Genomic DNA, 144,179 nt, shown 5'->3' with positions numbered 1-144,179 from the left:
TGGGGGAGCTATCTAATGGCTGGAATGAGGATCAGCTTTGTGAGGATAAAAACAAAACAAAACACCTTGATGAGAGAAACGTGGCTTAAAAAAAGTTTTTTTTTCCCTAGGCACTAGTTATTAAAGGTGAACTAAAGATCAGAAAAGAATCAGAAGATTGAGATATTTTGTTTTCCCGAGTGGTTATGCCAACAGTAAAGATTAAAATTTAGGGGAGACTGAGGCAGGTAGAAATTAGTTTCTCTCTGTAAGGAATATTATATTTTTTAGAGTTTTATTAAAAGTTAAGGATTACAGAAAATACAGGATAAGGAAAACTTGCCTAGGCCAGAGAGGCCTAGACAAAATAATCTCACATCATGGAAGAGCTGCGTCTGCCTCAAAACAGAAGTCCAAATGAGAGAGCCAAAAGCCTTTGCAATCAGCTTAAATCCCTTCTCAATCTGGGCCCATGTGAGATTTCAAAGGATTCTGTGGAAGTGGAGCAAGGGCTTTTGGGGATTGTAGTCCAGAGTTCGAGTATATTTTTACAGTGAGCTTGAGATTTTTAAGGGATCTCTCTGTCCATCCAGTGGGCTCCAGTGTGGGGTGAGTCAGGGTATTGATAGAAGAAGTTGCCTGGCAGGTTATCTTCTTCTTTTTCTTTTTCTTCAAAGGGGAGCCATTGCCTGTGCTGATATTTCCAGTAGTATTTTTCAACAGGTCCCACTTCGACAAAGATATGGTAAAGGGCACTGGGTTCTATACCCTGGATTTTGTAAGCCAAGCAGAGGAACATGGCTCAGCCTTGCTTGGTGAGGATCATTTCATTCAGTTGCCTGGAAAACTGGAGCCACAAGGTGTGGTTGTAGAGGAACACTTTCAGTTTTCCAGAGCTTGAGGTGCCCTGTAAGTGTATTTGGTCACCTCAAGGTCCCAAGAAGCAATTGGCTTTGGAGCCATGCAGGACCTGACAGCTGCCAGGTTCAACCCCCTCTAAGGCCCTGTTGTTCTGGGTAGGCTGCAAGCTTATGGGGCAGGCAGGTTGGCTAAAGCTGACTAAGCTACCTATCTATGTATCTATGACCCTCAGTAGTTGGTTAAATTTAGTCCAAAAGCTGTCTCCAAAACCCATTATGATTGCTCTTAAATGGCTAAGTCCACCCCAAGGGGTCTGACCCCTTAGATAAATCCTCAAAGCCATTCTGACAGTATTTTTAGATAAAAACCTTCTGGAAAGCATAGTCAGATCCTTTTCTAGATATTCCCCAGCCAAACAGAGAACCTCCAAAGATGATTTAGGGGTTTTATTTCTCCACAGTCAGGTTGACATAGCTAAGCTCTGACATGCTGCCTTTCCTCTACCCTTCTGGAAAGGAAGAGCCAAGCTTCCTACAGGAAGTCACTACTCTAGAAGTTGTCACTTCCAAACTGTTCCTCCTCTGCCTTCTGACTAATAAAATCATTTCCCTTGAGTTCCTAGTATGTGCCTTAAAGACAGCCTTCCATTTCTCTTAAATCTTATACTATCACTATTCTTTTCTCATTACAAGGTGACGTGGTAAAATTCCTGGTGGAGTTGTGAATTGATCTAAACATTCTGTGAGGAAATTTGGAGTTATGCCCAAAGGGATTTAAAAGATTAATGCCCATTGATCCAGCTATACCACTACTGGGTTTGACCCCAAAGACATAAAAAAAATTGTACAAATATATTCATAGATATACGTTTTATAGTGGCAAAATATTGGAAAAGAAGGGGGTTTCTCTTGATTGGGGAATTACTGAAGAAATGATGGTATCTGATGATGATGGAATACTATTGTGCTGAAAGGAATAATTATGTGGAAGATTTCTATGTGATCTGGAAAGACCTCTAGGGATTGATACAGAGTAAAATGTGAAGAACCAGGAGAACATTGTCCATGGAAACTGAAATATTGTGCACAATTCTTATGTAATCAGCTTTGCTACCAATAGAAATGTAATGATCTAGGACAATCCACAAGGACTTAGGAGAAACAATGCTATCCACATTGAGAGAAATACCTGTGGGAAAAGATACACAGAAGAAAAAACATAATTCATCATATTTATATAGATATTAAATGTGGGATTTTGTTTTTAAAATATTACTTTATAACAAAAATGAATGACATGAAAAAAGGTATTGAGGAATAATACAAGCAAAACCCAGTGGAATTACTTGGTGGCTCCATGAGGGGGAGGAAAAAGGGAAAGGAAAGTGCAAGAATTACATTACCATGGAAAAATACAAACAAACAAACAAACAATTAATTAATCAAAGAGATGAATAAATAATTAAAATAAATGAATAATTAGATGGATAAGCAATCAAATAAATAGATAAATAAATACTTGAATAAATAGATGACTAAGAAGATGAATTAATGAATAGATAGATATTTTTAAAAAGAGTGGGAAATGAAGCCAGCCATCTGCCCTTACAGCAGAGGGAATATGGCCTCCCCAGATCATCCTGTGAAGCTTCATAAGGTAATGAAGATGGAGAAGCATCAAGAAATTGGGCAAAGATGAAAGCAACCAGGTCCAAGTCATTGGAGATCTCAAAAGGTGGCTGGGTCAGAGTTGCTCTTGAAGTGTTTCTTCTCTTTTCTTTCTTTCTCCCTCAGTTCCTGGGTCTTCTTGCTGAGGCATTGGACTGCCAGACTGAAAAAAGTCCATATGGTTCTGATTTGAGGTACAAGGTGAAATGGCAGGTGTCCATCTCCCTTGTGTGATCAGGGTATCTGGACTGGTGTGGCAAGGCATGGCAGGTAGAGAAAAGGAAGGTAAAAATTGATGGATCTCATCATACAGTGTGGAATCAAAGGAAATCTCTGAAAGTGTCTGGGTTTCCAGGATGGAGTCCCAGGGAGTGGGGTTCATCTTCTCTTTTGCTTGACCAATGTCCTCCTGCAGGACTACGGAATAGCAGGAGGCTTCAGGAATAGCTTCTTGGGAGCTGTTACCACTGGTTTCACTGACTACAAGGCACTTGTCTTCTTGTTCCCAGGTTTTCCATGCTGAATGCAAGGAATCCTTGGCTGAGCCCACTGAAGATGAGCATCTCTTTGTGCAACTCCTTTGACCCAGGTGGGAGAAATCAGAAGGGTGCCTGAAGCTGGAGGAGAAGAGTTGCTCTTCAAGTCTTTCTTCTTCCTCAGTCCCAGTGCCTGTTTGCTGGGGCTTTGCATTACCAGACTGGAAACTTTCCATACTGTTCCCATTGGAGATGCAATTGGAGAAGGATGGAGACCAGTTCCCTTGTGTGATGTGGTTATATGGATTGGGTTCATAAGTCATAGCTGGTGGAGAAGTGGAAGGAAAAATTTGATTGATCACAGCAACCAGGTCCAAGAAATTAGAGTCAAAATCAAACTCTGAAGGTGGCTGGTTCTCCTGGATGGAATGCCATGGAGCTGAATTCATGTTCTCTTTGGGTTGACCAGTGTCCTCTTGCAGAACTACTGGATAGGAACAGTCTTCAGAAATGAGTTCTTGGGAGCTGTTAGCACTGGATTTGTGGGCTACAAGGTACTTGTCTTCTTGTCCCCTGATTTTCCATGCTGAATCCAGGGAAATCTTGGCTGAGTCCACTAAAGATGAACATCTCTTTGTGCAAGTCCTTTCACCCAGGTGAGAGAAATAAAAAGGGTACCTGAGGCTGGAGGAGAAGAGTTGCTCTTGAAGTCTGTCTTCTTCCTCAATCCCTTGTTGGGGTTTTGGTCTAATAGGCAGGAAACAGTCTACTCTGTTCCCATTGGAGGTGCACGTTGAGAGGGAATGTGGCCAGTTTCCTTGTATGATGGAGGTATCTGTGCTGAGGGGGTAAGGCATTGCAGGTGGAGAAGTGGAAGGAAAAAATTGATGGATCCCAGGAAGTATGCCTTCAAAGATATTGGAATTAAAGGGAAGATCTGAAGGTTGCTGAGTCTCCTGAAAGGAATCCCAGGGAATGGGATTCATTTTCTCTTTTTCTTGACCCACTGTGCTTCCTGTAGGACTAGTGGAGCCTTCAGAAACAGCTTCTTGGGAGCTGTTGCCACTGGATTCACTGGCTACAAGGTAAAATTTGTCTTCTTGTGCCCTGATTTTCCAGGCTGAAGGTGAGGAATCCTTGACTGAGTCCACTAGAGATAAGCTTCTCTTCTTAGGTCTTTGCTCCAGGTGGGAAACATCTGAAGGGGAACTGGAAATGGGTGGACAGAGTTGCTCTTGAAGTCTTTCTTCTTCCTCAGTCCCAGTGCCTGCTTGCAGGGGCTTTGGACACTCAGGCCAGAGACCGTCTGTACTATTCCCATTGGAGGTGTAAATTGAGAAAGAAAGTGGCCAGTTCCCCTGTGTGATGGGGGAATCTGTGTTGGGTTGGTAAGACATATCATTTGGAGATGTACAGGGCAGAAGTTTAGGGTTCAGACCTTCCACAGTTAAGGGCAAGACCAAGCTGGTGGTGCTGCTGCTGTCCCTGTAGTCATAGAGATGCCCTGATGGTGGCTGGGATTCACTCATCAAATCACAGTCTTTGTCTTGAGCAGGGCCCTCTTGGACCTGAACCGGATGGTTAGAAACTAATAAAGCTGGTGGAGATGAGGTGCAGCCACTGAATTCCCCAGCAGCAGGAGATTTCTGCAAGCTTTGTCCAGGACAGGAAGGTTTTCCTCTAAAACCACTAGCGAAGGGATTGTTTTGAATTTTGAGGCGTCTGATCCCAGGATTTTGATAGGCAGTCACAGCGATAAATTCTGTGTCAGGGAATGTGAAGTTGTGCCTTGAGGAGGAGGAGGCATCGCTGACTTTTTCAATGTGGAGCCTGGGCTGGTATTTGTGGAGCGACTTCAATAAGATCGGGGCCTGGCTGCCATTCTTGCAAGCTGTCTCCTTGTTGGTGAGCTTGAGATTTGTAAAGGCTATCTCCCTGTCCATCCAGAGGGCCCCGGTGTTGGGTGAGTCAGGGTGTTGATAGAAGCGGTTGCCTGGCAGGTTACCATCTTCTTTTTTGTCTTCGTGCGGGAGCCATTGCCCCCTCTGATATTGCCAGTGATGTTTGTCCACGGGTTCCACTGCGACAAAGACGTGGTAAAGGGCCCTGGGGTCCATACCCTGGATTTTGTAAACCAGGAAGGGGAACATGTTTCGACCTTGCTTGCTGAGGATCATTTCATTCTGCTGCCTGGAAAACTGGAGCCACAAAGAGTGGTTGCACAGGCGCACTTTCAGTTTTCCAGAGCTTGAGGTGTCCTGTAAGTTTAGAGAGCTTTGGCCACCTTGTCTGGGTCCCAAGGAGAGATTTGCTTCGGAACCAGGAAGGATCTGACAGCTGCCAGGGTCGATACCTTCCGGCACAATGTCGTTTTGGGCGGGCTGCAGGAGTCCAGGGCAGCTGGATGAATAGGCGCCCGGAGCGGTGCCTTCCGTGTAGGAGTCATCCTTGGGTCTGCAGGTGCTGTCAGCTCCTCTGGTGCTGAGGGAAGACCCTGGCTCGGGCTGTTCAGAGGAGAGACCTTGACTGTCCCTCAACCCTGCTAGACACTTCTTGGATACAGGCATGCCGGCGCTGTTGTTTCTGCCCAAAGCTGGAGGGCGGATCTTCTGCACTGGTCAGCTGGTAACGCTTTTGGCAGCAGACAGGACTGCAGAGCCCTGAAAACTTGGAGCTACGCCTTCCGCTGGTCAGTTCCCTCTCCACTAGCAAGCGCTCTGGATTTCAATCCCAACTCGGCAGCCCAAATGATTTTCCTAGCCGTAGTTTGGGGGCCGAGGAGGGAGGAGTGGGGAGCGGGAATGGCGTATCTGGTGGATGGCTGTCTCTCCCTGGATATTCCTTTGAATTTCTGCCCAAAGTGGCAAGACTCCTTCCCGCTTGGTGCGAAATCAAGAAGAGTCGCAAAGTCTGAGAGACTGAAACTCCGAGATGAAGACGTTTTCAGGCTCTAACGTCTCAAGAGAGCCAGCGTGGGTCCTGGAAGGATGCGTTGGCTCTGAAGACTAATGGGCTTCCAGCCAGTGTGTCCTCTTATAGAGAGTCAGGCAGCCAATCCCGAGATGCCAAGTCCAGATACTGGAGAGCCTATCATGTGTCTGTCCAATCAGACTATCTGGACACTCCACCCCCAAAGCCCCTCAAGGGCTCCAACATCTTACCATATTAGGAAAAGTGTTTAGGTTGGTAAAGGGACTGGCCAGTCAAGCATATTGAATGAATCCTTCACCCTCCCCCAAGGCCCCTCAAAGGCTCCAACATCTTACCATATTAGGAAAAGTGTTTAGGTTGGTAAAGGGACTGGCCAGTCAGCATATTGAATGAATCCTTCCCCCTCCCCCAAGGCCCCTTAGGGGCTCCAACACCTTACCATAGTAGGAAAAGTGCTTAGGGTGGTAAAGTGGCTGGCCAGTCAGCATATCTGGACTTCCTGCCCATGTGGCCCCTCAAGGGCTCCACTATCTTGCCATAATAGGAAAGGGGTTTAGAAAGGGCATGTGACTGACCATTCAGAGTATCTCTACATCACATCCTCAAGGCTCCTCAATGGGTCTACCATCTTATCATATTAGGAAGAGTTTTTAGGTTGGTAAAGTGGCTGGCCAATCAGTATATCTGGACAACCTCCCCCCTTCAAGACCCATCAATGTCTCCACCATCTTACCATATTAGGGAAAGGGCTTAGAATTGGCAAGTGGCTGTCTACTCAGCATATTTGGAAACTCCAACCCACCAAAGCGCCTCAAAGACTTCACCATCTTTCCATATTAGGAAAAGGGCTTAGGATGGGCAAGTGGCTGTCCAGTCAGTATATCTAGATGCCCCTCCCCTAAGAACTCTCAATGGCTTCACCATATTACCATATTGGGTAAAGGGCTTAGGATGACTAGTGATTGGCCAATCAGAGTATCTAGACAGTCTGTCCCCAAGGCCCCTTAGGGGCTTCAACATCTTACCATATTAGGAAAAGTGCATAGTGTGAATCTTAAAAATTCTCAAACTCTACTTCAGAACACTTAGTTAAGACCATTCCCCATTTTAAACAATGAAGGGACTCAGTCAGAAATGCGAGAACTATACCCCACTCATACTTAAGCATAATTTAGGGGAAGATAAAGTTGTAAACTCTTTACTGAACAATGAAAAAGTACTTAACTCATACTTATAGTGAAGCAAAAGCCTTAAGCTAAGTCTATTTTTAGATCTAATATAAAAAGGTGCTAAGTACCTATGAAGGTCAAATTAATCACTAAAAGGTCAAGCAACTTGCAAATTTGCAAGAGGCAAAGAGGTGTGAACTTACTCAGAAATTTTAGTCTACTCAGGTGTGAATTAAGAATGGTCTGTCCTTTGGAAAACATCTACTGTGAGTGGTAGATGTGAGAACTTAGGGGAGGTAACATAGGAGAAAATTCTCTTTAAAAGGAACTCTCTCTGAGAGAAGGGGATGCCTGACTGAAAATTCAGTTTGCCAAAGCTGAATTGGAGCTCAGACTAGTTGGAGTAGCTTGGTCTCTCTGAACACTAGAATCTTATTTGGGACAAATCTTGTGGTGAGTGGATTAAAGACTGACTGTTCTCTCTTTGGGCTTGGGCCAAGGCTGGCCTGGGCTGGCCTACCCCTTATCTCATTATTTCCTCTTACTCTCTCTCTCCCTTTCATTAATTCCTTAATTTGTATTAATTAAAATCTCCATAAAAAGCCAGCTGACTTGGATATATTTCATATTTGGGAATTTTTCCCTGGCAACCACTTTATATTGAAACCATATTTCCTGGTCACAGTTTATACCAACCACTCTTTTAAATGTTACAATAGGGTGGTAAAGTGACTGGCCTGTCAACATATCTGGATTCCCTGCCTTCATGGCCTTTCAAGGGCTCCACTATCTTACCATAATAAGAAATGGGTTTAGAAGGGGGATGTGACTGACTATTCAGAGAATCTCTACATCCCATCCCCAAGGCCCCTCAATGGGTCTACCATCTTATCATATTAGGAAGAGTTTTTAGGTTGGTAAAGTTACTGGCTAATCAGTATATCTGTATAATCCCCCCCACCCAAGATCCCTCAAGGCCTCCACCATCTAACCATATTAGGGAATGGGCTTAGAATTGGCAAGTGGCTGGCTAATCAGCATATCTGGAATCTCCAACCCACCAAGACCCCTCAAAGACTTCACCATCTTACTATATTAGGAAAAGGGCTCAGGATGGGCAAGTGGCTGGCCAGTCAGCATATCTGGACTTTGTGCCCACATAGCCCCTCAAAGTTTCCACTATTTTACCATAATAGGAAAGGGGCTTAGAAAGGGCATGTGATTGATCAGAGTATCTCTACATCCCACCCCCAAGTCCCCTCAATGGCTCTACCATCTTAACCATATTAGTAGAAGTTCTTAGGTTGGTAAAGTGACTGGTTAATCAGTGTATCTGGAGACACCCCCCCCCCCTTTAACATGGCTCAATGACCCAGCCGGTTTCTATCTTTATATCAGGCAGGTGGACAGACAGGCAGGCAGTTTGTCATACAGCAGGTTGAGTATAAACCTTTGCTTGCCTAAAGGGCAGATGGGAGCAAATTATTTTGAAGACCCTGAAGGCAGCTCACTTCCCATATCCATTCACTGGGCATATACCACTATAGGGGTGTGTGGCAGCACATGTCGACTATATTCCAAAGAAATTAAGGGAAAATGGAAAGGGTCTTTATGTGGGGGAAATTTTTTTGAGCAGATAACTCCTTTACTGAGGCAAGGGATGTGAAATGGGATGGATGCACACCAAGTGGGCATGGTTCAACCAGCTGTGGTATCACATTGGCATGGCATACTATTGGCCTATAATAAATGCTCATCAGCTTACTCTCAGGAACAGCTGTAAAGACTTATGGAAACTGATGTACAGTCAAATGAGCAGAATTGGGAGAATGTTGCCTCCAGGAACAGCAATATTGTGCAATGTTCAACTGAGACAACCCTAGCTAGTCTCAGCAATGTATCCATTAAAAGCAGTCAGATAGGACTGGAAATGGAAAATGCCATCAAAGGCAACAGAGAGAAAAAATAATTCATTAGAAGGAAGATTGAAGGCCAAACCTCCAAGCCCCGCTTTAAAATTTTCTGGGTTTGTCTAATTGACTTCTAGGCTGGAATTTTTTTCAAGTGGCTATTGTGGAAATCTCTTATATGATTGCACATACCTAAGTTGTGTCCAATGACTTGTCTTCACCAGGAATTAAGAGAGATGATGGAGGAAAAGTGGGAAGGTGGGAGAGAGAGCAGAATTTTAATATCAACAAATCAGTCTTTACTATTTTTTAGATATAAAATTGAGGATGAATATATATGTGTGAATGTGTACCTGTGTATTCAATAGAGAAAAGGTGGTTTGCAGAGGATCAAAGAAACAATAAACCAGAAGGAAAATGACAAATTTATATCATGAAAAACAAATGACCATTTAAAAATTGAAAAAAAAAAACATTCATTGAACAGGACATAGAGAACACTTCTAATGAAAAATGGAGACTTTTGGTTCCACTCAGTTACAAAGTTTGACACAAACACAAGCAATGCAATGGAGTTGAAAAGAGAAACAATAAAATTGGCAAAAATTGGTAAGGCAAGTATCTCTGACAAAGGGCTCATTCCTCAATTATATACTGAACTGTGTCAAAAAGGAAGATCACCTTTCATTCTTCAGTGGATATATGATTAAAGAATCTGAAGGAGAAGTTTGGTTTATTTTTTGGAGGGTGATGAAATGAAGACTATCCATAGTCCTATGAAAAAATAAATGTTCCAAATATCTCTTGATGAGAGAATTACCAATTAGAATAACATTGAGGTACCAGCTCCTACCTGTCAGGCTGCCTAATATGACCAAAAAGGAAAATGGTCAATGTTGCTATAGGATTTAAATTAATGTCAAGTACTCCAAGTATTATTTCATAAAGTTTATTATCTGACAAAATAGAAGCAATGATTAAATTTTTCTACATTCTCAAAAAAAACTGTTCCACCAAAGCCTCAATAGGAAGGAAAATGCCCCAGAGATGGAACTCCACCTAATTTATATCCTATCTACATCAGCATTTAACAACAGAATGTGAGTAGGGTGCTGGGAATTGTATTTGTGCTAAGGGTCATAGTTTTGCTGGGGATTGTAGTTTTTAGTGTAACAGATTCAAATTACATAATTTCCCCTGAGATCCTTTGGAAGACTCCCCAATGGAGCTTGTAAATATAACCAACTTATAAATTACAATAATTTGTAGATAAAAGGGAAAGAGAACAAGACCAATGATTGCTAGGCCCATTTATAAAAAACAATTGGGGGCAGTCCCCTTCAGCATAAGAGTATACATACAAAATAAATGTGTTACAACTCCCCACAGTTCAATCAATTATGCTCCATGGTTCATTCTGGTTTTTCTGATGCTGTGGAGGTTTTATCAGGCATCCTCATGGTGCCTTTTACAAACAATTCATCTTCTAGATTCAAAGAGTTCTTGAGTTCCTTTTCCTGAAATATTTGTTTCTTAAAAGATTTTTTAGTTTATGGCAATTATGGAATCCCCATGACAATTACACAATCCCCCCTCAGGAGGGTGTTGACCAACACTCAGATTCACTCAGGTAGTCACTGAAGCTCATGACTTTTAATCTTGGCTGAAATGCTCCCTCTTGGGGGCCATTTAGGGGTACCATTCCCCTTAGGAATACTTTAGAAGACTATAACCCATCACTGGGTAATCAACCCCTTGGGTTTGCTCTCTCCTTTGGCCTGGGACTATGACAGATCTAAAGGCATGTCTTTTATATGTCCCATCCATTGTACTGTGGAGGTGAGAACTACAATATTTCTCCCTCCTTTGGCATGAGACTGTAACAGCTCTAGAAGGCATATCTTTCATATGTCTCATCCTTTTTAATGTGGAGGTGAGGAGAAGTGCTATAGTAGTCCACTTCATCTACTAAATGGACACTTACCTCTTGTTACAACAACTCAAAGGTACTTTTACAATGGTATCTTCTCCAGTCCAGTCATAGGGGAAAGGTACAAATAAGGACAGTTCTAGCTAATTATCAAAACACAGTAACTTAAAGTGACACAGTGAAACAGAACTTAACAACAAAATAAAATCTTAAAATAAACAATCAGCAAATATAATATATATGACAGGATACGGGTACTGAATTCAAAAGTCCTTTTCTCCAATTCCAAATAAACTTCTTCAGTATTATGGAGGGGAACAAAACTCAAATATTTAACATCTATAAACTTCCAGATCTCTTTAAGGTTCCTTCCCCTCCCTAGATTCATTATCCATTCAGGTTCTTTTTTTCACACCTCTGGGATCTTGTAAATCTTCCATGGTGAGGGATAATTATGAGCTGAACATAGTGTGGATGAATCCCAAATTAGATGTATTGTAGAGCCTGGGAAGGCCAAAATGGCAAGGGGGTGTAGGGAGATGAATCTCTCCTTGCAATCTCAAGGACCAATGCACCCAGGAACAGTAGAAAGAAAGACATCTTAGAACTGGGAGCTGTTTGAGATATGTAATGTATTACTCTTTCATAGAGTGGGCAATGCTTGCAATTGTTTTTCCTGTTTGGAAGAGAAACCTTCCTTCACTTTCCCCCAGGGGTAAAACTTCAGGGAGCAGCTTGCTTTCTGTCACATAGACAGGGAGTTAAGAGGGATTCCCTAAGAGAAACCACACCAGGGCTTCCAAGGCAAGCACTAAGGTGTTAGCAATGTAAGTGAAAGAGGAATTTATAATTTCCAAGTCTCCAGAAGAGTGATTCCAATTAGTAGCAGTAACAGCAACAGTAGCAGTAACAGCAGGAGCAGCAGCAAAAGAAGCAGCAGCAGCAAAAGCAGTAGCAGGAACAGGTGGCTGGGACCACCCAGGGATTTAGCAGCAGGAGACAGTATTGGCAGCAATGAGGAACACTCTCTCAAGCAGATGGTTGAGAGAAGTTGCTTGTCCCTTCTCTGCTAAGAATTCAATGCCCCCCCACCCCAGCTAAATCACTCAAATGTAAGGAGGGAAGGGTGGCCAGCAAAAAAAAAAATGGGGGAAAAAACCCAGTAGGAGTGGGGCATCAGAAACAGCAGGAGAGAAATGAGAGAAACACAGTTTTACAAAATTTATCTAGGCTATCTTTAAAAAAATTGAGAATTCTTTCCCCAACGTTTCTGGTTTCCATGAATGTAGTAGTAAAATTAATATCCAACACTTCAAGTATTATTTTTTAAGTTCATTATCTAACAAAATAGAACCATGTGACTAAGTTTTCTCTCCCTGCTCAAAAAGCCTGCTCCAACAAAGACACCACTGGAAGGAAAAGAGAGCCCAAGAGAGGGAACTCATTGAATTTATCTCCTGTCTACATTATCTCATGACAGGAAGAGAGTAGGGTGCTGGGAATCATGGTTTTGCTGGGGATCGTAGTAGGTAGTAGGGTAACAGATTCAAATTACACATGTATGTTTTTACCTGTATTAGTGATGGAAAACTTATAAAGACAGAGTTCTATGTCTGCAGCATCCCCTAGACCTTGTGACATTCCCCAACCCCCTTCAACCCAGACAGGGGAGGGAGGAAGTGCTTTCATTGGACTGCTTGGCAGAAGGGGGAGTTATGAGAGGAATGTCCTCAGGCGTAAGGAGATGGAATTGGGGAACAGCTCCAACCTGAGTCTTTCTAGTAAGGAACTCTGATGGGCAACTCTAGGCATGCCCACAGAGAGGAATTTTGGGCACATGTGCCATAGGCTCACCATCACTGACCTATATCATAGGCATCTTTTGTAAAGCTGCAGGTTTATTTAGACTGGTAACTCTAATAGTGTTCCTACAAATATGTTCTTATGGTCATTGACATATATTGTGAGTGGGTGGAAGCCTATTAATCTATTTATATACACACTAGATCTCAGTCACTAAGAAATTCTATGGAATTCTTTTTTCAGGTTTCTACTTAGTATAGGCCATGAGAGAGACAAAAATATTATAAGTCAGATTTGTAGGGACACACAAAGCACTCAGCCTAGAGCAATAATTACACTGCTTCTTCAATCCAGAATCCAGGGAAGCTGAAAGACGGAAGATATAAAAATTCTACTTTACAAAATGCTTAGCCAAAATTTGTATGAAAACTGGTCTTAAGTTGTTAGGGGCACCATTATTTTCATGAATGTTAGAAGCACTCAACAGAAAATAAAACCCAACACTACTTATGATTCTCTTGGTATGATGATATGTTGTCTCAGAGAAAATAGATTTTCAATTTGCAGATGAGCCTGTCCTAAATTACTTAAAGGGGTGAGCTAATTAAATTAATTAGACGTGTTCAACAATAAACATTAGAAATTCTGCTTTAGCCACCTGATACCCCCTACCACAACTTCTAGCAAAGAAAGTGAGCCAATATAAAGGATCATCCATAGGGAAAAAAATAATCCTTTCCATCATTCTCATTGACAACCTCTCTTTCAGGTCTGGCTGACCACCAACACTGAAAGTCATTGTTAAATTCAGCAGAAGTGAATCCAGACATCATAATCAAAAGATCTCACCTTCTCTTGGAGCTAGACAATTCTGTTTCTCAGTTTGTTTTGCTGTGCCCCATAAAGCCTTAAGAAAATAGTCATCAGAACAAACATACCCATTTGGCATTCCACAATAAATATTTTGCCCTCAAATTTTATTAATGATATTTGTTCATGGGGAAGAAATTTAGGAGACCTGTTTATCTCCTCTTGGCTGTGCTATCATTGCTCATCCTGGCTATTAATAATGACCTACAGGGCAAACCCCAAGCTGAATCAGGATCTTGCCTGGCTTTTGGAAACTCAACCCTAATCAAAAGGATCTCTCTTTCATGGTTGGCTTCTGTTCCTGTTACTGTTTCTTGATCTGTCTCTCACTCTCTTACTATTTGATTTTTCTGAATAGTTTATTATTTGACTTCAGGACAAATTGAAATCTTTTTCTTTTAACCTGACCTAGGCATATATACCTTGACAACTAACCTTACATCGTTTTAAACATGCTTTAATATATTTGTTTACTATGAAGGTGGGCTCCCATGATCATGCAAATGGAAAATGTATAGCTTCTCTTATTGTTGAACAGCTCTTCTCATTTCATAGTTCATTTTGAATATGTGATCAGTTCCTTCAGTGGCTTATTCCTTCCCATGCCTGTGAATCTTAAAAACTACTCAGACTGTACTTTAGAAATTGGTCTAGTTATTCCCTTATTGTAACAATGGAGATACGTGGTCTAACAAGAATGAAGAATTTATTGGGAAGTTTTAAAATTACTCCACCCTACTCAGACAGTGGTTTATGGGAAGATAAAGTTGTAAACGCCTGATTGAACAATGAAAGTCCCTAACTTATACCTTATAGTAAAGCTAGAACATTAAGTTAGGTCTATTTTTAGATCTAATACAAAAAGGTGTTAAGTACCTGTAAAGGTTAAATTAATCACAAAAAGTCAAGTAAAAAGGCAAGCTTAACAAAGAGGTGTGAAGTACTCAGAAGGTATAATCTAACCAGAGAAGGTGAGAACAAAAGAAGATGAGAACTAAGAATGGGCAGTCCTGGAAAAAAGCATCTACTGTGATTTGTAGACATGAAAATTTAGGGGAGGTAACATAAGAGAAAATTCTCTTTAAAAGGATGTCAGTTCAATTGAGGAAGAAATCTGAACTCAGTTCAGGAGATTCAGTGGAGGACTGAATCAGGGTTCAGCACCTATATCACAGAGAAAAGTAGTTTGCACTCCTTTACTTTTTAAGGCAAATGATAAATCTTGTTCTGCTTGCAAAACCCATCATGAAGGGAAAGAGTCTGTTTCATTTGCAAGGCCAAATGGAATAAAAAATGTAAAAATAGTCTGCTCTATGTTTACATTTGGGATGGATATTATTCCATTTTAATTCTAGCTATATGATTTTGAATAAGGCATTGTCTGATATAGACCTAAATGGTGAATTGTAGTTCTTGTCATGAGACATTTGAACATATTTGTAGTCAACAAAGAAGGATCTCATAATTGGAGATACTGGAAATTAGAGAAAGAGAGAGAGAGAGAGAGAGAGAGAGAGAGAGAGAGAGAGAGAGAGAGAGAGAGAGAGAGAGAGAGAGACTGAGAGAGAGACCAATAAAGACAGAAATGAAAGGGAGAGACAGAAAGACAGAGAGACAGAGAGAGACAGAGAGAGACAGAGTGAGTAAGAAAGAGCATGCAATGTCCCTATATCCCCAATTCCCTAGTCACACTGTTTAATCTTTCATTGTATTAGCTAAAGATGCCAGTGATTGCTGTCATGTGATGTAATGTGTGGTCTGTGGGAGTTTTATATTAAGGAGTCAGGATCCAAACATGGCACTTAAATCATTTTTAGCTTCTATCCTGTCTGGAATACCTTCCCTGGACAATGCAGTCACCCTTCAATACCTTCTGTCATTCTAAGGAGGAGGATACCCTCCCCATCTGGCCTGAAGGAAATCTATAGGGATACCAGGATCCCCATCCCATTGGATTTAGATGACCCTTATTTGATTTGCTCAAGTTCTACATTAACCATTCTGGCTACCATATTCTTCCTCACTTCATTTTCCATCAGTTCATTGAATATTTCTTCAGTTTCCAATCTAACATATCCATAGAATTAGACCATTTTTTAGCAGAGTGTGGTTGGGGGGGGATATCAGGGGATCATTGTTTCACAGAAAGATCCCAATTCAATAGGAATTTTACACACTGCTATGATATTCTAGACTTTTTCTTCTTGTAAGTGGATTACTTTGTCATGTTTTTCTACCTATAGCAGACAATTCATAAGTACTCTCATGGGTATGGCCCTGAACACATTAACTGCTTAAGGTAGGAAGGTATTTCCATCTCTCCTTTCTATCATCCTTACTTTGTTCCTTCCTTTCTTTCTCGCATTTATTCATAAGAAATATTTTATTGACACAGCCTAACCACAAGCCACAAGTATCTCTGCAATTGTTCAGACTTAGATTTCTGTGGAACAAGATTTTCAAATTGTGATACTATTGCCCTTGTGTATGGCTTGCCGTGTAGATTGACCAGCAATTGAGACTGATGATATCTTCAAGTTTATTTTCTAACCTGCAATCTACTGATGTTGGGAACTCTTTCAACTGACTTTTAGTAGATTCTCTAGACTTGTCTAAGTCAATCATCATGTTGTCTGCCCTCAAAGAAGGTGAAATGTGTTCCTTCACTACCTACTTTTATGGCTCAGAATTCATTATCTCCAGTGTTTACTGTACCTAGCATTGTTTCACCTATATTATTTAATATTAGTGAAGGGACTTTATTTCCCTGCCTTACTCCTCTTTGGGGTAGGTTTCTACTTGTGTCTGTTTGAGATAATAGTTGAACATAGTTTTACAATGATATAGTGATCATGTCCAGAAAAAGTTTATTGATTCCTAATCTTTCTATTGCATTTGGGAGAAATGGATGCTGTTTGTGATGCTTTTAAGTTTGGGGAAATTTTCATATCAATATGGTGAGTAATATCTTTACTTTTTCCTAAAGTGGGCCCATTCCGCATTCCAGGACGGAATCCCAGCTGGTAGTGGAGGGGATTCTTTGGCAAATACTATGGTCATCTCCTTACTCTTATCCTACTCTCATGTCTTGCCATGACAATTGTTTGCCTACTTAAAGGAGATCTTTATTTGACTTTTGCTTTTACTTCAAGTGTTTCTAATTTTCTAGGGCCCCATGTATCCTGTCACCATTTGTTCTCAAAGGGTGTCTTCTTTTCTTTCTATACCTGATGGCAAACTGGAACTTTGTTCTTGCTACAGAAGTAAAAAGACACTCGAGGCAATCTTGGTCTTAGGTCCTGCCACTGTCATTACCAGTGGGAGAGCCTTGGGGGAAAAATGGCCCCAGGAAAGTGAAAAATGGTAGGACTGAAGTTTCCTGTGCTTTCTCCAACACAGTAACATCTGGCTTCTTTACCTACTGTTCACACTCAGGGATTATGGGATGGGGGTAGAATTGTCAGTTTGTAGTCTGAGGCAAAAAAAAAAAATTGGAAAATTCTGGAAACTCCAAAACCAAATAGAACATAACTTCAAAGTAGTCCCTCAAATAAATACAATCTCTAACAACCTGAAGTCCACAGACCATTTTCTTACTCATTTTCTTTTCAGATCTCAAGACAGACAAAGAGAGACCTAGAGAGAGAGAAACAGGGTGTGGGGGACACAGAGAGAGAGAGAGAGAGAGAGAGAGAGAGAGAGAGAGAGAGAGAGAGAGAGAGAGAGAGAAAGAGAGAGAGAGAGAGAGAGAGAGAGAGAGAGAGAGAGAGAGAGAGAGAGAGAGAGAGAGAGAGAGAGAGAGAGAGAGAGAGAGAGGAGTGGGGGAGGGAGACTGTTGTTGCTATTCCATCCTTCCTCAAGAGGAATATTGACATGATTGAATAAAGTCTTGACATGAGCTTGTATTGGCTTGAAGAGAGGCAGAGTATCAATGAGCGAATAGCCTTACCTCTCTTCCCCAGGCACCCAAATATGGTAGGAGCATAACTGTCTGAAAGGCTATTGGTTTCCAGGAGTAAGCTGATGACCATGGCAACTTCCATATATGACCAAAGCCAATGGTTAGCGTCCTCCATTGGCTGACTTTTGTGGGGGGGCGATCCTGAAAGGGGTGGAGCAAGTCCGAGCCATAAAAGAGGAGGTGTCCCTTCCTCCTGGCATTTGGACGTCACGTCCTGCTGGTGTGAATATGTGTGCGTCCCACGGGGAATCTGGCCTCTGTCTGGGCACACTTGCCACGAAGAGGACACCCCCTGAAACAGGCTAGCGTTTCTCTAGTCTGGGTGCTGCTGGGTCAGATACCGGCCCTTTTCGAGGGAGCCTAGATAGGGCGTTGCCCTGCGACTGGCTCCCTGCTTGACTCTACAGAGTACTTTAGGTGTTCACAGCACCGGTTAGCAAAGAGGAGGTGAGGAACCACTCGGAACCATGCCTACCAGCAGAGCTGAACAGATTCTGCTGCAGATGGTGGAATTGGCTCAGCAGCTGGACAGCATGCTGGAAAGAGACAGCCCGCCAAGAAGCCTTCCAGCCGGAGAGGGTGGCCCTCAGAAGCCAGATGGAACAACTGGCCATTGAGCTGATCTTCCTCAGCCCAAGAGCTTATTGTCAGCGGGCAGAAGAGCTGCTGTGGAGGAAAGTGTATGATGAGTTTCAGAAGCTCTGGAAGACCAAGGGAGCCCTCATAGCTTTCTGTAGCCCCAAGGGGGCTTACCAGAGCCACATGAAGAGAGGAATCGATGTCTACCGCAGGATCTTTTTTGGCGTGCAAGCCTCTTTCCAGCTGGCCTTGGACGACTACCTGGACTGCACTGAAAGGGAGAAGCCCGGGAGTTGTGCCACCAAGGTACACTCTCCCGGTGCTGAAGACACACACTGGGCTCGCAAGTTCTGTCACTGGTGTCTGCTGCGCATTGGAGACTTACCACTATGGGACTGAGGTCTTGGATCCCGAAGGGGAGGAGCAAGCTGAAAAATACTAAGCGCTGGCACTCATTCCTGAGATGGGGTTGACCTTCCTACACCTGGCCACCCTGTCTGGCGAGAAGTATTCTTACATACAGGCGGTATACTTTCTTTAGTGTTGTCTCTTGTCGCCAGTTCCACACGGGACAGCATCGTTGAGTCTCCAATTGGTCTACAGCAAAGTTGAGAAACTCTACCTGTGCCCGACTGGAAGAAGTCTGGCAGAGCGGCTGACTCCAGACCTGAAGCATCGGGAGGAAGTGAAAAGGCTGCTGCTCAATTTCTTGTATATTCACAGCCTCCTGCAGCCAGGTGGTAGGAAAGGCTGTAGCCTAGAGAGGCTGTGTCAGAAGATTCTGGAGACCTTTCCCGTCTGCCTCTCCTCCCTGACCCCCAAAGGCGGCCAAAGTTGGGACGGAGGAATTGGAGGAGAGCCAGAGCATGGCTCCTTGCTTCCGGATCAAATAATCTTTAAGGTGGTCATCCAGTGCATCTTGAATGTGCAGAACTTAAAGTTTCAAGGCGAGCTGGAACTCAGCGAGACTGCCACCACCTTCTACTTGGACTTTTTCGCTCATGTTGTTCACCGCTGGAATCAGCGCCTCCAGGCGGCATTGCAGAACCAACAGATTCCTGGAGCGGAGGATTCAGAGGAGCCAAGGCGTCCTTTGGGACTGCGAGGTGAGAGAGCAGCAGAGCCTCGCACAGCCAAGGAGGAGTCAGAGCCCAGCGACTTCCCCCCAGAGTGCTGGGAAGCACCTGTTCTTGCCTCTCCTCCCTGGGGGCCCCACAGCCTTTTGGGAGGCTAGCCTCCCCATCCAGGAAGAAGTCTCCGATCTTGATGGCAACTGTGACTCCTACGATGTATGTCAGCGCGGAGTGGGCTGACCTTTCTTTCTCTTCCCTCCCTGACCGCGATGACCACTTGAGTCCGCTCTTCTGTGGAGACAAGCCAAGGGAGACACCCGCTGGGGCAAGTAGCAGCCTTTCCAGCAGCAGGACCTTGGACAAGTCCTGTGGACAGCAAGAGAAGCTGGATGCTTTTTGTGGAGAGGGGCTACTGCCCACCCTCAGAGTCATCGTGCAGTGGCTCCTCACTCATCATACTCAGCATGCACACTCGCCCAGGCCTCGAACCTTATGCCCACAGCAGAGGAACTGGAACATCCCAACCTCGGCTTCTGCCCTCAGCTCCAGCGACTGCTGCCATACTTTGAGCAGCTTGATTCGCCCTTCACCCCGCCCCTGCCAGAGGATGTAGTGCTGCGACACCCCCCCCCCCCCCCATAGCCTATCCGCGAGAAGGTCAACTTTGACCTGCACATGCACATTTCTCCAGAGATGAGGTGGCTCTTCGTGCCTGCATCCTTCGCACGTTTGGACATTTTGCCGCCCAATTACCCCAAAGCCTTATTATCTTTGACTCCAGGACTGGCTTCTTCATCAATATCCCCATGGACATCCCCATGGACATGGACATCCCCATGGACACACTCCTCTTCTTCCTCCTTCTGCTGCCTGCTGCTGCTGTCGCTGCCTCCCCAGTTGCTCCTGCTCCAGCTATGCATGCTGAGGAGAGCAGGAAAGAATGCCACCTCAAGGGAAACGTGCTGAGGCAGCAAGTGCAAAAAGAATTAGAATCAGTGGAGGAGACCTCTAGGGGTTCCAGTTTCAGAAGGCACTTTCCTCTTATCTCATCCTGGACAGCCTGGCACTCTGCTTCTACCTCTCTCTGGTAAGTGAGCTGGCCCACAGTGGGAGGTTCACCATCATCATCCCCAGAATAGTGATTGATGAGTTAGATGGAATCAAACATGGGAACCCCTGTGCCCCGTCAAGCTCTGCACTTCCTAGAAAATGAATTGAAGAAAAGGAACAGGTACTTTAGGTGTCAGGTAGAGCTGGGGCCAAAGTCCCTCAGACCCATGATGGAAGGAGTAGATGCTTTGACCTGGAACCTCTATGGCATTTTAAGAAGCTATAAAGGTGTGGCTGCCATTCCTGGACCTCACCCTGATGAAGTCAAAGGAATGGGCACTGCACTTAACGTGGTCAATCCCTCAACCTTCTCATATCTCCTGAAATTGGCATTTTGGACTGCTTCCAACTCAGGACTAGAAATTCAACATATCCTGACATTCTATTGATAGTAGAAGGAGTGTCCCTGAAGTACTCATACATATATATCCCTTTTTCTCCCTTAGGTCTTCTAGGCCAGCCCAATTCACAGGGAGACATCCTGTGATCTTTGATGACCCTTACTTGATTTGCCCAAGTTTTGCATTAACCTTTCTGGCTTCCATGTTCTCCTTCCTCACTTCACTTTCCATCAGTTCCTTGAATCCTTCCTCAGTTCCTAGAACATCCTGGCCATAGAATCAGACCATTCTTAGCAGGGTGGTGGTGGTGGTGGATTAAGGGATCATTTTTACACAGAAATATCCCAATGCAATCCCTGAACACATTAATTCCTTAAAACAGGAAGATTTACCTTCCCTCCCTCCCTCCCTCCCTCCCTCCCTTCCTTCCTTCCTTCCTTCCTTCCTTCCTTCCTTCCTTCCTTCCTTCCTTCCTTCCTTCCTTCCTTCCTTCCTTCCTTCCTTCCTTCCTTCCTTCCTTCCTTCCTTCCTTCCTTCCTTCTTTCCTTCCTCCCTCCCTTCCTTCTAGTCTTCTTTCCTTAGTCCCTTTCTTCTATTCTTCCTTCCTTAGTCCCTTCCATTTTCTCTCTTTCCTTCCATTGTTCCTTCCATTGTTCCTTCCATTGTTCCTTCCTTGCTTCCTTGCTTCCTCCCTTCCTTCCTTCCTTCCTTCCTTCCTTCCTTCCTTCCTTCCTTCCTTCCTTCCTTCCTTCCTTCCTTCCTTCCTTCCTTCCTTCCTTCTTTCCTTCCTCCCTCCCTTCCTTCTAGTCTTCTTTCCTTAGTCCCTTTCTTCTATTCTTCCTTCCTTAGTCCCTTCCATTTTCTCTTTCCTTCCTTCCATTGTTCCTTCCATTGTTCTTTCCATTGTTCCTTCCATTGTTCCTTCCTTCCTTCCTTCCTTCCTTCCTTCCTTCCTTCCTTCCTTCCTTCCTTCCTTCCTTCCTTCCTTCCTTCCTTCCTCCCTCCCTCCCTTCCTTCTATTCTTATTTCCTTAGTCCCTTCCTTCTATTCTTCCTTTCTTAGTCCCTTCCATTTTCTCTCTTTCCTTCTTTGTTTCCTTCCTTCCATTGTTCCTTCCTTCCTTCCTTCCTCCCTCCCTTCCTTCTATTCTTATTTCCTTAGTCCCTTCCTTCTATTCTTCCTTTCTTAGTCCCTTCCATTTTCTCTCTTTCCTTCTTTGTTTCCTTCCTTCCATTGTTCCTTCCTTGCTTCCTTCCTTCCTCCCTTCCTTCTATTCTTCCTCCCTTCCTTCTATTCTTCCGTCCTTATTCCCTTCCATTTTCTCTCTTTCTTTCTTTGCTTCTTTCCTTCCATTGTTCCTCCCTCCCTTTCTTCATTCCTTCCATTGTTCCTCCCTCCCTTCCTTCCTTCCTCCCTTGCTCTCATTTATTCATAAAAATAGTCTATTGACTCAGCCTAACCACAAGTCACAGATATCTCTGCAATTATTCAGACTTAGCTTTCTCTGGGTCAAGAAGATTTTGGAATGTGATTCTATAGCCCTTGTGTTTTCTTGCCATGTAGACTGAGCAGAAATTGAAGCTGATGATATCTTCAAGTTTATTTTCTAACCTGCAATCTACTGATGTTGGGAATTATTTCACATGGCTTTTAGTGGATTCTCTAGACTTGTATAAGTCAATCATCATGTTCTCTTCCCCCAAAGAGCACAAACTGTCTTCCTTCAATGTCTACTTTTATGGCTCAGAATTCATTATGCTTACTGTACCTGGCATTCTTTCACTTATATTATTGAATATTTGTGATGGGACTTTATGTCCCTGCCTTACTCCTCATCTTTTGGGGATGTGCCTGTTTGAGATATCAGTTGCACTTAGTTTTATAATGTGACTATGATCATGTACAGAAAAGGTTCATCAATTCCCAAACTTTGTATTGCATTTAGAAGAAATGGATGCTGTTTTTGGTGCTTTTAAGTTTGGGGAAAGTTTCATATCAATATGGTCTTTACTTTTTCCTAAAATGGACCCATTCCTCATTCCAGGATGGAATCCCAGCTGGTGATGGAGGGGCTTCTTTGGCAAGTACTGTGGTCATCTCCTTACTCTTATGCTACTCTCACATCTTGCCATGATAGTTATTTGTTTCCTTGAAGGAGATCTCTATTTGGCTTTTGCTTTTACTTCATGTGTTTCTAATTTTCTTGGGCCCCATGTATCCTTCCACCATTCTTTCTCAAAGGGTGTCTTCTTTTCTTTCTACACCCGATGGAAACCTAGCAATTTGTTCTTGCTACAGAAGTAAAAAGAAACTCGTGGCAATCTTGGGCTTAGGTCCTGCCACTGTCATTACCAGTGGGAGAGCCTTGGGGGAAAAAAGTGGCCCCAGGAAAGTGAAAATTGATAAGGCTGAAGCTTCCTGTATTTTCTCCATGACAGAATCATCATTTTCTTGTTCCTTTGTTCCCTGTCCTGTTTCTCATTCTGTGATAGTGTGAGAGAAGAAAACACTGAGACTTTTTGGAAATGGAAAGCACCTGGATTTGCTGTAAAGATTCCGGCAGCAGTGGGGGATGGGCTGAAATTTGGAATTCTGAGGAAAGAAACCCAGAGAGAGGCAGTTGGAGCCAGGGTCTCTGGTTTTGAGACAACTAAGGAGAAGGTCCAGTCTTTGACTGGGTCCTGATCCCAAGAAACCCTTTCTTTCATTAACTCCTGATCTCTATACTCCCCAAACCCCTCCAACAATTAGACAGCCTGAAAAGAAGATAATCAACAAGAAGAATCATCACAGTCTCCTCTCCTGAACTGAGGTACCTTCTGGGCAGGGTTAAAGCTAGGGTTCATCACTCTGAACCCCTCAGTGGCATGAGGCCATTAAGCCCAAGTCACCTCAACTTTGGGGGGAAGAATTTAGATGACTAGAGACTCCTCCTTCCTCTTCCCCTTTACCTCAATCTACCAGCCTTTCCCAACTTCATCCTACATCCCTGTTACACTAGAATAAATTTTGTTTATCTATTATAACTGGCTAAAGACTGGATAAAGGTCAGTTATAACTGAGTGAGGGGGAGTGAGAAAACTTTGCTGCATAGAAATAGCTTAGCTGTGGGGAGTAACAAGACAGGTTTAGTGAGGGACCATCACAGCCTGAAGGGGGGAAACCACAGACTCACTCTCCTCTTTCCTGGTAAGACTTTAATATCAGATACCCCTCCTTTGCTTTGCCTTTTGGGGGAGAGAACTCCATTCTCTCTTTCTCTCTCATACCATCAAATACACACCTCTATTTCAATAGTCATACATAACCTCTGATTCATTATCCTATCATTCCTTTACCCACTTTTCACACTAAGAGACTAGGGTATTGGGGTGGGATTATCAGTTTTTTTTTCTCCTGAGACAAAAAAAGATTGGGGAATTCTGGAAAATCCAAAAACAAATAGAACAAAACTTCAAAACAGTCCCTCAAACAAATACAATCTCTCACAATGTGAAGTCCCACAGACCATTTCCTCACTCATTTTCTTTTCTGATGTCATTCTAGTCCATTTGACTCAGACATAGATAGAGAAACATAGAGAGAGGGGAAGAGACACAAGGGAAACAGAGCGAGAAAGAAAGAGAAAGAGGCAGAGACAGAGAGAGAGACAGACAGAGACAGAGACAGAGACAGAGACAGAGACAAATACCCAGGCTGACTGACTGACTGACTAATAGATAGTGATGGAATTACAAAAAGACACAGAGAGAAAAATAGAGAGATACACAGAAAGGTAGATTTGGAGGAAGGCAGAGACAGGGGCAAAGAGATATAGACAAGATAGAAAAATACTGAGAGGCAGACAGAAAAATACATGGTGAGATATAGATGAGATATAGATACAGATAGAGATGAGATATAGAAGGCAGCATTTTTAGAAAAAGATTCCTGCAGAGTTTGCCAGTTATTTTTCAGGAGACAAAGCACAAGAACAGAACCACAAAAAAATACATAGCCTCAAATATTTTATCACCCAAATTCATGATCCTGAAGCCAACTTCACCTTTTTTGTTTTCTTCCTTACCTGACCTATTTTCAATCAGTTACTATGACTTCTGTATTCTTCTTTCACAATATCATTCATTGCAGCCCCCTTATCTACATACTCAGAGTTATTGCTTGGGTTCTAATTTTCTATTTACTAACATGTTATAATACAGATGATTCAAGCCTTTCTGCCTATCTAATCCATCATCTACACAGATGCCAAAGTGATTTTCCTAAAGCACAGTACTGACCATGACAATTCCTCACTCAAAAAGCTTCCATGGTTACCAATTGCTTCTTGGACAAAACATAAAATTCTATATTAGTCATTTAAAGCCTTTCACAATCTAATTTCAGCTTGTCCTTCCAGGTTTGTTGCAAATTACCCCTCCCCCATTAGCTCACAATTTTTATTCTAGGCAGAGTGGACTATTTGTTATTTTCCAAATTTAGCACATGATCACCAAATTCTAGGCTTTCACCCCAGGATATCTCTCATTCCTTGATATGACTTCCTCCTTACCTCTACTTCCCACAGTTCCTGACTACCTTCAGGGCTCAGATTATATGGCATCTATAATGGGAAATCTTTTCTAACTACTCACACTTTTAATTTTTTCTATTTCTTGAAATTATTAGTGTTTATCTCTTTATTGGGAAATACTGCTGAGCAGAAGTGAGACTCAATCAAGGTTTTGTAATATTTATCTGGGGAAAGTCAGTTTGATGTTATTTTTTTTCAACCCTAGGAGCATAGACAGAAACTTTATATTGGGGATTGCCTAGTAGTGAGCATTGAACAATTGAAAGTATAATATTTTTCTATTAGCATACAACTTTTCCTTATCTTTATAAATCTTCCATGGATCCCAACCCTCTTGCAGTATCTTACAGTCAGCATTAAAATATTATTTTAATTTAATATTAAAATGGACAAAGTGATTGGAATCAGCACATTTATCCAAAATGCATGGGAATTTCTCCAGTTCTATGAATATATATATATATATATATATATATAAATAACCCTTACCACCAACCTTAGAATCAATACATATTCCACTCTTCTGAGTGGTAAGAGCCAGGCAATGGGGATTAAGTGACTTGCTCAGGGTCACACAGTTAGGAAGTGTCTGAGGTCCTATTTGAAACTAGGACCTCCCATCTCTAGTCCTGGCTCTCAACCCACTGACCTACCCAGCTGCCCCCTCTATGAACATTTAATAGATTTCAGTATGGTCCATGGGATATCTGCTTTCTCTCACTCTTACAATATGATTAACTCATTTTCCTTTCTTGGCCTGAAAATCCTTATGTCTTTTATAACACTTGTTTCTTACAAGTCATCATTGGTCTTAAACTGTAGCCTACTTATACCCACCATGCAAATTTTGATTCTTTAGAGATTTTGATGCTCCATGATTCATGGCCTTATAGCCTCAGCCAAAAAATAATGGTCTTAAGACCATGGACTTTAGAAACAGGAAGAAATTTAGAATCATTCAATGTGTAGTTTAATTGTTCCACATGAGATATATATGATCTAGTCAAGTCTCATCCTCTTCCTTTTTAATTTTGTTCCCAATTTAGTAGTGTCAGTATAGGACACACACACACATATACACATATATAATGTACTCTATGTATTTGTTATTTTTTCAGTTGAGTAAATACATTATACTTCCATTTAGGGTTTTCTTGGCAATGAAATGGTTTGCCATTTCTTTCTGTAGCTCTTTTTATCGATGAGGAAAGTGGGGCAAAAAGGGTTAAATGATTTGTCTAGGTTCACACAGCTAGTAAGTAGCTGAGACCAGATTTGAACTCAGGAAGCTGAGTCTTTCTGACTCCAGAGGCAGCACTCTATCCACTATGCCATAAAGGTATAGACCTATCACTATAATATATGCTGTATATGTTATTTATCTATACATATACATTTACCTACAAAACGCTATATGTTCTTTGTATATTTATGTATGTACACATATGCAACACATTTATTTACACACATAGTTTGTGCTGAGGGGATCTTATCCTCTTCCCTTCCTGAGTAACCTGACCTGTCCATCAACATTTCTCACAACACACAGTTACGCCTGGTTTGCATCTATTATGGGCTGTATGTCAATAAAAGGTATGGGGCAGGTCTTTTCTGGGCTTTTTGGGTGAACTCCTGGAGGGGGCAGGCAGATAAGGAGGGAGAGAAAGAACCTAATGAAGGATAGGCCACCTGACAATGGTCAGGTTACTTAGAGGAAGGGTGAGCTTTTGAACTTTGATTGTCTACCCTTTCTAATAAACTTTATAAAATTAATAACTGGATCAGAACATTAATTTAATTCTTACAACTTGGCAACCAATTTTGGTGTTTTAGGACCTTTATTTTTCTTCTGAGACAGTTTCACATTTTTGAGTACAGCTTAGGGGTTTAGAGAGAGAGAAGGGGTTTCAGTTTGCTCATCTGCTTTCATATGCAAAATGAGCCTTGGAGGAGAGAGGGAACGGGCAGCTGTTTTTCCAAGATCAGATCATATTGGATAGGTGAGGAAAGCTCCATCCCAGGTGGCATTCCAGCCCAGCTGCTGGGACTCTGACACAAAGCCCTCCCACTGAACTCAGCACAGTGTGGCCTTCATGGACTCGGGGACCGCCTAGGAATACCCCCTTCCAAAATTTAGAATCTTGCAATGAGGGACTATGGAGCAGGGAACTCAGTGCTTGGTAGTTTGAGACTCAGACCTAGAGAGAGGAGTTCCTGGGTTAAAAAAAAACTGGCACTGCTTAAGTGAGTTGCTGGCAGTTACCAGTTCCCCCCAACTTTTAAAAGAAATACATGGCTTTATTTCTGGGGGAGGGGAAGGACTAGGACCTTCTTTCTCCATTCCTCCCCCCAAAACATTAAAAAACAGTGAGTTGAAATCTCAACACATTTGGTGAATAAATTTTGCTGGGAGTGGCATGAAGAAGAGATGATTTTCAAGTATAGGGTACTTGGAAATGCAAAAACACTGGGGGACATATCAGGCAGCATGAGGGTACTGATCATCTGGGTAAAATAAGAATACTAGGAGAGGGGAAAGGAAAACAGGAGTATTCTAAAGATAAACTTCTCTAAATTTACAGATTTCTCTATTACTAATTCCAGGTTAGCAGCAGAATTAATATGAAATAGAATTAAGGGGATTCATCCAAGTAGAAGAGTTGTGTAATCTATTATTTGATAATAAGAATCCTACAGCTATGATAGACTTAAAAGTGGTTGTTTTGGAATGGTCTGCTCTGTTAGATTAGGCCTATTAGAGTGTGGTATAAGCCACAAGAGTATATGCATTAATTAGTAAGCTGTTAGTGGTTAAAAACTTTCTGATTTAGGTCTGAAAATTGAAAAGAATTTTGTGGCAGTGCCATTGTGTAAATCTTTAATTCAATAAAAAAATAATTAAGTATGCACTATGTGCCAGTCACTGTGGTATGCCTTTGGGACAAAAAGATGAAAAAAAAGGAAAAAAAAACAGTACTTGTCTTAAAAAATCTTACATTTTAATGAAATTGACATCATATGTAGACATAAGTATGTATGATAAATGAAACATATAGGTAAGTAAAATACAATATATTCTCAAAGGAGGATATGGTCAGAGGAAAGCAAAAGATTACCTAAACAAATAAAGGTTGTGATGGGTTTCAAAGGAAGGTAGGTATTCCAGAAGGTAAGGAGAGAAAATTTGAAGTATGACGTACAATCATTGACATGGAGTAAGGAACAGGCCAGGATAGCAGGGCCATAGAAAACCAAGAGGAGATTACTGTAGGAAGGTGCCAGCTATTGAAGAATGCTAACAACAAACAAAAGGAGTTTAATTTTGGTCATAGAAATAATTTATGGATAAGGATGACTATGTATTATGGGGTAAGACATTCCTTCTTAAAAATAATTTTGGTGGTTATGGGAATAATGGATTAGAAAGGGAAGAAATGTTAGAAAGAGACTTCTATTTAGGAAGAAACTATTGTATTACAGTTGAATGATAATGAGGGACCTGAACTATGACAGTGTCTGTAAGGGTAGAGAGAAGGAGATGGATATGAGAAAATTTGGAAAAATAGCAATTATATAATTCAGGAAATGATTGGATGTGTAGCATGATTAGGGATAAGGGCAAAGGATGAACCAGGGTGCTAGCCTGTGTTATTCGAAGGATGGTGTTACCTTTGTCAGATATTGGGAAGTTCATAAGCAGGTGAATTTTGGGGACATGATGAGTTTGAAATAATAATAGGATATCCATTTGGAACTTTTTATTCACTGAATTTTTATGTCTTTTCCCAGTCAAACAGTTTTGCTTTTCAAGCTATTTTCTTTTTTGCATACTTTCATTTCTTTTCCCCATTTTTATTCCACCTCTCTTATTTTATTTTTGAATTCCTTTTCAAGTTCTTCCAGCACCTGAGACCATTTCCCATTTTTCTCTGAAGATTTGCATGTGGTTACCTGGATCTCACTGTCCCCTATTGACTCTGTTCCTTGCTCTTTGTATCCAAAGAAACTTCCTGTGGCTAAGTGTTTCTTTTGCTGTTTGCTAATTTTCCCAGTCTTTTTTTGCCAATGGCCTGGGAGTTCTGAAAGCTGCTGATTTGGTCTCCTCTGCTGATGGCTTGCAGGACTCAGCATTGTGATCTATTTTTTCCCAAGACTAGGGATGGAGGATGACTAGGCTGCCAAAGAGAAAGTAGAAAAGTGAACCCTCATAGAATGATGAGAAAGACAAAAAAGGCAACAAATTGGGTCTGAATTTGAATAGGAAAAGGAAAGTACAATGAATCATCTTCAGAAAATTTCAAATCAAACTATATCACATACAGATAAAGGCTAATTAAAAAACAGCATTCTATTAGTATTGCTTTATGACAGTAAGGTATAGAATAGAATAGACTGAAGTTTTAAAATAAATAGCACACAGTAAAATGGAAAGCACATGATAGGTATTATTAGGATATAATGAAAAACCAATGAGGTAAATAGAAAAATGGACAGATAGATATAAGTAATGCTACAAAATGGCAACATATCCAAAAAGAACAAGGAAGAATTTCTGAAATCTTCAGATACCTTTAATGTATTACAAAATATACATAATTTAATAAGAGGCAGAAGTTGTTCAATCTCAATAATACAAAAAAAGACAGCTATGCTAATTGTCAAGGCCTGGCTCCCATTTTTCTATTATAAGTATCATATTTGTCTCATTTCATTAATTTCTCTTTTTGTTAATTAAAATGATTTTAGTTTTATTTTTTCCAACTTTATTTATTTATTTTTAAAGAATATTTTCCCATGGTTTCTGCTTGGGGTGGGCCAGACTCCCACAGGGGACGGGGTTTTGGAGGTGGGACAGTGTCAGCGAAATGATGGATGGGACACTTTTACATTCAAACTGCAGCACAGGTTTCACAGGATAAACTGTTCCACCTTGGATGAGACCTGGCTTTATTTTATACCCTCATGATCACACATCAACTTGGCACACAGTTTCATTCTCAACATACATGTATCCATGGAACATAACAACAGAGAGGAAGCCTAGGGAGATCATCAATGAAACATTGTTGCTAAGTGAAGGATCAGAGGGTATAATCAACATGACCCAGATAAAGGTTAGGGAATTCAGAGCACAAATTTGCCAGAAGTTTTTTTTTTGCCTAGAAAAGAGGGTCCTATCTAAGAGGGCATATAAGAATCCTTAGGTTTAATTTTGTAAGTGGGCTCTCCTGGTAATATCCTAGGGGGGACAAAGAAGGACATCTGTATTAATCCCGCAAGCATATTGCTCTCATCTATTTTTCCCAGGGCTAAGTAAGAATAATAATCATAGCAATTCCAATAATATGGGGATGTTAATAATGAAAGTCACTTAGGGGTTTTTAGTGGATATTTCCATCCTTCCTGAGGGCTGCTTTGCAGTCTCCAGTTTCCATGTGGATCATGTCAAACAGCATTGTCTTTTATGGTTCGCTACAGGTTTCATGATTCATTTTCTCTCTCTCTCTCTTCTTCCCTCTCCCTTCTCAGAGCTGACAAGCAATTCCACTGGTTTATACATGTATTATACTCAAAACACACCCATATTATTCATATTTATAATAGAGTAATCTTTTAAAACCAAACCCCCCAATCATATAACTGTATAAGCAATTGATAAATCATATGTTTTTCTTCTGCATTTCTTTCTTTTTTCTTTTTCTTTTTTATTTTTAAAACCCTTACCTTCCATCTTGGAGTCAATACAGTGTATTGTCTCCAAGGCAGAAGAGTGATAATGGCTAGGCAATGGGGATCAAGTGACTTGCCCAGGGTCACACAGCTGGGAAGTGTCTGAGGCCACATTTGAACCTAGAACCTCCCATCTCTAGGCCTGGCTCTCAATCTACTGAGCTACCTAGCTACCCCCTTCTTCTGCATTTCTACTCCCACAGTTCTTTCTCTCTCTGTGGATAGCATTTTTTCTTATAGCTCCTTTGGGATTATCCTTGATCATTGCATTGCTATTAGTAGCAGTTTATTATATTTGATCATCCCATGTTTCAATTACTGTGTACAATGTTCTCCTGGTTTTGCTCATTTCACTCCAAATAAATTCATGGAGGTCTTTCCAGTTCATATAGAAATCAAGCAGTTCAGTATTCCTTATAGCACAATAATATTCCATCACCATCATATACCAGAATTTGTTTAGCCATTCCCCAAACAAGGGACAGCCCCTCATTTTCCAGTTTTTGCCACCACAAAAAGCACAGCTATAAATATTTTTGTAAAAACATTTTCCAGTATCTCTTTGGGGTACAAACCCAGTAATGGTATTGTTAGATCAAAGGGCATGTAATCTTTTAAAGATCTTTGGGTATAATTCCAAATTTCCTTCCAGAATGGTTGGATCAGTTCACAATTCCACCAGCAATGCATTAGTGTCTCAATTTTGCCATATCCCCTCCAACATTTATTATTTTTCTTTACTGTCATATTGGCCAGTCTGCTAGGTATGAGGTGATAACTCAGGGTTATTTTGATTCTCAGTTCTCTAATCAGGAGGAATTTAGAACACTTTTCCATGTGATTATTAAGAGTTTTGATTTCTTCATTGGAAAACTACCTCTTTATATCCCTTGACCATTTTTCAAACAGGGAATGACTTGACTTTTTGTAAAGTTGACTTTGTGCTTTATATATTTGGGAAATTAGAACTTCTGAGAGGCAATTTCATTATAAAATTTTTCCCCACTTTGTTGCTTCCCTTCTAATTTTGGTTGCATTGGTTTTGTTTGTATACAAACTTTTAAATTTAACATAATAAACATTAATCATGATTTATTGCACTATGGTTCTATTCAGAAGCTCCAAGAGCAGATGTATATACCTCTGGATAGCGTGAGAATCAGTTGGTAAGTATAGTTCTGGCTAGTGTGGGGATCATGAGGTAAACAAGCATAGAGTTTGCAAGATTCTGGGAATTGTGTTTCTTCTTACAGGATATAGAAGGATATCTGCAACAAGGGACTTCTCTAATTCAGTATTTTATCTCAAGTGTGTATTTCTTGAGCATATTTTTCTCTGTGCTTGTGTCCCCATCATGACCTCTTAAAGAGTCAGAAAGGGAGAGGGGAACATGTCAGGAGGAATTAAACTCTCTACAATTCTCTCGGGATTCTTTAAGTATACCATCATATCATCTGTAAAGAGTGATAGTTTAGTCTTGTGTAATTAGAATTCTGTACCCCTGGACTTCATTTCCCAGAATTCCTCTTTTGTCCTCATGTTATGTCCTTCCTTACATTTTGTAGATTAAAACATCTATAACTCCACCCTCTCACTCTCTTTTCCTGCTTTCATGGCCAAGGAAATGGCTCTTTACTCATGGTTTTTACTTTCCTCTACTTCAAGTGATTATTAATAAAGATAACACTTGGAGTTATTGGATATTAATTTTAATCCTACAGTCTCCTCATTGCTTACTTTAATCCCTTCAATTTCTTTTTCTTCTCTACATACTACTGCTAATTTTTCTAGTCCAATATTAAATAATAGAGGTGTTAATAGACAGAATCCCAGAGTATTGGAGGAAGTTAATAATTTTATCTCAGTTTTTATTGGTGCGTTTATTAGAAGATATTAATTATTTGGCTAAATTGAGAAAGTTAACATTATCTAACTCCTAGAAGTTTGCTCTCTCTTTAAGCCTGTGAGACTCAAGTGTGGTAGCAGCTTAAACCTTTTTTGCTCTCCCAGACCAGTTCAGAAAAGCAGCTCTGAGGAGTTTTTTATCTTAACTGTGCCTGAAATAGAAAGCTTTTGTTTTCCCTCACTAACTTTGTCTTGGGTTAAAGCCTTTTGGTTGCTCTCCATTCAAAGGCTATTTGGGGTGTGTCTTTATCTACTTGCCTTGTGAGGTGTTTATTCCTAATCAGTACACACTAGGCTTGCACCACCTACAGACAGGAAGTAGATTTGCAATTAATTTAACATGTAGAAGTGCAAGAATGGCCCAGTTTCCTGCTTATCCCAAACAGGTCCCATTCTGGGAGAGCATTACAGAGATTGCACAGCTCAAAGTTTTGGGATGTCTTTTCTTACCACTGTTCCTAATATAAGTTTACAATATCCATTAGCCATAATATTGATGTATACCCCAAAGCTTATTGAATATTTTTTTTCACTGAAGGAATATACTCAGTTTTGCTAGACAGGTACTCTGTGCTGTAAACCCAGATCTTATGCCTTTCTGAATATTATATTCCATGTCTTTCAGTCCTTTAATGTAGAAACTGTTAGGTTATGTAATATCCTGATGGTAGCTCCATGGTATTTGAATGATGTCTTTCTGGCTGCTTGAAGTATTTTTTTTTTCTTTGCTTGGTGGCTCTTGGATTTAGCCATTGTATTCCTGGAAGTGGTCATTTCAGGATTTCTTTCTGAGGTGACTTGTGAATTCTTCCAACTTCAATTTCATTTTCTTGTTAGAGGTTCTCTGGGAATTTATTTTTGACAATTTCTTGTAATATGATATCCATGCTTTTTTTTTCTTGATTATGGCTTTCAGGTAGTCCAATAATTCTCAAATTATCTCTCCTAGAACTATTTTCTAGATCAGTTGTTTTTTTTTTCAGTAATATATTTCATATTTTTCTCTATTTTTCATTCTTTTGATTCTGCTTTATTGTTTCTCAATTTTTCATGAAATCATTAGTTTTTAGATAATTGAGCCAGTTTTTAAGAACTGATTTTCTTCTGTCAGTTTTTAATTCTTCTTTTTCAATTGACCCATTTCTTCTTGCATGACTTTCATTTCTTCTTGCATCAATGTCCTTTCTCCTTGCATCACTTTCATTCCTCTTTCCCACTTTTCTTCTGCCTCTCTTATTTGTTTTTTTGAAGTCCTTTTTGAGTTTTTCCAGAATCTGTGTCTAATCCATATTTTTCTTTTGGACTTTGAGTGTGTTTCCTTTGCTATCACTGTCCCCTTCTATGTTGGTACCTTGTTCTTTGTCTCCATAAAATGTCTTCAGATTTGGATGCTTTTTTTTTGTTTGCTCATTTTTCCTATCAATTTATAGGTATGTTTGGGGGGATGATATGATGGTCTGAGGGCTGAGAGCTCTAAGAACCCCCTCCCCTTGCTGTTTCAATTGATCATTGAGATGCTTAGAGACTTGCCTCAGGCTTAGGTGTAAGATTTTGATTTCAGTCTGATTTTGATCATGTCAGGGGATGATAAAATTCTATCCCCAGGCTTAGGCTCAATATTTTGGTCTTACTGTGTACTTACTTGATCAAATGAGGCACAACTTTGATTTTCCTGCCTTGGAGCTCTTCCTGACCTTTAGGCAAAAAATATGAGTACTTAGTACTTAGTACTTAGTACTATCAGCCACTCCAAAGTATAAACTAAGTCCTCATTCAATGAACAGATGAGAATTCTTTGGGCTACGATTCTGGACTTCTCCACCGGTTTGGAATTTCAAGGGGTATGGGTTTGCTTATACCACTATTTCCTCAGGCAGGATGTTAAGATCTGAATGTTGGATTAAGTATAGGTTCTTGAACTTCAGACAGTAGATATGGGGTGGGGGTGTGTGTCTTGCTCTTGGCTTGCTCTTCCCTCCTTGTTATATCTTCTTGATGGCTCTGCTCTCCTCTCACCCCCATGCCCCAGATGTTCTTTGCTGCCACGGGTAAGGTACAGCCTCACTCGTGACTCTAGGGGTTCCCATAAGGTGGCAAATGATCAATCAAGAAAATAACAAATGGAAAACAGTTGTATATTTATGGCCATGGGCATGCTTTGCATCTGATAGCTGCTCCACCATTCCCAGGCTTGATGTTTATTTTTATACCCATTTTCTTGACAAACAGATACATTACCTAACACACATGTCTAAATAGAGATAATTGGAAAAATGATACATTAACTTTTAACAAATCACTTGATTAACATTCTATATTCTTGTATTGTGATTACAGATAATGGTTTCTCACAAGATAAATGATTTTGTCACAGGCAACTTAATTTTCTCCTTATCCTGTGAGAAGTTTTGAGCTCACAAACAATCAAGGAAAATTACTTATTGCTTTTAATAAAAAGAAATAATCAGTCAAAAGTTCTTAAAAGACAATTCAACAATCATATCATTGAGGTTGAGAGGAACTGGGAACACAATTTAGATTTAATATTAGACTGATCATTTCTCAAGGTTTACTAGGAAATTTCTTAAGGGGAAGAATCAAGTCACTGAGGCATGATGAAGCTTGGTGTACATGCTCATTTTGTATGAGCCTTTATGATTGACTTGTATGCTGGCTTCATGAGAATACATTTCTGTACGTGGGAAAGTTCTGGGCTTGGCTTGTAGCTACAGTTTTACTGGGAATTGTGTACCTAAGTAAAAGCTAACCCGTGGTAGTCTTTTGGGTTTGGATTTGAGAGTCTGATCTTTTGGTGACATTTTAGAGAATTAGGGTACAGGTATTTTACTCTTGCATTATTTCTTCTGAGACTAGGGGGAATAATAATCATGTCAATTCCATAGGTAAGGGATATTGATGAGAGAGGTCATTCAAGGGGGACTGAGTAGGCAATCACATCTTACCAAGGGCAACTCTGTGGCCTCCTTAGCTACCATGAGTGACTCTGTCAAGGTGTCGTGGCCTGATGGCTCCCAGCACTTTGCCTACTTTTTGGGTTTTTCTTTTCTTTAAAGTTGTTTCACTTGGTCTTCTTGTTGGTTCTTTTACTCCTATATTCATTTTGTGGTAGCATTTTAATCTTGTTCAGAGAAAATTTTCATGGTGTCACAGAGATGCTTAGGATTATTCCTCTATCTTGCCTCCACCCAATTTGTCACATTTTAAGTTGTGTTCTATTTTTCTGTGTTCTTCATATCATTAAAATGGTTTTAATATAATAGCTATAGAGCTGACCACAGAGTTTGGAAGACCATTGGTTCAGGTCCCCCCGCTGACTCATAGTGAATAAAGGAATTTTAACAAATCACTTACCCTCTCATTGTCCTAAGCCCATGCTGGTTAGCCTATGGCACGTGTACTAGAGGGGGCTGTTCCCTCCCCCTTCTCCCAAGCCCCTAAGTTCATTTCTCAATCACTTACTCCAATGATCAGAAGCCCAATCAGATCCCTTCTTCCCTCTCCTCTTTGGGATAAGGGAGCTCACATACAGCATAAGGGCTGCCTTTTGGGAACTTGGTTGCAAAAAGTTCTCCATCATTTCTCTAGGTAATTCTATAAGAGTATAAATAGAAGAAAAAGTAGTGGCTTACAATGGTAGAGGGAGTTTTCTCAATTGGCTAGATTAAAAACAAAGTTTCTGTCCCCTTTTCCATGGGTATCATATCAAGAAACAATTTAAGATGTCAAGAACTTAATTGAAGCCAGAGATCTTCAGTCAGAATCTCCTCACTTTTCTCCTTACTATTTATCTAACCCAGGGGAAGCCATTTTTTTCTCTTTGGGTTTCAATTTCATTCTCTGTCAAATGAGGAGGCTGGAATAGATAATCTCAAAGATAATTTATAACTTTAAATCTCTGATTCTATCAATTTTCTTTTGAAATTCCTCTCCATTATATTTTAAATTATTGAGAATTCTGAGAATAGTTACCTATGTTTTTCCCTGCTGCCTAACATATAATAAATCCTTATTCATTCATTTTTAAAAATTCTTACCTTCCATCTTGGAATCAATACTGCGTATTGGTTCCAAGGCAGAAGAGTGGTAAGGGCTAGGCAATGGGGGTTAAGTTACTTGCCCAGGGTCACACAGGTGGGAAGTGTCTGAGGCCAGATTTGAACCTAAGACTTCCCGCCTCTAAGCCTGGCTCTCAATCCACTGAGCTACCCAGCTGCCTCCCTAAATCCTTATTTTTTTAATGAATTTCTAAATGAATACTTAAGTAAAAATAATTATGTTGGAAATAATCTCTTTCTCACTCTTTATAAAATTTTCATTTATTCATTTAGGTAATTTATAACATTATTTCCTGGTTACAAGAATCATATTCTTTCCCTCCCTTCCCTCCCCCAACCCTTCCCATAGCTGTTTGTCACTGTTTTTTATATTTTATTTTATTTGGTCAAATTGAAATATTTTTCCTTGGTTATGAAAATCATATTCTATTCCTCCCTCCCCTCCCCCTGCCCTTCCCCTTGCTGGCACACAATTCCACTGGGTATTACATGTGACCTTGATCGGAACCTATTTCCATGCTGTTGATGTTTGTACTATGATGTTCCTTTAGTGTCTATATGCTCATTCATATCCCCCTTGAGCCATGTAATCAAGCAATTATTTTTCTTCGGTGTTTTTACTCCCATAGATCTCCCTCTGAATGTGGATAGTGTTCTTTCTCATAGATCCCTCCAGGTTGTTCAGGATGACTGCATTGTTACTAATAGAGAAGTCCATTACATTAGATTGTACCACGGTGTTTCAGTCTCTGTGTACAATTTTCTCCTGGTTCTGCTCCTTTCGCTCTGCGTCAGTTCCTGGAGGTTGTTCCAGTTCCCATGGAATTCCTCTACTTTATCATTCCTTTGAGCACAATAGTATTCCGTCACCAACATATACCATACTTTGTTCAGCCATTCCCCAATTGAAGGGCATCCCCTCATTTTCCATTTTTTTGCCACCACAAAGACCGCAGCTATGAATATTTTTGTACATGTATTTTTCCTTATTATCTCTTTGGGATACAAACCCAGCAGTGCTATGGCTGGACCCAAGGGAAGACAGTCTTTTAGTGCCCATTGGGCATAGTTCCAAATTGCCCTCCAGAATGGTTGGATCAATTCACAACTCCACCAGCAATGAATTAATGTCCCCACTTTTCCACATCCCCTCCAGCATTCATTACTTTCCTTTGCTGTCATGTTAGTAAATCTGCTAGGTATGAGATGATACCTCAGAGTTGTTTTGATTTGCATCTTTCTGTTTATAAGAGATTTTTCATGTGATTATTAATAATTTTGATTTCTTTGACTGAATATTGCTTTTTCATGTCTCTTGCCCATTTATCAATTGGAGAATGGTTTGATTTTTTGTACAATTGATTTAGCTCTTTGTAAATTTGAGTAATTACCCGTTTGTCAGAGGTTTTTGTTATGAACATTGTTTTCCAATTTGTTACTTCCCTTCTAATTTTGGTTACATTGGTTTTGTTTGTACAAAAACCTTTTAATTTGATATAATCAAAATTATTTATTTTATATTTTGTGACTTTTTTATAAGTCTTGCTTGGTTTTAAAATCTTTCCTTTCCCAAAAGTCTTACATGTATACTATTCTGTGTTCACATAATTCCTTCTTTATGTTTGAGGCATCCACCCATTTTGAGTTATCTTGGTGTAGGGTGTGAGGTGTTGATACAAATCTAATCTATCCCACACTGTATCCCAATTTTCCCAGAAGTTTTTATCAAACAGTGGATTTTTGTCCCAAAAGCTGGGATAGTTGGGCTTGTCATAGACTGTCTTGCTGAGGTCAGTTACCCCAAGTCTATTCCTCTGATCTTCTTTTCTGCCAGTACCATATTGTTTTGATGACCACTGCTTTATAGTATAGTTTGAGATCTGGGACTGCAAGGCCACCTTCCTTTGCATTTTTTTTTTCATTATTTCCCTGGATATCCTTGATCTTTTGTTCTTCCAAATGCACTTTTTTATGTTTTATTTCAAATTCAGTAAAAAAGTTTTTTGGTAGTTCGATGGGTATGGCACTAAATAAATAAATAAATCTGTGTAGGATGGTCATTTTTATTATGTTAGCTTGTCCTACCCATGAGTAGTTAATGTTTTTCCAATTGTTTAGATCCAATTTTTGTCACTCTTTTTAAGGTAATTTCTTTTATCATTTTTCTAGTGAGACAATCAAGTTTTTTTTTTGTTTAGCTTTTAATTTATTTTTGGTTAATTGTAAAACAATTTTTAATAATAATTTTCTGACATTTTAGGATTCAAGTTCTCTCCTTTCTTTCCTTCTCCCTTTTTGAGGCAATAAATAGTCTGATATAGGCTATTCCAGCATTCACAATTATTTTAAAGCAATTCTTCCATCCTTGTCTAGACAAATTCTGATAGTTTAAGTTATTATGTACCTTGAATTTTAATTAGGAAACCTTAACATGCTTGCCTGTTTCAGGGACTACCTCAGCAACTCCATATTTTATGATTGCAAGTTTATGCTTTTGACCAAAGTCATGTACTATAGTAACATGGCCCCATCCTATCTTATATTGTTTCAATTGGATTAGAGGAAAACTGTGATATGGATTACTTTTACATTGACCTAATCATCAACACCAGCTATTACAATCTTGTTGGTTGATAGGAAACCTCCCTGAGTAGGGCAATGTGGTCTCTGTATATGCTTATGTAAGTCAGGGCTACTTTACTACCTTCTGCAAAATTGAGAAAATTATCCATTGATGTTACAATATCCATTACACTTTTAAAGATTATTATAGTATTAATAAAGATTATTATGCAAAGATTACATTTTAAAAATTATTATATAAAGATAAAATTATTATTTTTATACTTATATGAAAGTAAAAATATTTTTCCATAAAGATCTCTAACCTGATGTGATATCCACATTGATAAGGGTTATTAAGATGCTTTACTATTATAGATTAATAATGATGATTCATCTAGTTTTAAAATCTTTTATTAATGAACAAATTGGAATAGTTTGTTATCCAAATACATATTTTTATATAATAAACCTAAAGAATATCTTTCCTCTGGATTGAATTGTTTCCTATGGGATATTTTATTTGTATCTGGTATGTTAGCCCCATCTAGTGAATGATTAATAAATTGTCAAAAGATAATACCATAAGAACATTTTTAAATGTCAGCATTGATTCATGTATTATCTTCCTTAAGCTTCTTGGGAATAATAAATTTCCCTTTTCTTTCCCATTATGGAACTATTTCATTGGCCCTTGGCAAGATTGTGGGAGGGGTTAATCTCAACAGACATTTATATTTTCTTTGTCCTTGGCCAAAAAAGAGTGCTTTGAACATTTAGCTCAAATTGGAGAATAAATCCTACAATTTATGAATTTTGAGAAAATGTGTATATTATATATAATTAATAGCTCAAGGATATGCAGTCTCTTTCCTGTAAGTTCATCCTATAGGACAATTTATGGTACAGTATATGGGCTCCTAAATATGGGATCCATTAATTTGGTTTTCTTTTAAAATGATACCTGTATTTCAATATAATTTGTTTTCTTTGTAAAGCTATGTATTTCATTTTATATATTAAAACAACAAAATTTTTTGTTTTAATGAACTTGGGTTTACTGGCATCCAAACAGATTCATGCCATTGAACATTTTTTTAAGTCAAGAATTTTTGGCTTATAAATAGAATAAAATCATTTTGAGACTGGAATGAATTTAGAAACATTTCTTATCTATTTTTCATTTATCTCTTAAAATTATTTATCTATTTTGATTGGAATTATTTGAAATGGTGCATCTGTAGTTAAATTTAACCATATATTTGGGAGAACGAAACATAGTACTATGTCATAGTTACACTTAGGAAATCAGAGTTAAGAAAAATACTTGATTTGGTTAGTCAGCACATTCAAAAGTCAGCATAAAGAGAAAAAGGTAAATTAGAAGGGATGTGATATCAAATAGTGAAAAATACAGTAAAGCTGAGGAAAATGAGAGTAATAATTTGGTAAGCTTAATTCTTTTCTGTGGGTAGACAGGCAATGGGAATTAGTTAGCAAACAAGTTCTAATATGAATTCTTTAATTACTTAGCCAGTAAATATTTTGAACAATAGCTTAACAAAATGAACACAAATGCTTTAAAAGAGGCGAGGGAGAAATTATAAGGAGAGCTTGCATAAGGATGAGAATCTGCTGCCCAGTTTTATAAAATAATTCATAATTGATCATTTTAACATAATTTTTCATCAAATTCTCACACATCCATGGCAGAAATTCACTTTAATGCTAAATATATAGAGATACATAAATTTGTGTATATTTTTCCTTCATTTAGAACATACACACATAAGTCATTGATTTGCCATGGTAGGAATGATGAATTTTCTGACTTAATGATTTATTTCATTAAATTATGCTTTTTTTTGAGAAGATTTCACATGTAATATTACAAGTGAAATTGAGTAAATGGGATATTTCAGATAAGACTAACTTCCCCTGAATATTAAGTCCAATAAATGAGAAAATGATATTCCTGTAATTCCATTAATATTGGGATTGCTGAATAAAATGATAATTCATTTCCTTATTTTGAGGGGTTTTCTTTTAATTAATTAAATGGGATATTAAACAATGTGCTAATTATATGGGTATAGTGCCATCTGCAGTTTTCTTTTTGTGATGCTTTTCATCTCAGTGAAAAGCACCATTTTCTTCAAATATTTCTTTATCTTATGAAGTCATCATCATAATTTCCATTTGGATTAGTAATAATGAAACCTCATATGAGTGCTAGCTGACTTTATAAACTTCAGGTCTTCCTTCACATTGGTTAATTGCATGACCCAAATAGCTTTGGCCCATGCCTGACAAGCCTAAAGTGATTATCAGTTTTAGTACTAAATCAGCTCCCCAATCTCAATCACAGTTCTCTGTATTGAAGCAAATAGGAATCTAGGAATTTTTTGAGGAAGACAGAGAGGATGATAAAGGGCCCAACTTTGCTTCTATTATCTCTGAATGAATAAATGAAAATAATAAAACACTTATTACATGCTAAACACTGGTGATTAAAAGAGAAAAGTAAGATAATCCCTCATCTTTAGGTGCTCACATACTAATAGAGAATATAACACATATAGAAGGTTTCAGTTGCAAGTCAGATGGAAAGGGACTGATCTTTAGTATACATGGCAAAGCAGATGATAATGCCTCTTCTAAAATTCCATTTACATTGATGAAATCATTTCAACTTCTGATGTTGGAATATTTGATTGCATCAAAGATATTGGTTATGGAAACTTTCTTTAGGGTCTTCAATTGCTGCCTCTTCAGCACATTCAAAAGCAGGCTGCACCTCCATAGAGGTTCATTCCCTAGGCCTGACTAACAAATATCTATGACTGGATGGGAGATTTATCTCTTAGCATAGATAATGAAGTTTATGTCACTTACATTCTTTGTTACACCATTTACCTTAATCTTTATTATTTCCTCTATTTTACTTTATTTCCTCTCACTTCTACCTTTCTTACTCTGTTCTCCACGGTGAGTGATAAATTAGATGGGAGCTTCCCCTGTTCTAGAATTCCATCTTCTTCAGTCAGACACTCAGGGGAGATAGTCCCAGAAGGCCTTTTGAAGATTTTTCCTGGGTTCTTCCTACCTGGCTTTTAAGAAGAGAAGACATTGCAGAAGTGGTCTAAGCAAAATTTACCAAGTCTGCAATTTGCCTTGCCCCATTTCATTGCCCTTCCTTACTTACCCCAACATCATGATACCTCTTTATCCCTCTTTCCTTGCCCCAGACCAACACCCTAATACCAGCCCTTGCTGTCCACAACCTTATTTCATAGTACTTTGCTGATGTACTATCTTTGTTCTTGCTCATCTACAGGTAAAACTCTTTTAACACATCAGTTTGATTGCTTTCCATGCTGTTGTCATGTGGAGTAAGGCAAGAAAAAAATTGTGAAAATAGTTTTAATGGTGTTAGAAGTATTGGCATCATTCATTCAATGACTATTTTTTCAATTGTCTATATTTTAATAGTACTCTGAGAGATGCTTTAGGTAATACATGTGTATCTGATAGAATATCTGCCTTTGGTTAATATAGATAGGATTAAAGAATCATAGAATTAGGAATGATCTGAGGTCATCTAAGGTAACAAAATCTTATAGTTCATATAATAGGTTCTTTGTAAATGTACTTTGATTAATTCATTACTATTTTGTTAAAAAGGGAAGAGAACTTAAAGGCCATGAAGTCCACCCCCTTCTTTTTTATATCATAGGAGACTGAGGTCTGAGAGTTTTAAATGAACTACCTCAGGTTGATAAATGTTAGGAGGAAGTCTCCTGGTGTAACGATTTTTCGTGCCAATGGACCCAGACTTCCAATGCCGAGAGAGTGGGACTGTCTCTGTGTATTGACTTTTCCACTTAAATCTCCTTCACGTACAAGTGTCTTTGTGCACACTCATCTACATCACAGATGAAAGTGCACAATGACAATCATCATCCTTGGTTACCTGGAGACTACTACTATTACTCCCACTTAACAGAAAAGGTAGCAATAAGAAAATAAGTTGGTAGAAAGTAGTAATAGGATTTCTTTTTGATTGTAGTGGTAACTAGTTAATTATTGTAGCAGGAGGAATAGCATAAAATAAAGCGAGATGAAAATTAGAAAATTGAATTGTTTAACATATCAACAATTCTTGAATAAATGCTAAATCTTTAAATTTCCTGTAAGTATGTATGGGCATACATATGTGGGTGTGTGTGTTTGGGGCAGTCAATAATTGTTTATCAAGTGCTTCCTGTCAGACACTGAAATAAGTAGTGGGGGCACTCTGAAAGTAAATGTAATCCCTAGCTTCAAGGAGCTCATATTCTAATTGGGAACTCAACCAGCAAACAACTATGTATGATTTGTAAATATGATGTAAACTCAGAAGGAAGATGCTACTTATGTTTGTGCACGTGTGTGTGTGTGTGTGTGTGTGTGTGTGTGTGTGTGTGTGTGTGTGTATGTGTATGTAGAATAGGGGTTTAGGGTAGGTACTTGGGAAAGGGCTCTTGCAAGAGGTGGGATTTGAGGAGGCAAAAGATTCTAGGAAGCAAAGATGAGGAGGGATAAGCAAAGATATGAGAAACCAAATAGAGTATTCAGGGAAGAGCATGAATGTTGCAGGCAAAGTCCACCCTTGCCCACAACTCCAGGGTTTCCCATCTGGTGGTGAACCATCAGTCAACAAAAATAACAAACAGAAGACAGCTTAATCATAACAGTCATGGGATTGCTTTGTATCTAACAGCTGCTCCACCATCCTGATGTCTGGTCTTTATTTTTATTCCCATTTTTTGGCATGCAGGTATACAAAATCAAAGAAAGATAATTGGAAAAGTGATACATTAACTTTTAACAAATCATTTGATTAACATTTTATATTTTTGTACTGTGATTAAAGACAGAATAAAGGTTACACACAAGATAAATGATTTTGTCACAGGTGGCTTAATTTTCTCATTACCCCATGAGAAGTTTTGAGCTTACAATCAAGGAAAATTACGTATTGCTTTTAATAAAATGGAATAATTAATCAACAGTTCTTAAAAGACACTCTAACAATCATACCATTGAGGCTGAGAGGTACTGGGAACATAATTCAAATTTAGACTGGTTATTTCTCAGGGTTTTTACTAGGGAGTTCCTGAGTTACTGGTTTATGTAATCGAGTCACTGAGGCATACTGAAGCTTGATGTACTTGTAGTGTATCTGTATGCATTGTATGGGCCTTTATGATTGATTTGTGTGCTGACTTCATGAGAATAGGCTTCTGTGAATGGGAAAGTTTTGGAATTGGCCTGTAGCTTCTGTTTTGCTGGGAATTATGTACCTAAATAAAAGTTAACCCATGATAGTCTTTTGGGACTGGGTTTGATCTTTTGGTGATGTTTTGGGGAATTAGGGTACATGTGTTTTGCTCTTGCAAAGACTAGGGGGAATAATAATCATGTCAATTCATAGGTAAGGGGCACTGATGAAAGAGGTCATGTGAAGGGGATAGAGTGGGCAGTCACATCTCACCAAGGACAACTCTGTGGTCTCCCCAGCTACCATATATGACTCTGTTAAGGCGTCGTGGTCTGATGGCCCCCAGCACATGAAGGCCAGTATCTTTATTTCCTTGTTTGAAAAACTTGGCATAGATTTTAATTTCTCATTTCAAAAATCAGAAACAATTGGTGCAGGAAGAGTTCAATGGAACCTCTTTTTAAAAATGTTAACTGGAATTTTCTGAAGAATTGAGATATTTTATAGGTTTCAGTTTCTTATTGTTTATTGCCACAATATTGGGATTTTGTTAATGGCAATATTATGCTTTCTAAATTATTTAATGTTGTGAACAGGTGATCAATGAGCATTTGTGCAAAAAAAATAATAATATTTAGTGAATTGCCGAACAAATCCAATGTACATTTAACAATAAATATAAGCACACAGATTTTATTTCATACCTATTGTTTTCCTTTCATACATATTTTCTAAACTCAGTCACAAAAGAGTAGTTCAAAAAATCAATTCTCTTGTTTTAAAATGATAGAAGAAGGGGCAGCTGGGTAGCTCAGTGGATTGAGAGCCAGGTCCAGAGATGGGAGGTCCTGGGTTCAAATCTGGCCTCAGATACTTCCTAGCCCTGTGATCCTGGGCAAGTTACTTGACCTCTTTTGCCTAGCCCTTACTACTCTTCTGCCTTAGAACCCATGCACAGTATTGATTCTAAGATGGAAAGTAAGGGTTTAAAAAAATAAAATGAAACAATAAAATAAATTATTGACATTTAGAAAATAATAATTCATATTTCTTAAAATAACACTACCTCAGATATTTTGCCAGTCATTTCAAGGACAATGAAAAGATGGATGATGAGAATACCCATGTTAGTAAAATCATAGTTCTATTGAAATATCGTCATTTCTGGGCAAATTTTATTTTTTCTTAAAACATTTTGCCTTTTATATTCTTTGAAATTTGAATAATAAATAAACAAACATCCTTCCTTTCTCCCACAGGTTTATAAGAGTTTCACTGTACTAAAACAGTATCATTGAGAGAGAGTGGAAATTGTAATCACAGGCCCTGTATTCTACTCCTAAGTCTTCTGCTTATTTCCTGAATTACTGTTAGAAAGTAAATTAATTATTCTGTGGCACAACTTACTCATCTGTGAAATAGGAATACTAGACTTGAAGACTTCTAAGGCATCTTCCAACTTAGAATCTCCAAAGAAATGCTACAATGTTACTAAACAAATTTTAAAGGAATTTTTAGGGTTAGTATGAAGATGATTTCAGTAAGTCTTATCTGTTTTTGCACCTACAAATGCCTTGCTGCTTGTGCATTCAGCATTTATTGTGAATGAACACCTGTGACTACATAGAAAAGGAAAGTCTGAAAAAAAACATTTAGTTGCCAATTCTTGGCCCAATATAGGTTTCATTCAGATTGTTAGTTTGGTATTGAGAAGTTTAATTATAGATTATATTATCATTTCAGGGATATGACATAGTGCAAAAGTAGGTATTTGAGACAACTAAGAACACCTTAAAGCTTGTTATGCACTCTACTTGTATCAGCTATACTCTTCTCTGAATTAGAATCAGCTAATTTTCACACATATTTTAACCATAATTTTAACCCTTACACCTGGAAACCCAGAGAGTAATATCATGTCCTAACTTTAAAGAAAACATGATGGTTGAGGATCTAAGTGGCTGAAATGCTTGAATTCATTCAGAAAACAATTATTAAGTATCTACTATATGCAAAAGCAAACTCCCTAGTCTTAAAGAGTTTACATTCTAATAGGGGAAATGAAATAGAAACAACTGCACACATACATGACAAATAAAAGGAAAGGAATAAGTAGTTACATAGCACACATTATCTCCCAGGCACCATGCTAAGTAGGTAAGAAATACTATCTCATTTGTGTCCCACAACAACATTTTGATATAGTGCTGTTATTATTGTTAAGTATATTTTGGATATAATATCTTTTAGTCTCTCCTTTATTGTTTGTAAGGGACAGCTGACTGTCAGTTGAAGTATGCTCAGTGTAACTACTTTTGGCCTACATAGAGTGAACTGCTCAGAGACAGATTTAGGAAACAAAACCTTCTATTTTATATATATATATATATATGTGTGTGTGTGTGTGTGTGTGTGTGTGTGTGTGTGTGTGTGTGTGTTGTGTGTGTGTGTGTGTGTAATTCTTAAAATACTGTCTCCAAATTTCTTTGTATTTTACCACTCCAATTCCAGCCTAATCAAGTTTGGTCCTAGTCAGCCAGAAATGGCTTCCTGGCCTAGGTAAGCCCAAAAGCCTTATCTTTACTTGGCAGGCTCATAATTCAAAAGAAAAAGATCTTTTTTCTTTCTGTTAGTCTTTTCCTATAATCACTTCCAAGCTCACTTTCTCTCTTCCAAACTGTCAAGTTGGTGTTCCCAAGATTTCAAAGGAAATTTCTAGAGTCATAAAACCACCAGTCTCCAGAGCCAAGGTCAGCTTCCAGAGACTCTGATAGTTGGAAACTCCAACCCTTCTCAGTAACTCAGAATTCCAGCAGGAACTCTAACTCCCAGTTTCAAACTAGGCCTCAGACTGTGAGAAAGTATTCCTTAGGCACTAATCTCTTTTAATTAACCACAAATCTATAATATTCCCAATATTATTCCTATATTACATGTGGGAAAACTGCATCAAAAAGAGATTAAATAACTTTACCAGTAACAAAACTAAGACTGGATTTTAACTCACATATTCCTGACTCCAGGCCCACTGCATCATCTAGCTGCCTAAAACTGAGACACACATACATCCACATTCATATATACTCATATATATCTGTAAAGGTGAAAATTAATGGTTGAATAATAATTTTATTAAATTATGTGGTCACCAATGTTTATTATATCTTGTCAGAAATTTATTTATGAGAATTTATAAATAGAGAGGAATCAATAAAGAAGATAAATGTGAGGGGGATAGAGAAGTTATCTATCCTATCTCAATCAGGAAGGCTGGTGGCCTCCTCCAAGATGGAAGCTAGTCTCCTGGGAAACTAGAAAAGTAGTCAGCCTTTCACTCACCCAATAAAGTAGTTCAGAAGTCAAGAATCTAAGTTGAATCCAAGCTCCAAGTTGATTATCCAATCCACAGTCTCCAGCAAAGCTCCCTTGAAGACTCTCCCCAGTTAGAAGGCTATGTCCAGAAGACAATCTCTTCAGACTATCTTCTCAAAGAGTTTGGGCTTGCTTTTATGGTGACTTTTTGTTTCCTCCCCTTTTCACAGGGGACAATCACAGTTTTCAAATTGTCTAGCACTGCCCAAGGGTCAGTGTTTGTGGGATCAACTTCTCACCTTCTGAAGGTGAATTTCTTTTATTTTTTTTAAATCCTTACCTTCCATCTTGGAGTCAATACTGTGTATTGGCTCCAAGGCAGAAGAGTGGTAAGGGCTAGGCAATGGGGGTCAAGTGACTTGCCCAGGGTCACACAGGTGGGAAGTGTCTGAGGCCACATTTGAACCTACGACCTCCCATCTCTAGGCCTGACTCTCAATCCACTGAGCTACCCAGCTGCCCCCTGAAGGTCAATTTCTTATCAAAAAGGTTCACAGTTTTCTGATTGTACAGTTTCTGAGGGTGTGAACTCTTAAAAGAATTCACAAGTTTCTGGCTGATCGAGTTTAAAAAAAGGGTGGAGTTCTCCAAGTATCTTGCTGACCTCACCTTGCACTAAGTAGGGTGTAAATGTACTGAGATCCTCCACCAAGTTCAAGTTTGTGTTGATTCATTGTGTTGATTCAGTCAAAAGGTAGACAAAGGAGAGTTAATCCTGCCTTCACAATCTAGTGAGATACATTAGTGTTAACTCAGCATAAACAATGGAGTAAAGAATTCTCTTTCACAATATAGACATAAACTTTTATATATGCACATACACAAAGGTACACATACCTATATGTCTTTGTGTGCATTCACAAACACAAACATATATACATATATATATATATACATTATACATAAATGTTGCATGTGTGGCTACATATAGACATACATATGACAATACACACATATATGTATAAATATATATACAATACATACAAATATACATATACACCCATTTATATATAATTATGCATATGTATATTATATATTTATATGTATGTGCATGTATATATATATATGTGTGTGTGTGTATATTGTAAATGAGAGATACTATTAATGCTAATAATAACATTAGCTTGGGCTTGTTCATTGCTGCTGCTTTATCTGTAGATATTATATTCCTGACCTTGTCTACCCTGACTGCTGAGATCTAATTACTCTACTCTAAATCACTCAATTCCTGGTTTTTAAATCTTTCATCTATTTTTTGACTATACCCAACACTAATTGCTTGGTCTTTGTATTTATTTTATGGAATCACCTCAATGTATGATACCAAACTCTTAATTCTGCTTATTTCTCCATTCAAACTCCTGATCAGCTAAATTTTACTCCTGACAATGTTCAGTCATGGAATATCATTATAAAACCATTATTAGAGGTATAATGTAACTATTTATATGGTTATCTTACTGAGAAAATAAAGGACACTGGGTACACATAGTACATAGAAATTATGAAATAAAATTAGTCTTCATGGGTGGGATACCTACTAGAAATTCATATTCTCATGCCCATCATTAATTACAATATTGAAAACAGAGCCCCTTAGCAAAAGCTCTTAACTTTTAAACACTCCTTTTCTCAAGAGAAAAGAATTCTTACAGATAAAGGAGATAAATATGGTAGAGAATATCATTGTATCTGAAAATAAAATAATGAAAAATTGACAGTCATTAATAATTCCTTGGGAAAAATATGCAGCAAAATTTACATCTTTTTTCAGTTCAAATGGTGACTGGAACTGCCTAAATTCATTAGATAAATTCATTCATCTGAAAAAGGAACAATAGAATTAGGGAATAGCATGCTAAAATCTAATAAAAGTGTCCTTTAATTTTTTAATGAAAAATTGTATTCACATTATTTATGGCATGCATATAGCATAAATAAAAGGCAAGTAAAGAGCATAATGTATTTTTAAATATCAATATGAAAATATGTTTTAAAAATATATTCTTTTTCAAAATAGTTCTGCAAAAGAACTATGAGAGGGCAATTTAACCACATTTCTGATTGCAAGCTAATATCTCAAAGTTATGTTACTGTGCTTATTGGTAACATTTTTAGTGCAATTTTAATAAGCTGATCTATGAGTTTAAAATGATTTCAGCTTCAAGAAGTTGCATTTTATGAGAGAAGCTGGAATCATCTAGCTGAACATTATCATTCTAGAAGCCATTTCTGATGAGATAAACTTATAACCTAAAATCTATTATATTTTGTGGCAGTAGAGAGAAGTATAGGCAATATAATAGTCCATGCTATCTAGACCAGTAGTGTCAAACTTACATAGAAATGAATCCTCAGCATGCCACAGGTTAACTTAGTAAATCATTAATTCAAATGATCTATACCATATTGTATTTTAATTTTGTTAAATATTTCTCAAAATAGGAAGCAGTTCAATTGCCCTCTGGCCATGAGTTTGACATTGCTCATTTACAGCACTAGCTTAGCTGAGAAATTGGGATAACAAGTTCTTTATGAGTATCAAAAGACTGACGAGGAAGACAGAATATATTTATGACCCAGATCTCTGATAAAGCAAGAAAAAAAGCTTCTTTAAAGTCTCAGCTAACATTCTACTTTTTATAGGAAGCCTTTCCTGATCACCCTTAATTCTAGTTGTTTCCTTACAAGGTTATCTTCAATTTTACCATTTCATTTGTACATTTGATATTTCTTTTGTATGCTGTCTTTCTCATTGAACTGTGATCTCCGTGAAAGCAGGGACTGTTATTTTATGAGGGGTAGAAGACTTTCTTTGTATCTCCAGTACTTAGTATAGTGCCTGGCATATTGGATTTGCTTAATAAATGCTTGTTGACTATTGATTGACTGAATAGGTGACTGATTAAATCATATATTTAAAAGTCATGTACAAGAGAAGATGGGTTAGGCAGCTTAGAATGAATAAAGAAGAAGAATAAGGCCATGTAATGACGACAGTAGGAAGATTAATGCCGAGATGGAAGGGAGACTTCTTATTAATGTTAATTTAATACATGATTTAAAATCTTTTGACATATTTAGTTTTGACAAAATAGAAATACCCAAGTGAACCCAACACTAAACATATTTGCTTCATAAAATTAAGCATATCTAGTGAATTGAATTATTGAAATTGATTGTATGCATCACTTTCTAATTTTTTGTTTTGTGAATTGTTAAAATTAACAATTAATGCATTGAAAAAGTCTGAAAAAGTGTGCTGTCTACCTGCAGATATCTGATATCTAAGAGGGAATTTCCAGTTCTTTGATATTCCAAAAAGTGTTGATATAAATATCAAGATGTATATGGAGACTTTTTTCTTAATGCTATCTTCCTTGAAAAATAAATCCAAAAATAGAACCTCTGCATCAAATTGTTTGGACATTTTACTAATGTTATTTGAATAATTGAAAATTACTCTAAAAATGCTTGTACCTAAATTCCATTAATAAAAATGAGCAATCATTATATATTAATTAGAAGAAAATGGTTGTATCAATTTACAGTTACACCAATAACGTTCTGCTATGATTATCTGCTGTTACAGTTAAAAGAGTGGTTGGCTTAAACTGTGATGGTGGAAATATGGTTTCAAATAAAAAATATAGTGGTCTCCATGAGAAAATTCCCAAATATGAAATACCCAAGTGAGCTTGGTTTTATGGAGATTTTAATTAATACGAATTAAGGAATTAATGAAAGGGAGAGAAAGTGAGTAAGAGGGAATAATGAGAAAGGGCTAGACCCACCTAGGCCAGCCTAGGTCAGCCTAGGCTTAAGCCTTAAGAGAGAGATCAGTCAGTCTTTAATTCACTCACCACAAGATTTGTCCCAAGCAAGATTCTAGTGTTCAGAGAGACCCTCTAGTTTAGCTCTTCAGCTCCACTAAGTTCAGCTACCTCACCCTTCAATTCAGCTTTGGCAAACTGACCTCTCCTTCAGAGTCCTTCTGTCCTCCTTTTAAAGAGAATTTTCTCCTATGTCACCTCCCCTAAATTTTCACATCTACCAATCACAGTAGATGTTTTCACAGGACTAACCATTCTTTTTTTTTTCACTTTAAACATTATTTTATTTGGTCATTTCCAAACATTATTCATTGGAAACAAAGATCATTTCCTTCCCCCCACCTTCCCACCACCTCTCCCATAGCCGATGCACGATTCCACTGGGTATCATGTGTTCTTGGTTCGAACCCCTTTCCATGTTGTTGGTATTTGTATTAGAGTGTTCATTTAGAGTCTCTCCTCAGTCATATCCCCTTCCCCCCTGTAGTCAAGCAGTTGCTTTTCCTCAGTGTTTTTACTCCCATAGTTTATCCTTTGATTGTGGATAGTGTTTTTTAGAAGCCTGCAGATTGTTCAGGAACATTGCATTGACACTAATGGAGAAGTCCATTAACTTCGATTGTACCACAGTGTATCAGTCTCTGTGTATAATGTTTTCCTGGTTCTGCTCCTTTTGTTCTGCATCACTTCTTGGAGGTTGATCCTGTCTCCATGGAATTCCTCTACTTTATTATTCCTTTTAGCACAATAGTATTCCATCACCAACATATACCATAATTTGCTTAGCCATTCCCCAATTGATGGGCATCCCCTCGTTTTCCGATTTTTGGCCACCACAAAGAGTGCAGCTATGAATATTCTTGTACAAGTGTTTTTACTTATTGTATTTTTGGGGTACAAACCCAGCAGTGCTATAGCTGGATCAAAGGGCAGACAGTCTTTTATCACCCTTTGGGCATAGTTTCAAATTGCCCTCCAGAATGGTTGGATCAATTCACAACTCCACCAGCAATGAATTAATGTCCCCACTTTTCCACATCCCCTCCAGCATTCATTACTTTCCTTTGCTGTCATATCGGCCAATCTGCTAGGTGTGAGGTGATACCTCAGAGTTGTTTTCATTTGCATCTCTCTGATTATAAAAAATGTAGAGCACTTTTTCATGTGCTTATTAATAGTTTTGATTTATTTGGCTGAGAACTGCCTGTTCATGTCCCTTGCCCAATTATCAATTGGAGAATGGCTTGATTTTTGTACAATTGATTTAGCTCTTTGTAAAGTTGAGTAATTAAACCTTTGTCAGAGGTTTTTATGAAGATTGTTTCCCAATTTGTTGCTTCCCTTCTGATTTTAGTTACATCGGTTTTGTTTGTACAAAAACTTTTTAATTTGATGTATTCCAGGTTATTTATTTTGTATTTTGTGACTCTTTCTAATTCTTGCTTGGTTTTAAAGCCTCTCTTTTCCCAAAGGTCTGACATGTATACTATTATGTGTTCGCCTAATTGTCTTATAGTTTCCTTCTTTATGTTCAAGTCATTCACCCATTTTGAATTTATCTTGGTGTAGGGTGTGAGGTGTTGATCTAAACCTAATCTTTCCCACACTGTCCTCCAATTTTCCCAGAAGTTTTGACGAAATAGTGGATTTTTGTCCCAAAAGCTGGGATCTTTGGGTTTGTCATATACTGTCTTGCTGAGGTCACTTACCCCGAGTCTATTCCACTGATCCTCCTTTCTGTCTCTTAGCCAGTACCAAATTGTTTTGATGACTGCTGCTTTATAATATAGTCTGAAATCTGGGACAACAAGGCCTCCTTCCTTTGGATTTTTTTTCATTATTTCTCTGGATATCCTTGATCTTTTGTTCTTTCAAATGAACTTTGTTATGGTTTATTCTAGGTCAGTAAAAATTTTTTTTGGAAGTTCCATGGGTATGGCACTAAATAGATAAATAAGTTTGGGTAGGATGGTCATTTTTATTATATTGGTTCATTCTATCCATGAGCAGTTAATGTGTTTCCAGTTTCTCAAGTCTAGTTTTAGTTGTGTGGAGAGTGTTTTGTAGTTGTGTTCATAAAGTTCCTGTGTTTGTCTCGGGATATAGATTCCTAAGTATTTTATTTTTTTCTAAGGTAATTTTGAATGGGATTTCTCTTTCTAGTTTTTGCTGCTGAGCTGTGTTGGAAATATATAGAAATGCTGATGACTTATGTGGGTTTATTTTGTATCCTGCAACTTTGTTAAAGTTGTTGATTATTTCGATTAGCTTTTTGGTTGAATCTCTAGGATTCTTTAAGGAGACCATCATGTCATCCACAAAGAGTGATAACTTAGTCTCCTCATTGCCTATTTTGATGCCTTCAATTTCTTTTTCTTCTCTAATTGCTACACCTAGTGTTTCTAGTACAATGTCAAATAGAAGATGTGATAATGGGTGTCCTTGTTTCACTCCTGATCTTATTGGGAATGCATCTAGTTTATCCCCATTGCAGATGATATTAGCTGATGGTTTTAGATATATACTGTTTATTATTTTTAGGGACGACCCTTCTATTCCTATGCTTTCTAGTGTTTTTAATAGGAATGGGTGTTGTATTTTATCAAAGGCTTTTTCTGCGTCTATTGAAATAATTTCTTGGTTTGCTTGTTGATGTGGTCAATTATGTGGATGGTTTTCTTAATATTGAACCAGCCCTGCATCCCTGGTATAAATTCTACTTGATCATTGTGAATGACTCTTCTGATCACTTGCTGGAGTCTTTTTGTTAGTATCCTATTTAAGATTTTTGCATCTATATTCATTAGGGAGATTGGTCTATAGTTTTCTTTCTCTGTTTTTGGCCTGCCTGGCTTTGGAATTAGTACCATGTTTGTGTCATAAAAGGAATTTGGTAGAACTTCCTCTTTGCTTATTATGTCAAATAGTTTGTATAGTATTGGGGTTAGTTGTTCTTTGAATGTTTGATAGAATTCACTGGTGAATCCATCAGGCCCTGGGGATTTTTTTCTTAGGAAGTTCTTTGATGGTCTGTTGGATTTCTTTTTCTGATATGGGATTATTTAAGAAATCTATTTCTTCTTCTCTTTTCTAGGCAATTTATACTTTTAAAATATTCATCCATATCACCTATGTTGGTATATTGATTGCCATATACTTGGGCAAAGTAGTTTTTAATGATTGCCTTAATTTCCTCTCCATTGGAGGTGAGGTCCCCCTTTTCATTCTTGATGCTGTTAATTTGCCTTTCTTCTTTCCTTTTTAAAATTAGATTGACCAGTACTTTGTCTATTTTGTCTGTTTTTTCAAAGTACCAGCTTTTAGTCTTGTTTATTTGCTCAATAGTTCTATCACTTTTGATTTTATTAATTTCTCCCTTAATTTTTAGGATCTCTAGTTTGGTTTTCTTTTGGGGTTTTTTAATTTGTTCGTTCTGAAGTTTTTGATTTGCATTTCCAATTCATTGATTTCCGCCCTCCCTAATTTGTTAATATATGCACTCAGGGATGTGAATTTTCCTCTAAGTACTGCCTTAGCAGCATCCCATAAGGTTTGAAAGGATGTCTCACCATTGTCATTTTCCTCAATGAAATTATTAATTGCTTCTATGATTTCTTCTCTAACTAATCGATTTTGGAGTATCATATTGTTTAATTTCCAATTAATTTTTGAATTGGCTCTCCATGTACCCTTTCCGATCAATAATTTTATTGCTTTATGATCTGAAAATGTTGCATTTACTATTTTTGATTTTTTGCATTTGAGTGCCATGTTTCTGTGACCTAGTTTATGATCTATTTTTGTGAATGTGCCATGTGGTGCTGAGAAGAAGGGTATTCCTGTTTTCCCTATTTATTTTTCTCCATATGTCTATTAACTCTAATTTTTCTAAGATTTCATTCACCTCTTTTACCTCTTATTAATTTTTAGTTTGATTTATCTAAATTTGATAGTGGTTGGTTCAAGTCTCCCGCTAATATGGTTTTTCTGTCTATTTCCTCCTTCAATTCTCTTAGTTTCTCCATTAAAATTTGGATGCTATACCATTTGGTGCATATATGTTGATTAGTGATATTTCCTCATTGTCTATACTCCCTTTTAACAGAATATATTTACCTTCCCTATCACTTTTGATCTGGTCTATTTTTGCTTTGGCTTTGTCAGATATCATGATTACAACTCCTGCCTTCTTTCTATCAGTTGAGGCCCAAAAGGTCTTACTCCATCCATTAATTCTAACTTTGTGAGTATAAACCCGCCTCATATGTGTTTCTTGAAGACAACAAGTGGTAGGGTTTTGGGTTCTAATCCAATCTGCTATTTGTCTATGATTTATGGGTGAGTTCATCCCATTCACGTTCAATGTTATGATTGTTACTTGTGGATTCCCTGGCATTTTGATAACTTCCCCTAGTTCTGACCTTTCTTCTTTAGCTATCTCCTTTTGATCCAGTGATTTACTTTAGGTCAGTCCCCCTAGTCTCCTCCCTTGATATGTTTCCTTTCTAGCCCCTCCCTTTTTATGCTCCCTTCCCCTCCCCCCTCTCCTTCCCTCCCTTTTTATACTCCATTCCCCCTCCACCTCCATGATTTTCCTTTCTTTCTTGCCCTGTTGGATAAGATAGAATTCAGGATCCCACTGGATCTAGATGTTCTTCCCTCTCAGATTTGATTTCACTGAGAGTAAGGTTTAAGTAATTACACTTCACGCTCTCTTCCTCTCCTTCTCATGTGAGAGTTCTTCCCCTCCCCTTCCCATGTGTATGTTTGTATGGGAAAGATTATTCTATTAAGTCCCCCCCTATTTCTTGAAGTGAATCTTAGTGTTATCGACTGTCCCCCCCTCCCTTTTCCTTTCTTTGCTCCCACTTTCCCCAAATCTTCCTTAATTCCCCAATCTTTCCCTATGCATGTTTCTTCTAACGACTCTTATGATGCATACAATTTTTGAGAGTTATACAAAACATTTTCCCCATATATTAATATATATATATATATATAATTTGATATAAATGTAGTCCTTATAGAAGACAGTTTGACTTAAAGAGAAAGATAAGATTTATCTCCTTTTTCCTTTCTTTCATATTTACCTTTTCATGTTTCTCTTGCTTTCTGTGCTTGGATATCAAATTTTACCCTATTTTCTGGTCTTTTCTTAGCAAATGCTTGGAAATCTTCTATTTTGTTGAATGCCCATACTTTCCCCTGGAAGTATATAGTCAGTTTTGCTGGGTAGTTGATTCTTGGTTGGAGACCCAGCTCTCTTGCCTTTCTAAATATCATGTTCCATGCTTTGAGGTCTCTTAGTGTGTTAGCCACTAAGTCCTGTGTGATCCTTATGGGAGCCCCCCTATATCTGAAGCTCCTCTTCTTGGCTTCTTGTATGATTTTCTCCTTATCTTGGAAGCTCTTGAATTTGGCGATTACATTCCTGGGGGTTGTCTTTTGGGGATTTAGTATAGAGGGTGTTCTATGAACCCTTTCAATTTCTATTTTGCCCCCTTGCTTCAGAATATGTGGGCAATTATCTTCTATAATCTCCTGTAGAATAGCATCGAGATTTTTGTTTATCTCTGGTTTTTTGGGGAGACCAATAATTCTGAGGTTGTCTCTTCTTCCTCTGTTTTCCAAGTCTGTGACCTTTTCAGTGAGATATTTCATGTTTCTTCTAATTCATTAATTTTTTGGCTTTGCTTTATTGATTCTTGCTGTTTTGTAATCTTGCTGTCTTCCATTTGCTCAATTCTTGTCATTAGGGACTGGTTTTGCTTTTCATCTTTGTCTGCCCTTCTTTCAGATGCTTCTATCTCCTTCTCCAAATGTGAAGTCTTGTCTATCAGACTGCTGATTTCTTTCTCCCATTTTTCCCCAAAAGGTTTCCATCTTTTGGGTGAGCTCCAGTTTGTGATCTTCCAGAGCTTGTGGATAGTTTCCATTTTGGGAGGCAGGTTCTGATTTTGTTTGGATTTCATCCTTATTCTCTTCTTTTCCTTGGGTACTTCCTCCATAAAAGTTTTCAATAGTCACTTCCTCCCCCCCCCCCTTTCTTCTTGGAGGCTTGATTTTGGGCCGTGTGAGCCATCCCTTTGGTGGTTTTATTCCACTTTCTTTTTTGCTCTGGGGGCTGGGTGATATGGGCGGGTTTTCTGTGAATTTAAGTTGCCTCAGACTAGTTCTTCCCTGCCTTCAAGGTTTCTTAGAGCATGGGCCCCTGTGTTCAGCCTAACCACCCAGGCATTCAGCGAGGCCCGCCCAGGTGTTCAGCTCCGCCCAGGTGCTCAGCTCAACCTCCCAGGAGTTCAGCTCCACAGCCCCCTGTGCTCAGCACAGGATTCTCACGTGAAACCGCCAGGAGAGGTCATTTCCTTGCTATCTTTGAATCCCAAGGACCCTGGTGTGCCCCCCAAGACATAGACTCTCCTCACTCGCTGTCCCAGTGAGCTCTCCGATGGCTTACTCTGTTTTGGTGGGGGTGGGGTGGGGGGGCGGCTCAGTTCACGTTTTTGTGCGAGCTTTTCCTCATCCTTTTAGTGTGGAAATGTTCAAACCCCACGTACCTTCACTTCTGTGGGGTACAGGAGAGTCCCTCCGGTCTTTCAAAGGTGATTTTTATGCTCTTTTGAGGTAGTGCATTTTGTTCAGTGCCAGGGAGGGGAAGCAAGTCACATCTAGATTGCAGCCATGATTACCTGGAAGTCCAGGACTCACCATTCTTAATTCACACCTGAGCAGACTAAACTTTTGAGTAATTCACACCTGAGTAGACTAAAACTTCACACCTCTTTTGTTAAACTTTTCCCTTGTAAGTTTGCAAGTTGCCTGGCCTTCATAGGTACTTAGCACCTTTTTGTATTAGAACTAAAAATAGACCCAGCTTAAGGTGTTTTAGCTTTACTTTAAGTATAGATTAAGTATTTTCATTGTTCAGTAAAGAGTTTACAACTTTATCTTCCCTTAAAGTATGCTTAAGTATGTTTGGAGTAACGTTAGACCTCTCATATTCCTGATCAAGTACCTTCATTGTTTAAAATGGGGAATGGTCTTAACCAAATGTTCTATGGTAGAGTCTGAGAATTTTTAACATTCACAAGTCTGAGAAACTTTAAGATTAACAATTCCCCCGATGATCATTGGGAGACTAGTCTCCCCATTGATCATTTAACATAATCATCTTGTAGTCATAAATGCACTTCTAACTACTCATGCATACAATATTCAATTTTCTAAGAAGAAATTAGAGTAATTAAAGAGGAAATAGAAAAGAAAGAAAGCAAAACCAATGTTTTGCTAGGTGCATTGACAAAAAGCCAAATTAGGAGCAGTCCCTTTTTTCATAAATGTGTACATTTACAATAAATTTTCAATCAAACTTCAGTTCAATCAACCACACCCAAAGTTCATTCTTGATCTTCTTGCTGTAGTGTGGGGTTTTTGGCATCTTTCTGCAACAATTCATTCTCTGGATTTAGGAGTTAGCAAAGCTTCTTCCTTGAAGATCTTTTCTTAAACAAAATCAAATTCTTGGATTTTTATAAAAATACAATCTCAAACAAAAAATCCAAAATCTTGGATTTTTAAATTGAAATACAATCCACCCTGAAATAGGTGTTTAAAAGCATCCAGTTCAGCTCAGTATGCAATGTTGAGTTATGGGGGTGTATGAGTCAATAATCAAAAGAGAAAAACACAACTAAGAACATAAGGGAGAAAATTCAAAATAGGCCCTTGTATAGGTCCAATTTAAAATAATTTCTATCCCATAAGTCTTTAGGACAGTATGCAGTAATATTCCACTTATCCATTTTCAGCCAAGACTACAGGAAGTTGCCATAATATAAGAAGGAAAAGAACTAGAATTCTATTTTGATAGGGAAGTGTCAATCCCTTGTCTGATTTTTTTTTTTGTGGTCATTCTCAGGGATATAGGGAGCCAGCATAATAGTCAAATTTTGTACTTGTCTCAGTACTTCACAAAAAGTGTAGATACAAGGAAGTCCTACGACTTAACATATGTCAATCATTGCAACCTCGAGTCCACATTAGTATTTCATGTGTGCTCTTTTTGGCAGTATTCAGGTTAAGTCTGTATTTTGACATTCTCAAGGATATAGGGAGCCAGCATGATAGTCAAATTTGGTACTTGTATAAGTACTTTTCAAAGAGTGTAGATACAAGGAAGTCCTATGACTTAATATATGTTAAGCGTCGCAAACTCAAGCCTCACATTAATTTCAACTCCTTCCATATTGGTGTAGAAGTTCATCAATCCCACATGGATTGGTTTCATTTTGACCTCTGTGCTCTTTTTGGCACTTTTCAGGTTAATTCTGTGCTCTTTGTTTTTATCCCATTTTCTAGAATCAGACACAATCAAGCCTCATAATATTTTATCAATTAATGGCAGGTTCCCATAGTTTAAAGCTTTTGGGTATGCATTGATATTATAGCAAGAATATATATATATATATATATATATATATATATATATATATATATAAAATTTGTATTACTGAAAAAAATATTATATTAATTATATTTACCCTTAGTACAAGAAATGAGAAAAAATCAAATATTCTCATCAAAAGAAAAGCAATAAGAAAAAATAAGGAAAAATCAGTAATTAAATGTGTTCTAAAAAAATATTCGCTCGTCAATGGATTATTATCTATGATTCACACAATAGGATACAGTCAATCAATCTCAACAGAAGATGCTTTCTTCACATGTGGCAATGAATCCAAGAGTCCTTCTCTCCAATCTTTATAGATGTTGGAGTAGTTAACAATATTTGGAATGGTCCTTCCCATGAAGGCTGAGTTGCTCCAGTACACTTGAAATTCTTAATATACACTTTGTCTCCTGGGTTCAGGTCATGAATAGAAAAATCTAGTGATCCGGCTTGTACTGAAGTTCCGGATTCATGAAGTTCACATAGTTTTGCTGTAATTCATGTACATAGGAAGCAATAGTAGCATCTCACCCTAATAGTGAGGTATATGCAGGGGGTAAAGGTTTAGCCTGTATAGGTGGATATCCAAAAAGCATCTCAAATGGTGATATATGTAAGTCTCCTCTAGGCCTGCTTCTAAGATAAAATAGGGCCAGAGGGAGAATTTCAGGCCATTTTAAATGGGTCTCAGTGCATAATTTTCCAATCATTGTTTTAAGTTCTTTGCCTATCCTCTCAACTTGGCTTGAGCTCTGGGGATGATATGGAACATGGAATTTGGGAGTTATCCCCAAGCAAGAATATATCTGATTTAGGACAGAATCAGTAAAATGACTTCCTCTATCTGAATCAATATATGCTGGCAGTCCAAAGCGAGGAATAATTTCTTTTAAAAGTATCTTAGCAACAAAATCCACTGTGGCTTGGGTCGCAGGAAATACTTCTGGCCATCTGGTCAGTTGATCTACAATAACAAGACAAAATTTATAACATCCAGACTTTGGTATTGTTATGAAATCTATCTGTTGATGTTCAAAAGGTGTGTAAGCCAGAGGACATTCACCAAAGGCTTTGCCATGAACGGCATGTTGGTTATATACTTGACACATAGAGCACTTTAGAGGCTATGGTAGTTATAGCAGGGGCTATCCATACTCTCTTTACAGAGTCCACAATTCCCTGGGTACCAAAGTGACCATTTTTATGAATAGATTGGCAAATTTGGAGATAGGAACTTCTAGGGATCAGGGGTTTTCCTTCAGATGACACCCATACTCAATTAACCCATTTTGCTTTGAAATTTTGTTTTCATTTTTCCACTTCATTTTCATTATAGGAAAGTGATAAATTTAAATCATCAGTGGTTGTTAATGTTAAAATTAATTCAGGCCCTTCTATGACTGCTAGTTTTGAAGTGGCATCTACTCAATCATTTCCTCTAGAGACAGGGTTGGTGCCACATTTATGGGCAGAGCAATGAACTACAGCTAGGGCTTCACGCAGCTGGAGAGCAGAAAGAACTTCATTATTAATTTATGCATTAGCTATAGATTTTCCAGCTGAAGTTAAAAATCCTCTTTGGAGCCATAGCCTTCTGACTGCGTGATAAATGCCAAAAGCATATCTAGAATCCATATAAACAATTGCCTTTTTATATTGGCAATTATAGAAGTATGCTTCAGAGCTATGAGTTCTGCTCCTTGATCACTAATGTTATAGAGTAATGAAGCTGACCACTAAGTGGCAAATTCTGAGACTACAACAGCTCCAGTGTAGCTTATGCCATCCCTCATAAAAGAGGAACCATCAGTAAATAAGATCAGATCTGGATTTTCTAAGGGAGTGTCCCGGAGATTATCTCGAGGCTTTTCTGCCATGGACCCTAAGGTTTCACAATTGTGTAATGGTTCTCCTAAAGTAGGTAAATGTGAAAGCAAGGTGGCAGGGTTAAGGTTTGTACAGCATTTCAAGGTAATGTTTTCGCTATTTAACAATGTTATTTCATACCTTGTAATTCTCTGATCCGAGAATGCCTGTGTTCTATGCTTTAGCAACAATGCTTCTACCTCATGTGGGCACATAATTGTTAATGGGCATCCCAATACTAGATCAACAGTTTTTGTCACTAGTAAGGCTGTAGCAGCTACTCCTCTATGACATGGTGGTGTTCCTGATGCTACTGGGTCCAGTTGAGCAGAATAATAATCAACTGGGTGCTGAGAGGGCCCCAAAGTCTGAGTTAAAACACCTGAAGCTATTCCTCTTCACTCATGTGCATACAAAGGAAATGGCTTGTTGTAATCTGGGATGCCTAGAGCAGGGGCAGACATGATAGCCATTTTTAGCTCTGATAGAGCTGACAAAGGTCCAAGCTCTAATTTGAGGCTCTAATTTGGTTCAGGAACTGAATCCTTTGTTAATGCTATAACGGGTTTAGTAATTTCCCCATGGCAAGGAATCCATTGTCTAGAAAACCCTGTTGCTCCAAAAATTGCTCTCAACTGTTTCTTAGTGTTAGGAGAGCTTAATTTTTCAATATTTTCAATTCGTTTTTGAGAAATATAGTGAGCACCAGCAGTCAGGATGAATCCCAAATATTCTACTTTAGGGAGACACCACTGAACTTTGTCCTTTGAGATTTTATGTCCTCTTTTGTGCAATTCCAATAGAAGGTGTTTACTATCTTCTTGACATGTTTCTGTATCTGTTGAAGCCAAGAGTAGATCATCTACATATTTGATTAATTTACTATTTTAAAATGTTATATTATCTGTGTCTTGGCTCAAAATTTGCCAAATAAACTTGGGCTTTCCACATAATCCTGTGGCAAATGACTCCATGTATTTTTTGAGCCCTTCCAGGTTAAAGTAAAGATATGCCTGGAGTTCTCATGGATAGGTATGGAAAAGAAAGCTGAGCACAAGTCTACTACTGTAAAGTATGTAGCTGTGCTAGGAATAGAGGAAATAATAGTATTTATATTAGAACCTACGGAGTGTCTCTTTATAACGTGATTATTCACTGCCCTCAGATTCTGTACAAATCTATAGAGATGCTTGCCATCAGGCCTTCTTTTTGTTTTTTTTTAAGTGGCAGGATGAGCGTGTTGTATTCAGATTTGCAATGGATTATTTTTCCCTGATCAATTAATGAGTTAATAACTGGGGTAATACCCTCAATTGCCTCCTTTGAGAGGGGATACTGGGGAATGGAATGAGGTGGGCTAGATTTAGTTTTTATCTGCACAGGAACAGCATATTTAAGTAAGCCTACATCCAAAGAAGATGTTGCCCAAAGCGACTGGGGTATATCCTTAGGTATTTCAAAAGTGGGAAGCTCTTTTGCCTCCTGACTCTCTGAGAGAAGTACAGGGAGTAAATTTAATGATTCCTCTGGTACTTCCAATATTAAGGAGCCATCTGGGAGCAAGTTATTGTGGCTCTGATTTTGCATAGGAGGTCCCTCCCCAGCAAATTTAAAGGGGAGTCAGGCACCAAAAGAAAGGAATGTTGTACCTCTAGGGGTCCTACAGACACCATTCTAGGGGGAAGTTTTTTAACTCTTTGGGGTATTCCTGATACTCCCACTACACTTTGTGAGTCAATGGAATAACAATTTAAATCTGGTACATTCTTTAATACAGACCTGGAAGCTCCAGTGTCTAAGAGACAATCATAATAGGTGTTACACACCTTTAAGGTAACATGGGGTTCATTAGTATGGGGATGGCAGTGGATAGGGACAACGGGTAGTAGGACATCAGGGTCTGGAAAATCAAAGGTTGTATCCTCTGATTCCTGTGTCCCATCCCCCCAAGATACCTTCATTGTCTTTGGGATGTTCCTTGGGTACCCCCCTGAAGGGCACCACTCTGAGGGTCATTAGCACCTCTACTATTTTTTGGATGAGCACCATTTCTTATATATTGTTGTTGGGTATTATCACTTTCTCCATTTGGAACTGTGAGATTTAAAATGGTTGAGGTCTTAAATTGTAGTGAGTTAAAATGGTGGAAGATATAAATTGTGATAGATATAAGAGAGGGTGAGTAAATTTGACTGCAGAAATATGTTTCACTACAGTGTCTTGGTTTTTAAATCAAATATAAGGTGGTCGCCAGGGAAATATTCCCAATTATTCAAATACCCAAGTCAATTTGGTTTTATAGAGATTTTAATTAACAATACAATGAGTAATCAAAGAAAGGGAGAGTAAGAAAGGAATAAGTATGAAGGGCCTCAAGCCAATATGGCCTAGACCTGAGTCTTAAGAGAGAAATCAGTCCATTTTTTAATACTCACCACAAGGTCTGACTAAACAAGGATTCTAGTGACATCAGGCCAGCTCCATCTCAGCTGACTTCACTAGAGAGCCTTCCAGCCAGAGACTGTTCCAAAAGGCCTCTCTCAAGAGATTCTTCCCAAGCGGTCCTCATCAGATATCCTCCAAAAGGCTTTCTCCAAAAGGAATATCCTCAAGAGATTCTGCTTTTTCTTATATAGGGGTTTTTCTCCCATGTCACCTCCCCTAAGTCCCTACATCTACCAATCACTGTAGACGTTTTCCAAAGGACTTCCCATCTGAATTCCTGCTAAGTCGACAAATCTCCTCTCTGAACCAGTGAAAACACAGCTGAGTCAACTAATCTCATTAAGACAAAACTTGCCCGACCCTTTTAGGTACCTAGCATCTCATTGTATCAATTCTAAAAACAGGTGTGGCTCAAAGAACTCCTTGCCCCACCATAAGCATGGATCCAAGTACTTTCTTTGTTTAGCAAGGAGTTTTCTGCACTAAAGCAGTCTTAAGTACGGTTGGAGTAGAGGTCCTCCCATTTCTGATCCTGGCGAGTTCTCACATCAAAATGGGAATGTTTCTCAGTAGGGAATTTGTTCCAATTAAGAATTCCCTGATGGGGAAATTTTTAACATTCACAAGTCTGAGAGATTTCAAGATTTACAGAACATTGTCATTATTTTCTCAATTCCTATTTCTAAAATTTTGGTTTCTAAAGTTCTTGTTTCTATAGTCATTATAGTTATTTCCATAATCATTATTATAATTTCTAAAATTTCTAAAATTTTGGTTTATATGACCATTATCATCATCTCTATAGTTATTATTTCTAAAGTTGTAATTAAACTGCATATTCCTTCTGATAATCTTGAGAAAAGTTCTACATTCTATCATTTTGTGGCCCTTTTCAAAGAAGTGGCAAGTTACTGATTTATTTGTGAATTCCTGCAAAGGGGCTATAGTCTCTCCCTTATTTTTCAAATGTCTCTTTAACATTTCAATTTCTTTAAGTCTTCCACTAAGGAAATGTGTTCCTCAGGTCTTTTTACACTACCCTTATAAGCATAGGTTGCTATTCTCCTCAATTCTTCAAGTACCATAGGGTCCCAATTAGGACAGGTTGTTTTAAAGTATTCTTTTACCACTGAACAACAATTCTCAATGAATTGCCTATGTATTTGCCTAATGTCCCTTTCTCTGGATAAATCAAGGTCCATATATGTATTTGCTATGTCAATAAGTCTGTCCCTAAACTGGGAGGGTGTTTTATCAATTTCTTGTTAGGTTCTTTCAAATTTTGAACATTTTCTAGGTCTATCAGAGCAAGCTCTCATGGCTGTCAATAATGCTTCTCTGGCCTGGTTTACTTTTGTGTGATCTAATTCAACATTTGGGTTCCAATGAGGATCTTCAGTTGGCCAATAATGTCCTCTTCTACCTCATTTTTGATTAGCCAGAGAGAAGGTATTATTTTTTCCTCTTTTTGTTAAAAATATCTCTAACAAATTCTCAACATCCATCCAAGTGCGGTCAAGAGTTCTGAATATTTTCTTTATTTTTTTTTTCATAATTAATATTGGTTCTTCCTCAAATGATGGAAGATCTTCCTTTAAATAATTTAAATCCTCAGGGCTAAAAGGTGTATGATGTCTTATAGATACCAAGTTTCCATTTTTATTAAAAGTGTGTACTTCCCTTAAAGGAAATAACCTATCTGAATTATTTGGTACTCCTATTTCTGTTTCTAGGCTTCTTGCTCCATTCTCAATGGGCTAGGTATGATAAAGAGAAGAGTTGGGCACATTGAGGGAGAGGGTTTGTTGTTGTCCCATAGTGCCAGAAAGATCAGAGGTAGGAAGGGTATGGGAATTGAGTTGGGCAGGGCAGGAAGGAGGGGCAAAGAAAGAATGGTTATTAGCTGGGGGGAAAGATGCAGAGGTGTTAGGGTTGGAGGAATGAGTAGGGTGTGAAGTGGAGGCATTAGGATCAGAAGCATGGGTGGGGTGTGAACTCAGGGTGAAGGGTATGGGATTGGAAGCATGGGCAAGTTGTGAACTCAGAGTGGAGGGTCTGGGATTGGAAGCATGAGCAGGTTGTGAATTTAGAGTGGAAGGTGTGGGATCCGAAGCATGGGCAGTGGGAGGAGTGGGTTGGTTAGAATTAGGGTTTTCTGAGGTCAATGGGGCAGGGGGAGGGGTTGGTTGGTTAGGAGGGTTAGTGTTAGTGTCCAGAGCAGGGTGGGAGAGAGATTCTGATAATATTCTTAACTCTCTTTTAATGCTTCTCATAAAAGTTATGATCTCCCTATGACTTCCCTCTATAAGCTCCTGCCAAGTATTTAGTTCTACAATTTGTTGAATATTAGAGGGAGAAATTGGTTGGTTTGACTGAGAAATGAGTTCTTCAAGGAGATCCAATATTACAGCTACAACAATCAAAAACTCAAGGGAAAGTAGTATGTTGATTAGATTTTGCCATAAGTTCCATGGGATGAACCCTTTCAGAGAGACAAGGAATTCTGTATTTACAAGTTTGGTCATGGAACTGATGAGCCAGTTGTTAAGTAAGTTGCAGACCAATGCTTGTATTAAAAAAAGAACAAAGTATTTACTGAAAAGCCAGTTGTTAACTAATTTCTGAGCTGACTGTAACTCCATATTTCTTAAGTAACATGTGGGAAGCAGGACAAGGCCAAAAGCTTTCCCAGGTTTCCCTTAATCCCAATTTAGGCAGTTGTTCCATAAAGGAAAGGATATTTAGAAACAGCTCTCCTTGCCAGGACCTTAGGGCCCTGTTGCTAAGATTTAAAAGCTGTATTCTATTTAATTTAAGGAGAATCAAAATGGTTTCTACTCACCTGCTCTTGTAGCTGTGTTCTGAAGCTGAGTTAGTATGTTTTAAAAGATTGATAGAGCAAGTAATAATGAGAGAAAGGAAAGAGATTTCACAGAAATTTTTGAGGGTATTTGTCACAACCTACGTGGTCTGCCATAAATTGTTACAGTTAAAAGAATGGTTGGCTTAAACTATGACCGTGGAAATATGGTTTCAAATAAAAAATATAGTGGTCGCCATGGGAAAATTCCCAAATATGAAATACCCAAGTCAGCTTGGTTTTATGGAGATTTTAATTAATACAAATTAAGGAATTAATGAAAGAGAGAGAGAGAAAGAGAGAGAGAGACAGAGACAGAGAGAGAGAGACAGAGAGAGAGACAGAGAGACAGAGACAGAGAGAGAGTGAGAGAGAGAGAGAGAGAGAGAGAGAGAGAGAGAGAGAGAGAGAGAGAGAGAGAGGAAATAATGAGAAAGGGCTAGGCCTACCTAGGCCAGCCTAGGCCAGCCTAGGCTTAAGCCTTAAGAGAGAGATCAGTCAGTCTTTAATCCACTCACCACAAGATTTGTCCCAAGCAAGATTCTAGTGTTCAGAGAGACCCTCTAGTTTAGCTCCTCAGCTCCACTAAGTTCAGCCACCTCACCCTTCAATTCAGCTTTGGCAAACTGACCTCTCCTTCAGAGTCCTTCTGTCCTCCTTTTAAAGAGAATTTTCTCCTATGTCACCTCCCCTAAATTTTCACATCTACCAATCACAGTAGATGTTTTCACAGGACTGACCATTCTTTTTTTTTTTAAACCCTTACCTTCCATCTTGGAGTCAATACTGTGTATTGGCTCCAAGGCAGAAGAGTGGTAAGGGTAGGCAATGGGGGTCAAGTGACTTGCCCAGGGTCACACAGCTGGGAAGTGTCTGAGGCCAGATTTGAACCTAGGACCTCCCGTCTCTAGGGCTAGCTCTCAATTCACTGAGCTACCCAGCTGCCCCCATGGACTGACCATTCTTAATTCATGCCTGAGTAGATGAAACTTTTGAGTAATTCACACCTGAGTAGACTAAAACTTCACACCTCTTTTGTTAAACTTGTCCCTTCATTGTTTAAAATGGGGAATGGTCTTAATCAAATATTCTAAGGTAGAGTCTGAGAATTTTTAACATTCACAAGTCTGAGAAATTTTAAGATTCACACTGCCCACAACCTCTCCAACATTGATTTTTTTTCCATCTTTTGTCATCTTTGTTGATTTGTAGAGTATAAGGTAAAACTGTAGAGGTGCTTTGTTTTCATTTCTCTTTTTATTAGTGATTTGGAACAGTCTTTCTTATGGTTTTTAATACTTTGTAAAAACAAACCCTCATAAGAGAAATTTGATAAAATGATCCCCCTTCACCCATTTGACTGTTTTCTTTCTTATCCTCAGTACATTGATATTGTCTGGGTGGAAGCTTTTCTGTTTCACATAATCATATGTTTTTTTGGTCACTTAAATTGCCTCTAACCCTTATTTGGTAAAGAATGGATCTCCTGTTCTATAGCAGTGAGAAATATAGGATCCCATTCTTTCTTATTTTTTTAATAGCATAGATCTATTTCCCAAGGTGATCAGTGCAAAAGGGTAAAAAACCCTATATATTCTAAAAGATTTGTAGCAGTTCTCTTTGTGGTAATAAATAACTGAAAATTGAGGGGATTCCCACCAACTGAGGAATGGGTAAACAAGTTATGGTATATGATTATAATGGAATATTACTGCACTAAAAGATATGATTAGTAAGTTATTAGAAAAAGGAAAGACTACATGAAACTATGAAGAGTGAAAATGAGCAGAACCAAGAGAATAGAGCAACAGAAAAACTATTTGAAAAACTGTAAATATCCATTTCCAGAGGGGAAAAATTCTCATAAATAGAAATATATAAGACATAATTTTATATATCATTTTTTGCCTTTTTTTAGTGAGGAGAGGAAAGAAGGGAGATAAATGGAAACTTTAATGTAATAAACACAGAGATAATGCAAAAAACAAAAAAAAGGATCATATTTAATATCAAGGTCATATATCTATTAGAAAGTATTGTGGAATACTACATAAAGTGTTGTCTGAGACAGATTTCTGTCAAACTGCTTTCCATTTCCCCCTACTTTCTTTTTTAGTCAAAAGGAGAGTTCTTTCCTAAGTAATTTGTATTTTCTGTTTTATTTAATACTAGACTATTGAGTTGCATTATTTTTCTTATTCTTCCTTATCTATTCTGTTCCAAAGAGCTATTTTTCTGTTTTTAAACTAATACCAAATTGCTATAATGTTTACTGATTTATAATAGTGCTTGAGGTCTGAAAGTATTTCCCTTGATATTTTGGTTAATTTGTTTTGTCAAAAATGATTATTATTTTTGTCAAATTCTATAGAGTTTTCCTTTTGATAATTTGATAGTAGAGCATTAAGATTATGGATCAAATTTGATAGATCTATCTTTTTATTATACTGTAAAGGCTTAGTCATGAACATGAAATATTCCTTCAGCTCTTTAAGATTTTCTTTATTTCTTTAAGTAACACATCAGACTGAAATTATTCAGCTCCTCTATTTGTTCTGGTAGCAAAGATACTTGATGTATTTTGCAGTTATTTTAAATACAATTTTTCTTTCTATTTCTGCTTCCTGTATTTTTTCATTATTTATATAGATATGCAGTTGAATTTGTAGTATTTATTTTGTAGCTTGAAACCTCCCTGAAGCTTTTGGTCTTGACTATTATCTTTTTTGATTCTCTAGGATTTGTTAGGCATACTGTTATATCATGAGAAAATAGATATTTTAATTTTCTTTGCCTAGCTTTATGATTTAAAATTCTTTATATTTTCTTACGTGTAATTGCTAGCATTAGTAGAATTATATTAAATAATAATGGGGATTGTGGATATCCCTACTTTACACTTCTTAATTTTAGAAAACGTTTTATCTTATCTCTAAATGCATGAAATGTTTGGTTTGGGCTTCAGATAGATACTTTTTAACCTATTAAAAAGATTTTTGTGTGCATATGCTTTGTGGGATTTTAAATATATATGTTATATTTTTTCAAAATCTTTCTGCAAATATTAAGATAATCATATGATTACAGATTTTTTGTCTTCATGTTATTAAGCATGTTGATTTTTCCTAATATTAACTTATTTTTGCATCTTTGGTATGAATCCAACTTGGTCATAAGTGTGTAATTAGAATCCATTATCCCAGCAAAACTATGATACCCAGCATCCTACTCTCTTCCTGTCATTATGTGCTGAAGTAGACAGGAGATGAATTTGATGGAATTCCATCTCTCGCTCTCTTTCCTTCCTGTCTAGGCTTTGGTGGAGCAGGGATTTTTGAGCTGGTAGAAAAACATAGTCATGTGGTTCTATTTTGTCATATAATAAACTTTATAAAAATAAGACTTGAATACATTAATTTAAATCTTAAATCAGGAATGAGTATGCTATATTATTTCTCAGATAACTATTTGTAGTTTGATAGGATCTTATATTCATTAATAATACTGGACCCTAGTTGTCTTTTGTTTTATCTTTCCCTGGTGTGGATATAGGAACTATATTGGTCTCAGGATATGCCTCTATTATGGCATTTTCTTTTATAATTTTAAAATAAATTTTCTAGGTCATGTAGCTAATTAAAATGATCATGGAATAGTAGGAGCCTAATTCTCAATTTTGAGCTACAGGGATCTTTAGATGCCAGCTAAGCATCTTAACCTGTCTGAAAACCAGGAAAGATAAATACTTTTTATTAAGATTACATACACATTAGGTATCATATTTGAAATTTGAACACATATCCTCTGATTCCACAGCTAATACTCAGTTATATAATAATGATAAACCCATGACCAGAATTCAGGTGAACTGACTCCTAGGCCATTGTTCCCTGAACTAACAATAATTTTTTTGAATTAAGCTTTAGTTGTATTAATCATTTAATTACTCTTCTTGGAAAATAGGTTGTAGATGATTGTGAAGTATTTATATTAAAGGAAAGATCAAAACCTTTTTCTTTTCTATTACCATCATCAGATAGTCATCAATCTAAAAAAGAACACATATAGTCTTTGATAGCTTGGTTTAGTTGTATTCCAATCAATTTTGGTTTTACTGTATATGTTTTGAATATGAGAGAAATATCTTATGAATGTCCATGCCAAACTTTGAGACATTTCATCAATTTTATTCATATGTCATTTTTAACAAGATATGGGCACAATTCGATAGTTAAGAATGATCACTATCAATTACTTAATAAGACTTTCCATAAAGTAGCTTTTAAGAGGACATGTAAAGAAAGTAACTTTATATACAAAGATATATAAACCAAATGAATAGAAAGTTATTACCATAAGGAAAACAAGCATGGTTTGCAGAAATGACTAGTTGTCATTGAGTTTTATTAAGTAGGTATGGTGAACATGCTTATGTCAAACATAAAAATAAATCTATCATCATGAAAAATTATTATTTTTTTAACTCTTACCTTCTCTCTTAGAACTGAAACCAAGTATTCATTCCAAGGCAGAGGAATGGTAAGAAGTAGGCAATCAGGTTAAAGTGACTTGTCCAGGGTCACAGAACTAGGAAGTATCTGAATCTACATTTGGACCCAAAAGCTCCTATCTTCAGGCCTGGATCTCTATCCACTGAGCTACCTAGCTGCTCTTAGGATGACAAATTATTAAGAAGTTTCTAGACTTCATCACTTGTTCAGTTTCCTGATCCCTAATAGCCCAATGACCCTCTGATTTTTGTACCACCCCAGGTTTTTATAATTTAGACTTTACAACTCTTGCACAAGAAATGTTAGAAGTATGGATACTTATTGGGAATTTCAATATTAGACATATCTAGAGTTAATACATATCTAGAGTTATTCCTGTTATAGCTAATAAATATTGTATAGGAGGTTGAGAAAGCTGTCAGAAATTATTAGATATTGATAGGAGGTTGATAAAGTTGCTGAGAGCAGTTTGGTAAGCCTTATTTATTTGGTGGAGAGGTAGGGATAGGAAATAAAAGGTTGGAAAAATAAAATAGTCTATCCCTTAATCTTATACTAAATCTTAAAACCCCAAACCTATACTAAGATCTCTAAAGAACACTACTTCTAACTGCTTTTCTTAGCAGGATCTTCTTGCCCAGCAAAGTAGGCCTATTCTGGCCTACTCTGTATAATTTATATTAAATTTTCTATCTAAACTAAATAATTGATGAACATTAATTAATAAGTTTTTAACTTCTCCAACCCCGTATCTGGAGACAGACTGTCAGATCCTCTTAACAGAGAATCACTGATGCTGCCCTGATCTCTCTGGAGCCAGAGGGAAAAACCTTCTAAACTGAATTTTTTCTTTTATAATGGGTCTCTTAAAAGATGGAGGGTGAGAACTATCTGTTCTCCCTCTTAAAGCAACAAAGTGACATTAATAAACCTTCCTTTAACATTACCTTATATGGGGCATTCTTTACTTTTATCTTAATATGGTTATAATTACTTATATCTGGTGCATAGTGTCATTATTCTTTCGTTTGGAGGTGGAAAAGGTTTACAAAACCCCCATTTTCTTTCTTCTTGCTCATCTTTTTATTCTATCTCTAGATTTTCAACTCCATTTCTTATTCACAATCCTAGAGTCTCTAATGTTGTTGCTTCCCAGTTGTATATAACTATGTGATATTTCATGAAACAGTGTGTCATGTCTAGTTCCCACTGTGTATGTGTACCCAGATGAGTGGTAAGGGAGGAAGTTTGCAAATTTTAGCAATCTGATTTAGCCTGGCCAAAACGACTGAGCATGGTACTGGAAGGAAGAGGGAAGAGGAATCGACATCAAAATAACTAGTGAGATATGGGCAAAATTTTTTCTAACAGGAAACAGAATAAAATCCAAAAAAATAAAGTGAGAGGAGGGAGGTCATAGCATATGGAAAGGGAAGTGGAAGGGAAGAGAAAGAGGGAGGAAAAAAAAGAGAGACAAACAAGAGAAACAAAGAGACAGAGGCAGAGATAGTGACAGAAAACAGAGAAAAAGAGAGAGATAGAAAGATAGATTCACAGAGAGATAGAAACATAGAGTGACAGAGAGGGAAGAGAGATAGAAAGAGAGACATTTAGAGTCACTAATCCAAGGAACAATATGGTACTGGAATAAACTAATTAGTTGTGTATGCATATGAATAACTTTTAGTATATATCCTAATCACTTGTGGTATATATTTAATTATAAATAGTTTTAAACTATAGTAGTTTATTTTCAACAACCATATAGTTTCCCTTAAAAATCAGCTTTATGGTTATATGCAATTTGTTGCCAAATATATTTTGCAAGATTAAAGGGCAAAAAAAGAGCCTGCTGTTCAGTTTTGGAATATTAGCTAATGATCCCCAATTTATAAAGATTGACATTTTAGCTCTAATTCAGATGAATGAAATATGAAATTTGAGGAGAATAATATAATTAGCTTTAATATTTATGCATTAGTGAGTTATTAAATAAAAAACCAAACATGTTCAAAGGAATAATTTACTTTTTTACTTACAAAAATTAGCAATATAAAAACTTTTAAAAGGAATATCATGTCAGATTAATTATATCTGAAACTCACCTGAAACACTATTCTTGAAGTTCTGTGATATATTTCTGACTCAGGCATTCTTTGTGTTATCCTTCAAATTATAATTTATAGTGCTATCCAATTTTATTCTATTAACACATAAATCTGTCACTAGGTGTCTCCCTATAGCCTTCCCAATGATATTCTTCTCTAAATGTTTTTCTATTGTTCCTTTTATCAAGCTATTTCTTTTCTCTTTTGGAATGCTTATCTATATTTTGATTTAATATATTTTGTTCCTTTGTTTAACTGTATCTATACTTTGACTGAAAATCATCTACGATACAACATTCCTTCCTATATGCAGTGAGCTGCCAGCTTCACTATCTATTCCATCAAGGAAGAAATGGTGACAAACGAGAATTCTAGGCTTCCCAAAAGTAAATTAAATTGCTGTATGTATGGTCTTTCTACTTATCAATGACATGTATGGTTTTTCATTGTAGAGATTCCCAGCTCTTTTTAAAAAAAATCTCAGTATGTACTAACTGCTTCAGTAGGTTTCCAAAATATGGCTTAGTTTAGGTAAAGATACTTGTTCATGTATGTGATTTAAGGGGCCCTTTAAAACTCTGTACACTCAAAATATGTTTTTCATTATTCTTTCTTCTTCCCAAGTGTTAGGATCACAATGGATATTTAATTTCAACTGATCTTAAAATTAGAGCTAAAAGAGGTTCAACATCATTACATTATTAAGGAAACTGAAAATTAAAGAGGATTACACAGGTAATAATCAATGTCAGAATCTGAACATAGATCCTCTGGTCCCAAAGCCAGAACTTATTTCATTATAAAGGGCTAACCACAGGGCATTGTCATTAGTAGCCATGCTTGTGAGTTCCATGTGGAGTTGAGAAAGACCTGTTGAGTCTTTCCATTATAAAATACAAATTTTTTAGTTGTTAATCATTTTGGGTATGGAAAATATTTATGGAGATGTCCTGTATTCCAAAAACAAGATGTATGGCAGTTATAAATCTTATGTTACTTGGCAAGAGCATGACTAGAAATAATTATGTGAGCCACCTGATTAGAGGTACTGTATCCTAGGAAAATAAATACAACATGATGACCTGGAGGAAAAGTATAGCTTAACAATTATAGCTCAAAAATATGAGGAAGTGGTATTAAATAATATAGATGGAGGTGCTTAGTGTATTTAAAATATATATATATATATATATATATCTTCTCTTGATAATGTAGTACATAAAAACAAATATATTATCATGATGGTTTTAGCAGGATGTTAAAGAACATGAACCTAAAGTGTTTCTCTAATTATTAATATTTCCTTCTCTACTTGTTTTGTACTTGCTTCTTACAAACACACCGAAATCCCTCACCAGATTTGATGGTTGCCTTAAGCTCTCATTCTTTATCTTCTCTCCCTATAACAAACACTTAAAAGCTGTCCTTGTATTTATTTACTTCCCCACTCCTCACTCTATTCTCAACACTTTATAGAGGTTTCTTTTCTGACTTCATCTCTCATCTGAAATTGCTTTATCCAAAGTTACCAATGAACTCTTAATTTCCAAATCTGATAACTTTTTCTTAGCTCTCATCCTCTTGCTTTCTTGGAAAGATTTGACACTTTTGACTACTTTTTCCTTCTAGAGAGTCTCTTCTTTCTGAGCTTTTGTGATGTTTCTCTGTCTTAGTTTTTCTCAAGTTAATTGACCTTAGTTTCTTTTGTGTGAACACAATATATATTAAACCATTTAAGTGTGAGTCTCCCCCTTGTGTGCTCTGCTCTCTATATACTCTATCATTGACCTTATTAATATTGATTGGTTGAGTTATTATCTCCACATGAATGAATCTTGAACTACATAACTGGAATGATTTTCTCACTTGAGTACCAGTTCCAAATACAAAATGATTATTAAAATTTTAAAGAGAAGGTTCCCAAATTATTTCAAACTCAATATTCCTGGAATAATTCATTCTCTTATCTCCTGCCACAGAATCCAACTCTATTCTAAACTTCCATTATTATCAAAGGAATCACTATCTTTCTATTAACCCAGGTTTTCTACCTAATCCTCAACTCATTCTCCATCATTGCATATATCCAGTCAGTTAACACACCTTGTCAATCAAACATCTTTAATATTTGTTCCTTAATTTTACTCACCACTTTACTTCAGGTCCTCATCATCTGTCATATAGACTACTGCAATAGTTTCCTAAATGGACTTTTTTCCTTAAACATTCCCCCACTCCAATACATTCTTCACATCATTTGCCAAAGTGAACTTCTTAAAGCATAAGGTTAACCATGTCTTTCCTCTTTACAATAAACTCTAGTGGTACTGCATTAATATTAAATGCATTGTCTGGTATTTAAAGTATTTTACAACCTTTCATCAACCTGCCTTTTCAGACTAAATATACATTGCTTCCATACACCTTCTCCTTCATCCATCACATGGCATCTCCTATATCAGTGCTTTTGCCACAATGGAATCTCTTTCTGGACTACATGCCTCTCATCTTCAATTTTTTAGAATCTTCCTACTTTTTCCCCACTCCTATAATGCATAGTCTCATTCAAAGTTCAGAGCAAGAACCATCATCTATACAAAGTCTTTCCTGATTTCCTGAAATTCCAGTGTTCCTTATTAACTTTTATTTGTATATTGTTTATTTTTACTTTAGAAAAATAGATAGATAATTAGATAACTAGATAGATATAATATAAATCCTAGAGAAAAGATGGTTTAATTTTTAATCTTTATAGTCCCAGTTCCATATATAGTTATTGACCTATAATAGGTAATTAATAATACCTGTTGATTAATTGTCTGACTTATGGAAATTTTATATAGATGCTCATAATAAATAGCATATTTGAAATCTCAAGCTTAACTTATATATTGATAAGAACTGAATTTTGAAAATTTCAAATTAAAATAATTTTATCTTATGTTGGCCATAACCTCTTCTATACCCTTTACTCCACCATTATTCACATTTTAACTACAATGACATTCTAGTATTTATTATTACTGTATTCTTTTGCAATAGCATAAAATATCAACATAAGTAGAAATTATGGGGTCCAAGTATTAGAAAGCTAATCAGGTTTGCATGACTAAAAACTGATTATTCTGTTTACTATGAAAATATTATTTGTGCCAAAAAATAAAGGTTAACTTTTACCAACATATGGATCCTACCAAAAACAAAAAAAAATTCACAAAAAAGTAATTAAAAACACAGATATATTTGTTACCTGTGCCTGATGCAATGGATGTCACTCAGTCACCAAGCATTCATTATTAGGTGTTTACAATGTACCAGGCACTATGCTAAGTTCTGGGAATGCACAAAGAATCAAAATGTATCTTCAAGAAGTTTGCATTCTAAAGGAGGAAGGCAACAGTAAGGGATGCTGAAATGGAGAAAGGGCATGATGGATGAAGCTTGTAGCCTGGTAATAAAAGAAGAGATAGCTGGCTTAAGTGCCTTCATTAAAATTAGGGACTGGGAAGAGCAATAATAACAGGTTATATGACCCCCCACCCATGAGTGGAGGGTACTCTTAATGGATTAATCTCAGTTCTGAAATCATGCAGAATTTTCTAGGGTATGATAGAAGAATTCAGGTTTCAGTATTAGGTCATAAATACACAGCTTTGACATTAATGTCTGACCTACAAGAGAATCAATTTCTCTCTATGATTCTTGCTTCCACTTCCAGTTCTCTAGGAAAATATGTGTAATAAATATTATGTATCTTGATTTCAATCCACAAATCAAGGAATAAATAATGAATAATAAATAAATGTGAATGAATGAATGAAAAATTGAATAAAAAGCACATAACAGGAACCAGAATTATGTATATATTTTCCAAATATAAGAAATAGACTCCTTAAATCTTGTACAAGCATTCACTGTACAATATGGGTATCAAGTAGTGGACAGCCTTTATTTATCACAAGCCTGATTTGTTTTGCACCTGCATGGAAGTTCTAGAACTGGTAAGCCTCCTCAAAAGCTTTCATCTTTAAGTTTCAGAGTGATTCTCTTGTTCTTGAAAAAGCATAATATGAAGGAAATATTATTCCTCTTGGTGATTGATACCTAAATATCCATCTTAAGAACTCAAATTTTAGATTAACCACTAACTTTCAAAACTAAGGGTGATGGTTATATAATACTCCTTCACTGCCCATAGAGTTAAATTTTATTATTATACTGTTTAGAGCATTCATGTAATTCTCCCTACACTCATAGGACTTTCCAGTTCAAGAAAAATATCCTTGAAGTGCCTGCTCAGGCAACGCAAGAGTTATATGTCTTCCATTGTTATGTACATCTGTGTACATCCTTAAAGGTTAGATTAATATAAAAAGCATAAGTCCTGCTTTCAAGCAATTTGTGACTTACTATGCTATCATAAAACATGTACACAAATAAATGTAATACAAGGTGTTTATTGAATGTCATGAAGACAAATGAGTAGTCTAGACAAATTGATTTAAGATAGTGGTGTCAAATTAAAAAAACAAAAACAGGGATATTACCAGTAAGCTGTACATAAAGATATCTGATGATTTCCTTTATATTTTTATTTATTTTTAAAAATATTTTTTCAATAACATTTTAATCTGGTCCAGGAATCACTGGAAGTTGTTGCTGTAAGCATGCAATCTGGAGTGTTTGACACCTCTGCTATAAGATAGATGAAAAGGGAAAAATCCATTTAAACTGGTAGGGTGATGCAGGGGTTTATGGAGGAACTGACAACTGAACTCTAAATTGAAGGAACAGATGAATTTCAATATGGAAAAGTGAAGAGTGGCATAGTCCAAAAATAGGAGATTATTTGTCAATGAGTGAACAGAGGAAGCAGGAAGTGAAGCAACACTGGGCTAGATCTAATAGCAGTTTGTCTGGAAGATAAAGCAAGTAAAAGAGGTTTAGAGTCATAGACTGGGTTCTGATTGTAAATAACCTTAAATATCAGGCTAAGTTATTTATATATATTTTTTCTATTGGTAATGGAAATCTACTGAAGAACTAAAGACAATGAGACTAGTTGGCAGATTCTAGCCTAGAAAAAAAAAGGATTAACTTAAGCTAGTGGCATACCAGTTTAGAAGGAAGCAATAAATTAAAGAGATATTGTGATAGTAGGCAACTTATTTAATGTGATAGTTAATGGAATAAGAACGAGTGCTAATATGTAAGGCTTTGAGACTTGGTGCCACCAGGAAAAATCTAGAATTTGGAAGGATTTTTAAGTTTAGAGGAAAATATGAACTTCATTTTGGATGTGATAAATTTGAGGTGTTGGAAACTCATCCAGATGGAGATGTTCAATGGGCTATTAAAACTCGGAAATGAGCTCAGGGGAGAGATTGGGGTCAAAGAGATATCATCATTTAATCTGTGGGAATAAATATATTTGCCCAGGAAAAGAATATATATAGAAAAAAGATTTGGGCCAAAGACTGAATCTTTGGGATCACACACAATTCAATAATATCTAGCATTAATTAAATGCCTACCATTGTGTATAATTAACTTTTTTAGTTAATTAAATTAATTAATATAATTTGTTTTAAAAAAAGAAGCCCCCCAACAATCCCTGACATGAAGTAACTTACATTTTAATACAGAAATAAGTTACCATATGCACAAGTAAGTAAATGCATAGTATCTATAATAGAATACAAAATAATTTCAAATGGATGAGAATACTAATAATTAGGGAGATTATGAAATATTTCAGATAGAAGGTATCAAGTAGATGGTGCTTTGATAGAAGTCCTACAAGGCAAGAAGGGTGTGCATTTCATGCACGAGGACTCACTTCTGCAAAGATATAGGGGTAGAGGGGGGAATGCTATGATGGAGAACAACACTACAGCCTCTTCCTTGAGATGGACAGAGTGTGGGACAATAATACATAATGACTGGAAAATTAATAGAAATCATATTGTAGAGTTGGGATGTCCAACCTAGGGAAAACCTGGTAGGGAAATTTGACTAGAATGTAGATAAAGTGAAAAGAATAATGTGAAAGAACTCTAGAAAAATAGGAGGGAACTAGAGTGTGGAAGACTTTAAATGGTAGTTTGAGGAGTGTATATTTTAATCTAGGAGCAATAGGGAGTATATGTAATGTTTTATCTGGAAGAGTATAATATTCAGTTCTATGAAAGAATAATTGAATAAGTGAGTCAATGAGTAAAAGAGAATTGGCTAAACCCTGTGACAGGTTCTGGGACTAGAAACAGAATGAAATACCAAGAAACAGAATTGAAATATCAACTTGGTAGCTATGTTAAGGATAGAGATAAGAGAAAAGAGGTAGAGAAACAGTGATTATTGCAATAGTTCAGACAAGAGGTGATGAAGATTTTATCTAGGATAGAGGCTATGTGTATGTGGAAAAAAGATCAAGAATGTGAAAGATGCTGTGCAGGTAGAAACAATAAGACTTAATGACTGGTTGTACATGGAATTTGAGAGAAGCAGAAGGATCAAAGTTGAAACCCAGGTTTCAAAGGATAGGGATGACAGCAAATAAATTGAGGGACTTCAGAGAAGGGAGAAATATAAGTAGAAATATGAATTCTGTTTCATACATGGACAATATAGGATACCTCTAGAAATCCATGTAGACATGTCCATCAGAAAGTTGATAATATGGGACAAGGAAGAATTTAGTATTGGATATGGACATTTGCAAACTTTTACAAAACAATGATAATAAAAACTATGTGAGCTCTTGGGATCATAATGGGAGATCATGTAGAGGAGAAAGATATCATACAAGACAGTATCTTGGGGACATGCACATTTTATGGATAAGGGAATGATGACCCATCAAATGAGACTGAGGAGCTTAGGTAGGAAGAAAATCAAGAGAGAACAGTGTCTTGGAAACTGAGGGATAAAATAATGTCCAGGAGGAGATGGTGATCAGGTGACAAAAGTTTCAGAGAAGTGAAGAAGCATAATATTTGAGTAAAGATCTCTAGATTTAGCTGTTATGAATTAATTATTAATTGTGGAAGAAACAGTTTTGGATGATCAGTGCTTTTAGAGATCAGGTAGTTAAATATTAAGGAGATAAAAGTAAGGAAAGAAATATGAGTGAGACTGCACTAAAGCAAGAAAGAATGAAAAATGATAGAGTTATCTTGAAGTATTTAGTGAAGGAATAGAAATAACTTAATTTGTACGGCTTTAATTACATTTAGGGAGTGGTAGGACAATGAAACAGTGAAGAAGTCTGAGAAAGGCAGAACACAAAGAGCCATGAGAGAACAGTGCCATGGAAACCAAGTAGATAATATAAAAAGATGATACAGCCTACACTCCAAAATTCTATAGAAAGTTCAATAAGAAAGATTATTGTTGGATTGTAAATCAATTGACAATTAAAAAGATCTCTGGATAATAGCTTCAATAGAATGTTGATAATAAATTAATACATGTAGAGCATTGAGGATAAGTGAATGGAAAGGAAATGAAAGTATGGAATCTTCTTACACTGTTAGAAATAAAGGATAGTAAGAAATTACAATTTAAAAAATTGTTTTGTTTTACTATAGGATTCACCATAAGATTCCTTTTAAATATCACACTCTTTTTTGGGTCATTTTAAGTATTTTGTTAAAAAAATAACTAAATTTTGATAATACACAGACAAAACAAAGTGTTTTTTTTTTACCATTGTGAACACTGAATTTTTTTTTACTTTTTTAAATTTTATTTTATTTGATCATTTCCAAGCATTATTCATTAAAGACATAGAACATTTTTTTCCTCCCCCCACCCCCTATAGCCGACATGTAAATCCACTGTGCATTACATGTTTTCTTGATTTGAATCCATTGCTATGTTGATAATATTTGCATTAGAGTGTTCATTTAGAGTCTCTCCTCTGTCATGTCCCCTCAACCACTGTATTCAGGCAGTTGCTTTTCCTCTGTGTTTCTACTCCCACAGTTTATCCTCTGCTTATGAATGATGTTTTTTTCTCCTAGATCCCTGCAAATTGTTCAGGGACATTACACCGCCACTAATGGAGAAGTCCATTACGTTCAATTATACCACAGTGTATTAGTCTCTGTGTGCAATGTTCTCCTGGTTCTGCTCCTCTCACTCTGCATCACTTCCTGGAGGTTGTTCCAGTCTCCATGGAACTCCTCCACTTTATTATTCCTTTTAGCACAATAATATTCTATTATCAACATATACCACAATTTGTTCAGCCATTCCCCAATTGATGGGCCTCCCCTCATTCTCCAGTTTTTGGCCACTACAAAGAGCACAGCTATGAATATTTTTGTACAAGTCTTTTTGTCCATTATCACTTTGGGGTACAGACCCAGCAGTGCTATGGCTGGATCAAAGGGTAGATATTCTTTTGTTGCCCTTTGGGCATAGTTGCAAATTGCCCTCCAGAATGGTTGGATCAGTTCACAACTCCACCAGCAATGAATTAATGTCCCTACTTTGCCACATCCCCTCCAGCATTCATTAATTTCCTTTGCTGTTATGTTAGCCAATCTGCTAGGTGTGAGGTGATACCTCAGAGTTGTTTTGATTTGCATCTCTCTGATTATAAGAGATTTAGAACACTTCTTCATGTGCTTGTTAATAATTTTGATTTCTTTATCTGAGAACTGCCTATCCATGTCCCTTGCCCATTTATCAATTGGAGAATGGCTTCATTTTTTGTACAGTTGATTTAGCTCTTTATAAATTTGAGTAATTAAACCTTTGTCAGAGTTTTCTATGAAGATTTTTTACCAGTTTGTTGTTTCCCTTCTGATTTTAGTTACATTGGTTTTGTTTGTACAAAAGCTTTTTAATTTGATGTAGTCAAAATCATTTATTTTACATTTTGTGATTCTTTCTATGTCTTGCTTGGTTTTAAAGTCTTTCCCCTCCCAAAGGTCTGACATGTATACTATTCTGTGTTTACCCAGTTTACTTATGGTTTCCTTCTTTATGTTTAAGTCACTCACCCATTTTGAATTTATCTTGGTGTAGGGTGTGAGGTGTTGATCTATTCCTAGTCTCTCCCACACTGTCTTCCAATTTTCCCAACAGTTTTTATTGAATAGTGGATTTTTGTCCCCAAAACTGGGATCTTTGGGTTTATCGTATACTGTCTTGCTGAGGTCGCTTTCCCCCAGTCTATTCCACTGATGTTCCTTTCTGTTTCTTAGCCAGTAACAAATTGTTTTGATGACTGCTGCTTTGTAATATAGTTTAAGGTCAGGGACTGCAAGGCCCCCATCATATGTGTTTTTTTTTTCATTATTTCCCTGGATATCCTTGATCTTTTGTTCTTCCGAATGAACTTTGTTATGGTTTTTTCTAAATCAGTGAAGAAGTATTTTGGTAGTTCAATGGGTATGGCACTAAATAGATAAATAAGTTTGGGTAGGATGGTCATTTTTATTATATTGGTTCATTCTATCCATGAGCAGTTAATGTGTTTCCAGTTTCTCAAGTCTAGTTTTAGTTGTGTGGAGAGTGTTTTGTAGTTGTGTTCATAAACTTCCTGTGTTTGTCTCAGGAGGTAGATTCCTAGGTATTTTATTTTGTCTATGGTGATTTTGAATGGGATTTCTCTTTCTAGTTCTTGCTGCTGAGCTGTGTTGGAGATATATAGAAAAGCTGATGACTTATGAGGGTTTATTTTGTATCCTGCAACTTTGCTAAAGTTGTTGATTATTTCAATTAGATTTTTGGTTGAATCTCTAGGATTCTTTAAGTAGACCATCATGTCATCTGCAAAGAGTGATAACTTGGTCTCCTCCTTGCCTATTTTGATGCCTTCAATTGCTTTTTCTTCTCTAATTGCTACTGCTAGTGTTTCTAGTACAATGTCAAATAGTAGAGGTGATAATGGGCATCCTTATTTCACTCCTGATCTTATTGGGAATGCATCTAGTTTATCCCCCTTGCAGATGATATTAGCTGATGGTTTTAAATATATACTGTTTATTATTTTTAGGAATGACCCTTCTATTCCTATGCTTTCTAGTGTTTTTAATAGGAATGGGTGTTGTATTTTATCAAATGCTTTTTCTGCATCTATTGAGATAATCATGTGGTTCTTGCTGGTTTGCTTGTTGATGTGGTCAATTATGTGGATGATTTTCCTAATATTGAACCAGCCCTGCATCCCTGCTATAAATCCTACTTGATCATGGTGAATGATCCTTCTGATCACTTGCTGGAGTCTTTTTGCTAGTATCCTATTTAAGATTTTTGCATCTATATTCATTAGGGAGATTGGTCTATAGTTTTCTTTCTCTGTTTTTGACCTGCCTGGTTTTGGAATCAATACCATGTTTGTGTCATAAAAAGAGTTTGGTAGAACTCCATCTTTGCTTATTATGTCAAATAGTTTTTATAGTATTGGGATTAACTTTTCTCTGAATGTTTGATAGAATTCACTGGTGAATCCATCAGGCCCTGGGGATTTTTTCTTAGGAAGTTCTTTGATGGCTTGTTGGATTTCATTTTCTGATATGGGATTATTTAAGAATTCTATTTCCTCTTCTGTTAGTCTAGGCAGTTTGTATTTTTGTATATATTCATCCATATCCCCTAAATTGGTGTATTTATTGCCATATAATTGGGCAAAGTAATTGCTAATGATTCCCTTAATTTCCTCTTCATTGGAGGTGCTGTCCCCCTTTTCATCTTTAATGCTGTTAATTTGCTTTTCTTCCTTCTTTTTTTAATTAGATTGACCAGTACTTTGTCTATTTTGTTTGTTTTTTCAAAGTACCAGCTTCTTGTCTTATTTATTAAATCAATAGTTCTATCACTTTTGATTTTATTAATTTCTCTCTTAATTTTTAGGATTTCTTGTTTGGTTTTCTGCTGGGGGTTTTTAATTTGATTGCTTTTGAGTTTTTTCATTTGCATTTCCAATTGATTGATCTCTGCTCTCCCTAGTTTGTTAATATAAGCATTCAGGGATATGAATTTACCTCTGATTACCGCTTTGGCTGCATCCCAAAAGGTTTGAAAGGATGTCTTGCCATTGTCGTTTTCCTCGATGAAATTCTTATTTGTTTCTATGAATTCTTCTTTAACTAAACAATTTTGGAGTATCCTATTGTTTAATTTTCAATTGGTTTTAGATTTGGTTTTCCATGTACCATTACTAATCATTATTTTTATTGCCTTGTGATCTGAGAAGGCTGAATTTATTATTTCTGCTTTTCTGCATTTGTGTGCTATGTTTCTGTGACCTAATGTATGGTCAATCTTTGTGAATGTGCCATGTGGTGCTGAGAAGAAGGTGTATTCCTTTTTATCCCTATTTATTTTTCTCCATATGTCTATTAATTCTAATTTTTTCTAAGATTTAATTCACTTCTTTTACCTCTTTCTTATTTATTTTTTGATTTGATTTATCTAAATTTGATAATGGTTGGTTTAAGACTCCCACTAATATGGTTTTACTGTCTATTTCTTCCTTCAATTCTCCTAGTTTCTCCATTAGAAATTTGGGTGCTATATTATTTGGTGCATACATGTTGATTAATGATATTTCCTCATTGTCTAAAGTCCCTTTTAACAAAATATAATTACCTTCCCTATCCCTTTTGATCAGGTCTATTTTTGCTTTGGCTTTATCAGATATCATGATTACCACTCCTGCCTTCTTTCTGTCAGTTGAGGCCCAGAAGGACTTACTCCATCCTTTAATTCTGACCTTGTGGGTGTCAACCCGCCTCATGTGTGTTTCTTGAAGACAACATATGGTAGGGTTTTGGATTCTAATCCATTCTGCTATTCGTCTACATTTTATGGGTGAGTTCATCCCATTCACATTCAAAGTTATGATTGTCATTTGTGGACTCCCTGGCATTTTGATATCCTTCCCTAATTCTAACCTTTTCTTCTTTGGCTCTACCTTTTAGTCCAGTGATTTACTTTGAATCAGTCCCCCTTGTCACCTCCCTTGATGTTTCCCTTTTTAGTCCCTCCCTTTTTGTTCCCTTCCACTCCCCCCTCTCTTTCCCTCCCTTTTTGTTTTCCCTCTCCCCCTCCCCCCCTTGTTTTTCCCTTCTCCCTACCCTTGTTGGGTAAGATAGAATTCAAGATCCCAATGGATCTAGATGTTTTTCCCTCTCAGAGTTGATTTCCCTGAGATTAGGGTTTAAGTAAAAAACCCCTCTCTTCCTCTCCTTCTTATAGGAGTTTTCTTCCCCTCCCCTTCCCACGTGAATCTTTGTGTGTGAAAGATTATTCTATTTGGTCTTTCTTTACCCCCTATTTATACATTATTTTCCCCCACATGTTAGTATACATAGATTGATAGAAATGTAGTCCTTATATGAATAAAGGAAGAAGATAACATTTTTCTCCTTTCCCCTTTCCTTAATATTTACCTTTTCAGGTATTCCATGCTCTTTGTTTTTTGGTATCAAACTTTCCACAGAGCTCTGGTCTTTCTTTGCAAAAAGTTGGAAATCTTCTATTTTGTTGAATGCCCATACTTTCCCTTGGAAGTATATAGTCAGTTTTGCTGGGTAGCTGATTCTTGGTTGAAGACCCAGCTCTCTTGCGTTTCTGAAGATCATGTTCCATGCCTTACGATCATTCAGAGTAGAACTTGCAAGGTCTTGTGTGACCCTGATTGGCATTCCTTTATATCTAAATTGTCTTTTTCTGGCTTCTTGTAGGATTTTTTCTTTTGTTTGAGTGCTTTGGAATTTGGCAATTACATTCCTGGGCATTGTCTTTTGGGGGTTTAGTGTAGAAGGTGTTCTGTGAGCTCTGTCAGTGGCTGTATTACCCCCTTGTTCTAGAATCTCTGGGCAATTTTCTTTAACTATATCTTGTATTACAATGTCGAGTTTGCTGTTTATTTCTGGCTTTTCTGGAAGTCCAATTATTCTTAAATTATCTTTTCTCCCTCTATTTTCCAAATCTGTCACCTAATCAGTGAGATATTTTATGTTCTCTTCTAATTTCTTGGTATTTTGGCTTTGCTTTATTAATTTTTGCTCTTTTACACAATCATTGTCTTCCAGTTGCCTGATTCTGGCCTTTAAAGCCTGGTTTTCCTTTTCAGTTTCGTCACACCAGTTTTGTAGATGCGTGAATTTCTTTTGCAATATTTCTCACTTTTCCTCCCAGAAGGCTTCCATCTTTGTTGCATTGGGTCTTATTTGTATATTTTTTAATTCAATGTAATCAAAATTATACATTTCTCTTTTGTCATCCATTCTATGGCTTGTTTTGTCATGAATTCTTCTCTTATCTAAGTCTGACAGAGAAACATTTTCATATTCCTCTAGTTTTTTTTTTTTTGTGTTGTCTCCCTTTATTTTCAAAACAAGTATTAATTTAGACTTTATCTTTTTCTTGGTGTATGGAGTGAGATGTTGCTCTATTCCTAGCTTCTGCCCTTCTGTTTTCCAGTATTCCTAGCAATTTTTGTTAAATAATTTTTTCCCCAAAAGCTTGGAACTTTGGCCTTATAAGAACACTAAGATGCTATGGAAATTAACTGCCATGTGTTTGATTATTCAGTTTATTCCAGTAATCCACTACTCTATTTCTGAACCAGTACCATATTCTTCTTACGTTTACCACTTTATAGTCTAGTTTGAAATTTGGTTCTGCTAGGCATTCTTCTTTCATTTCATTGTTCTTTCAGATAATTTTTTTTTTAGTTCTGTGGAATAATTTTAGATAGTTTGATTGCTATGGCACTGAATAGTTGAATTATTTAGGTGGGATACATTATCTTAGCCTATTTATTGTCGATTAACCTTTTTCTATTTGTTTAGGTCTGACTTTGTGTGAAGAGTGTTTTGTAATTGTGTTCATGTAGTTGCTGGGTTTATTTCTTATTTTTACCTTGAGGTATTTTACATTGTCGAGAGTTAGTTTAAATGGGATTTTCTTTTCTTTTTTTTTAAATCTCTTGCTTTTGAACTTTGTTAGTGATAAATAGAATTGCTGATAATTAATATGGGTTTATTTTGTATCCTCTGACTTTGATAAAATTGTTAATTATTTCTATTTGGTTTTGATTGAATCTCTAGGCATACCATCAAAGCATCTATCAAGAGGGATATCTATATTTCTTCATTGCCTATTATGTTTCATTCAAATGCTTTTTTCTGTCCTTATTGCTGTAGCAAATATTTCTAATACTATATTGAATAATTGTAGTGATGATGAACACCTATGCTTATCTTCATTGCAGGCAATGCTCACTCATGGTTTTAAATACATGCCATTTTTCACTTTAAAGAAGATTCCATTTATTCCAATGTTCTCTAGTATTTTCAATAGAAATGAGTGTTGTATTTTGCCAATAGCCTTTTCTGTATATATTGAAATAATCATATGGTTTCTGTTAGTTTTGTTATTGATATGGTCAATTATACTGATGCTTTCCCTAATATTGAACCATTCCTGTTTGGCTTAAAACTTACCTGATCATGATGCTTCTTGTGATGATTCTTGTGAAATGATGCTGTAATTTATTTGCTAGTATTTTATTTTAAAGTTTTTTATAAATGTTCATTAGGGACATCAGGCTTTAGTTTTTTTTTTCTCTTTTACCTTTTCCTGTTTTAGTTATCAGTAATATATTTGTGTCATGAAAAAAAGTTTGGAACAATTCCCTCTCCTATTTATCTAAATAGTTTATATTGTATTGGAGTTAGTTGTTCTTTGTTTGGGTAAATTCACCTGTGAATCCATTTGTCCCTGGAGTCTTTTTCTTAGGGAATTCTTTAATAATTTGTTCAAATTCCTTTTCTGTGATAGGGCTATTACAGTATTCTATTTCCTATTGTTAATCTGGGAAATTTTTATTTTTGCAAATAGTCTATTTCATTCAAATTTATTGGCAAAAAACTGACAATTGCTTTAATTTCCTCTACATTGGTTCTGATTTCACCTTTTTCATTTTTGATATTGAAAATTTGATTTTTTAAAAATCAAGTTAGCCAATGGTTTATCTATTTTATTTATTTTTTTTCATAAAACCAATTCATTTTCTTATTTATTGATTTAATGGTTCTCTTACTTTCAATTTTATTAATCTTTCCCTTGATTGTTAGGATTTCCAATTTGGGATTTTAATTTGTATCCTTTCTAGTTTTTTTTTTTTAGTTGCATGCCCAATTAATTGATATACTCTTTCTCTATTTTATTGAAGTAAGCATTAGAAATATAAAATTTCCCCTACATACAACTTTGGTTTTATCACAAAATTTTTTGTTATGTTATTTCCTGATAGTAAATTTCTCTAATGAAATCACTTATTGTTTCTATGATTTAGTTTTTGGCCCATTTATTCTTTAGGATAAGATTATTTAGTTTCCAACTAATTTTTGGGTTTTTATTCTTGCTGCCCTTTGTTGAATGCAATTTTTATTGCATTATGGTATGAAAGTATGCATCTAATATTTTTGATTTCCTATATTTGGATGTGATGGTTTTAAAACCCAAATATATTTTCTTATTTTTTTTTTGTGAAGGTGTCATGTACTGCTGAGAAAAAGGTGTATTCCTTTATATTCCCATTGACTTTAATCCAGAGTTCTATCATATCAAACTTTAAAGTTCTTTTTACCTCCTTAACTTCTTTCCTGTTTATTTTTTTCATTGGATTTACTGAGTTCTCAGAGGGGAATGTTCCCTCATTGACAAAATTTTAGTATCTGTCTTCTGTAACTCATGTACATTTTCTTTTAGAAGTATGAGGCTGTGCCACTGATGCATATATGTTTAATATTGATTTTTTTCATTGTCGGTGGTGCCTCTTATCAAAATGTAATTTTCTTCCTTATCTCTTTTTATTAGATGATTTTTTACTTGTGAGATCATGATACTTGCTTTTTTTTACAATTTAATCAAGTCTTAGTAAATTCTGCCCCAGATGCTTTCTTTTGCTCTGTGTGGTGTCTCTCTGCTTTAAATATTTCTTGTGGACAGCAAATTTTGATATTCTATTTTTAATCCACTCAACTATTTTTTCCCTTTTACATATCAGTTCAACCCATTCAAATTCACAGTTATGATAATTAATTGTAGATTTCCCTGTATCTTATTTCCCCCATTTCTCCTTCTCTTTCTTTTTTATCTTCTCCTTGTTCACAGGTGTTTTGTTTTCAACCACCAGCTCCTCCAATTTCATCTCTTTTTTGTCCATCCTGCCCACTTCCCCTTATTTCCTTTACCCTCCTACTTCCCTATAGTAGAAGGTAGGTTTTATATCTGACTGAATGTGGGCAGTATGGCCATTTTGCACTAATTCTGATTAGAGTATCATTCAAGTATATGCTGCCACCCTTCATCTTACCTTGCACTGTATAACCACTAAAATGCCTTATCATGAGAGATAATTTACCCCCTTCTATATTTCCTTTTCTCCTCTCCTAATGTGTTCCCATCCCTTGATTTTTTTTCTTGGATATCAGTCTGTCCTACTTAACTTCCCTCCCTTTTATATATTCTTTTTAATGCTCTAAAAGTGATAATGTTCTTAAGTACTTTAGCTGTCTTGAATATTTTAAATACCACAAGTATCGCAAATATCACAGATACCTTAATTAGTTAAATTATCACTTTCCCAGGTATGGAAATACTTAAAACCTATTGAAACCATTAAGTTTTCACTTTATCTTTTTATGCTTCTCTTGAATGTTGAATTTTCTTTTAAGCTCTGTTTTTTTTCATCAAGAATATCTGAAATTCTTTATTTTATTAAACATCATTTGCCCCACCCCTGCCTCAGAAGATTATGGTCAGTTTTACTGAATATTTAATTCTAGGTTGTAGTTCTATATACTTTGTCTTTCAGAATATCATATTCCATGCCTTCTGGTCTTTTAATATAGAAGCTTTTAGGTCCTACATAATAATTACTGTGACTATGATATTTGAATAATTTCCTTCTAGCAGCTTGTAGTACTTTTCTCTTGGATGGGAGTTCTCAAATTTGGCAATAATAGTTCTGGTGTTTTTTTTATTATTATTATATTGAGGTCTCTTTCAGGAGGTGATTGTAATTTCTATTTTTCTATTCTTTTGTTTGAGGATATAGAGACAGTTTTTCCTGATGATTTCTTGTAATATGGTGTCTAAGATTTTTAAAAAATTGTGGCTTTCACATATCCTGATAATTAGATTATCTCCTTTGAGTTTATTTTCCAACTCAGTTGTTTTTCCAGTGATGTATTTGAGGTTTTCTTTTTAGTTTTCATTCTTTTTGTTGTGTCTTATTTCCTAATGTCTTACGAATTCATTAGCTTCTTCTTGACCAATTTTAATTTCAAGAAGTTATTTTCTTCATTAAGCCTTTGCATTTCCTTTTCCATTTGGACTATCCATTTTAAAAGTTATTTTCTTCAGTGTGCTTTTTTCCCCCTCCATTTCCATTTGGTCCACTCTGTGCCTAAAAGCATTTTTTTCTTCAGTGTATTTTTGTGTCTCCTTTTCCTTTTGGCCTATTATAATTAATTTGCTCAGTAAAATTTTCCCATTGAGTTTTTCTGTCAATTCTCATGTTACTTATTTTTTAAGCTTCTTTAGAGTTTTTCAGGGTTCTTTTGGGACCTAACATTCTTTCACATTTTTCTTTGTGGTTTCTTATCTTTTCTATTGTTGTCCTCTTCTGAGTTTGTATTTTGAACTTTTGTGTCATCAAAGTAACTTTGCAAGGTCTTTCTCTTTTGGGGTTATTTTCTGTTTTTGGAGGTAGAGATAGCAATGTTCTAAGCTTGCAGAGTACACTTCTTTGGTATTTGGAGTGGACTTTTATCCCCATAAAGTGTCTGTTGAGAGGGTAGCCAAGCTGGCTTATTCTGAGGAAGCTTTCCGCTGTTTTGTCCAGGTAGATTCAGCAGCCCATATTGTTGCCACTTCCCTTCTTGTTTCATCAGCTGGGCTGGTCTCCACTCTTCTGCTTCCCTGTTCTTGCCAAGAGGCTTCAGCTAGGCATATCTCCTTCTCTGGGCTCTGCTGTCTCAGGTATTTGCTTCACTGGCTCAGGTACTTTGCTACCTCATGGGAAAGCATACATACCTAGTTTGCTACTGTGCTGAGTGGCTTAGGATAAGCTGGTGGGTCCCTCATTCTGCTTCTTTGCTGCCTCATGTGCCCTGCTGACACATGGGAATAAGTAGATTTTTTGCCACCTCTGCCTTTTCTATCCTTGCAGAGAGGTTTAAGTTGGACCAGTTGCCCCACCCCCTGCTTTCTCTTCCTTCAATGCCTGTGTTGAGTGGTGTTAGCTGGATTCACACCCATTCTGCAGCTTCCTGCTTCTGGTGAAGTAGCAGTGTGTTGAGCTGGTCTGAGTTCTGCTGGTTATTGGGGATAAAATAAGCATTTTGGGGTGATTAAGAGCTTAGCATATAAGGACTGTTGGGTTACCTTTTAAGGCCCAGTTAGAATCTTGGACAGGGTTCCTAGTAAGGAATTCTAAGGAGCTGGAAGTCTGTTGGAGTCCAACTGACAACTACTCTCCTGGTGGTCTGTCTGCCCTGGGAGGAGATCTGTGAATTGTCTTTCTGGGAAAAATAAAAAAAAAAACTGAGTAGCAGTTGGAGAGGAGAAAAAGTTGGAGCTTTGGGAATAGCTGGAGAAGAGAAAAAGTTGGAGCTTTGGGAATAGCTGGAGAAGAGAAAAAGTTGGAGCTTTGGGTATAGCTGGAGAAGAGAAAAAGTTGGAGTTTTGGGTATAGCTGGAGAAAGAAGACCAATAGGCAAGAAGAAAGAAAGAACTATTTTCCCCCTCTGTGTAGCTGCAGAATGAGGTAAGCCTGTTAGGCCTTTCAGGCCTAAAGCTTGACTAGACCTAGAAAGAGCTGACAGTTGGAAGAGGAGCTGGGAAGGAAGAATATAAGGAGGCATTGATTTTAAAATATATATTTAAGGAGATTATTGATTATAATAGGATATTTAAGATAGACCCAGGGAATTAGCATATTTTAAGGAGTTATCAGGAGACTCAGGGTAAACTGAGCAAGAAGAAAGATTCTTGCAAATCAGAAGGGAGTAGGATAAGTTTAGACACTTTTAGATTTAGGGAACTAATTCTCCATCCTCTGTTTACCCATCCATTCATACCCAAACCTTTTAAATACTCATTAAATAGAAGTGTTTAGAATCTGTCTCCAAGGAGTGCTACTCGACCATTTTGACTGTGACTCAGTGCCTCAGTTCAAACCCAGCTGGCAGTCAGCTGTTTCAAACAGCAATAACAACCAGAGCAAATAAGAAGATACAGTGACTCCCAATACCCTTACCTGTTTATACCTAACACTGTGCTGCCTGAGCTACTCTATCTTCTTATTCCAATGAGACATGTTCCTTCTGCTTTCCTTTGTTTTGAGGTTGTGAAATTTAGATTACTCCATCCTACTTAGATCTTACTTTATGGAGAAGATGAAATTCTAATTTCCTGATTGAACAATGAAGGTACTTAGTTCTTACTTTATAGTGAAGCTAGAACTTTAAGCTAAGTCCATTTTAAGATCTTAATACAAAAAGGTGTTAAGTAACTATAAAGGATAAATTAATCACAAAAAGGTTAAGTAACTAACAAAAGGTGAACTTAACAAAGAAGTGTTAAGTAACTCAAAATATATAATCTAATCGAAGAAAATGAGAACTAAAGAACGGGCAGTCCTGGAGAAAAGCCTCTGTTGGGATTGGTAGACATGAAAATTGAGAGGAGGGGATACAAGAGTAAAAGGTTTATATATTTTGCATCACTTCCTCTCTCTGGTACCTTTTGTGGCAGAGAGGTGGCTGGTGGCAGTGTGCTAGGCCTTTTGGCATCTTGTCATGGCTACAGCTATTGTCTGGGTTCTGGTGAGTTTCTGGCTGAGTTGTTTCCTCTTTACTTTCCAAACTTTATCCTCTTAGAAGCCTCTAATCTCCTTCATAGACCTAGTGGTGGAGATCTTGAACTCCCTCTAGCACAGGCCAGGTGAGAGAAATCCTATACCCTCTTCCCTATTTCTCCTTAAAATCCTTCCCTCTATAATTGCCATAAATTTCCAGACTGACTTGTGTATTTTATTTGGGACTTTTCCCTGGTGACCAATTAATTTAGATTTTAAGTCACAATCCTAAAATTATGCTTACAAGGTTTATTTTGAATTTTGAGATTGGGGCTATATTTGAAATTTATTCTCTCTCTCTCTCTCTCTCTCTATATATATATATATATGTGTGTGTGTGTGTGTGTGTGTGTGTGTGTGTGTGTGTGTGTGTGTGTATGTGTATATGTGTAGGGATCAGGGGAGTAGAACAACCTTTACTCTGTCATCTTAGCTTCTAGCATGGTACTCCCAAATTAAACTTCAATCTTTTTTTTCTGTACTGAAGAGTGTTGCAGGTCCTGGGTTTGGAATTTCTGCTTTCCAATTTGCCAAATATTTTACATATTCTACTTCTATTAAGCCACACAATAACCTTACTACTACAAGCCTAATAAGAATTTTGTAGCCCACTTTCAAGATTAAAAAAAAAAACTGAGAGCTAATGAAATTAAATGACTTCTCTGCTGTCACAGAGAAATGAGAATTGAACTAACTTGACTTCAAATTTTCCACTTTAAGCACTATATTCACCAACTCTGCAGAGTATAGTAGTAAATTCTAGAAGAGATGCACAACTTATAGAACACAGTCCTTCACTATATGTAGCTTATAAGACAGTAATTAATGAGAAACTTAGTACAGTTTAAACAATAACAAATAAGGAAAGATGTTAAATATTGTTTTTATCATCATAGTCAAATAAATTCATAGTAATAGATTGCAATGAAATGCATTTTTCTTCCTTTAATTTTGTGGATGTCAAGTAAAGCAATTTGGCACATATCTTACAACTACCAAAGGAAACTCTGAAAAGAAGGCATAGACAGAAGTCAAAAATGCTCTGACTCCAGATGTATATAAATTTAATTCTATGTTAAATGTACATAAATTTAACTCATGAGTAAAAAGTGAATATTTTTCCATAATAATAACTTGGCTTTTATGTATGTGAAAACATGAATCATGAATATGGAAACATCTGGCTAATTCTGAGGCAGATATGGGACTTTTGCCATACATGTGATAGACAGGCAACTCATGCACATCTTAAAGAAGGTATTAAATAAGGTAAATCTGCTATTAAGAAAACTTATTTTTATCAATGATTAAAGATGAATTTTCAAAGTTGTTATAATAACAAAATTTGTGGATCTTTAAAATTAAATATATATATATAGTATTGTGAATCCTGGAAGTGATGGTCACCATCCAGTTTTCCTACCTCCACTACAAACCCAATGATATTCCTCCCTTTTGCTACCAAAAAGGAATGAGGAGTGACTGGAAGACAGACACCCAGACTTCTTTCCATTTAGATGGTCACCGTTGGTTAGTGAAAGGCAGATTTAGGAACCCTGCCTTCCTTGGAGGAGTAAAACCTCTAAGAAAGGCCCATTGTCTTGAGATTCTTTTCCCTGATTAGAGCTTTAGAATTTCTATCTGTCTCAGAGGAAGCCAGAGTTTTCTTTCTTTCTCTCATTCCTTAATATCTTCTCTCTACATGTAAATAAAACTACCATAAATTCCATTTATTTTAGTAATTCATTTTGGGATTTAGAAATTAAATCCTTGGTGACCACCTATATAAATATCAGAGTCCAACCATAAAAATATTTAACATAGGTCTAATCTTTTCTGAAATAGCTTATTCAGAAATGGGTATTTTTAAATCTCTAAAGTAGATTTCATCCTCAGGCTCCCCCTTCATTTGTCACTTATTTGAGGGATTTTTATAGCCAATTAAACACAGGATATTTTCTCTTTTCAATATAATAGTACTCGGGAGTTTCAATGAAATGTTTTGATTATATGATTCCTACTTTGAAAAACAAAACAATCCCATGTACATGTACCAGATAGTTTCCCCTTAAATTTTTGTCTATTTTTATATTTGATTTTAGCTAACAAAAATAAATTTCATAGATATAAAATTCAGAAACCTTGGTCATGTACAAGAGTGCCAAACATATAAATCAAAGGGAATATCTAAAATTGAACTCATTGTATTTCCTTCTATATGTATGTTCTCATTTTTCTTATAACCATAAAGTGTCCCTGGTTGAAGTCATGATATTTTCTTTCTCTTTACTCTTCCTTACATCTCATTTGAATTTATGAAGGCCTTTTTTACCTTTTGCCACAATGTTGTCTCTATTGCCTCCTTTTTTTCTTCTTATTTTCTAGATATTTTTATTTGCTACTAGAGATTTTATCATACTATCCTAAGAAATTCTTATGCTTCTTCCCCCTCCCCCCCTTCTCTCTTAAGGCATCTTGGCGGACACAACAATCTCCCTTATGTTTGGATCTTCTAATGTCTTTTCTATTTCAGAAATCCTTGATTGATTTTTGATTGCCTATTCTAGAAAACTCAAATTATCATCTCTAGCCTTCAATACTTTCCACAATCAAGCTTCACTCTAGCTTTTCTGCCTCCTTTCTTATTATTACTCTTGTATTTTGAGCACTAACTGGACTATTCAAAATGTCCTATTCCCTCTTCTTTTTAGGTGATTGTTTACACTATTATTCCATCCTGAGAATGTCTCCTCTTTCTCTATTTACCTGTTGAATTCCTATTCATCTTTTAAAATGAAATTGAATGTTATTTCCTCTTAGAAGCTTTTTATATGAGAAGTCTTTTTCATACACTTATGGTGTTAAGGTATTTAATATGAAATAGCTTATTTAATCAGTAGAACTTATCAAATTCTCACTTCAATATTTACTTATCTCTGTAATCATGGACAAGTCAGTTAGATTCTCTGAGACTCACTTTCCTCATCTGTAAAGTTATATACTATATACTACATAGTATTGATAAGACTTGTTGGATAATTCTTAAGTACACCCTAAATATGAATGTTAGTAATAATATTATAAGTTCCACCAATGAAATATTAATCCCATGAGAATAGTGATTGTGTCATGTAAACTTTGTGTATCAATGAACATGTAGTGAAGAATTTGTGCATTGTAGTACTTAATAAATGTCTGTTGGATAAGTAGCTACATAGACAAAGGATTAATTGTTTGTCATGTGCCAGGCACTGTGCTAAACATTGGGTAAATAAATATAGGCCAATAAGAAAATTCCTTAACATTCTTAAAAAACCATGAAACACTTTTACCTTCTATTTTAGAATCAATACTGTATATTGGTTCATTTAATTAGATTTATTTTTTCTTTAGCTTTTTCTGGGATCATTATTGCTATTCCTGCTTTTTTACTTCAGCTAACCCAGAATAGTTTCTGTTCCAATTCCTTATCTTTTCTTTTTGTGTGTCTCTTTGTGTCAAACATGTCTCTTGTAAACAACATATTGTAGAATTCTGATTTTTAATTCATTCTACTATATGCTTCCAGTTTGTCCTATTGAATCCCATAAATATTTTCTTTCTTGTTTACCAGTTTATACTTCTCTTGATTCTTGTATTTGGACATCAAATTTTCTATTTGTCTGGCCTTTTTCTTAGGAATGCTTGGTAATCTTTTATTTTGTTAAGTGACCTTTTTTTTTCTCCTGAAAGAACATTCAGTTTTGGTAGGTAGGAGACTCTGGCTTGTAAATCTAATTCATTTGCCTTCCAGAATATCATATTACAAGCCTCCTAATGCTTTAATGTAAACGTTTCCATGTACTTTGTAAACCTGATTGTGGTTCTATAATATTTCAATTGTTTCTTTCTGGCTTATTGCTGAATATCAGGGCAGTTTTCTTTGATAATTACTTGTCATATGATATTTAGACTTTTTTTTTTAATTTTGGTCATTACTTTCAATTCTTAGGTTGTATCTCCTGGGTCTATTTTTCAGGTAGGTTATTTTTCTGGATCTATTTTTTCAGGTAGGTTATTTTCCCCCTATGAGATAGTTTATGTTTTCTTCTAGTTTTTCTTTTTTTTGAATTTGTTTTATTATTTCTTGATGTCTTATATAGTCATTAGATTCTATTTGCCCAGTTGAAATTTTTAAGGAATTAATTTTCCCATGCGCTTTTGAATCTCCTTTTGTATTTGGCCAGTTTTGTTTTTTTAAGCTGTTATTTTCTTCTTGTGTTGCTTTCATTTCTCTTCTATATTTTTCTTCTGCCTCTGTAATTTTATTTTGGAATTCCTTTTTGAGCTCTTCTAGAGTCTGAGACAAATTTCCATTTTTATTTGAAGTTTTTTTTTTGTGTAGTTGCTTTGATCTCACTATACCATTCTGAGTCTGTGTCTTGCTCTACTTTGCCTCCATAATTTTTTTATGATTAGGTTTGTTGTTGTTCTTGTTGTTGTTGGTTTATTTTCTGACCTTTTTTTTTTAAACTTTTACTTTTATCATAAAAGTGGGCTCCATTCTCAGGGTAGAGAGGGCATTGTCTTAAACTTCAGTTTTTCTTTGCTGCTAGCCTCAGCTTTAGTTTCAGGATTCTGCAAGTTTCATTTCTTACAAGAGTAAAAATTAATTTTATATCTCTAACAATAAAAACATTATATTTTATGAGGTTTATTAAGGATTATTAGAAATCAAGGATACAAAATAAAAACCACATGCCCATGGCTGATTAGCTCATTCAAAATCCCCACATTTAGCTTACCACTATACTTACTACATCTTTGCAAAGGAAGGAAGAGCATGGGAGATGTTACTGCCAGTTAAATACCAATTGTGATCTCGCCTACATGGAGACTCAGGTGAGATTATAGGGAATTCTGGGGAATACCAAGAACTTCTGGGGATAGAATTCTAGGGTTCAAAATCTCCAATTTTACACAAGGTGATTTGATGGCCTGTGGATTGTGTCAAGATTAAAATTTAGGGGAAACTGAGGCAGGTAGAAATTAGTTTCTCTCTGTAAGGAGTATTGTATTTTTATGAGGTTTATTAATGATTAAGGATTAAAGAAAATACAGGATAAGAAACACGTGCCTAGGCCAGAGAGGCCTAGACAAGATAATCTCACATCATGGAAGAGCCGCTTCTACTCCAAAACAGAAGTCCAAAAGAAACCACAAAAGCCTTTGCAATCAGGTTAAATCCCTTCTCGATCTCCGCCCACCTGAGAATTCAGTGAGATTACAAAGCATTTTGGGGAAGTGGAGCAAGGGCTTGTGGGAATTGAAGTCCTGGATTTGTGTCTATTTTTTACATTTACCCATGTGATCATTTGAAAAAAAATATTTTTTTCCAAAGGATCATAAAAACATAATCAATTTAAAGATTACAATAATTTGAGGATAAGAGAAAAAAAGAAGAAGAAAACCAATAATTGCTGAACGCATTGACAAAAAGCCAGTTAGGGGGCAGTCCCCTTTGGCATGAAAGTATACATACAAATAAATGTTCAATCAACCACACCCAAAGTTCATTTTGATCTTGTGCATCTTTTTTTCTGGAGGCTTCTTCATGGTGGCTTCTCCAATAGTTCAGTTTCTGGATTCAGAGAGGTAGCATGTTTTTTAACCTAAAATTCTTCTAAAAAGGAATTTAGACTTTGCAATTTAAATAATGAATTTTTTTTACATTTCCCTGTGTTGTGGGTGATTGAAAAATATAGGATCACTTAGGGATGCATGGCTGAGGTATGAGGTATATGAATCAATTGGTAAGAGAAATGAAAAAGATATCAGGAAAATTCCAAGTGAAAAGAAAAATAAATCTATAACAGGTCCCTGGATCAGGGCCCAATCAAAATTATCTAAGCAATGATGCATTTACCCAGTCAGTAGCCAGGATTACAGAAAGTTACCACACAATGAAAGGCAGAAAAGGGACCAGATTATAGGAGCCAAGGTTTTGGGGATACTTGTCTGTGAGTATCTTCAGAGTGAGTATGGACACAAGGAAGGCCTACATCTTAACATAAGTCAAGTGTCACAACACCAAGTCTCACACTAAGTTCAAGACCTTTGTATTGGCCTAGAAGTGCATCAATCCATCCTGGATTGGCTTTTATTTGGCTCTGTGCAATGGCTCTGTTGTGTGTATCTTGTCCTGGAATCAGACAGAATCATTAAGCAAAGTCCCATAATTTATTTAAATAATTAGTGGCATCATTTTTATAGTCACACGCTTTTTAGGGCATGCATTAGCAAATGTATCTTAAACTTGTACTGAAAATCAAAAGGTTAATGAAAATCTTAATACTGGTGACATGTGCTTCAAATATAAAAAGGTATCCTTCTAAATAGCCCATTGTTTTTAAGTTCCTTCTTGAAAAATCTGTTTCTTCTCTTCCTCTAGTCTCTCTCCCCTGCTATGATCCGCCCATGTGGCCAATAGTTACCAGCTGGTAGAAATGAGTCTTGAGTGATCTGCTCCAAGGATCTGGGTTTTTTGGGCAGGCAGGTCACCAGGTGGTCGAGATCTGGGTTAAACAGGGACCTGGTGAGCAAGAGAGGTCAGGAGCAGCAGCAGGAGAAACAGGCAAGCAAGCAGAAGTGGCTGAGCTGGGTGGGGTGGGCGGCAAATGCAACAGGTCCAGAGTGAGGCTGTGAGCTATATAATGGCTGGACAATGAGCAGCAGCTTTTCAAGGGTTAAAAAAAACCCTCAGCCAGAGAAACATGGATCAAAAAAATTTCTAGGCACTAGCTATTAAAAGCTGAACTTAAGATCAGAAAAGAATCAGAAGATTGAGAGTTTTTTCTCCCATTAGGTCGCCAAAACTGTAAAGATTAAAATTTAGGGAAAACTGAGGCAGGTAGAAATTAGTTTCTCTCTGTAAGGAGTATTATATTTTTATGAGGTTTATTAATGATTAAGGATTAAAGAAAATGCAGGATAAGAAACACGTGCCTAGGACAAAGAGGCCTAGACAAGGTAATCTCACATCATGGAGAGCTGTGTCTGCTCCAAAATGGAAGTCCAAAAGAGACCACAAAAGCCTTTGCAATCAAGTTAAATTCCTTCTTGATCTCTGCCCACCTGAGAATTCAGTAAGATTACAAAGCATTTTGGGGAAGTGGAGCAAGGGCTTGTGGGGATTGAAGTCCTGGATTCGTGTCTATTTTTTACATTTGGGAGCTCTGAAAGTCACTTTTTACTGTTTATTTCCTCTAGGGACTATAGGTGTTTTTTATGTCTAAGAGCATAGTGAGTTACCTTTAATGGGACTCAGGGCCTCACCTCAAGTCTATGGAGGTGCTCTAGGGCTCATTCTGGCTTCACACAGGTCAGGCACACCTCAGCCTGCCTTGTGCTGTGGTTTTGCTAGGGTTTGGGGCCTCAATGTAGGCTTTGGCAGGGGCTTAGAGCCTCACTCTGGGTCTAAAGAAGACAGACATACTGTGGTCTACCTGAAAATGGAACCTAGAGTCTTACTGCTGGTTTGAGCAGAGATTCTGGGCCTCCTATTAGGTTCATATCATCCAGGTGTACCATGGACTGTCTTGTGCTAGGTCTTGGAACTTTAAAGCTTTGGTGTGGGGTACTATTCTTTTGGCTTAGTTACTTTGACTTAGGTCTTGGGGTCTTGAAGATGGCTTGGGCCCAGATTCAGGACCTTGAGAAGTAAGTGTAGACTAGATGGAGTTTTTGTTGGCTTGTACCAGTATTCCTTGTTGCAGCTTTGCAGCTATATGCATTGCCTTGCCCAGGTTCTGCAGCTTTGTTGTCAACTGTTCTACCCTCTTGCCCCAGTGAAATAGACCTTCTCTGCCTTCTTTCCAAGTTGTTTCCTGCTAAAAAGTTGGTTCTGTTGTTCCAATAATTGTTTTGAATCATTATTTTAAGGTTGGTTGGAGAGGATTCTCAGAGTATTTTCAAGCTTACAATATTTCTACTCCAACATCTTGGCTCGGCCCTCTAATTCCTATATATTGGTTTCAATGAAAAAAAAGTAGTAAGGGCTAAGAAAAAGGTGTTTATGTGACTTTCCTGGAATCACACAACTAGGAGGTATATGAGGCTAGATTTGAAACCAAGTTTTCTTGTCTCTAGACTTGGCTTTAAATCCTTTGAGACAACTAGCTGCCCCTAATTTCCATACATTCTAATGATACAAGTTAATACATGAAGATGTTTTGGTAAGCAAAGGGGAAGGGGGGTGAATAAATGGATCGACAGACAGATGGACAAACAAATTAGATCATAAACTATTTATTGATATTGTTTTTGTTTGTGTTTGATCATACCTGTTTTTCTTTGGTTTGGTAACTTGTCAGTTATGAAACTTCCTCTACTAATTGTAGATCAACAACTTTTAATATAATGTGTTTAATAACCAAAGAATAATGTATATTCAATATTGGTCTAGCTCCTATCTCTTACTGAAGCCATATAATATTAAGAAGAGAGAGAACTTAGGTCCAATTAAAAAAAATAAGTGCAAAAAATGGAGAATGAAAGATTGCTTCATTCTAGAACAATTTGTCTTATGACAAAAATTAGCATGGATTAATTTTATTTGTGGGAGATTAAATGAAATCCTAAGTGAAATCAATAACAATCAGTATGTCTTTTTGGTATTTGTATTCATTATTCTAATATTTTTTGTCCCAACTGAGAATGAAAGAATTGTCCTTTGTTGCATTTATGACAAGAAAAAATGAAAAATTAAATAAAATGAATAATTTTCATTTATCTAAATATTAATAATATTAAATTAATTTTACCTTAAATATTCTAGATAAAGGAAAAGGAATGAATATTTACTAGTTTCTTACAATGTGTCAGAGATACTGTACTATGAATTTCAGGAATATTATTTTATTTGAGCAATTTCTAAATAAGAAATATAGGAAAAAAGAAAACCTTTTCCCCAACAAGATACAGTAGCAAGAGACATTCAAACACCAATCAGAATGGATAGAATTTTCAACTACATCAGATATTAAGTAGATTCTGAAAGCTGTCATGGTAATGGAGAATTCAATTTACATTTTGAGATTTTTTCCATAAACTATTTTGGCCAAAAAGTGTATGCCAGGGATATAATTTTTGCTTAATAAATGCCAGGGTAAAAGGTGAATTATATTTCCTCACTTACATAGAAATTTTCATATATGATTAGCTATTGATTATGACATGTCATTATAGGTTTCATCAAAATTTAATTTAATTATTTTCACTTATACTTACTTATCTTCAGACACAGTATATATTTATGAAAACTTTCAGCTAAAGATAGTATAGAAAGAAATGAAGAAAATGTAATTTTTAAGTCAGAAAGGAGTATATGCTATTGTTTATATGGCAATATTTCAAAGTGAAAAGAGCTCCAGATTTTGAGTGAATGAGAGGTTAAAATCCAACCTTTGCTATTATTATATAAAGTGATCTTGGGCAGTTCACTACATTACTCTAGGTTTCAAATTCTCAGCTGTAAACATGAGAGTTAGGTTAGTAGACTTCTCAGTTTTCTTCTACTATATATCTGGGATTGACTATGTAATGAAATGCTATACTTGTAGTCAGAAAGCCATGAGTTCAAATCTATGTTCTGACAAATAAATCTGTGAATAACTAATTTAGATTCTATTTGCTTAAATTTCCTCACCTGTAAAATCAGAATAATGGCACTAGTTCCCTGAATGGTTGTGAGGATATAATGAGAAAATTTCCACAAACTGTATATTGGGCCATGGGTTACAGTAGACTCTTCACAAATTTTTTTTTCAAATTGTTTACTTCCTTCTTTCCTTATATGTCATTTGTAAGACATAAAAACATCTGCCTGTCCACTATGATTCCTCTATATTTTTTCCATTATTTTGCTATTGAGTGTCTGTCCAATATTAGGGGAAAATATTTCTAGTGCTATAATTATGATGGCAAAAGACATTCATATGTCTATAGTACTTTAAGATTTATAAAGTCTTGGTCTCATCATAGTCCTGTGAAATAGGTAATATATATGTCATTCCCATTTTAAAGAGAAGGAACCTGAGTCCTAGTAGGATCAAGTGACTTGTAAAAAGTAAGTAAAGAGACTCTTCAGTGCTAAATTTTGTTTTATAAATCATACTTTTTATAATCAACAGAGTAGTATTTTGTTTTCTATACAGTTCTTAGGCAATTATATGACTATTATAATATATTCTGCTTTGAAAATAATATACAAAGGAATGCCTTTGATGTAGGCTTAGCCATTCTTATAAAAATTTATAGAAATAAGAAATCTGGTACATGATTCCCTCATTGTTCATGTCTTCTCAGTTGCTTTTTTAAAAAAAATATTCTCTTTAAGATATCTTGAAAATCAGTCTCTTAGTTGTTTTAAATCTATGTCATTTCCTGTAAGGATTTATGTGAGTCTTTGATATAGCTGCTCTTCCCTATTCCTTAAGTGTCACTATGACTTCCATAAGTAGCATGTCATGGAGCCATTGAGGTCATTCAGTAAAAATAGAGTATCTCTTCAAATATTGGAACAGATCAAAAGATCATCATTAAAATGTTTGCTACTGTGTTCCTTTTTAAACCCATTTGTTGTCCTTTCATGCTCATCTCCAAATGTTCTCCGTATGATTTCATTTAGCTATCTGAGATTCACAGTAATTTTTCTTAAGAATTGTTTTACCTTAAACTTCTTTTTTGGGTCATTTGTTATCTGAGAAATTGTTTATTATATTCCATTATCTTACTCCTTAATGATTTGCAAATTACAAAATAACAGCCTCAAAGTATAATGGAGACCTCAGACATCACTTATTCCAATCTGTTCCTGAACAAGAATCTGCCTGCATCATACCCAAAGAATGGTCATCTGGATTTTGTTTGAAGAACTCTAATCAGGAGTCTTACTCTGTTGTTCTTGGCTGCCATGTTTATTTGTCTGACATGAAGTTCAAGTATTTGCTGAGATATTGATTTTGGGCTCTTTTTACTTACTCCTCGAAATATTTGTTCTGCATGATTCAAACTTCTTCAAGAAGTGGGGATTGTCTATTTCTTTTAAATTTGTCCCTTTTTTTCATTGCTAAAAATCAGAAAAATCTGAAATCTGAAAATTAATCTAAATAGATTGATTCAGAACTGCTGTAATCACACTCAGTGTATTTTTCTAATTCAGCTTTGATTCTGACCTTTAGTTTAATCAGTTTCTATTTTGATTTCACAAAGCTCTATTTGAAAGGACTCCAATATGGGTAACTAATCATTTCCCTTTTCACTGAATCTTGTATAATTGAAAATCTGTTACCCTAAAAAAGAACTATATTTCCCAGGAGCCCACTGACTTCCTGTCATTATGTACTTCTTGTAGATAGGGGATATTAGGCAAAGACATGGAATATGCCAACTCTTTATTCCTGTCGCAAACTTGGTGGTGGTAAGGTGAGCATTTGAACTGACTGATCAGCCATAGGCACATGGTCTTTATTTTGTATCTTCTTTATTCCTTGATTTCTAATGATCATTAATGAATCTCTTAAAATATAATATTTTTATTAGAGATTTAATTTTTACATTGGTGGTAACCACTAGTCAGAGAAGAATGTCTCAAGTTTTTTAGGTAGCCTAGATATTTTTTTAAGCCACATTTCCCTTGCCAAGGCTTTTTTTCCCCACCCCACTTGCAAACCCGAACTCTCTCTGGAGCTGCTGCTTTTTTCTTCTTCCCTTGCTTTTTGCCCAGTCACCCTCCCTATGGACCTGGCTGTTTTCAGTTAGAAGACTCTTGCCCATCTGGTTGAGTCCATGTTCCTCAATTCCTCACTGTTGACTCTGGCATTGCTGATACTGTTTCCTCCAGCCCCCAACCCTGATTGCTAATCCTGCCCAGCCCTGGCCAAGCTCTTGGCCTCCAGAAATCCTCCTACTGATATCCAGCTCCACTCTTAAATTGGCTTCCATCCCTACCTGATCCTTACCACTGCTGCTACCCCTGCTGGGATGATTTCTGCCCTGGAAAAGCTAGGAGACCTTGGAGCCACTCCTCAGGGCAGATGGTAAAAAACAAACAAACAAACAAAAAACAATCAAACCAACAAAAAACCTGGGGTGTCTTTTTCCTTAGGCAATGATTAGCCTCCTAACTCCCTCTGGGGAATCTAGCTTTTTACCTGAGGTGGGGCTGGGAGAAAGAAGAGACTTTCCCAAATAGTAAGTTGATTACAAGCATGGTGTATTCTATGAAAGAGCAGTGCATTACCTATTTCAAAGAGCTCCCAACTTTAGGATGTTTTTTCTTTCTACCACTGATCCTTTCAATTATCTTGCCTGAGATTCAGGGGAGAAATTCATCCTCCTACAACCCTTTGCCATTTGGGCTTATCCAGTCTCTAAGACATATCCAGTTTGAGATTCCTCAAACTCATGCTCTCTCTCCTTATGGGAAATAACACAGCTCTGACAAAAGGAATCTGAATGGATAGAGAAAGGAACTTTAAAGAGACTGTAGGTAAAGATTTTTTTTCTTTTTTCTTTTTTTTTAATATTATTTTATTTGGTCGTTTTCATACATTATTCACTGGAAACAAAGATCGTTTTCTTTTCCTCCCCTCCCCCCCCCCCCGCCTTTCCCTCTCCCATAGCCAACACATGATTCCACTGGTTATCACATGTGTTCTTGACTCGAACCCATTTCCCTGTTGTTGGAGTTTGCATTATAGTGTTCATTTAGAGTCTCTCCTCAGTCTTATCTCCTCCAACCCTGTAGTCAAGCAGTTGCTTTTCAGTGGTGTTTTTACTCCCACAGTTTATCCTCTGCTTGTGGGTAGTATTTTTTTTTAGATCCCTGCAGATTGTTCAGGGATTGCATTGATACTAATGGAGAAGTCCATCACCTTCGATTGTACCACAATGTATCAGTCTCTGTGTACAATGTTTTCCTGGTTCTGCTCCTCTCGCTCTGCATTACTTCCTGGAGGTTGTTCCAGTCTCCATGGAACTTCTCCACTTTATTATTCCTTTTAGCACAATAGTATTCCATCACCAACATATACCACAATTTGTTCAGCCATTCCCCAATTGAGGGGCATCCCCTCATTTTCCAATTTTTGGCCACCACAAAGAGCGCAGCTATGAATATTTTTGTACAAGTCTTTTTGTCCATTATCTCTTTGGGGTACAAGCCCAGCAGTGCTATGGCTGGATCAAAGGGCAGACAGTCTTTTATCACCCTTTGGACATAGTTCCAAATTGCCCTCCAGAATGGTTGGATCAATTCACAACTCCACCAGCAATGAATTAATGTCCCCACTTTGCCACATCCCCTCCAGCATTCATTACTTTGCATAGCTGTCATGTTAGCCAATCTGCTAGGTGTGAGATGATACCTTGTAGGTGAAGATTTTAAGCCTTTTCATACCCCATCATTTTTACTAAAATCTCTGTATTTTATTGTATTTTGCCAATTGTTTTAAGATTTAATTTTGTTGTTTTAAGTTCATATATTAATGTATTTGATACTGTTCTGTTACACTGAATCATTTTTTAATCTTCTGTGTTTTAACTATTAGATATATTCTGTTACCTTTCCTCTATGGCTACTGAACAAAATACTGTAAAATATTGTAAAATCCCATAAACAGCCCCCCCACCCATTTTTCATTTGTTAATTGTCACATAGATGATAAATGGACTCAACCTGGCTAACAACCTTTAGAGAATTTAATAAGCTAAGAATTTAATGGTGATTCTAAGGGGTCTTCAGAAATAATTTTAATTAACTAGTGATTTCTGAATGGATGAGTATTTTCTAATATTTATATTTTAAAGAATGCTGTGTTAAAGGTAGAGAAACAAATAAATGTTCCTATCAAGGTGTTTCTATGAATCAGGAAGCTGAAAAAAGAACTCCTGAAAAACCTCTTCAAGTTAATTTACTTCCACCAGAACAATCTAGATTTCTTGGTGATATTCTCAAACCAAATAAGTTTTTGTTTAAAAATATATTTGTCAAAGTTGAAAGATTTGCTATATCTGAAAAAATTATGACAAATATCCATCAGTTCATAGGTTGTTATTTTTTTGTCATACAGTAAATTATATGAAATATGATAGTGCATTTGTTTACTATTGTAAGTAACTTGACTATTGTGAATTTTGGAGACTTTGGTACCTCTTTGAATGTGCATTATCTACTGTATTACTGTTTTATTCTGAAAATAATTTGTATTCACACAGTGATTAACTTAAAAAATAAATGAATCTCATTTTTGGTAAGAAACCTTTGTATTATACCTTTCCTTAGCTGATGAAATGTGTCAATGATTAAAAGCTATATTTTTGATTTTTAAAACTCTTTTATGATTGTTTTTGCTTGCATGTGCAATATACAATCTCAGTTTTAAAAATTTTTTTCTCTCCTTTTTGTATTTGAAGAACATGTCACCAGTATTGAGATTTTCTTTAATTTTTTGAATTCACAATAATATACATTTAAAATATATTTGCTATAATATTAATGTATACCCAAAAGCTTTAGACTATAGAAACCTGCCATTTATTGATAAAATTCATGGGAAGTTGCTTAATGATTCTGTGTGAATCCAGGAGAAGGGAATATAAAAAGAACCATTGAACAGTGCCAAAGAAGCACAAAGCTACTTGCATAGTGCCCAAGAGGACAAGGTCAAAGATACCAAATCAATCCTACATGGATGGATGGCATTCTGCCCAAAGAGCACAAGGACTTGAACCTAGTGTGAGACTTGAGGTTGTGGTGCTTGACATATGTTAAGATGCAGGACTACTTGAACCACACCCCTTGTGAAAAATATGAAAGTATCTAACAATTGCCCATTCTGGCTTCCCTAATCCTGAGAGTGAAGGTAAAATCAGACCATGGAATTACACTTCCCTATCAGTCCTTTTCTCTGTTATAGTATGGCAACTTGTTGTAGTCTTGGCTGCAAATGGGTAAGGGAAATAATACTACATTTTCCCTACAGACTTGTGGGGACATTTCTTTAATTAGGCCCTGATTCAGGGACCTGTTATAAATTTGTCTTTCCTTTACTTAGAATTTTTACCCCTGGGGGCAGCTGGGTAGCTCAGTGGATTAAGAGCCAGCCCTAGAGATGGGAGGTCCTAGGTTCAAATCTGGCCTCAGACACTTCCCAGCTGTGTGACCCTGGGCAAGTCACTTGAACCCCATTGCCTAGCCCTTACCACTCTTCTGCCTTGGAGCCAATACTCAGTATTGACTCCAAGACGGAAGGTAAGGGTTTAAAAAAAAAAGAATTTTTACCCCTAAAACTTTGATAGTCTATATTTCATCTAGAAATTATCTTTTTTTATTTGGAATTTTAAAATATTTTTTATTTCTCTTGCCAATTGATTCATATACCTCTTAACTCAGCCATGCATCCATAAGTAATCCTTGGGTTTTTCAATCACCATCTTCAGGAGGGTATATGTAATTAATATTTCAAATTGCAAATTTTACATTCTTTTTGAGAGTAATTTTAGAATAAGAAACACACTACCTCTCCAAATTCAGAAAGTGTACTGTTTGGAGAAGGCACCATTAAGATACCTGCACAGACCACATGCTATACCAGAAGATCCAGAGTGAACTTTGGAATTTTGTGGTGATTTGAACTGTGTAGGGTTGACTGTATTTGTTTTGTATGTATACTCTTATGCTGAAGGGGACTTTCCCCTAACTGGCTTTTATCAATGCTCCTAGCAATCATTGGTTTTGTTCCCTTTTCCTTTTATCTCCAGGTTATTGTGATTTCAAAGTTGGTTATGTTTATAAGATCCATTGGAAAGACTGGTCTTCCATGGATTTCAGGGGGGAATTTATAATTGAAAATCTGTTACCCTAAAAAAGAACTACATTTCCCAGGAGCCCACTGACTTCCTGTCATTATGTACTTCTTGTAGATAGGGGATATTAGGCAGGGACATGGAATGTCCCACCTTTTTACTTCCTCCTGAGCGTGGTGGTGGTAAGGTGAGCATTTGAACCGGCTGAATTGCCATGGGCACATGGCCTTTATTTTGTATCTTCATTATTTCTTGATTTCTAATGATCATTAATAAGTCTCTTAAAATATATTTTATTAGAGATTTATTTTTTACAATATATAACATCACAGCATCAATGTTCATTATTTATTCTTTTAAATATAGTTCTAGCTGTTTCTGATTTACTCTGGAACTGAATCAATAACAGCAGACGTGTTTATGAGTGGACCATCAAACAATTGAAATTATTCTCAGTAAAACTATTAGTTGCATACCAACAAAGGGCAATAAAAATTATATGCCTTGATTTCATGATTAAGAATGACTATGAGATTAGTGCAAAGGAGTGTCTTCATTCAATTTAAAACAACTAAATTAAACTCCACAAGCACACAATAAGTGCCTATTATGTGACAAGCACTGTGCTAGGATTATGTCAAACAATCAGACAAATAGACAAATATTGAAAAATACTATACCTTCAAAGAACTTAATATTCTACTTGGAGTATATGCAGGGATACAGTGCACCCTGTGAATGAATAAGTAAATTCAATGTATATGCAAAATTAATGCAAGATAAATTCAAAGGAAAACAGCAAAGACTTAGAGACTTTAGAAAAATCTCTTGTAGGAGATGGTGAGTTGAGCCTTGAAGGAGCTAGGGACTGAAAGAGATTCATGTAAGAAGGGTAAGCATGCCAGGTAAGGAGAACTGACTGCTTCTTCAAAGAAAATAAGTCAGGAGATAGAATGTTGTGTATAGGCAATGGAATTATACTAAGTAGGCTTTAAAAGAGTACTTGAGAAGAAGTAATTTATATATAGTTGCTTGCATGTTTGTTGTCTCTCTTATTAAATTGTGAGCTCTTTGGGGGCAGCTGGGTGGCTCAGTGGATTGAGAGCCAGACCTAGATATGGGAGGTTCTGGGTTCAAATCTGACCTCAGACACTTCCCAGCTGTGTGACCCTGGGCAAGTCACTTGACCCCCATTGCCTACCCCTTACCACTCTTCTGCCTTGGAGCCAATACATAGTATTGACTCCAAGATATAAGGTAAGGGTTTAAAAAAATTGTGAGCTCTTTGAAAGCAGGTACTATCATGTCCCTTAACACATAGCTTGGCATATTAAGGGAAGGCATGAGAATAAGCAGTTAACATCTAATATGTGCCAGAAATTTGTAGTTGCATTTACATTTATTATCTCCTTTGATCCTCACAAAAATCCTGGAAAATAGGTGATATTATAATTCTTTTATAAATGAAGACAGTGAGGTAAACAGAAGTTAAATGTATGGTGTGGGATCACACTGCTAGTAAATGTTAGGAGCTGAACTTCAATTTGGGTCTTCCCAACGCTGTGCCTAACTCTGTCCTCTGGGCCATCTAGTTGCCACTTCAACAAGTTATTAATACATTTTTATTGTTAAACTAATCAGTCTAGAAATATGGGATAGATTGGAATCAGGTAATGAAGGACTTTAAAGATAAAACACAAGAATTTACATTTTATCTTAACAACAATAATGAACTACTGAAACTTCATGAGCAGGAGAATGATATGGTCAGACATTTTATAGTACTAACAGCTGGGCAACTATGTGGAAGATGATTGAATAAGGAAGTGGTTGTATGCAGGGAGATCAGTTTAAAAGAGATTATTTAAGATAATTCATTTAAAAAAGAGATGAGGAAGGGCTTAGCTAAGAATCATAGTTTTAGATTGAGATTTAGAACTGGAAGGGCCCTCAAGGGCCATTAAGTAAAACCTCTATACTTTATAATGTGGTAGAGGTATGTATGCAAAGGACAGAAGCTGGAGATTAATCATCTGTCAGTCAAATGAAGATTCCATTTGGAACGTGACTGGGAAAGAGTTGGGGGCAAAAGCCAACTGCTTGATTGGATTTGAAGTCTTTGGCTTTCTGGCTGATGTGAAAGAAGAAGCTGGTTTTATCTCTGTGACTTGGGATAATCAAGTTGGAGTTGACCTGGATGATTTTGAAGGCAGAAGAAGTAGGACAATAGTCCTTATATATCTCTCTGACTGGCTCTGTTTCATGCTAGTGATTGAATTGACATTTCTCTCAATATCCTCCAAAATAAGATTCACTGTAGATAATAGGGATATCCCACCCCTCTTACCTTATCCTCCACTCTTGTCCTTTCTTCCCCAAATAAACCCCTAAATAAGATTAAGAACTATTTAATTGAAACCTCACAACTCACACTGAGTGACTTGAGGGAGACTGAAGAAGGGGTGAGGGAGGCTGAAAGGCTTCTGAAAAGGGAAGTACAAAAGGTTAGACAAAAGGAATCTAACAATCTGATCCATTAGTTATCTGGTATCCATCAAACATACCCCCTCAAATATCATCTATTACAGATTGGCATCCCTAAAAGACTGAACTTTACAATCCCTAAGAAATAGCAGAAAAATGTTTAAGGAAATACTCTGTGGGGCTGTTGTGCTTGCAGCCATTACTGGATTTTGGGTATATAACATCCTCTATAGCAAAATGACCAGCATGACTTTTGGTTCTCTGGATTATCTTGGCAATACCACAAAATATCTTTTTTTAGATTGTAAGAACTCTGAACAGTGCAATGATCAAACAATTAGTGAGCTAAAGATGAAAAATGCTATTTCCTTGACAAAGACATAATGGTCTTAGTTTTTGCATCAAAACAGTTTTTGGATGGCACAATGCAGGAATTTGTTTTATTTGACATAGCATGTTTATTACAAGGATTTTTTATTTCCTTTTTGTTCACTGGGGATGAGGAGAGAGGGTAGGGTGAAAAAATAAATGCTTGACAATTGAAAAAATCATTAAAACATATAGAGAATTTGGTTGTTAATTTTCCTTAATACAATATTCTTGAAAGAGTACTGGATTTGGAGTGAGAAGAATCTATTTTGAATTCCAGATCTGCTGCTTACTATTATATGATTTTGAATTAAAAAAAAATTAACCCCTAAATGCATTTTTATGGCCTTATGCTTTACTAATGTGAGGCATTATACCATGAAGAAAGCTTATGCTACATCAGATAAGTGATGTAACAGCACAGGAGAAACATAGGAGAGCAGAGCCCATAAGGTCAGCAGAAGTTGTTTTAGCAAATGTATGATCTTGTTGCTGAGAAAGAAAAATTATCAGATAAAGATGATCACTTCTTAGAACATATTGTTCTAAAAATGTGCCCTTCTCAACTTGTAAGCTATGCTGTTTCCAGCATCATCAGTCCCGTGCTTCTTGGGTGCTAATGTAGTTGCCTGGGATACTGAATTCTAAGAATACACTGGAGTGAATTTTCTTGCAAATGTCGTGCTTCAGACTTCTTTCACACAGTTAGCTGAACCATGATTGGGACACGTACAGCATGTTGTAATAGCCTTTAGTCCTTTAGCTGCACAGAGAACACCTATAACATTGATTTTCCAATGAAACAACTTCACAAAATGGAGTCATTATTGCTCTTCATCTTTTTTGTTATGTCAGTCATGCTCTTTAATCAATATTTTGCCCACAATATTATCTGAGAGTCCAAAGAATTAGTATTAGTTAAATAAGTATTGTACATTCATACCTTACTTTGTTTTCGTTATTTTTTTCATCAACTTCCCACCTCTTCTACTAAGTATCATAAAATTTAATGACATCTTAAAAAACACCTTTTTCTGACATAGAAAAAAAGAATGCTTATTGACTCTTACTAGGTTAGTGTTTTGAAGAACTCTATGGTGTTTTATATATGAACTCCTCAAGGGCAGGGATTATTTCATTTTTATGTTTGGGTCCTCACTGCCTATCATAGTGCTTGGCACACAAAGAGTACTTTAAATTTGTTTTACTTATTAGTCATTCTGCATAATAGAATCACTGTAAATAGAGGATCCACAAACTCTCTTTTCGGGGCATATAAAGCTATGTATGAATTAAGAATATTTTCTGTTCAAATATAATATTATGCATCATTAGTGTTGAGTAAATACTTTTCCATCCCTTCATTGAATCATTATTATTTCTTTTTTTTAAAGTTTTTAAAACATTATTTTATTTGGTTATTTCATACATTGTTCATTGGAAACAGATCATGTTCTTCCCCCTCCCCCCCTTCCCAACCCACACCCGATTCATCTGGGTATCACATGTGTCCTTGCTCTGAACCCATTTCCTTGTTGTTGCTATTTGCATTAGGGCTCTCATTTAGTGTCTCTCCTCGATCATGTCCCCTCAACCTCTGTAGTCAAGCAGTTGCTTTTCCTCGGTATTTTTACTTCCTCAGTTTGTCCTCTGCTTGAGGATAGTTTATTTTTTTTTCTAGTAGATCACTGCAGGTTGTTCAGGGACATTGTAAAGCCATTACTGGAGAAGTCCATTACTTTCTCTTGTACCACAGTGTGTCAGTCTCTGTGTACAATGTTTTCCTGGTTCTGCTCCTTTTGCTCTGCATCACTTCCTGTAGGTTGTTCCAGTATCCATGGAATTCCTCTACTTTATTATTTCTTTTAGCACAATAGTATTCCATCACCAACATATACCACAATTTGTTCAGCCATTTCCCAATTGAAGGGCATCCCCTCATTTTCCAATTTTTGGCCACCACAAAGAACGCAGCTATGAATATTCTTGTACAAGGCTTTTTCCTTATTATCTCTTTGGGGTACAAACCCAGCAGTGCTATGGCTGGATCAAAGGGCAGACAGTCTTTTAGGTCCCTTTGGGCATAGTTCCAAATTGCCTTCCAGAATGGTTGGATCAATTCACACCTCCACTAGCAATGAATTAATGTCCCTACTTTGCCACATCCCCTCCAGCATTCATTACTTTCCTTTGCTGTCATGTTGAACAATCTGCTAGTTGTGAGGTGATACCTCAGGGTTGTTTTGATTTGTATCTCTCTGATTATAAGAGATGTAGGACACTTTTTCATGTGCTTATTAATAGTCTTGATTTATTTAACTGAAAATTGCCTATTCATGTACCTTGCCCATTTTTCAATTGGAGAATGGCTTGATTTTTTGTATAATTGGTTTAGTTCTTTATAAATTTGAGTAATGAGACTTTTGTCAGAGGTTTTTGTTATGAAGATTGTTTCCCAATTTGTTGCTTCCCTTCTGATTTTAGTTACATTGGTTTTGTTTGTACAAAAACTTTTTAATTTGATGTATTCCAGATTATTTATTTTGCATTTTGTGACTCTCTCTAAGTCTTGCTTGGTTTTAAAGCCTCCCCCTTCCCAAAGATCTGACATGTATACTATTCTGTGTTCGCCTAATTTTCTTATAGTTTCCTTCTTTATGTTCAAGTCATTCACCCATTTTGAATTTATCTTGGTGTAGTGTGTGAGGTGTTGATCTAAACCTAATCTTTCCCACACTGTCCTCCAATTTTGCCAGGAGTTTTTATGAAATAGTGGATTTTTGTCCCAAAAGCTAAGTTTGTCATATACTGTCTTGCGGAGGTCACTTACCCCGAGTCTATTCCACTGATCCTCCTTTCTGTCTCTTAGCCAGTACCAAATTGTTGTGATGACCACTTTATAATATAGTCTGAGATCTGGGACTGCAAGGCCCCCTTCCTTTGTATTTTATTTTTTATTATTTCCCTGGATATCCTTGATCCTTTGTTCTTCGAAATGAACTTTGTTATGTTTTTTTTTTTGCTTGTTTGCTTGTTTATATGGTTAATTATGTGTATGGTTTTCCTAATATTGAACCATCCTTGCATTCGTGGTATGAATCCTACTTGATCGTAGTGGATAACCCTTGTGATGACTTGCTGGAGTCTTTTTGCTAGTATCCTATTTAAGATTTTTGTATCTATATTCATTAGGGAGATTGGCCTATAGTTTTCTTTCTCTGTTTTTAACCTGTCTGGCTTTGGGATCAGTATCATGTTTGTGTCGTAAAAAGAATTTGGTAGAACACCTTCTTGGCTTATTCTGTCAAATAGTTTGTATAGTATTGGGGTTAGCTGTTCTTTGAATGTTTGATAGAATTCATTTGTGAATCCATCAGGCCCTGGGGATTTTTTCTTAGGGAGTTCTTTGATGGCTTGTTCAATTTCTTTTTCTGATATGGGGTTGTTTAGGTAATTTATTTCTTCTTCTTTTAGTCTAGGCAATTTATATTTTTGTAAGTATTCATCCATATCATTTAGATTGCCATATTTTTTGCCATATAATTGGGCATAGTAGTTTTTAATGATTGCCTTGATTTCACCTTCATTAGAGGTGAGGTCTCCCTTTTCATCTTGGATACTGTCAATTTTTTTTCTTTCCTTTTTCTAAGTAGACTGACTAGTACTTTGTCATTTTTATTTGTTTTTTTTTCAAAGTACCAGCTTCTAGTCTTATTTATTAAATCAATAGTTCTTTGACTTTCAATTTTATTAATTTCTCCTTTGATTTTTAGGATCTCTAATTTAGTCTTCATCTGAGGGTTTTTAATTTGTTCACTTTCTAGTTTTTTAATTTGTATGCCCAAGTCATTGACCTCTGCCCTTCTTAATTTGTTTATATATGAACTCAAGGATATAAATTTCCCCCTGAGTACTGCTGTGGCTGCATCTCACCTCTTAGAAGCCTCTAATCTCCTTTAGAGACCTAGTGGCAGAGATCTTGAACTCCCCCTGGCACAGGCCAGGCGGGGGAAATCCTATATCCTCTTCCCTCTTTCTCCTTAAATCCTTCCCTCTATATTAATTAAAATTACCATAAATACTCAGACTGACTTGGATATTTTATTTGGGATTTTTTGCTGGTGACCAATTAATTTATATTTTATGTCACAATACTAAAATTATCTTACACCTTATTCCTATACTTGAAATATATCATTAAAAAACTCTAAGAGCAAGACTTGATATTAAGTCCTATTCAAATTAATCTTCTTAATTTTGTCCTGAGTTTTAGCCTATCAAATAGCATTTTGATGTTGACCTGCTATTTCATTCAACTTTATTTAGAAATATTTCATTAGTATTCTTTAATTTTTAAAAAATCTTCAATGGTACAAAGTCAAAATCTGAAGTCTTGGCTTTCTAACTAATCAATAGTCTTTGGGTATGTGTATTAATATCATCCTGGCACATTTCAAGATCTTACATGTAAGGATATCATGGGAGCCTTTGTTAAATTCTTTGTTCAAATAAAGTATCTACTTCACTACTCTAGCAATTCCTCTGACCTCCCACTTAATGATAGAAGTAAAGGGAAATATTTGACTTAATTTGTTCTTATAGAATTTATGATGACTCCTTGTGATTATTGTATTATCCTTTAAATACTCATGAAGGAATGAAATAAACATTTGTTAAGCATCTATTATCTCTCAGGCCCTGTGTTAAGGGCTTTTTACAAATATTAACCCATTTTATTTTCAGAATAACTTCATAAGGTAAGTGCTATTATTACCCTCATTTTATGAGAAAACAGGGAAGCATGTTAAATTAGTTGTCTATCACTAGTAAATGTTGGAGGACATATTTTGACACAGGTCTTCATGACTCTAGCCTAGTGATGGTGAACCTTTTAGAGACTGAGTGGCCAAATTTCAAATTGCATGGAGACTGGGAGAGGAGTAGCCCTGCCCCCTGCCCCTCTGGCTTTCTAGTAATGAACTTTGGTGAACTCTGTCCTGGGATGATAGCAGGCATGTCAAAAGAGAGGGCTCTGAGTGCTCCTATTTGGCACAAGTGCTTTAAGTTTGCCAACACAGATGTAGGCCCAGTATTTACTGGTTCTTAGGGTAGGTGAAAGTGGCTTCCTAATGCTATAGCCCATGAATACTCAGCAGTATGCCTTTTTCTACTACCTCTATGAATATCAGTTCATATTAGTTAGCTAAATGTATTTAACTATTAGAAACCAATTTTTACTATGAAGGTATAGTTGGCACAGTTGACACAAAATATCCCCTTTAAAAAGTAATTAATACAGTCCCTGACAAATTGACAGTCTAGGGGAAGGTGTACTCAATATTAAATAACTTGCAGGTAGTTTATAGCTCTTTAAGGATTCTTGCTGGAATCTTGAAACGGTTCCCCTTATTTATAGTTTAGATTTTCTTGTGATCTTTTGGTAAAATTTGTAAGCTGCCGTGGCTCAGTTTGTCTAATTCTATTATTTTTGGCTCCCAAAGCAAATATGTTTTGCTAGTTGCTATGTGCTGACAATGCTACTATGAGTCTGATGAAAAGTACACTTCCTCTAACCTTCTGAAATTTGCAAGGTTTGCTTATAGTTAACAGCATCATGGAGAAGATTGGAACCAGTGCTGAGACTGTGACTCTTTTCTCTGTCCTTCCTCAACAACAGATTCCTTCTCAGGACTCCTTCTCTTTCATTTTTGATGTCTTTAGTAAATTGACTAGAGTATGTTTAGACACCGTTCATAATTACAAATCATTCCTTAATGATTTGAGGACACTTTTGAATTATTCATTTAGAATGCCTTCTCCTGTGTCTTGTATGAAAGAATCTCATGAAAAAAATCTACGTCATAATTCATAATCACATTTGCTGATCAACATTCTCTCATACTTTGAAATACATGGCTAAACAAATTGAGAAACAGCATTTTATAAAGGTTTTACATACCTGGTACTTCTTTTAGTGCATACAAAAGTCTTTCTTAACTCTAAACAAAGAAAAGAAAAAAGTAACACTCTGTATTCACAGGAAATATTGGTCCCTCTCAGGGTTAATGGGTCTTTGTCCCCTCTTATTAGGGACATAGAATTGATTCAAAGTCAAACCTTCATCCTTTAGAAGAGAAACCAAACTAATTTGCCTTGGTACATGCCTTGCAATTCTGATCAACTGGCTCCAGAAGTAGATAACTGTGACAAGGAAATCACTTTAAAAGACTGATATATATTAATTTAAGGTCACCAAGGAATTCAGCTATGTAATTCCTAAATGAAAACTCAAGTCAGCAGTCAACCTTTTATGGAGTTTAATTACAAACAGGATGAAGAAAGGTATTAGAGATAGAGAGAGAGAGGGAGAGAGAAGGGAATAGGGCTTAAATACCCCTTCTGTTTAGGCTGGGCCAAAAGGCCCAAGCCCTTAGATAGCTGGGGCAAAGAAAGGAGATCAGTCCCTATTACTCATGTGACCAAAATGGAGAAACAGTCTCAGGGGCCTCCACCTCCAGCTACCTTCAGAGCAAGCTTCTCAGAGCACCTCTCCAACCACTCAGAGCCAAAACTCTCCAACCAACCACCCTCAGTCCTCAGACCCCTCTCTCTTTAAGCAAACCATCCAAGTTCCCTCCCCTCCATTCTCACATCTACCAATCACTGTCCATGTCTTCCCTGTGCCAATGGTGGCTCTAGCTTAACCCAGGACCACCCAGAGGTCTGTGGCTTTGCACATGTCTGTTGAAGGTCATATTCTCAAATAATTAAATTTTGATCTATGCTGCAGCCCTTCCTAAATCCTGTTAGGACTGAGTAGGGTGGAGATTGTAATTTCCAAGACCTGGTTCTGTCATTCCAAGTATCTCTATTGTATAAATTCTAAAATCAATCATGACTCAAAGAAATTCCTGTTCTATGCTTAAGCATAGGTCAAAGCCCTTTCCATTGTTCAGCAAAAGGTTTCTGTCCTAAAGTAATCTTAAGAAGGGAGGAGGAGGAACCTCCCATGCCAATGGGGTTCACATTCCATTAGAGTTCCCACTGTCAATAGGGAATTTTTCAAGTATGAAATTTCCCAATGGTGAAATTTCCAACATTTGTAAGTCTAAGAAATTTTAAGGTTTATATAACTAGGTCCCTTGTTCTCTACTTCTCCAAAGAAGAAACTCCTTCACTCAGCCTCTTCCTTCTCCCCAAACAACCAAAAAAAGCAATACTGTATGATCATTTAAATTGTAACAGGAAAAAAAAAGATTTGTATTAATATTAATCCCACAGAGATTTCAGAGCATAAGGGCCTCTTTACACACACACACACACACACACACACACACACACACACACACACACACACACAGACACACACACATACACACAGATACACATTCAGAATTCTGCTGTAAATATTTTGGCATCTATGGAAATTTCCATTTCATCTTTTACTTCCTTATGCTCAGAAAAGAAATTGCTGGTTGAACTGGTATATAACCAGTTTAGAGAGGTCTCTTACCTTGTTCCATTTTTTAAACCATAATTACTGAACTAATTCAAAATTCTCTTCCCTTTTTTCTCTTCCCAAAATTATAATGCTTTTCTTTCTATAGTTTCTCTGTCAATGAAGGCAGATATTATGTGTTAGAGGCCTTTCTGGCACACTTTAGCCTATTGCTAACTGATAAAGAAAAGGAAGACCAACTACCATGTTAGACTTAATTCAAAATATGTCCCTCCTTTTTTATAAAAGCATGATTATACTAGTGTCTCAATTACTAGACTTGTATTATGTGTCTCAGGAGTTTAAATCTCATCTATTTTCTTTTTCAGAAAATTACCTAATTTGTTTGAAATTGCAATTTTCCCCTCTGAAAAGTCAGCCATTATTTAAGTTAATGTAAGAGTTACATGAGAATGGGAAGATTAAAGGGATGAACTTAGAGGAAGCAAAAATTAATATTCATCTTAAAACAACATTTTAAAATGTGCTATCTTGCATATCCTGGATAGAAGTATTTACTCCCTGGTACAAACTGTGAAACAGTATATTGGCAGCAATTTCTGCATCCTTCTAGATAGAATAATTCAATAAAAAGCTTTATTGGAATTCTGGTTAAACTTTTTGGAAATTCAGGTATCATATTCTCCAATGTTTCTTATAGATATCAATCACCACAATTAACTCTTGGTCAGTTTTTTTTTATTTCTGAGGCTTTTCCCATAGAAAGACAAACTTTTCTTTTTTATATTGCCACAAACCTTGCTTATTCTCTTATAATTTTTTGTCTGACATATTTATCTCTCAAGTTATTCATCATGAATCTTTTCCTTTCCTTAGTCTCCTTAGTGCTAGTACTTTTCTTCTGTTGGTAATCTTCAACTTGTTGTGTATCTATTTTGTTTGTGTGTAGTTTGCATACTATTTCCCATGGTAGAATGTGACCTCTGATAGGAATTGGTCTTTGTTGCTTCAGGTCTTTGGGCATTTTAGACACTTAATAAATAAATGTTTGTTTGCTTGACTCTTCTCTTTCCTATTTTATGTTTACTTATTATAGAAAAGATATGATTCTCTCCCTTTAGAGGGACATTTTGCAGTATATAAGGCAAACAGCTTCTTGTATGCAATGATGATAATAGTAAAAATACCAGTAATTAGAGATCATATAATGGATTTAATAGGCACAGTCTTATTTTGGGTTCACCATAAGACTGTGAGGTAAGTGCTATAGCTATTTATATTATTATTAATTTAGTCTTTCTATTGATTGCAAACTAAACATCAGTCAATTATATGACATGGCTTCAAAAAATTCTTTTTCCTAAGCTTCATAAATGGAGACAATGTCCAGAAATATGGCTAAGTAATAATTTCATTGTACTTTATTCTGGCTAGACTACACCTGAAAAATTATTTTCAGTTTAAGGTAACACATTTTAGGAAAGGCATTCATAAGTTGGAGAACCTTCAATGTCTGGTGAAGATAGAGTGCTAGGCCTGGAATCAGGAAGACTAGTCTTCCTGACTTCAAATCTGAATTCAGACACTGATTGTCATTTATCTCTGTTTGCCTCAATTTTCTCATCTGTAAAATGAGCTGGAGAAAGAACTAGCAAACCACTCCAGTATCATTGCCAAGAAAACCCCAAAAGGGGTCCTGAAGAGTTGGATGTAACTGAAAACAAGACAATAATAGCAGTATCCAATGTCCAAGATGGTCAGAACATTATAGATCATTGTATAAAACAAGAAGTAGAAGGGAAGTGGTGTTGGCATAGGTGACTTAAAGGATATGAAGCTTTATCTGTCATTCAGTTGGTCTCTATCCTAGAGAGAAGAATAAGGAAAAAGAGATAGACTATTGCAGAGGAGCAGTTTTTTTTTTAATCAAATGGAAAGACTTTTGGGGTGTGTTATAGAACAGAGGGGGTAAACATATCCTTCCCAACTAGCTGAACAAGTAATTGGGAAATATTAAACAAAATAAATAAAAATATAATAAAATATAGTGGAACTCAGATTTTAAAACTAAGTCAACTTGCTGTCTCCAAGGACCCTCATGAATAATTTTATGTTCTCTGTTTCTACTTTTTGATGAGACTATAATAGAGTACTCTCAAACTTTAAGAAGGTGCTACATTAGGTGTTATCTAAGATCTCTTCTTAATTTAAAAATCCCATAATTTTCACAAATCTTTAAAGAACATTTGTTGAAGGGATAAATAAGTAAATGATAATATATTTTATGTTTTCATAGATATTTCTACTTGAATGAAGGAAGATTAATGGTGTTTCTTTGATGTGCCAATGTGAAGATCAATTCCCTTTAACAATTTATACTCTTGAAGTGTTTTTTTTCTCCCTATGTTTGTATGTGGATGATATTTATGATTAAATTTAAGGCAGAAGGAACAAAAATGAGATCGTGCTTGTTGGAGGGTCCATTTGTTGGAGGACCCTGATTGAAGTGATATGTGTTTCCTAAAGAGATGATTTAGTTTTTACATTAGAATATACAGAAGATTAGAGACATCCCTTCACATTTCCATCTGCAAGACACAGAACCTTATAATTGGTGCTATTTTGATGCAAAATTAGACAGATGATTAAAATTTTTCTTCTACTTTTAAGGAAATTGGTATCTCTTCAATAGGTAAATTTCCCAATCTTCCACTGGACTGAAGAAGAGCCGTAAAATCTGCAATCTTTTTGTGGCCCAGCTTTGTCTTATTGAATTGCCTTAAGTAAATCTCTCAACTTTTCTATATGTAAGTGCTGTTCAAAACACTGAAATATCTTGTGCAAGGTCATAAAGGTAACTAAACAAGAAAGCAAGATTTCAAACCCACATCTAAGGTCAAAATATCATATCTTGCCTTTACTTTTAATTCTGGAAAATATAACTACCACTAAAGATTTCTCAATTAATTCTTCCCTGGAAAGTTACCCTGAGGTGATTGTCCATTGCTTTTAAAGTGATGAGGCATAAAGAATAATAAACTCACAATCCATATTATTGATATATTTTTCTATTATATTTAATTTCTAGCATTGAAAAGAATGATTAGTGCTCAGGAGTGAGTACTACAGGAATACAAAGCTTAAAAATGGCTATTAATAAAAGAATTAGCAAGGGATGCAAATAAAAGTGGTAAAATCCAAATTCTCTGTGTATATGTATATGAATATATGTATATGCACATATATGTGTGTGCTAAGTAACAAAGCAGAATGAATTTTATTCAGTGGCTTTGTTCAATGTTTTAATATTATTGTAAATTAAGTGGATTTATTAAAATAATTGTCACTATAAACACATTACATGTATATTTTGACTTTGATGATTACAATAAATTTGGTGAATCATTTCCTTTGTCTTCTCAATCTATGACTCTGAGGTTCCATCCCTTATTCATAGTGTGATGAGATGGATTATGTTTGTCAACTAGAAATGATGCAAACATTTCACCCTGTAAAGCATTTCCAAGAGTTATTCCTTATGAAGTCTGAGATTGTGCAGAAGACTTGAGAGGATTATTATTTCATCCTGTCAGTCAACTAATACATATACACGCATACAGCCTAATAACTTTATACTTCATATCAATACTCATCTTTTTGAAAACAAGAATTTCTCAATATGATATGAAACTGTCTGAGCCCCAATTCCTCTTTTTGAATACTTTGGGTAAGGTCATATGCAAATATTTCCTCTTTTTGTTCTTTTATTAATGATTTTCATGGCTGTGTGTATATCAATATCTATATAAAATGTCTTTGAGTATAATCTGGTAATACTCCAATAAAGAGTTTTCTTTGGGAAGATGCATGGGTGTTAGGGTCACAAGGATTTTCTTAAGTCTTTATCATATTATCTCCCACAAATCATAATACAGTAAAGATTTCCTAATTTTAATTTTATTCTAATGTGAACTCTGTGCAGTGATTAGGTACTTTAATACTTGGCATTTTGGGAATGTGGAGAAGATAAAATATAGGTATTTTAAGTGATCATAAGTTTGCAGCAATGCATTTTTTTATCTAACTACAAATTGATGGCCATTTTAAACTGTCAACATTTTAGGAATCTTTAGGAATAATAAAAGGATTCTAGCACCTAGTGTAGTATATGTAGTAGGTATTTAATAAATGCTTATTTAAATAAATTATTCTTTCTAACACAAAATGCATTTTTTGGTTTTGCCTTCCTATTCCTATGGTCAAGAGAAGGGATCAGGCCTGAAATTATTTGAGAGAATTCTTCTAAAATTTAGCAATGAGGGGGCATCTAGGTGACTCAGTGAATTGAGAACCAGGGCCAGAGAGGGGAGGTGCTGGGTTCAAATTTGACCTCAGACACTTCCTGGCTATGGGACCCTGGGCAAGTCACTTAACCCCTCATTGCCTAGCCTTTACCACTCTTCTGCCTTGGAATGAATCTACAGTATTGATTCCAAGAAGGAAGGTAAGGGTTTTAAAAATAAATTAATAAACAAACAAAAAAAAAGAAAAAAGAAAGTTAGCAATGATTAAGATAAGATTTCCAATTATCCCTTTACAAATGTGCTTTCCTCTAACTTTGAACTTATCTTCCCCTATTTCCATCTTTTTAATATCATATACAAACTGAGCACAAGTATCTAGTCATATCTAAATTCTCCTCCTTCATGGTTATATCTCATTATATGAGTTGGCTATATGGTTATATCTCATTCCAATCCAAATGTTGCCAGCTCAATTAAAAAAAGAGGAAAAAGTTGGTTTGTCTGATGTTATTCTATAGGCCAACAATCATTTGAATGGATGGATGAATAAATTTAAAAAATTATTAAGCACTTTGTATGAAGAAATATACTAATTACTAGGAGCATAGAAAATGGAGCCAATTCTTAAGAATTTCACATTTGAATATAGGTCTTCTCGATCTTTAGTGTATCAAGAATGCCTTTGATCATGTGGTGAAAACTCTGAATCCTTAATAAGAATAATATTTTTAAATTCATAAAATGAAATACTTAGATTTTACAAAAGAATACAAATTGAAATATGGTTGTGAAAATATTTACATGTGAGACATATTAATGATATCCTGACTAAAATCTCCAATACTAGTTGAAAGAAACAAGGCCTATCAGATGGACCTTAGGTTGCTAAGAGCCATATCAATGGTGAATAGTCTTAATGTCATTTCCACTGAAAAACCTTATTTTGTATACTCTTTAACAATGATAATGAGTTTGGGTGTAAGATCTTTATAAAAGCTTTTCCATAATTCAGTATTTGAGGGATATATTTTCCTTGAAAAAGAACATTGAAGCTTTATAATCTTTCCAGTGGCAAAAAATTAAATTATGTCTCTGATAAACAAATACCAACTTTCATAGACATCACTGGTAAGCAATTGGAATAGCTGTTTCCCTCAAGGTTTTTAATTGCTTTGTGGTTACATAATATGTTATTGGAGTCTGTAGGATAGGGAGCAATCATTGATATGCAGTGCTGAAGTAGTCTCTTGTTTCTGTGACTGATTAGGCATGAGTTATCACTTTTTTATTATTTTGCTAAAATATTTCACATTAGTACTGTAGATGGCATCATTTATACAATCCCATACACATTTTAAAATGTTCCTACCAATGAGGATATAGCTAACTTCTTATTTGTTACTGGCCCATTAGCCTCCTAGGTTGAATTCTTTTGCAAAAAATAATCCCTTTATTTGAAATATGTGACTTTTTTAATAGGCTATATTTCTATATTGGACTATTAATAGCTATGTTAAAATGCTATATTTTGATATAACTAACAGAAAAGAACACTTGATTAAATAATCTGTGTATCAATTTTATGTATGCATTTAATTATTTTCTTTCAATCCATTTAATTATTTCCCAGGTAGAGTATCAATTGTTTCTTATATTTCTAAAAATCTTTTTTCTCTTGTCCTATAACCACAAGAAATAAATATTAGTGTATTTTCAGAGTCATTGTTTCCTATATTATAATATTCAGATAAATATCCTAATTGTGAATGCAATATCTATTATTTTTAATGTAATTTATCTGGTTTAAAAATGGAAGCCATTTCTTTTACCAGGAGAGAATAATGATTTGGTTCACTGAGAGTGAAGGACCACTGGTATCTACATTCTAGGGAGGAATCTGCCTTTGAACTATCCTAAATTTTCAGGTTCAGGTATTCAATGATAATATTGGCAAGGAAATTTATGAGGTTATAATTCATATGAAATTTTTGTACCCCCAAATCAAATTTTTATTTTTAAATTAAATTATCATATTATAACAAATTTACAAATACATTTTTCAAAGTTATATAATCCAAATTGTCTCCCTCCATTCTTCCCTCCCCCTGCTCAGAGCTAGTGAGCAATGAATTCTGGATTATATATGTATTTTCATGCAAAACATTTCCATATTATTCATTTTTGTAAATGAGTTATCTTATAAAACCCAAACCCCCAAACATATTCCCAAATAAAAAAGTGATAAATCATTTGGTTTCATCTACATTCCTACTCTATAAATTCTTCTGAAGCTGGAAAGCTTTGTTTTTCATAAGTCCCTCAGAATTATTCTGGATCTTTATATCACTATTAGTAGCAAATTCTTCACATTTAATCATTCTACAATATTGCTGTTACTGTGTACAATGTTTTCCTTATTTTACTCTGCATCAGTTCATGTAGGTCTTTCCAACTCATTCTAAAACCTTTTTGTTCATCATTCCATATAGAAAAATAATATTCCATCACCACCATAATGCCACAATTTGTTCAAGCCATTCCCCAATTGAAGGTTGTCACTTTAGTTTCCAATTCTTTACCACCTGTTAAATTTAATTGTGGTTGTTCTGGAATACATCAATTGGTGGTCACCAGGGATTTAATTTCTAAATCCCCAAATGAATTACTAAAGTAAAATGGAATTTATGGTAGTTAATTTTATAATAGAGAGAAGATATTAAGGAATGAGAGAGAGAGAGAGAGAGAGAGAGAGAGAGAGAGAGAGAAGGAGATAGAGAGAAGGAGATAGAGAGAGAGAGAGAGAGAGAGAGAGAGAGAGAGAGAGAGAGAGAGAAGGAGATAGAGAGAGAGAGAGAGAGAGAGAGAGAGAGAGAGAGAAGGAGAGAGAGAGAGAGAGAGAGAGAGAGAGAGAGAGAGAGAGAGAGAGAGAGAGAGAGAGAGAGAGAGAGAGAGAGAGAGAGAGAGAGAGAGAGAGAGAGAACTCCGGCTTCCTCTGAGCCAGGTAGAAATTCTAAGGCCCTAATCAGGGAAAAGAATCTCAAAATGATGGGCCTTTCTTGGAGGTTTACACCTCTAGAAAGGCAGGGCCACTAACTCAGCCTTTCACTCACCAATGGTGACCATCTAAAAGGAAAAACAGTCTGAGGTCTCCTGTACAAACTCTTTTGCATATACAAGCTCTGGGACCCTGGGGAAGACTGTTATCTTCTTAATGTTTAATCAGTTCACTTGGACAGTAGGTAAAGGTAGAAGGACTTTCCTCACATGGGAGTTCTTCATACCAATAAAATTATACGTATAGTCATTATCCCTTTTGTCTATACATCTTGTTTTTGACACAAGAGATATTTTCAATCTCCAGATACCTTATTCTGTTTCATGTACGCTTTGATCCAGTGACATTTGATCCAGTGGCCTCCTTATTTTTCCTCACCAAGACACATTAACTACAGATATTTGATTTGTATGTTTCTGATGGCTGGAATGTTTTATCTTTTCATCTCTGCCTACTGGATTCCTTGGCTTCTTTCAAGTGCAACTAATATATCATCTTCCCTCTTCCATACCCCTTAATTGTACTTCCTCCTCTATTTTAAATATTTTGTTTTTTTTTCTCAGATATAGCTTATTTGTACATATTTATTTGCTTATTGTCTTCCTCATTAGATTGTGACCTTCTTAGAGGAAGTCACCTTCTGTTGCCTCTTTTTGAACCCCCAGTGCTTAGCACAGTGCCTTGCACATAATAGATATTTAATGAATGCTTATTGACTAACTTCCTTAAAAGCAAACAAACAAAATTCTCCACAGAGTATCTTAGATGAAAACATTTAAGTAAAATCACTTAATAGAATAATTGTGACTGAGATATATTCATTATTATTTGATAAAGAGAAAGAAGATTATTAGTTTTAACTTTTAAAAATCTGTAATCAGCTTTGTCAATTACATGAAAACCATATTTTGATGTTTTAGTGTTGTTTTCATTTCTATTATTATGGTCATTTTGTACATAAATTACTGTTTCTACTGCTAGCTTAACTTGTATAATTTCATAGACTCATTTCCATGTTTGTCTGAGTGCTTTGAATACATTTTTTTAAAAAGAGTACTCATTGTCCATTATATTTCTATTACACTGTCAGAAATTCATAGCCTCTTTAGGTTTTATGCATGCTAGTGTCAGTATGGAGCCTGTGGATTTTTTCTCTGAATAGTGCACAAAATAAAAAAATATTAAAAAGGAGACATATTATACAAAAATACAATGATCAAAATATTAAAAGATCCAAATTCATAGATCCTTTAGACTCAATGGATCACGCATCCCCTCTCCTTGACCCCCAAGGTTAAGAATCACTCTATCACATTTGTTTAAGCATTCCCAAATTGGGTACCTATTACCAAATTTGACAATTTAGTGATTTCTGTTGTGTTACTTTTACATATTTTTGACTTGTTTATCACATGAACTAATAATATCTTCCTTTTTGGGAGACAGGGGAATGCTAATCTTCTTATAACCACTCTAAAGTTAAAATCTCTGTGTTTTGTTATTTTTGGCTTAATTTGTCTTTGTTTTCTTTTTGTAATATCCTTCTAAAATTTTAATAGCCCAATTTCATGGTTTTGAGAACATATATCATAACTGGTTATTACAGAAATATTATTGCTCTTCTGTCTTGGAAGGCAGAAGGTAAATGTTTTTTTAATTTAAAAATAAATTTTAAAAAATAATCAAAGCCTACAGTATTAATATCCCTTGATTTATTTTAAGATTTTTACATTTATTAAGAAAAAACTGACATTTTTATATCATTAGAGAAGGTTTACATGAGATAAAATAGTTGTTGAAAATTCTTTGTCACTTATATACATCAGGATATTAATAAAATGTTTTGGTTGATATCCTATCATTTGAAAGTCATATTTAGTTTTGTTTAGGAAAGTTTAGAATGAATCTACTAAGACTAGGAAAAACCACAAAAAGCTTTTAGTGACTTCATGAAAAAATATCATGTTTTATATTAATTTTTAACATAATTGTTTCAGTTACCTGTTTTATTATATTATATTATATTATATTACAGTTTTTAGAGTATTTATCATATGCTTTAATTTCTCTTTATAATTGGGTTTCTTATTATCTATTTTAGGTAAAACAAGTATTTTCTGCAGAACTGAATCAAAGACTTTTGAATGTTTAATAAATGCAATATCATAGAAATCTCTTTACTATAGTAATATTCATATATTCCCAATAAATGATTATTAAACATAATTTAAATAGAAAAAATTATTAAGCACTTAAAATATTTTAAGCATTGTGCCGTTGTGCTTTATGTAAAAATAGAGAAGTAAAATAGTTCTGATCTCAGGAATTTCATGCTTTACCTGTGGGAAATAGGCAATAGAGGACATTTTATGGCACATTGACTAGTTAGCTAATAGTTGACTTGAATTTCATTATTTTTCTTAAAATTCATATTTTCTGATGATTTCATTTTTACCTCTATTGCTATTGTTATTTCTTTACATTATTTAGTGTATTTCTTGATATTTTAAAGTCAATAAGTGGCCATTTAATCAACTATATTACTAGTTTTTGTCACTATTCTGGGTTCATGATAAAAATATTTAGTAATTTAGACAAATGTACATGAGTCAATATTCAAGTCACTAAATATTTTTAAACACCTATTATATGACAGGTACTACAAATGGTAGGCAATAGCATGAGTACCAATCTGAATCCTACTTCATTCCTTTACTACATTATTTTTTACTTTCTACAATCATTTAACCTGAATTTTCACATTTATAAAGTAATGATAATATTGACATTCTTTAATTGACTTTCTGAAAGAAATATCCAAATATTTCATTTTACAAAAGGAAGAATCATATAAATTCAAAACACAAAAATATACTTGATGTCAAAAGCCAGAAAATGATTTATGCACAAGAAGAAGCTGTTTTCTCTTTAAATCACAAGAAAGACAGAACATGTCATTCAAATTTTGTATGTATCATTTCGAGTTGGATGCAATTTCCTTAAGAAGTACAGAAGTTTTAGAAAGCTTTTGTACATAAGAACATTAATATGCTACTGTTATTTCACAGTATCAAGTCAAGGGATAAAATTTTTAAAATAAGATTCCTACTTAAGACATCCATATATGAATCTGGAAGATAAAGTCAGGTCAGTTAAACTTTTCTAAATTTAAATATTTTTGACATTTTAAAACAATATCAGTTTGCTTTAGAAAATAAATATTGTACATGGTTGTACACAATAACAACAATAATGTATGACAACCAACTGTGAATGACTTAACTATTGTTAACAAGGCAAAGCTCTGGGACAACTCCAGGGGATTCATGTTCTAAAAGAATACCCATCTCCAAAGAAGGAACAGATAGAACCCAAATGCAGATTAAAATGTATCATTTTCACTTTATTTCCTCCACGAATTTTCCTCTCGTATAAACAATATGCATCTTATTTCACACCAAAATGAATAGGGAAATATGTATTATATGCTAATATATGTACAACAATATATATTAATATGTTAATATATCATATTAACTGCCTTCTTGGGGAGGAAGGAGGTGTGGTAGGGAGGAGAAGAAACAATGAGATAGATTTTTGGAAATAGCTAATGTAACAATTTGTTTCTCTTGGATAAGAATGTTTATGATAATTTATTACATATATATATCAAATCATATATTATATTATTGTTATATATTCATATATTACATGGTATGATGTACATGTAATTTATAACAAAAAGAAAATTATTATTGACATTAATTAATGAAGACAATAATTCTGATCTTAACTCAAAGATTTTATTGTATACATTAATATTTATATGTAAAAATAAAAGCTAATTACTTGGCTATTGAACTTACAGAATTATCATTAGTTTTTTTTTTATTAAATAGCTGTAAGTTGTTTTTAAATTATTATAATTTTTTTCTGTTATCAAACAAAAGTACTTATTTCTATTTTTTCTTGCTAAGGGCAAACTCTGGTTTTGTAAAATATGTTGGCACAAGACATATTTGGGACATATATGGCCATCAGTCTAAAAAGTGTACCATTAGGTTGGGAAGAGAATTTACAAAAGATACATAGACTATTTATATTTTATTTTAAAAAAATCTTACCACACCAGGCCCCAGGCACTTGGTTATCCCCATTTCACCCTTGTGGTTATGTGCCCTACTTGTTGCTAGCAGCTACGTTAGGATAACATCATTCTGAGTGGACTGGGAACCACCATTATTTGCCTTTGTCCTTCGTGGATAATAGTATATCACTAGTTAGTCTAATGATGTAGTCGGTAAGTGTCTAATTAGTAAATTGGTTCAATTCTTACTTCCTGGAGAAGTATTTTCTTATTTTCTCCCTTCCTACTGCATTTCCAATGACTCTAAATATGTAAACATTGAATAATGCAGTCAATAATGCAGGCATGTTGACTGAAACAGTACTTTGCCTGTAACTATGGAAGCCCAAAACAATATGAAACATATTAAAGAACTCTCTCATAAACTATGCACCTGGAGGTTCCCCCCAAATCAGACAGTTCTAAAGGAGCATAAAGTTCATTCCCTGAACTCAGGAGTTCCATGGTACAATATACGTCTTTAGGCTAAACTATTCCCACTGTCTTAATGTCCCCCATCTGCTTTTCTATGACAGATACCCAAAATGTCAAACTCCAGGGAGTAAAAATTCTGATTCAACATAGAATATTTACTTGATTGTGTAACAAAAAGACAACTCAATTATCAGAGGATCTCTTTAACTAGACTAATTGTTCAGTCATCTCAGCTATGTTGCCATTCCATGGAGATTGCCATTCCCTGTGTTTTCAGTTGAGCAGTGCCAGTTTGGTTACTGTGATAGAAATATAAACACAAAAAAGGGAATTTTGCTTAAAAGAAGAGTAAACTTAAAATCAAATCATGGGTCCCTTGTGACATCATTGTCCTTATTTTTATTTATTTTTTTTAATCAAAGGGATGCTTTTCCTTTGAAAGTCCTATGATTCAGACATTTCCCAAAAGTCTCTTATCTGAAATACTTAAGGAAAATCTCCATTTCATAATACTTTTGAAATGCTACCATTTTTGCCAGTTATTAATTTTTGAAGTTTCATGTGCAACGTATACAGCTTGAGCCAACATTATTGACTAGACTAAAAAATCCTTTACGAAGTTTCCTATTTCTAATTTTTAATGAAAATGCTCAAGACATAGAGGAGTTTTAATGGCCTATACATTTTAATTAAATAACAGCTCCTGGTTTAATAGTAGATAACTTTATCACTGAATTATTTCTTTATTAATGAAATAGCATCCAATTACCCACAAATATGCTTTTGAAATGAAGATCTCTGAGCTGCCTTTCTAATAAGTAAGAAACAATATTATGTGTCCTATTTTTCTCCCTTAGATTTTAGACTTTCATATATTATTTTTCCTTTGTTAAAAATATCTATTAATTTATATATTAATGAGAAAATTTTTGGGGAAGAACTTATCTTTTGACCATATTTTTTCTTTAACATATAGGTCAAAGTTCTTCTTTAAGTGTAATATGTCATTTTATTTTTTTAGAGATGTTTTCCTTAAAAAATCTTATTATGTCAAGCATATCTTTTTCTTTTGACTGTGATCCTAATTGAAGTACAACTGTACACTCAAATACATGTAGATATAGAAAAAGGTAGAACTACATGTCTCCCTTGCTGGACATATTTCTTACTTAATATTCCTAAATAATGACCTATTCTCATTCATTATTATTTTGAGTGCTATTAACAACTATATTTTGAATGTATATAGCCAATTAAAATGTTAACTTCCTCTTTTTTGACTCTTATAGGAAAGGAGGAAAACACTAGGATCTGGAACTTGTGGGAAAGAATTCATCATTAAAAACCACTTTGGATCAGAATTCTAGAACTGAGTTATTAACAAATGAACTGGGCTCATGATAATGGGAATACTTTTTAAAAAAAGTGGGGGTGTGGGTGGGACAGGGACAGGGGTTGAGGGAAAAGAATATACTGGCACAGCTTCCCAAACATCCATAGAATTTCTCTGGTTGGTATTAGTACTCTGGATTAATTATTAAAGTACCTTCCAGGACTTATGGTTTCACTTTCTCATCTGTTCAAGAAAAATAAATGAACTGAAAACCTTCATACATTTAGTGTGAGAAGAGAATAATGTTGATCTATATCTTTCTTTGATGTTTTCCTGCTTTTCTTAAAATTCAGAGCACCTTTCAAAAGTAAAACTATTCCACAAAAGATTGATTTAAGATAACAAATTTTTAGGGCATTTTATTGGTCCATTTATTCTCTGAATGTTCAACAGAACTTTTACCTGCCTGTAATTTAGTATGAACACCATTTATAATAATTATATATCCAGCTGGGTGCCATTTAGAATGGGAAAATGGATTCATTCTTCTCTGTGTACTCTGTATGATATGTCATGCCAGTAATAAAATGATTAAAAATCTGCAATAAAAATATCAGTATATGATTAACTTAATATTACAAAAATTAATGGAAATACTATCCTGCCTGCCACTCCACCCTTATTAGAACTCATTGTGGTTTGGCAAGCTTAGAAAATTGGGTTATTTTACACACTATTTCTGTTGCAAACCCCTGGGACATTTAAAATCAGCCTGAATGAAGCATTAAAAAGTGCATTGAAGAGAATAATTTTGCACAGGCAAGAAGATTTGATTATATTCAATACATTTTCCCCCTTCTGTCTCTGGTTCTGATTTAAAGGGCAACTGTTTAAAAAAATCTCTCACCCAACTTATTTACCAACTAGTGGCATATGCTTTGGGAAGGTAATATGCTTTGTCATAACCATGGGCTACATATTTCAAAGGGAGAATATTAAATTTATTTTTCTCTACCAGTATTTATTGAGGATCTACTATATGTCTGCAGAACCTAGAAAATAGAGAGGATTTATTTACCAAGGCAGTTTGATGGGTAATACAATTCAAAATTATCTCCCATTCTACCAATAGCAAGGAGAATGCAAATCTAAGGAGGTAAAACCAGTACTTCCAACTCCATAAAATAGAAGTCTTATCTCAAAAGAGCATTGCTTTTGTTCAGTTCGATCTGACTCTGTAACTGAATTTTTAAGATTTTCTTCACAAAGGTACTGGAATTGTTTGCCATTTCTTTCTTAAACTTATTTTTATAGATGAAGGACTAAGACAAGTAAGGTTTAGTGACTTAACTAGGCTCACACAGCTAGTAAATGTCTAAAGACAGATTTGAACTCATGAATATAAGTTTTCCTAATTCCAGGCTGGGTACTCTGTTGAAAACACCACTGAGATGTCCTTTTATCCTTCACAATGAATATAATATACATATACAAAGTTCATTCTCGATCTTCTTGATGAAGTGTAGGTTTTCCAGAATCTTTCTGCAACAGTTCATTCTCTGGATATAAAAGTTTCAAGCTTCTTTCTTGAAGATCTTTTCTCGAACAAAATCAAAATCTTGAATTTTTTTTAAAAGTACAATCTTAAACAAAAAATCTTTTATAAAAATTTGAACATTTTAAATTAAAATACAATCCCCCCTGACATAAGTATTAAAAAACATTCAGTTCAACTCAATGCAATGTTGAGTTATGGGGGTGTATGAGTCAATTATCAAAAGAAGAGAAAAATAATAAAAAACAAAAGGAAAAATTCAAAATAGGGCCTTGTATAGGTCCAATATAAAGTAATTTCTATCCCACAAGTCTGTAGGACAGAATACAGTAATATGTCATTTAGCCATTTGCAGCCAAGACTACAGGAAGTTGCCATAATACGGCAGCTCCGGACTCATGAAGTTCACGTAGTTTGTGCTGTAACTCCTGTATATAGGAAGCAATAGTAATATCTCCCCCTAATAGTGAGGTATATGCTGGGGAGAAAGGCTTAGCCTGTATAGGTGGATATCTAAAAAGCATCTCAAATGGTGAAATATGTAAGTCTCCTCTAGGCCTGCTTCTAAGATAAAATAGGGCCAGAGAGAGAATTTCAGGCCATTTTAAATGGGTCTCAGTGCATAATTTGCTAATCATAGTTTTAAGTTCTTTGTTCATCCTCTCTACTTGGCCTGAGCTCTGGGGGTGATATGGAACATGAAATTTGGGAGTTATTTCCAAGCAAGAATATATCTGATTTAGAACAGAATCAGTAAAATGACTCCCCCTATCGGAATCAATATGTATTGGCAAGCCAAAACAAGGAATAATTTCCTTTAGAAATATCTTTGCAACAAAATCCGCCATGGCTCGGGTCGCAGGAAATGTTTCCGGCCATCTGGTTAGTTGATCTACAATTACTAGACAAAATTTATAATGTCCAGCCTTTGGCATCATTATGAAATATATCTGTAGATGTTCAAAAGGTGTATAAGCCAGAGGATGTCCACCAAAGGCTTTTCCATGAAATGCATGTTGGTTATATGCCTGGCAGGTAGAGCAGGCTGAACACACTTTAGAGACTATGGTAGTTATAGCAGGGGCTGTCCATACTCTCTTAAGAGTCCATGATGCCCTGGGTGCCAAAATGACCATTTTTATGAATAGATTGTCAAATTTGGTTATAGAAACTTCTAGGGAAGTTTCTTCTAGGGAGCAGGGGTTTTCCTTCAGATGACACCCAAACTCCATTAATCTGTTTTGCTTTGAATTTTTGTTTCCATTTTTCCACTTCCTTTTTATTATAGGAAAGTGGTAAATTTAAATCATTAGTAGTTGTTAATGTTAAAATTACTTCAGGCGCTTCTATGGCTGCTAGTTTTGCAGCGGCATCTACTCGGTCATTTCCTCTAGAGACAGGGTCAGTGCCACCTGTATGGGCAGAACAATGAACTACAGCTAGGGCTTCACGCAGCTGGAGAGCAGAAAGAACTTCATTAATAATTTCTACATTAGCTATAGATTTTCCAGCTGAGGTTAAAAATCCTCTCTGGAGCCATAACATTCCGACTGAGTGACAAATGCCCAAAGCATATCTAGAATCCGTATAAATTGTTGCCTTTTTATCCTTGGCAATTATACAAGCTTGCTTCAGAGCTATGAGTTCTCTTTGAGCGCTAATGTTAGAAGGTATTGAAGCTGACCATTCAGTGGCAAATTCTGAGACTACGGCAGCTCCAGTATAAGGTATGCCATCCCTCATAAAAGATGAACCATCGGTAAATAAAATCAGATCTGCATTGTCTAAGGGAGTGTCCAAGAGATTATCTCGAGGCTTTTCTGCCATGGACACTAATGTTTCACAATTATGTAATGGTTCTCCTGAAGTTGGTAAATCTGGAAGCAAGGTGGTAGGGTTAATAGTAGTACAATGTTTTAAAGTAATGTTTTCACTATTTAATAAGGTTATTTCATATCTTATAATTCTCTGATCTGAAAATGCCTGTGTTCTATGTTTTATCAATAATGGTTCTACCTCATGTGGGCACATTATTGTTAATGGACATCCCAATACTAAATCAACAGTTTTTGTTACTACTAAGTCTGTAGCAGCTACTCCTCTAAGACATGGTGGTGCTCCTGATGCTACTGGGTCCAATTTAGCAGAATAATAAGCAATTGGGTGCTGAGAAGGTCCCAAAGTCTGAGTTAACACACCAGAAGCTACTCCTCTTCTCTCATGCACATACAAAGTAAAATGGCTTGTTATAATCTGGGATGCCTAGAGCAGGGGCAGACATGATAGCATTTTTAAGATCTGATAGAGCTGACAAGTGTTCAGGCTCTAATTTGAGGGGTTCGGGAACCAAATCCTTTGTTAATTCTATAAGGGGTTTAGTAATTTCCCCATAGCAAGGAATCCATTGTCTACAAAACCCTGTTGCTCCTAAAATTGCTCTCAACTGTTTCTTAGTAGTAGGAGCCCTTAAATTTTGAATATTCTCAATTTGTTTGGAGAAATATAACGAGAGCCCATAGTCAGGATGAATCCCAAATATTCTACTTTAGGGAGACACCACTGAACTTTATCATTCGAGATTTTATGTCCTCTTTTGTACAATTCCAAAAGAAGGTGTTTGCTATCTTCTTGACATGTTTCTGTGTCTGTTGAAGCCAAGAGTAGATCATCTACATATTTGATTAATTTGCTATTTTTAAATGTTATATTTTCTGTGTCTTGGCTCAAAATTTGCTCAAATAAACTCGGACTTTCCACATAACCCTGTGGCAGCAGACTCCATGAATTTTGTGAGCCCTTCCAGGTAAAAGCAAAAATATGCCTGGAGTTCTCATGTATAGATATGGAAAAGAAAGCTGAACACAAGTCTACTACTGTAAAGTATGTAGCTGTGCTAGGAATAGAGGAAATAATAGTATTTATGTTAGAAACTACGGAATGCCTCTTTATAACATGATTATTCACTGCCCTCAGATCCTGTACAAATCTATAGAGGTGCTTGCCATCGGGCCCTCTTTTTGGTTTTTTAACTGGCAGGATGGGCATGTTGTATTCAGATTTGCAATGGATTATTATTCCCTGTTCTATTAATGAGTTAATAACTGGTGTAATACCTTCAATTGCCTCCTTTGAGAGGGGATACTGGGGAATGGAAGGAGGTGGGCTAGATTTAGTTTACAATACAATGAGTAATCAAAGAAAGAGAGAGAGAGTAAGAAAGGAATAAATATGAAGGGCCTCAAGCCAATATGGCCTAGACCTGAGTCTTAAGAGAGAAATCAGTCAGTTTTTTAACACTCACCACAAGGTCTGACTAAACAAGGATTTTAGTGACACCAGGCCAGCTCCATCTCAGCTGACTTCACCAGTGAGAGCTCTCAAGCGATCCTCATCAGAGATCCTACAAAAGGATTTCTCCAAAAGGATATCTATCTCCTCAAGAGATTCTGCTTTTTCTTAGATAGGGGTTTTTCTCCCATGTCACCTCCCCTAAGTCCCTACATCTACCAATCACTGTAGATGCTTTCCAAAGGACTGCCCATCTGAATTCCTGCTAATTCGACATATCTCCTTAGTAAGTCTGAACGAGAGAAAACACAGCTGAGTCAACTAATCTCATCAAGAGAAAACTTGCCCTACCCTTTTAGATATTTAGCATCACATTGTATCAATTCTAAAAACAGGCCTGGCCTCAAAGAATTCCTTGTCCCACCATAAGCATAGATCAAAATGCTTTCTTTGTTTAGCAAGGTGTTTTCTGCCCTAAAGCAGTCTTAAGTACGGTTGGAGTAGAGGTCCTCCCATTTCTGATCCTGGCAAGTTCCCACATCAAAATGGGGAATGTTTCTCAGTAGGGAATTTGTTCCAATTAAGAATTCCCTGATGGGGAAATTTTTAACATTCACAAGTCTGAGAGATTTCAAGATTTACATTACACATATTAAAGATGTGGTAGGTGTGGCTACATAGCAGTTTATATGAAAAAAAAATTAGTGTTACTAAGGATTTCAATCTCATAATTAGTAATATTCTCCCATGTTGGTCTCCCTCCTTCATTCTGCAACTTAGCACCACCATTTTCAATGTGCATTTTACCAATATTCTCCCAAAGATTATACAAATTAGCATATATTTGATAGGAAACTTTTAAGGTCTTTTTAACATTCCTCAAGTACAACAATTAGTTTGTCTTTTTATTTTTTATCATACTTTTACTGAATGATGTATAGATTATTACCTAAAATTGAGCAATATGGTGGTCCACAAAAGCTAATATAACCACAGTTTTCACTAAGAGAAATATAGTGCCCTACATAAGGAACATCCTAACCCTGTTGTACTTTGCTTTAGTCAGACTGCATCTATCCTATTGTGTTTAGGTCAGAGATTCATATTTCCTATTAAGAATTACTTTCAAAAATTAAGGAGAGGCCAGAGGAATGTGGTAAGATTGGAAGAGTCTAAAGATTATGCTATATAAGAACTGGTTGAAGGAAATGGGTTTTTAATTTTGGAAAAAAAGTGAGATGAATAAAGGTATGTATTAACATATTTGAAAGATTATTCTATGCAACAGAAAATAGAGTTGTTCTGGTAGACTCTAGACCAAAACTAGTAAAAATATTGTTTTTACAAAAATATTGGATGGGCTCTTTTTTAAGGTGGAATTCTTTCTCATAAGCATTCTACAAACTAAAGCTAAGTGATGACTTCTGGTCAAGATGGCGGCTTAGAGAAAGCTAAAGTTCAGATCTCCTGAAACCCTTCCATTCTGAACTCAAACTATATGCTCCTAAGGCACCAAAATTCAAAACAAACAACAGCATAGGCCCCAGGAATCCTCCTCCTGCACCTGGACCTGGATCAGAAGGTACGGCCCCCCTAAAAGCCAGAACACGAGATCACTCGGACCTAAGGGGTAGGCAGAAGGAAGGTCCCAGGACCCATTCTCCCACCCAGAGTGCTGAGTCCGAGGCAGCAGAGGGAACCTCAGAGTCTCAGGGCTGGCTATCCTGAAGGCCAATTCCTTAAAACAACCTGACCCAGTCAAGGGGGCACCCAGACAGCAGGGAAACAGAGAGAGAAGGGGGAGCCTGTAACCCCCTGACTAGATCCTTCCATCTGAGTCTCACCGAAGGTCCCTGCTTCAGGGCATACTCAGTCCGATGTTAATCCTATCAGGAGCCCTGAGAGCTCCAGGAAGCCACAGACCCTCCCCCCAGAGAGAAGGGTCATCTGAAACAACAGTAACCCTCAGGGCTGGCAAAAGGGCCTTGGAGCTAAAGGCTGATTCCTGAAAACAACCTGACCCAGTTGAGGGGGCACCCAGACAGCAAGGAAACAGAGAGAGACAGGAGGAGCCTGTAGCCCCCTGATCAGATCCTTCCATCTGAGTCTCACAGAAGGTCTCTGCCTCAGGGAATACTCAGTCTGAGGTTAATCCTATCACCAGCCCTAAGTGTTCCAGGAAGCCACAGCTCCTCCCCACTCAGAGAGCAGGGTCCTCTGAAACAACAAAATCCCTCAGGGCTGGCAAAAGGGCCAGCTATTCTGAAGGCCACATCCTGAAAACAACCTGACCCAGTCACGGGGGCACCCAGACAGCAGGGAAACAGAAAGAGATAGGGGAGCCTGCAAGCCCCCCTGGCTGGATCCTTCCATCTGAGTCTCAAGGTCCCTGCCTCAAAGCATACTCAGTTCAACCAAGAGAAAGTTAATCTTATCAGGAGCCCTCAGAGCTCTGGGAAGCCACGGCCCCTCCCCCCCTCAGAGTGCTGGCTCTCCTGGCCAGCTAAGGCACAGAAACAAACACCCCGAGGAAAGGGCCAAGCCAGGCTTAGAGCATCGAAGTAAGGCAACAGAGAAGCATCGGGAGGGAACTGAGGAGGGCAGTAACACCGAAACACCAATTCCTGGCTTTTCCGGGAAGACAGAACAACTGCATAGAAAGGACAATCTGCCTAGGGCTAAAACCTCTGAACACCAGACAGAGATAAGAAAAACTAATCCCCCCCACTCAGATAGAGATGGCAAACTCCACAGAAGCACAAACTCCCCCAAATTCCAAGAAAAACAAGAAGAAGGACAACACTTTGGACACATTTTATGGAGCAAAAATACAAAATACAGAGGAGATAGAAGAGGAAACACAAGCAAATGCTCCGAAACCTTCCAAAGGAAATGGAAACTCTCCACAAACCCATGAAGAATTTGAATCAGAAAGGATCAATAAGATGGAAGCCTTCTGGGAGGAAAAGTGGGAAATAATGCAAAAGAAATTCACACATCTACAAAACCAGTTTGACCAAACGGAAAAGGAAAACCAGGCTTGAAAGGTCAGGATCAGGCAACTCGAAGACAACAAGCAGGTAAAAGAGCAAGAATCAATAAAGCAAAGCCAAAAGATCAAGAAATTAGAAGAGAACATATAGTATCTCACTGACAAGGTGACAGACTTGGAAAATAGAGGGAGAAGAGATAATTTAAGAATAATTGGACTTCCAGAAAAGCCAGAAATAAACAGCAAACTCGACATCATAATACAAGATATAATCAAAGAAAATTGCCCAGAGATTCTAGAACAAGGGGGCAATACAGCCACTGACAGAGCTCACAGAACACCCTCTACACTAAATCCCCAAAAGACAACTCCCAGGAATGTAATTGCCAAATTCCAAAGCTTTCAAACAAAAGAAAAAAATCCTACAAGAAGCCAGAAAAAGACAATTTAGATATAAAGGAATGCCAATCAGGGTCACACAAGACCTTGCATGTTCCATTCTGAATGATCGTAAGGCATGGAACATGATTTTCAGAAAGGCAAGAGAGCTGGGTCTTCAACCAAGAATCAGCTATCCAGCAAAACTGACTATATACTTCCAAGGGAAAGTATGGGCATTCAACAAAATAGAAGATTTCCAACTTTTTGCAATGAAAAGACCAGAGCTCTAAGGAAAGTTCGATATCGAAACTCAAAGAGCATGGAATACCTGAAAAGGTAAATATGAAGGAAAGGGAAAAGGAGAAAAATGTTATTTTTTTCTTTTACCCAAACTCTCTTCTATAAGGACTACATTTATATCAATCTATGTATATGTGGGGGAAATGTAATGTGTACATAGGGGGAAAAGAAAGACCAAATAGAATAATCTTTCTCACACAAAGATTCACACGGGAATGGGAGGGAAAGAAAACTCCTATTAGAAGGAGAGGAAGAGAGTTTTTACTTAAACCTTACTCTCAGGGAAATCAACTCTGAGAGGGAAGAACATCCAGATCCATTGGGATTGTGAATTCTGCTAAGACTGATTGACTCTATCCTATCATATGAATTGTGACTATATCTTATCATATGAATTGGAGATAATAATCCATAGACAAATGGATGCTGTTTTTTCAAGAACACATTGAATTACTGATTTTTTTCTTAATTTTATTATTTCTTTTCTTTTATATTTTGATCAGATTATTTGATTTGTTCTCATTTTTTTGTACTTAGGGTACACATAATTAATATTAATATTATTTTTTTCCTGCAGTAATACAAGTTAATATATATATATATATATATATACTCCTGCTATAATATCAATATATGCCTAAAAGCTTAAACTATGGGAACCTGCAATTTATTGATAAAATATGATAGGACTGTGATTAATGTTTGTGTCTGATTCTAGGAAAAGGGATACAAACAAGGAGCACAGACTAAACCTGAATAGTGCCAATAGAGCACACAAGAAATACTAATGTGAGACTCGAGGTTGAGACGCTTGACATACGTTAAGTCGTAGGACTTCCTTGCATCTACACTCTTTACGAAGTACTCAAACAAGTACAAAATTTGACTATCATGCTGGCTTCTTATATCCCTGAGGATAAAAAATCAGAAGAGGGAATGACATTTCCCCATCAAAATAGAATTCTAATTATTTTCTTCTTATATTATGGCAACTTTCTGTAGTCTTGGCTACAAATGGCTAAGTGAAATATTACTGCATTCTGTCCTACATACTTGTAGGATAGAAATTTCTTTAAACTGGACCTATAGAAGGCCTATTTTGAATTTTTCTTATGTTTTTGATTATTTTTCTATTCTTTTGGTAAATGACACATACACCCCCATAACTGAACATTGCATTCTGAGCTAAACTTGATATTTTTTAATACTTACTTCAGGGGGGATTGTATTTTAATTTAAAATCTAAGAATTTTTGAATTTTTTTGTTTGAGATTGTACTTTTATAAAAATTCAAGATTTGATTTTGTTCGAGAAAAGAACTTCAAGAAAGAAGCTTGAAACTTTTATATCCAGAGAATGAACTGTTGCAGAAAGATGCCGAAAACCTACACTTCATCAAGAAGATCAAGAATGAACTTTGGATATGATTGATTGGACTGAACTTTTGATTGAATATTTATTGTAATTGTACACATTTATGCCAAAAGGGACTGCCCCTAATTTGGCTTTCTGTCAATGCGCCTAGCAAAACATTGGTTTTGCTTTCTTTTCTATTTTCTCTCTCACTATTCTAATTCTCTTTAAAAATTGAATATTGTGTATATCTATATTTAGAATTGAATTCAGAATTACAAAATTGATTATGTTGTTTGATTAATGGGGAGACTGGTCTCCCATGATCATCAGGGGGAATTGTAAACCATAAAATTTCTTAGACTTATGAATGTTGGAAATTTCCCCATTGGGAAATTTCATACTTGAAAAATTCTCTTACTGATAGTAAGAACTCTATTGGAATATGCAACTCCTTGGCATGGGAGGATCCTTCTCCTCCCTATTTAAGACTACTTTAGGACAGAAACCTTTTGCTAAACAATGGAAAGGTCTTTGACCTATGCTTAAGCATAGAACAGGAAGTTCTTTGAGTCATGATTGATTTTAGAATTGATACAATAGGGATACTTGGAATGACAGAACCAGGTCTTGGAAACTACAATCTCCACCCTACTCAGAGTAACAGGATTTAGGAAGGGCTACAGCAAAGATCAAGATTTAATTATTTGAGAATATGACCTTCAACAGACATGTGCAATGGGAGAGACCTCTGGGCGGTCCTGGGTTAAGCTAGAGCCACCATTGGCACAG

At 36.3% G+C, this 144,179-nt stretch overlaps 1 long non-coding RNA gene across 1 annotated transcript; it reads left to right on the top strand.

Annotated features, from left to right (window-relative positions):
• Nucleotides 1-23,264: 23,264 nt before the first annotated feature.
• LOC103099749 (uncharacterized) lies at nucleotides 23,265-134,131 on the top strand. Its single transcript, XR_465323.2, has 3 exons — nucleotides 23,265-23,472; nucleotides 122,958-123,072; nucleotides 133,475-134,131. It is a non-coding gene; the product is annotated as an uncharacterized LOC103099749 (long non-coding RNA).
• Nucleotides 134,132-144,179: the final 10,048 nt, after the last annotated feature.

Source organism: Monodelphis domestica, chromosome 3 (assembly GCF_027887165.1).
Source record: "Monodelphis domestica isolate mMonDom1 chromosome 3, mMonDom1.pri, whole genome shotgun sequence".
Lineage (NCBI taxonomy): Eukaryota > Metazoa > Chordata > Mammalia > Didelphimorphia > Didelphidae > Monodelphis > Monodelphis domestica.
This window is presented reverse-complemented; position numbering and strand designations above follow the sequence as displayed.